Source organism: Acartia tonsa, chromosome 2, assembly GCF_053477335.1.
Source record: "Acartia tonsa isolate MP-2025a chromosome 2, ASM5347733v1, whole genome shotgun sequence".
In the NCBI taxonomy this organism is placed as follows: domain Eukaryota; kingdom Metazoa; phylum Arthropoda; class Copepoda; order Calanoida; family Acartiidae; genus Acartia; species Acartia tonsa.
In genome coordinates, this window is record NC_137261.1 from 8,448,627 (window position 1) to 8,570,522 (window position 121,896).

Sequence of the window (121,896 nt, forward strand, 5' to 3'; positions counted from 1 at the left end):
ACGTATGGACATTCTGGTAATGATTATAGAGTTGCTGCGCTTTCTAAATCGTACCTAACTACTACAGGAATCACCATGCAAAGTTTTAAATCGATAGGACAATTCTAACATGCCTAAAATAACGAAAAAAGCTATCCATTTCAGACATACGAACGGACCGACCCTAATTATTTTAAAAACAAATTAACTTTCTATACTACTGTCGATACTCTGTTGTAAAATATTCTAGATTGAAAAGTTGAAAATTTTGCAAAGATTAACATGGAGTTTTTATCTAAAATGATGTATGCATATGACTTATTGATAAAAATGCTCTTGACTGAAGATGATATATGTATTTTTTCCAAATATTTTCCAATGTATTTTTTTTTGGTTTTGAAGCCATACTGGAAAACTTTTTTGCAAACTATTTTACAGAGGTCTATATTTTAAAAATCAATAATGATTAAATATTAATTGATTTCATAATTTATTATTATGCAACGACATTAATTGTCCTTGTACTAATTAAACATTTTCTCTTGCTGTATAAAGTTCTTTTCTGTAAAATCCAAAATTTTGATAATGAAGAACCCAAAACCATTAACCCACCCCCTTTCAAATTTTGGAAACAAGTTTTACCATAATTAGAGCAGCAACAACCCGGTATCACTAATTTCATAAAGTATAATTGCTGAAAGTATAAAAACTGATTAAATTCTCCTCAAATTTAAAAAATATCTTGTTTAAATTGGAACAAATTTTCCATTAATAGCAGATTATATTGTATTAGCGAATTCGCCCCTAGCCTTACCTAGGGATGGTAATTAGCCACAATGGAATCCTATGCCTAGGTGTCAGATAAGCAAAACTTAATTAACCTAGTAATTTCACAGATCGTTTGCTTCATTATTGATATTTGCCGCAACGGACAAGCAAACAGATCAGCAATTTTTACATAGAAGCACTAAAAAACTATTTATAGTAATGCTAATTCTCATTTCTAGGTTAAGTTAGATTTAGGTGAGTCCCACAAGGTAAGCCCTTAACATTTATGTATAATTTTAATAATACATGGAAGATAAATATTTCTAGTACTAGCTTGTTTTCTTTATTAGTAATTGGCTTTTCTATAGTATAACTTTATTTAAATTCTATCAAATCTTTATGATGAACAAGTTAAAAATAAATATCAACAAAATACTACAAAGGGATGGGGTTATGAGTGATCCAATGATGAATTAAGGTAACCAACCCTGTATTGTAGTGAATGCAACTGCACAAAGGTCTCCTCAGCCATCAAAACTTTGAATAATTACCATATACCCTATAATTAGCCTATAATTAAAACAGTACCAATTACGGGTTCAGTAATAATTATCAAATTGTGCTACTCGATATAAAAGCTGTAATTTTTTTTATTTTTGTTAGTTCTATGAATCCCACCAACTACTATACTGATTGAAGGAAGCTTTATAATGGTTTCAGTCAAGTTTTATATACTTTGGAGGAGGAAAATTCTTTTAATTCTCTAAATACTTTTCCTACCTTTTTTTGAGCAATCCTATTTCTAGATATAAATTTTAAGGATATCTATATAGTAAAAAAAGCTAGGGGCGCCTTCGTTATCATAAATTTGACTATTCAAAGAAAGTTTTCTTTGGGAAAGGGTGTTCTTTTTTCCCTAAGTTTTTTTCTGATTCTCATCTAATTCTTATAAAATAGGTTAATGCTTATGTAAAAATATATTTAAAGGAGAAAAAATTGTAATAGTACTGATAGAAAAGCTGCACTTTTAAGCCCTTCAAAAAGGATAGATAATCTAAATTGTGGTTATTTAATGAAAATTTGTATTCTGTGGTATGGTTTAACAAATCCGCCGGTTAAGTAAGGTTTAAATGCAAAATTTGATATGCATAGCAAACTCACACACACACACACACAAACGCTTACATACACATGCACACACACACACACGCTTACATACACATGCACACACACACCCACATACACTTGCACAGACACACCCACAAACACGCTTACTTAACATCTAAAGGGATAAGACATCGGACGACAATTTGATGTAAACTTCCAATATGAGACACAAAATTTTCCTCCACTGTAGATTGCAATTAGTGGTTGCAACGTTTGGACACTCAACTTAATAAACCAACCAATCAATATTCAGTAGAAGTCCCCAAAGTTGGTAAGCCAATAGATATGAAGACGTTATTATAAAACTTTGGGGACTAAAATATTAACCATCTTAATATCACTTACCTCCCTGCTTACATACACATACAAAGACACACTAACTCTATACATACATCTACATAATTTCACATTTTTACACAGGACATTCTTGTTATAGTATATTCAAAATTTTAAATATTGACCTCATTGTGATGTCATAAGGGCTCGGCAGCCGCGCGTCAGAGCCTTAGCGAAATCGCCATGTTATATCTTTAAAATTCAACTGGATGGCTAAACCAAACAACAATCCATTTTTTTCAATTTTTTTGCACACAATCGGGTTGAGATTTGAGGCATATGCGCGGCTGAGAAACGACTGCCGAGCCCTGGATGTCATTTATAATTTCCTCCATCATGTTCGTTGCTTTAGGCATTATAAGTTAACCCATAGGTTAAGGTTTTCAAACAAATAAAGTGTTCAATAAACTTTCCGTATAAAAAAAATTTACCTTTCTAATAATATTGCGTAATTCTAAAATCTTGAGGAAAGCATCCTATTGGTTCTAGTCAATGTTTTGTTTATTATTGTTTTGTGAAACAAAACGCATAATAAAAAAAATAAAGTTGACAACCATAGTTTAAAATAAGTATAATTGTAGAAATATACATGCATAAAATTACTGATACAACCATGATAAGAAGAAAATAAAGTTGACACCCATGGTTTTAAATAAGTATATTTGCAGAAAGATGCATGCAGATAATTACTTATACATTCATAATAAGAAATTAAAGTTGGCAACCATGGTTTAAAATAAGTATAATTGTAGATATATACATGCATAAAATTACTGATACAACCATGATAAGAAGAAAATAAAGTTGACACCCATGGTTTTAAATAAGTATATTTGCAGAAAGATGCATGCAGATAATTACTTATACATTCATAATAAGAAATTAAAGTTGGCAACCATGGTTTAAAATAAGTATAATTGTAGATATATACATGCATAAAATTACTGATACAACCATGATAAGAAGAAAATAAAGTTGACACCAATGATTTTAAATAAGTATATTTGCAGAATGATTCATGCAGTAATTACTTAAACATCCCTAATTTGAAGAAAAAAAGTTGACACCCATGGTTTTAAATAAGTATATTTGCAAAATGATTCAAACAGTAATTACTTAAACATCCATAATTTGAAGAAAAAAAGTTGACACCCATGGTTTTAAATAAGTATATTTGCAGAATGATTCATGCAGTAATTACTTAAACATCCATAATTTGAAGAAAAAAAGTTGACACCCATGGTTTTAAGTAAGTATATTTGCAGAATGATTCATGCAGTAATTACTTAAACATCCATAATTTGAAGAAAAAAAGTTGACACCCATGGTTTTAGATAAGTATATTTGCAGAAAGATGCATGCAGTAATTACTTAAACATCCATAATTTGAAGAAAAAAAGTTGACACCCATGGTTTTGAATAAGTATATTTGCTGAAAGGAGCATACAGTAATTACTTAAACATCCATAATTTGAAGAAAAAATGTTGACACCCATGGTTTTAAATAAGTATATTTGCTGAAGGGAGCATGCAGTAATTACTTAAACATCCATAATTTAAAGAAAAAATGTTGACACCCATGGTTTTAAATAAGTATATTTGCTGAAGGGAGCATGCAGTAATTACTTAAACATCCATAATTTGAAGAAGAAAAAGTTGACACCCATGGTTTTAAATAAGTATATTTGCTGAAGGGAGCATGCAGTAATTACTTAAACATCCATAATTTAAAGAAAAAATGTTGACACCCCTGGTTTTAAATAAGTATATTTGCAGAAAGATGCATGCAGAAAATTGGACACCACTGTCATTGTTTTTGCACCCACTCAAAATGGTCTCCATCACAAACGATCAAAAAAAAGTGTTCGAAATTTTAACAAAAAAGGCATTTGGTAATTTTCTATTTAATCAACAATTTATTTTTATCTTTTATTAATGGAGGTTTGTGCTTGTTCTTTGTAAATATTAGGGTATTTTCAATTGAAATTAACACATTTTTCATCATACCACTTTCTCCCCAAGGATCATTACAGAAGCTAAAAGTGGAGAGGACATTTTTAAATCATCTTTGCCAATATAGGCCAACACCCTGGAGAGATATGGCCCTGTTAAAAAATAAAAATTGCCTTTCTTTTTTGTTCAAAATTCAAGTATGGGCTGCATCCTCCAACAACCCCCCTCCACCCTTTTATTCATTTGTATTTGTTGTAAAATATTTGTTTGTTACATTGTATGAAGCCTCTAAGTGACAATGGCATCGCAATTACCTGATTTATTTTTCTTTTACTTATTTTTTGCAAACAAAAACTGACACATTTCTTCAACATTTATTTAGAACATGATAATTGCTTTAAGATTAGTTATATAATTATAAATAAAAATAAAAAGACTTTTTAAGGGGACTCTTAAGTTCAGTACAATATAAATATCTTAGTAAGGAAATGCATTTTTTCTCATAAATTTTAAAGTAAGAATAAAAACTTGGTAAAAGAGTTCTTTTTCATGGTAAAGCATTAAATATTTATGTTTTAATCGTATGGATATACTGGCACAATCATACTGTATTTTAAAATGATTACAAAGAATATCATTTCTTTTGACTATTAGTCATAGGCAAAAGATAATTTTAGATTATACAGACAAAATTTAAAACTAGTATCATTTCCCAGTTATGATTTTAATAGTGTACAGTAGTGTACAGAATATAAAGAAGTTTATATGACCAGAATTTTGACCTATCGGAATCCTATTTACATATGTAATATATATAACATGTTCAAATAAACTGTTTTCGATCACTCTATGGTTTATTTTATGTTCCCAAGCCCAACATATTTCAAAGACATTCAATTAAATAAATCTAATGATCAGCCATTTTAGCCACTCAAAATCGATTTTAAACTTTGCATGGTGATTCCTGTAACAGTTAAGTACAAAATAGAAATCACCAGTCAAGTTAGAGCATGCTTATTTTTTTTTATATATGTTGACATAATTTTGTTTGATGTAATTGACCGATTACCAAGAGTCTTAATGGTGATACCTAAGACTATTGGGCACCACGTAGCAGTAAATGTATTATCTACATAACTTAATTTGAAAAAATTAGTACGTTGATTCTAAATATCCCGTACTTAAACTATTTGACGACATATTTGCATAAACCTTTGCTTGGATTTCGAAATAATATTATGTTCTTTTTTATATATAAAGTCCAGTCACTCTAAAGGTTGGTCTGATTTGTTTAGGATGTTATGGAGGTTGTTATCCTTTTTGTGTTATTCTTATTATTTTTATTTCAATCTAAAACTTTTATAGATGTACAGTACACTATTGCTGCTTTAAAATATACAGATACCTCTCTCCCTTTTTTATGACCTTTTCCGTCTGCAAAACACCATTGGTTTATTTGCAATGACCCAATTGAGAGTCGGCACAAGGACACTGTGATGGGGAGATGCAGTTATTTAACCCCTTCCCCCTCTAGTGTTTTACTCTAATGCTTTAACTTTAAACTTTAAAAACTACACATATTTACGATATTTGTTTTGTTTAAACAAATAAAACTAGAAAAAGTCATTGTCATTAAATTCAACTAAAAGGTTCTCTGCCCCTAAAGAAATAAAATTAGACAGATTATTTAAAGATTATCTCAAGTTCTTCAAAACCCAAGTTTTTATTAGTTGGTTGATGGTTTGTTATTCTCTTCTATTATAATGTACCATTTAACATTAAGTAATAGATTCATGTTAATTTCTTTCTTCGGTTTCCCTAAAAATGCTAAGTCGAGCACAGAAACCCCCTTCTGTAGCTTTTCGTGTGTTTTTTTATTCTTAGTCAGTTTAGGTTAGGTTATATTGGGTACTGGTAAGTCCCACAGGGTTCTAGCAGCGTAGGAATAGGCACCACAGGTTTATGGCCCATTGAAGGGATTAGGCATTAATTAATTTAACTTTATTTTCAATTTCTTTCAATCATAAGTAGTAGGAGTTTCTTTTCTCGTTAGTTACTTTGAAGAAAAAATATCATTTTATTTCATATCAGTTGCATTTTGTTCTTACCCATTCTTATTTTTGTAAACCTCAAAAAAAACTCAAAAAATCTTCACTAATCGTTTTCGTTAAAAAGATGAATGATTTGTCAATTTTTAGATAACATTGAAGATCATTTTGATGCTTATTAGCAATTGCTAACTATTTGAATTATCAGAAACTTTGAGTAAAAAAGAAAAGGTCCAATTAGCTTTATAAAGATAAAAAGTTCTTTTCAAGCATAAAACATTTTGTCGGGAGGTCTATTTCTAACTCCGTTGTAAACTAAAGATGCTCATAACTCTTTCTAATACACCAATAAAATCTTTTTTACAAGCAATCTCAATTTTGTTCAACTTTAATCTACAATCTCTCTCTAGAGTGTTGATACAATACAGCCCCAGGATGTCTTATGTCTCTGTGTCAGTCATTACCACTAATTGCTGAACCCATAGGCGTCCAAGGGGGGGGGTAATGGGCCATTTGGCACCCCCAAACGATTTTGGGGGTGCCGTAGGCACCCCCAAAATTTTGTGAACAATACCCCCCCCAAAAAAAAATTACCCCTACCTTGGGGGTGCCGTAGGCACCCCCAACGATTTTGGGGGGGGTATTTACCCCCCCCCAAACCATTTTGGGGGGGTAAATACTCCCCCCAAAATAGAAAATCTCTAACAAAAAAAAATTTTGCGCGCTTCGCGCGCATTTTTAATACTAAATTTTTTATAAAATTTAAATTACCCCCCCCAAAAATTTTACCCCGGGGGTAAATTTTGGGGGGGGTAAACAAATTTTACCCCTGCCAACAGATTTCAGGGGGGGTAATTACCCCCCCCAAGCAAATTTTACCCCCGGGGTAAAAATTTTGGGGGGGGTAAAAAAAATTTGCGGCGCGCTTCGCGCGCCATTTTACCCCCCCCAAAACCAAATTACCCCCCCCTTAAAAAAATTTTACCCCCCCCCAAAATAAAAAGCTTGGACGCCCCTGGCTGAACCTATTTAGTTCTCATCTACATTAAAGCTTTTTATTTGTGTAGTAAATGTTTCTGGTGGAGGGCGACTTCCCGTCCAAATGGCTAATTTTTATCTCCATTTTTCTTCATGAGAATATATTGTCAACAACTTATAATAAACTTAATAATGCTACTTTTTATTGTAGTTTTGTGGAAAATAGAAACTTATGAGTGATGGAGTGATTATAAAAGACTTGAATAAGAAGATTGATTAGCTGTTTTTAGAAAACACTTGTCGACCACTCTTTCTTCTTTTGCAGAAATAAAAATCTAAAATATTTAAATTTACAACTAGGCCTATGAAAAAAACAAATCTAGATTCATTTGAAATTTATTATACCAAAAATAAACATACACATATACACAAATTAACCTGATATAATATAGCTTACTGTTAATTCTAAATTAACTTATTTTTTGCGTTGATTTTTAACAAAAAAAAAGAATTATTTGAATCATGTTTTTCTTGTTTTTAAAGAATGCTCTGCTTTTTTAAAATGTATTTTTTTACTTCTTGGTTTATAGAGCGGAGCTACTGTATAACCTAGATTGAACCAAAAAGTTTGTCCATTTGTCCAACTTTCCCAAAAATATCGTTAAGAATTAATATATTCTCTAGAAAGTTTAGGAACCACAGTCTAAGTTTAGCATCCATTAATTATAATTTACTGTTTTTCTTTCCTAATTATTATCTTATTTATTATTATTGACATAAACATTCTTATAAATATATTAAAACTTGAGTATAATAACATTGACCTTGAGAGGGTAATAAACATTAAAAGAAAGTATATAATGTCACTATTAATTTTATTCTAACATGTTACATTTAATATAAATTGAATAAAGTGTGTACTTATATATTCATACACTTTAGTTTTTACTCTAAAAGGTTTTCTTTACATTATAAGCAAAGCTACTCTGTAATCAATGTCGGGGGGTCAGTCTGTCTTATCAGATATCACAAAAGCAAGATACATAGTCTAATGTTAGTCTTATGTATAATGTATATGTATAACATTTATATTGATTTGCATGACAAGCCTTGGTTCAAAGCATTTTTACCCCCCCCCCCAAAAAAAAAAGGAGGGGAAGCCACTCCCTCAGGTAAACTTTTGCCATTCAGAACCCTTAAAAAGTCTCCTAACCCCCCCCCCCCGCCCCCCCCCCAAATAAAAAAGCTTGGACGCCCCTGGGAATGAATATCTTATCACTTAGATCTTACAACATATTATCATGTACTCTAATAAAGTTAAACATGTAGCTGGCTAAAATAACGCCCCTCCCTCTATGCCCCATATCCTCCCCTTCTACTGGATAAAAGAACTGACTAATTTGTGATGTCCATATTCTGTATTCATTATTATAGGTAATGGAAATGGTTAATGTTATATTGTCCATTGTCATATCATTGTTTCACCAGCTACAACGACAGAATATATATATATTATATATATGCATGTAGAGCTTTTTATAAAATTATATCCATTATAGGTAATGGCAAACATTTCTTATCTCAACACGTTTACATGTACATGTTTTATTTTGCAGTCCTTCAGCCGCGCAAAGCCGCAATCAATAATATACGGCTGCTAGTAACCCCAAAAATAACCAATCTACTATTAGAATTCTGTAATCTGTCATTTATAATAAGGGTTTAATGCTGAAAATTTAACCACAGCCGCAAAGTTAATTTCTTGAGCTGCTAATAATCTGCGGCTATAAAGCTAAGCCGACCATCAAAAATTGCAACTACTAAAATGAGTGGCTGTCAAACCCTTTTTTTAAATCTAAATAAAAATGCTATTTGGTGGTTACTTATGATTATCTATAATACAAAGTAGAACGATGTCTCTCTGTTCTTCTGTCTATCTGTCAGTCTGAAGCTTAAGATCTCGGTAACCGCAGAACCGATTGGGATCTACTCTTTTTTTTCTTTTAGTAATTATATAAGCTGTAAAATATCTACTATTTTGCCGAAAAATATCTATCACTTCTTTGTAAAAAAGGACCCATTGAAAAAAAATTATCTTTAAACATGTAATGTAAATAGTTTATTCTATACTAAGTGTTAAATCTAGTGATTTATATTTCTATAACTCACCTGATGTTTGCATTTTCTCTGCGTTTTTGTGCATGTACTCTGTTAACTTTGATAAGTTATAACATATTGAAGTGATGCCTTAAAGTGTAACTATAAAACATAAACTCTATCAAAGTTAAAAATTTATTCATTTAACTGTACAAAAAGTTCAAGCCAAAAAAAGTCACACACAAAAAATGTTAAATAAGTGCAACTTTTTTGGTGCATGTCCGTCTGTCTAACACATACGATTAGGACGAAACGTAGATTTTCTCGGAAGCTATTAAAGATGCCTTGTATGCATAAGCAAGGATGGAGGGAACATTAGGCTGTTTATTACACTAGTCTCTAAATTTTCATAATAACGTAATCTTATTCGACGGCTTAGCAACTTTTGGGACTTTTATGAAATTTTGATTGGTTAGATTTTTTAAGTTGAGTGTCTAAACTTTTAAACCAATAATTATAATTGTACAGAATGTGTAATATTGCGTATCATCATTCGGGATTTACAATGTACATCAATTTATCAGCCATTTTCTTATCTCTTTAGATCCCTGACAAATAAGCTTCAATTCATACTTCGTTCGCCTGTCTTTCGTTGATGTTCTGACGGACATTAAAAATTGTGTAGGAAAAATTAAAGGCCGATATTAAAGATATATGCCTGAATTTTTTGTGAAGATTTCCCTGACCAATAAACTTTTGCTCTATATCTCACTGTGCACTGCAGTAACTATAAACACTGAAACAGACTATTTTTATGTGGCTAAGATCATGATCAATTTTTGATTGGTTATATGTTATGGACATATGCATAGATGCCTAGGCATAAAGTGAAAGATAGAAAGTGTAACAATACTTACCAGGAGGAGGTATAGACTTTCAGCAATAAAAAAGAAATAAATTTCTGTTATGCCTTCGTTAAACCAAACTCTTCCATTTTAAGTTCTGTGTATATAAACACTAAGATATCGTAAACTTATCGTTCAAAATTTTTTTTAATAAGTAAAGCAACGGCCAAGGTAGGTTCAAGGATATTTCGATAGAGGATATATAATCCCCCCCCCCCCCCACCACCAAAGTGATTTGACTCAAGATTAAAACTATACCTTCAAAAAGAAGCAAGTACTGTATAATTATACTAGCGGCTTTGCCCCTATCCTCTAAAGAAAAGAAAAAAAGAAAAAAAATGGGGGGGGGGGATTTTTTTTGTTTTTGGGGGGGTTGGGGGTGTCCTGGTCCTTTAGAATCTTTACTGTTAATTAAACCAATTAGGTTCAGCGGTTAACAAGATCCTTCGGTACACATAGACATCCTGTTACTTTTACAGGAGGTATATTCTCAACATATCAAGGTACATAGAAAGAGCATAAGTTCATATGCTCAATGTCAAATAAAATTATACAAACATGAATTAAATCACTAAACAACAATCTCCAATCTCTACCACCTACACACTGTATGTAAACTCTGTTAAAATTAAATTTAAACTTTTAACATTTTAAATAAATAAAGTTGAACAAAGTTTTTACTTTGATGAAAAGTATCTGTTTCTCTTTTAAATGACTTTACATTACATTAAACAAGGATAACAATTTGCATTGACAATTCAAACAAAGCTGCTAACATAATAATGATATATGAACCCGCAACTGAAGCTACAGTTACTATATCAGGTGCGTGAAATAATAGTAAAACTAGGTAGAATGCAGGGATCTAAAGGGATACGACAATAGAAGAGTTATTTGTCTACAAATTACCCCTCCAGTAATTGTTGCAATTGTTGGTCGAAAAGTTAGAACATGCATGTTTCAACATTGAATGAAAGTAATAAAAGTTATAAATCCAATGAATGAAAGAACCTAAAAACTTAAAGTACTAGTATAATTTACACTCCAATTCCCCCTCACCCGTCCTGGGGGAATGTCTTATCCAACATAGACGCAACGCATAACCATGTACATGTAGGACTTCTCGACATGTGTCGTGCAATCATAGAGCATTCTTTCAAATGACAAGTATTTGACAATGAATACTGATAATTCGATATAAATCACAAATTTAGGAATCAATAAGTTCATTCTAATATTCTATTATGAATTCTTTTCTCCGTTTTGAACTTTTAAACATAATATGAATGTTATAATTTAAAATAAAAACATTAAACGTAGAATTGTATGTTCATTGCTAGAAATAGAAAACAAGTTCAATTTAAAAATCAATTTTGTAGCTGGAACTGTTTTATAAACTGCCAATTTACCAGTTAATTTAAACTTGAGAATGTGTAAAGTGAACATAAATTTTCCTACTAACAATTTAGGTGTTTTTTAAGTTGATCCAAAATTATTTTCAATTGTTTGATAAGATCTAAAATAAGTTTTAGTGAAATATATAGTAGAGGAGCTATAACCAGCTGCTGGCATGTATTGCTTCACATAATTGTGCTCCTATGTGTTGTATATTAGTGTAACAGTCGGATCTAGTGCAGTTCGCGGTAAAATGATTATCTCCAAAAATCTATGAACTTTAAAGGATTCTAGCTATCAAACAGCTGAACATACATGTAATGCCCGCAAACAGTGTTAAGTGGCATAAGAAGACATATAAAAAATCTGGAATTGCCAAGATCCAATGATACCCAGGAAAACTTCACTGGCTTAGTTTAAGAATGGATAGACATAGTTACAGTGAAGCTGAGCAAGTAAAAATTTTAAGGTTGTAAAATCTTTAACATCAATATATAAACACCATGTTAACACTTTTTTTCTATACAAAGAAAAGAAATAGACAATGGTAAGAACATCAACTTGGCTATAATGGTTTTTTCGGTATGTTCTTTTTTGTATTTTAATTTCATAGAATTTTTAACATAAATGCAATTTTTACAGTTTGATTCCACAGTAATTAAATATATTTGTTTGTTTGATTTTTGAAAAACCCTGGTTAACCAAGATGTCTTGTTTCTTGATATTGAATCTTGCATTAGTTTTTAAAAAGATTTTTATATTTAATTAATCCCCAAGAAAAATAGAAAAATTTTCGAGCAAATGAAATCTAAAAAAATTTTCAAAGTTGATATTTTAATATGTAAAAATTAGCTTAAGCCACACCCTCCCCCCTTCCCTAACCATAATGTGGAAAGGCTAGGGGCGTATTTTTTATGGTAAATATGAAGTCCAGATTGAGATATAAAGGATATTGCAGGTGCAATGCATTGTAAAACCGAGAAGAAGGCATCTTTAACCATAATCACAATTTATGGTCATTTTTATCAACTGATAAATCTGTGCACACACCAACATTTTGGCTCTACCAACTTTATTTGTGAGTCCAGTTGCGAGATTTTATATAAATATGGATACATCATTTAGAAAATCAAAAGGGAGGGATGTCAAGAATTGATGAACCCCAAACTGTCCCACTTTGAGAAAGACGATTCCAGTGACGTCATATACGTTTAGGGAAGGGGGTAAGAAAATATCTTCCCTTTTCTCCCATCTCTTTTGAAGAGATTTTCTTACCCCCTTCCCTTTTTCTTTCCCAAAACGTATATGACGTCACTGGAATCGTCTTTCTCAAAGTGGGACAGTTTGGGGTTCGTCCAAGAATTTTTGTTTGAGTTAAGAAGAAGAATGTGGCTTAAATACTCATAAAACCTCAAGCAGATCAGTACTAAACAAATCTTACTTGAAGCGGCTGATTTTAGTGGTTGGTTGATAAAGGATGCTGTGAGTATTGGTACAAAAAATATGACGTAACAAAAAAAATTAGCCAATGAGAGGCCGTTATTGACCAATGGTAAAATTTGTAGTGGACTCTCAGTGGCTAATTTTTTTTGTTACGTCATATTTTTTGCACCAATACTCATAGCATCTTGATAAAGAAAAGCCTTGAGTGGCTCTTGAAGCAATAAGACCATACATACAGAGAGGGGAAATATAGCCCATCAAAATAAATTTAGCTACAAAACAAATCCTTAAACTAGTGTAGTCCAGCGATCTAAAGGGATGAGACAATTTGGCCAATAAATTGATGTACATCCCAAATGATGATACCCAAAATTACCCCAAAATTAGTGGTTGAAAAGTTTGAACACTCAACTTAATGAAACAACCAATCATAGTTCATTAAAGTCTTTCAAATAAAAAATCTTATTATAAAACTTTGGGGACTATTGTAATTAATAGCCATTTGTCCCCTCTCTGAGTATAGCTTCTCCTCTCCAATAGCCTATTTACTTGTAGCTTTGATTACTTGCTAATGTATGTATTTCAAAATTTTTACTATCGTTAATACAGTTATTATAAAATAATATAAAAATAAGTTACGAAATAGGTTAATGTACAAAGATAGTAGAGATTAGTACACCTCTTTTAGTACAGTCAGTACTGGTAGAGGTTTTACAACTAAACTCAGTTATGATAATAAGTTTAAGGGTGTAGCGAACAAGTGAGCACAGGGGAGCAAGGTGTAGAGCAGGGTAATGGACCAGAGTTGACCGGATTTTTTTATTTTGGTGAGCTTTTGATTGGATATTAGTCAATTTGGATTTAGATAGTGGAGTCTGTATGCATCTTAATTATTTACAGATGTTGCAAGTGTTGAGACTACATATTTCAATATTGGAGTAATTTTGTAGCATATTTTTTTTTATTACTTTTTTGAATTTAGAGATTGATGGAATTTCTTTTATTTCACTGTTGAGATTATTCCAGGACTGGGGAATGATGTATTTGGTTATGGATTTTGTATTTGAGCCATCAATTTTGATGTTGAGTAGGTTTCGTCTTAATCTTTCATGAGGCATTTCCTTTTGGATGTGTTCCTGAAGTGCAGCTGGAGCGTAGTTATGAACAATTGAATGTGCTATAGATAATTTGTTAATTTCAATTATGTCTTTAAATTTGAGTAGATTGTGTTTTTTTAGTAAAGGTTCACTATGTCTCTTAGATGTTGTTCCGTTTATAGATCTGATGGCCTTTTTTTGTAGTTTGCTGATGGTCTCTACAATATCTTTGTTGTTAGCCCAAATAGCGCAACCGTACGTTAACTTGGGAATGAATAAGGCGTTATGTATTAAGATTTTCTGCCTTAAAGGCAATATTCTTTTAAGTTTCCAGAGAATGTGGTTGGCTGAGTTAAGTTTGTTAATTACAGTTTTTGAATGCGATTTGAAGTCTAGCTTTTCATCAATGGTGAAACCGAGGAAGTTAAATGATTTTACCTCATTTGTCGGGTTGTTGCTGTGAACTTTTTTAATGATTATGTTATCTAATCAGCCGCTATAAAATAAAAAAATGCAAATATAGAAAAAGTTTTTTTTTATATGCAACAGTCCAAAATGAAAATAAAATAAATGAAAAATAACTTTGATGTTTTGTCCACATAAGCATAGATCCTTTATGGGTGCAGTGCAATTCTAAAATTTCAAGAAATAAAGATTATATATTAGATAAGTTTGGATTTTTATAAGTTTATAAATATCACTCTAATTTTCAAAATATACATATATTTGTTAAGATTTACAATTTTTGATTTAAAAAAAAATCCTTCATCCATGATAAACCAAACATTCATTGGTCAATGTGTTCTAGTTTTACTTTATTTTCTTTCTCTTTAGAATAACATTGCTAAATATACAACAAAAGATAAAATAAAAACGTTTTGATGGCATACCCTATCTAATTGAAAATTCAAAGTAAATTGTGATACATCCGCTAATTGTTGGTGTAACTTCTTCTGAGCTGGATCTTTAAATAATTTCAATGGTGCGCCAAATCGGGGTGAGCAAACTTTCCACCAATGAGAGCACAGCATTTGCCGCGCTGTAATTGGCTGAAATTCGGCGCACCCCGATTTGGCGCACCATTGAAATGATTTAAAGATCCAGCTCTGCTTTCATATGGAGGTGATGAATTCGCATCTCTGCCTTAACCGCGCCATACCAACTGCTGCTTTGTCAGATGTGCGACATTAATAGTAAGAGTAGGGGAATGTCTTGGCATTAAACAGGCGCAATTTATACCATGCACAATTAGGACATCCAGACAAAGGTCATGTAATCAAAGGGTTAGGCATCTGCAATATTTCGGATGTTATGTTACTGACCCTATGTTGCTATCAACCGTCCAAAGCGTCATTAATCAGAGGTAGATACAATATGGATAATTTTAAAGTGTTTAAAAGACAACAAAAAAACTAGCTTTGTTGTTGGTAATTTAAATAAAAACTAAATAAATAAAAGTAAAAGTGTAAAGTGCATTTAAACTCTATCTAAAAATTTGGAAAATTTCCCAAATTCTTTTTCTTAACTTTTAAGATAAAAAAGTTATATTGTTTTAGCGGCTGCGTGCTTTGCGTCAAGGGACTTTAATTAAGCAATTTAGAATGATGGAAAACTGTGTTTAAATCTTAGATTTTTAGTGATCAAAATGGGGCTTTCTTGCAAAGGAATAGAAATGACTAGACCAAATATAAAGCTTCTGTGAAAAGATTTTTAACCTGTGTATCAAATTTAGATAACTTATTTTAAAAAGTGTGACAAGACCATTATTTATCAATATTATTGAATAGTTTATAAAATTATTTAGTAATTATTAAATATAATGCATATTATTAATGTATAATTGTTTTAACGTATGGTGCAAATAAAGCCAATTAATTAGTGCTTGTTTGACATTAGTAAGGTGGTTGATATATGCATAACCTTAATCAACCATAAATCAAAGTAACATGATGTCTGTCTGCCTTTACCGAAGGATTTCGCTAACTGCGGAACCGATATGGTTCTCCTTGGTACCCTGAATATTTCCTTCCCACCCCCCTTCCACCTAAAGTAACCCTAGAGGCCTGTAAGAGAGTAGCAGCTAATCTCTCTATAAAGTGTAATGTTTATTTGTTTTTTTTTTCTAATTGCTAGACCGGTTGATTTCTACATTTCCGAAAGACTACAATAGTTCCGGGCTGGTTTATTTCTAAATTTAAAGAGATGGTATTAGACTATTTAATGCCAAACTCTCCTTTCCTAGATGCAGCCGCTATATTTATATATTATATCAATTTTAGATACTTCAGTTTGTCTTGCATACATTTGCTTTTTAACTAGCAACAGTAAACTGTAAAGTTTTTTTTCAGAAAAGGATACCTTACAGTTATATAAATGCTTGTGAAAATTTTTATGGAATACTGTTTAAGTAGTTTATATTTTAGTGTAAACTAGCAAGTTTATATAAATTTAAGATTTGTTTGTGCAGTTCAGAAATGTGGACAAATAATTATAATTTCAATTCATGCATCCTTTGTGTAAATTTTTAATTCTTTACCTAATATCCTCACTTTTTAATTGTACTGTTAGTTACTTAAAGGAAGCCTGCATTAAATACACCGCTCTAACTGCTAAAAAAATACTGCCAAGAACTCCATCTATCTAAAATGTCATTTTAAAATGCCTATAACTTTTTGTTATTGAAGCTGAAGGCTTTAAATTTGGGGTAAATTTTGACTACTTGCCTTATTGTAATTTATCTAAACACAATATTATAACCTACAAGCATCACATAATTTAAATTAGTGACGTCCAGGGGGTTTATTTCTTGGGAGGGGAAAAAATGAAGAAAGAAGCCCTACCCAATTTCAATTTAATGGGGTGTTGACCCCCCCCCCCTTCCGCAAGCTTATGAATCAAAATATCTAATGATTGACCCTATCCGTGCTGCAGTTATATAACTTATCTGCAGTGACAATATTTAGTATTTTACCCACTTTTGTTTTTAGTAGCGCGGCTACATTTTAAACAATACGTGAAATGTCTGTTTATCTGTCTCTTAGTTATTTCTGTGTAAAATACTTAAATTTTTTTGTAGGAAAATTTTGGTTTCTAATGTTTTTTTTTATTTTTAATTTTTAGCTAGGTTAAGTCAGGATTAGACGAGTCCCGTAGGGCAATTAACAGTTTTTGGCATAAATAAAATACTGATTATTGTAGGATTATTTCTTATTTGTGAAATGTTTTTTTTTCTACATAGAACCTGCAAAAAATTTGCCCCATTATAGTAAAAGATTGTGAATTTTTGAAAACACAAATCATACAGAAAATATATCTGTGTATTGATACTTCTAAATATACGATGGTCTGGAGAAAAATAAACAACTTTTTTTGAGCGTTGCTTATCTATAATTAGGGTTGTTCCGTCCATAACAGGTAGCTCATATCATTAATTTGAGCATGGAACAATCGATTTTAAACTTAATAGGTCGATTCCTGTAACAGTTTGGTACAATTAAGAAAGCATTAGATCCTATTCACTAAATTTTGGAATATGGATGTATTTCTAAAACCATGGAAGAACAAACTTACCCTATTTTGAGAGTAGCTATGCCATTTTTAGGTTAAAAACGTTAACGTTGTTATTCTTAAAATTATTTAAATCTTCTAAATCCATAATTTCATTTTGCACAATTTCCTACTAAATTGTCCACAGTGCATAATGCAAAAGCTGCATTTGGAAACAGCACATTTAAACATTTTACAAAAATATCTTTGTTTTAACAAAACTGTTGATTACTTTCCTTCCACGCTTATCTAAATTTTTTTAATTCTGAAAAACAATTTAGTAGATTTCAACAAAATATACACCAAAAACTAATAGAGAAATTTTAAGATATTCATTACTAATTTCTGTCAATGTTATGTGGGTTTAAATCAAAAACTTTTGTTCCAAAAAAAATAATAATAGTTATTTCTCGTATCGTATTATAAACGGCTTTCCGCGGATATAGAATGTACAATTACAAGATTAAAACTAGTTTTTTTAGCCCCGTGGTGCCGTGGTGCTGATGGTATTCATGAGAACCGGTTCCTATCCACCGGATTCAAATGAATACGAGAAACTGTATTACGGGCAAGAACTTTATTATAAGCAATAAAATGTTTCTCAGCCTATACGACAAGAACAAAATTTCAAAGTAGTCAATATTTGTAAGGTCTTTTAACATAACAAGAACAGCAAAACAGACATAGCAGGTTACTGTTTCAAACACGCATCTTTTAATTGCAGCCAAAGAAGTCGAATGTTTCCGAGAATAGTTATTTCTCGCATCGTATTATAAACGGCTTTCCGCGGATATGGAATGTACAATTAAAAGATTAAAACTAGTTTTTTTAGCCCCGAAGAAAGCTGGATATAATACGATGCTAGACATAGTTTTTTCGTATGGATGAGAACCGGTTCCTATCCACCGGATTCGAATGAATACGAGAAAAAAGATTAAATCATCACAATATTTATGACGAACAAAATAGGTCATAGAGTAGGCTCGGATTACTAATCAATCATAGAAAACAAAAAAATATAAAAGTAACCGAAATATCTACATTTTGGGAAAACTCTTGTTCATTTTAAAGTTTCAGTTTTGTATAAACTTAAAAAATATGATGTTTTCCTCTTAGAATAGGGAGAAGATACACTTAGCTATATCAAATATTTCACACCATGTTTTCACAGAAAAGAAAAACAGAATTATTGATTAAAAATATGCATTTTACAAGTTTCTGCGTATGATTATGAAAATGAAAAATTTAAGATTAAATCCAGTTTTGCTAATAAAACTGGTATTAATTTTATGATTTTGAATTTCGTAGAAAATTGTCTGTAATACGACGCTTAATAGGATTTTTCAGTATGGCTGAGAACCGGTTCTAATCCAGTGGATATTAATCGGTTTCGAAGCCATACGGAAAAACATTACAATTTGTTTCTCTTATTTTTGTGAATATTCTGTTGTCGAACTGTTCAAATTTCTCAAGGCCTTAAAGCATTCTTGCATGTAAGTCACACTGCGATGGGGAAGATGATTTACTACTTTTTATCGGTTGATACCAAAGCTAGATGGCTGAAGTATTGTGTAATTTTAATGGTTCACACGCCAAACGTAGGAGTGGACAAACGCAGGAGTGGGACAAACACAGGAGTCCCAATTTTTTTTCCATTTTGATTTTTTATACATAACACCACCCCGCCCTCGGTCCCATTTTTCTTAGTTGGATTAGGTTATAGGCCAGGGGCCGAGCGCTGCGGCCATAGTCATTATTTTGTAGACAGGAATATGAACAAATTTCAAAATTGTCATATTATTAAAATAGCGGACACTCCTAGGTTTTACTTAAGCAATGTCCACTCCGACGTTTGGGACTCCTGCGTTTGTCCACTCCGACGTTTGGGGTAGCACCATTTTAATCAATGTATGTTCTAGTCGAAGGATACGGGATTGATTAATGTTAAGAATGGATATAAATACGACAATTTGTATAGAAATATTGTAAGAGGGTATGCCGCTATGCGAGCATCTTCCACAATATCCACGTATTCAATTTACATCGAAGTAAGCCAACTAGATCTGTTACCATTTTGTTATGGAGTTCATATTATTGAATGGCGCATTTGGTTCAGTAACAGGATGTTAAATAAGTTTTGCTCATAAATAAAAAAAATCTGAATTAAAAAGATTTTTATTGATATAAAAAATATAATTTCTTTTACATATACATATTTTGTTACAAAACTATAAGCGTATTGTTAAAGATACTGAATAATTATCTTAAATGCTGAAAATAATCATATTATCACTTTAAAAATATTTTCAATTGGTATCATATTAGATAGAATTGAATTTTTACAAAGTCTAAAATCTTAGTATTTTAAATTAGGATTGGTAATTTTGAGATATAACTCTCTAAAAATAGGTGTTCTCAAATATTGGGAAATATTTATTTTAAGATTTTCGAGAATTTTGAGAAATATGAACACTGAACTTACAACTAAAATACAATTATTGGTTTGATATCTTTTAAATTAAACGTATCTACTTTTGTCTACAGAATCTGGAACTGAGCCACCCATAGATTCAATCTCCTTGATCATAAACCTGAAATAAAAATAGATTCAAATAAATGATGTTGATTAAAAAAACCTACTTGTACCTATTTTCGTCTCAATCAATCTTTAATTTCAATCTTTTGTATTTTAACTTTAATTTCACCAGTCTTTGTACCTATTGTATTGCAAATATAACAGTATTTTTATTTCACTATCCATCAGCCTAACTTTCTTTTTAAATTCCAATCTTGTATCTCGTTTTAATTCAATATCCATCTATCTATATGGTTTTAATCCAATATCTATTTATCTAACTAAATTCGATATCAAGTTATCATGTTTAATTTCGCTATCCAATCCATTTATGTATCGTAATGTAACAGAATTTTTTTGTATGTAACAAACTGTATTGTAAGGGGGGGGGGGTCAATGCAACCATCTCGTAATCAATTTATAAATGGTTATAATATATAAATGGTTATAATGGTATAATTCGAATTTCGATATAAAATTTTGCATGAGTAATCCTTGGTATGTCTATTTTCCCTAATTTTTTTTGTATCATTTCACATGATTTAAAGCAAAAATAGTTCTCATAAGTTGATTCATACGTAATTTAAGACAGATTATCCTTAAAAATAGCCAAAAAACGGCTGAGCCGTTAGCCGTTACTTTTTCAACTTTTTGTTCGATTTAGGGAAAATAAAAATACCAAGGATTACTCATGCAAAATTTCAGATCGATATTCGAATTCTAAGTGCCATTTATACATTGATTACGTGATGGTTGCATTACCCCCCCCCCCCCCCCCCAAGTATCTTTTTATCTTACTTGTTCATAGCGGCATAGTCAACATTTTCCACAGCAACTACAGTGTGCTTAACCCTGGTCTCATCGTTGTATGTATCAGCCTTTGCTCTACACCTACAAAATACATTTAATGTTGAGTTTTTTTTTATGGATGAGGTATAATAAGAGTTAGGTATGGAAGATATAATGAACAAACCAAGAAAAAGTCCCCACGGTTGTTGAGACAAAGAATAAGAAAACGTAATTATAAAACTCTGGGGACTAATGTAATAAGAGACCCATGGCCCCTCCCTCCCTGAGTGCACCTACTTTACTTATTTTACCCAAACATCATAACAACCGTCATAAAAAGCCCTTTAAATACCTAATGTATTTACTGAGGAAAACGCGCGTAAAATATGCCATTTTTGAGCATAATAGCTGTGCTTAAATGAATTTACACTGATGTGCAAACATATTTTAACAACAGGTGTTCGGGCGCTAGCAGCCTTTTAAGTTCTTTGTACGATTAAAGGATAAAATACCTGAAGCTATAGGTCTTGAAGCATGCATCAGTGAAAACTTTGTTATAAGCCTCCTCATCTTGCTCAGACAGGTTTCCAACCTCTTCAGATGACATACCAAGCAGCTTCTCAGCGGTTTCCTAATATTACAAGTTTACTTTATACCTACTACAGGGGTGTATATTCTGCACAAGATTTATTTTTTTTCCCCTGCTACAAAATTTTTTTATTTTTTTCCCCCCTAGTTTTTTCTCACCAAGTAGGGGCGAAAATGGAAAAATATTTAAAGAACTCTATAATTTATTTGTTTTATCCCTCCTACCACACATTTTTTTTAGTTTTTTACCAAGGAGGGGGGGGAAATGGAAAAAATGTTTTCAGTTTTCTTAATTTTTACATTTTTTTTCCTTCCAACCACTTATTTTTTATTTCCCCCCCCCCCCCCTGAGCAGGGGATCCCATGTAGAATATACACCCCTGACCTACTATTGTATCATTGACTGTTGTCCGCGGATAGAAAAAATCTCAAATCTCACTGAATTATCTCCAAATCTTATTTTTTAAATTTCAACTGTTATAAATACAGGAAAAGAAAGGATTGTATATTAGTAAATATAAAGTAAATTGTTTACATTCTGTAATTTCTATATAGGTGGATCTTAGTGAAAGAAATACCTATCATTCATGCTAAATATTCTATTGCCTAGCTTATAAATTTCTTATCAAACATTATTTTTCTCGTCCTGATCAATATTAACTGTAATATCTAAATGTCTATTTGTCAACAATATAATCTTCTGTTTAGCGATAACCAATACCTGGAAGCAAGTAGCCCAGAGTCCGTCTGAGTAATCACCCATGTTCAGGGTCACCATGAGACGCCACTTGAAGTTGTTCAGGTTCAGGGAACACTTTTCGCATCTGAAAGTTTAAATATAAAGTTTGTGCAATCAATCTATCTTTATAGCTGTTGTTATTTTGAGGACTAGTGTTTGCATGTATACTGTATTGTATAGGGATAAGATACAACAATTTGTGTGATAAAATTATTTTGATTTCAGCTACAAATCCTTGTAATATAAAGATGATTAAACTCGTATATCTTATTAGCCCATAATCAGCAACAACTCATTATCTACAAACTCAGGCATAAGAATGGCAACCGTCCTTTTTTTATGGTACTATAGCCACTACACAAAGGACTAAATTAATCTTCCAAAATGTCTACAAACTTTGGAATAGTACCATAATTACTTCAATAAAATTATAAAAGAACATACCTATAAGAACCATCGCCATTGTCTTGGATTTTCTTATTGCAATCTCTACCGTCAACCTACAAAATGTAATTGGGTATGAAATTCATATTTTTAAAAATGTTTTATCTGTTAAATTTTTTTAAAAACTTTAGTTGAAAAAATCAAGGCACAGTTGAGAGACAATCCGACCATATTAGAATGTGGAAAAAAAGAATTTTTTTTTATCCCATCATAACTATTTTTGTCTATATCGAAGGTTCTCGCTAACTGCTAAACCGATATGGTTCTTCTTTACAGTGAAGCTTCTTTTAGGTCCTAAGATGGTTTTAAGCTATTTCATTTTTATGAATAAGTCTTCTTGGTATGGTTTTAGGCTATTTTTCTGCAATTCCACATCCATTAGAAAATAAGAGTCCCTAGATGCTAAGGGCGATCCGCTAGTATTTAATATGTCACCGCCTCCCCCGTCCCCCCCCCCCCAAAAAAAAAGTTCAAACTTTGTTTGTTTGTGTAGCCCGGGCATCTTATCCATTCTATCCATGATCGTCGTGGGGCTCCTGAAGGGGGAGTCCAAGGAATTTAGCAGCATCAGAGGGGGCGTTCCAGAGGGCACGAACATTGAGGGTTGTGGGTTTAGCTTTACATTTGAACAAGTGGGCTGTGGTGTGTAGGCCTATTTTACAGTCCGGACATTTCTTGTTCACTGTTGTGTCGAGTCTAGACTTATATGCATTTAAAAAGATACTGTGGCCAGATCTAAGCTGCGAGAGTGTGGATCTGGTTGTCCTGGGTAGATCTCTTTCATTGTTGTTTATTTGTGGGGCAGGGGCATTCAGCACAGGATTGTTTCCAAGATTTTTGATATTTTCCTGTACTTCTTTGGTATGTATAATTTTGATCTTCTTTTTATAACTTTCTTTGTCAAGATGTTCATTTCTTGGTAACAGTTTTTTAACATACCTTCCGAATTTAGATTTGAGAGTTTGTTTCATGTTTCGTGGCGGGGGTGGGTTGTAGAGTAAGAGATATAAGTTTTCCGGAATTGTAATGTAGGGAGTAGATTTGAAATCTGCATCAAATTTTAAGGATTTTTTATAAAATTCGTTTTTTGTATAATTCTTTATCTAAAAGCGGAAATACAAATTAAGTTAATTAATTTTGGCATCTGTGATTGGTGGATTTAAAAAATCTGCGCTCTGATTGGATGTCGTACATCATTCAACCAATTAGAGCGCAGGTAGTTTAAAATCCACCTATCCTATTGGTCAAAATTAATTAACTTAAAATGTATTTTCGCTTTTAGATAAAGAATTTTACAAAAAAACGAATTTTATAAAAAATCCTTAAAATTTGATGCAGATTTCAAATCTACTCCCTACATTAAAATTCCGGAAAACTTATATCTCTTATTGTAGAGGTCAATTTTAACTGGATGAGAAGTTAATTGAGTTGAAACAAGATATTGCTTTGAAAGCATTTCACAGTGGGCTCGAACAGGCATAATCTTGGCCTCATTGTGAACATGTTCCATACCAGTAATTCTGTGGCAACCAAGTGAAGTTTTTAAGGCTTGGTTTTGGGTGGTTTGAAGTTTATCCCAGGCAGTATTACTTAGAGTTGGGGTCCAAATTGGGCATGCATAATTTATGGTAGACTGGCTAATGGCTTTGTATGTAGATGTTAGTGTTTCTTTATCTTTGCCCCAGGTAGTTCCAGCTAAAGCTTTCAAAACTTTGTTTTTCTTAATGAGTTTAGATCTCATGTCAGTGGCATGTTGGCTAAATGTGAATAGGTTATCATAAACAATGCCAAGGAACTTTGGTTTCTTGACAGTAGGTACAGTTTGGTCTTGAATTTTGATGTTTAGTTCTGTACTAACCTCGTTCGTTGATGTTGTAAACAATGTGGCTGTAGATTTGGCTGGTGAGATAAATAGATTTCTTGAAATGAACCAGTTATCAAGGGTGTTGAGATATGAGTTTAATTCTTCACATAAAGGCTCGAGTTTTGGACCAGAGTTTAGAACATTTGAATCATCAGCATAGGAGACAAGTAAAATTTTGCCTGGTGGTTTTGGCATCTTCGACATGTAAAGGTTGAAAAGGAGAGGGGAAAGCACCCCTCCTTGTGGCACCCCTTGTTTGACCTTTCTGTACTGGGATTTGGCACCTCTGAATTCGACATATGTTTGTCTACCACGGAGGTAAGCACAGATAAATCTCTTGATGTTGTCATTGAGATCTAATTCATTGATGTCTTTGAGGAGAAGGTCATGGTCCACTGTGTCGAATGCTCTGGAAAGGTCGATAGCAACTGAGATGGTTCTGTTGGCTGGTCTTTTGGAGTTCAGGCCATTAGTTATATGCTCGTTGATGGTGTGTAGTGCAGTAGTTGTCGATCTTCCTTTCCTAAATCCGTGTTGATGATCTTCTAGGACAACAGCTTGGCTAATCAGTGGAAGGAGAACTTGAGAAGAAATCACTCCCTCCTAATGATTTCTTATTGTTCCAGGATGGAGAGGTACGAGTTCTGCCTTACCGAGAACCCAAGTTTTATATATTGTAAATATTAATCAGTAATATAAATAACATGTCAGTTTTCCATGTCTATGAAAATATATAACTTAACAATCAATCTTGTTATCATTGCAGATATATATATATGTCATAAAGTAGTTAAGGCTTTGAGTTTGATCTGTACAATCTATTTTCAGTATAGCTATTAAAAATGAGAGTGTACTGCTGCCGTACGTGTGTGTGTAGACCGGCCACGTGTCATAAGGTACTATTACTAAAGTTACCTGTTTTATTGGCCCTGGGCCAATTTTATCAATGCTAGCATGAGCGTAGCTTAATTTTTTTCAAAAAAACAAGAGATCTACGGCCACTGGCGGTCAACACACATAAGTACAAGTTGTACACATCTCAGGACAGCATTTATTATTGCAAATTTAGCCTTCCAAGGCAGTGTAAAGAATCAAAATCCTGCAAGGTGGATTCTATAAAGCTATAGTGTAAGAAAATAGGAAACTAACAACCGCGCAAGGTTGGTTCTATAAAGCTTAGCCTTCATAAATCATACTATTCAAAGTAAAGGATTTTAAAGGAAGGTGGTGTATATTGCTTTAATCAAACTAAGCCTTAACGGTGAGACAAAATGGCACAGGCAACAGAGTTGAAGATAGGTTTGGAGATTCCAAGACTGAATGACTTTGACAGTTATGACGCATACAAAGACGTTGTAGAGCTATGGAAAGTCACTACAGACCATCCAAAGAAAAAGCTCGGTGCATATCTTGTAACAGGGTTGCCAAATAAAAGTAAAACGTTTGGAAATAACATCCAAGAGGGATTATTTGCCAAGCATAGACCCTCAGAACTCGCTAATGACGAGTCGGGGTATGATAAAGTAATAAAATACCTGGATAGTATTTTAAGCAAAACTCCATTATCACAAAGTATTGAGGCCTTTGCAAAGGTACATTTTTTTAGGCGTAAATCTGGTCAAAAGATTGCGGAGTATATAAGGGAGTTTGACATAGCGTGTAATAAATGCAAAAATAAAAATGTAGCCATAGATCAAACACAAAAGACTTTCATCCTGTTGCTCGGTGCATCCCTTGAGAATCATCAGTACGAGATGCTCAAGGGATACATGGACGACTGTGATGAAACTGAGATCTATGAAAAGGTAAAAGAAAGAATGATGTTTGTTCTCACAAATTCATTAGGTGAAGTATGCGGCCAAGGTAAGGTCGAGTCCCAGCCGCTGGACGAAGCTTTTTTCACAGAACATGAAGAAGCTTTTGCTGCTTGGCAAGCAAAGAAAAACCAACACAAAGGTAAGCAAGGACAATCGTATCCAAGTAGCAATAGATATAATAATAATCATTCCAATAGTTCTCAAAACTATAAGGGCAATTCTAGCAATACAAATAGTTCAAAATACAAAAATGATAGTGATCTAAATCCAAAAGATAAAATGGGGAGAGTGTTAAAGTGTAGAGAGTGTGGGTCATACAAACACTTACAAAGACAATGTCCCTATTACAAAAAAAGGAAGGGGGATCAACAAGTACACATGATGCAAGGACCAAGCTCTGACAGGGGCTCAGTAACAGAGGGAGAGAGTGACGAATACGAGGACGCTCAGGACAACGTACAAAAAGTCCTATTTACAAATGATAAAGCAGAATTAAGCAGATTCACCGCAGAATCACTAAATTGCGCCGCGCTTGATACATGCTGTACAAGTTCCGTAAGTGGGGATAAATGGATGCAAATTTATCTCAAGGCTATTCCTAAGCATTTACAAAATAGAATCAAAGGTCCCTTTTCAACTGGCACTGAATTCACATTTGGTAATAGTCAGTCCTTGAAATCAGGGAAAGCTTACAAAATTCCGATAGTAGTTGCGGGTGATATTCATGAAATTACCGTAGATATTATCCCTAGTGATATTCCATTGCTACTCTCCAAGTCTCACATGAAACAGTTAGGTATCGCTCTAGATATGGTTAACGACACTGCCACCGCTAATGGCAAACCTCTCAAGGTTAACACAACATCAGCAGGTCATTTCATTATCAACTTACTAGGTGAAAATGACAATGATGACACAATCTTACTTGCAGAGTGCATGAATATTGACTTGACAGAAGAGACAGCTGAAAGAGTGCACAAACACCTTGACAAGTTGCACAAGCAACTAGGGCACAGACCCCGCAAGGTTTTTATAGACTTTCTGAAGTCTGCAGAGCAATTCAATGACTCTTTCATTCCCATAATAGATAAGATCATAGACGGTTGTGAAGGATGCTTGCTTCGCAAAAGAAGCCCTGATAGACCAGCAGTAGCATTGAATCCTGCTAATGATTTCAATGATATTGTTGCTATGGACTTAAAAATCTTTCAAGGTAAATACATTCTATACATGGTCGATTGCTTTACTAGATACACTCTAGGCACAGTCATTCCCTCCAAGGAGCCACAGGTGGTGATCAAAGCCATTATCAGGCTATGGATCAGAATCTTTGGCAAACCCAAACAATTCTGGTTTGACAATGGTGGTGAATTTAGCAATACCACAATGATGGAAGTGTGTAGCAAGCTTGATATTAAAATACACACTACAGGGAGTTCAAGTCCCTGGCAAAATGGGATGGCTGAGAAACACCATTATGTAGTTGACAATATCCTTGAACAAAATGTTAGGGATTACCCAGAGCTAGATCTAGAAACCAACTTAGCTTGGGCATGTTATGCCAAAAACATTCTGTCAAACATATATGGATTTTCACCATATGAGCTAGTTTTTGGAAGAAAACCTCACATGGTTGATATCTTAGAATCACCTCCCACAGCACAAGAAGTCCGTACACACTGCCAAGTGTTTGAGGACAATATGAAAGCTATGATTGCAGCTAAAGCAGCCTTTATAAAGGCACAGAATTGTGAGAAGCTTAAACTAGCACTCAGATCAAAGATCAGAACTGCTGATCACATTTATCATCCAGGAGATTATGTCTATTATAGACGTGAAAAGGATGACAGATGGCTTGGCCCAGGCAAAGTCATGTGGCAAGATAACAAAGTTATCATGGTCAGGCATGGCGGATACTGCACAAGGGTCAGTGCTAACAGGCTTCTACCTGTCAAGGAAGAATTGAGAAAGAAGATTGATGCTGGAGAAATTGCAGGAGCTGACATTGAAAGGGAAGCACTAAAACCCGTTGATGACAGCAGCAACACAACTGCTGAAGACACCCCGGCTAGAACAACAAGAAGGGGCAACATCATGCAGAACACTGAGATTGTCAATGAGACTCTTGGCAACAATGATGCCTCCGGTGACCAGCAAAACAATGCTGTTAACACTCAAAACATCAACATTGAAAACAATGTTGAAACACAGGATTCCAATCCTGTTGATGACAATGAAATCTTCCATGAAGCTCAGGATGAGCAACAACAAACAGCGCAGAGAAAAGCTGCAGACAAGCAAAGGACTTCCAAAGCCAAGAATCAAGCAAGTACACTAACTTTCAAAGCACATGAAAAAGTGCTATTGAAAATCAATGATAAATGGAAACCAGCACTGATTATGAACAGAGCTGGCAAGGCTACCTGCAAAGCCAGTAACACCTGGTACAATGTTGAACTAGATTCTGGAGAAAAATTCTCAGCTGATATGGCTCAGCAAGAATTTAAAAGAATCAACGAACAGCATCAGATTATGCTTACAGTCAGCCAAGAACTATTAGCTGTCTTAGTCCCACAAGACAGACATCAATCAGAAGAATGCATACAAGCCAAATACAATGAGCTTGAAAAGCTGAAAGAGTTCAACACTTACAAAGTAGTTGAAGATCAAGGCCAGGAAAGAATCACAACAACCTGGGTATTAACTGAAAAAGGCACAGAAACAAGAGTCAGACTGACAGCCAGAGGCTTTCAGGAGACAGAAGATATACCAAAAGATTCACCTACATTACACAAATCATCACTAAGACTTGTGTTAACACTGGCTACAGCTTTAGGCTGGATAATACAGACGACAGACATCAGATCAGCTTTCCTACAAGGTAATGATCTTGATAGGATTGTGTATGTCAAGCCACCAAAAGAAGCAGACATGAAAGGTTTCTTATGGCTACTAAACAAATGCCTATATGGACTGAAAGATGCCAGCAAACAATGGTATGGCAAAGTTGAAAACAGGCTACTAAAACTGGGTTTCAAGAAAGCCAATGATGACTATGGACTTTTCTATCTTGTGAAAGATGGAGTCCTTCAAGGCTTCATAGGGCTACATGTGGATGATTTCATCCATGCGGGCACAGATTTTTTTAACAAAGAAATCATGCCTAAAGTTTTGTCAATTTTCAAGGTTGGCAAATCTGAACAGAACAGTTTCATGTACACTGGTTTTCAGCTGAATCAAGAGAGAAATTCTATTACTCTTGACCAAAAGGCTTATGTTGAAAAAGTCAAAATTCCAGTGATTGAAGCCAAAAGATTGCTAGAGCTTGATAGCGACATGACTGAAGATGAGCTTACAATGCTGAGACAAATGGTTGGCTCTTTGAATTGGACAGTCAGGAGCACAAGACCTGATTTAGCCTTCGAGCTGATAAACCTTTCCACAAAATTTAAAGGTGGAAAAGTTGCCGACCTCAAAGCAGCTAAGAAAACTCTTCTCAAGCTAAAAGATGAAGCTTATGTAAAGCTTCCCAGCATCAAGCTAGAAACAGCTGAAATTTTCTTGTTCACAGATGCTTCACATGGCAATCTGAATGAAGCAAAGGACAGCACAGGTGCCTACATCATTTTTCTAGTAGATCCAGCTACAGGTAAAGCAGCTGCTCTAGATTGGAAATCAAATAAGATCAAAAGAGTTGTAAACTCTACTTTAGGTGCCGAAGCTCTTAGCCTTTACAATGGCCTAGACGCAGCCATTGCTACAAGAAATTTGCTGCAAGACATGACAGCTAACAAATATGAGCTCAAACTAAGAGCTATAATCGACAACAAGGACACTTATGATGCCATTCACTCCAGCACAAATGTAGGAGAAAGACGACTTCGTAGAGAGATTGCAGCCATCCAGCAATGCCTGAAGGATGGAGAAGTCAGCAGCGTCATTTGGGTTAAAGGTGAACATCAATTAAGTGATGTTCTCACCAAGAAAGGAGCTGATGGTAACAAGCTTCTAACTGTTCTACAAACAGGCTTTTTGAGCTCCGAGAGCCTAGACGCCATTAGGCGCAACTACTAAACTTGCTAAAGTTTAGTTACACCAAAAACTTTGTAAATAAAATCTTTTTTATTTGTAAATAATTTTTGTGTAATAAATATGCTATTTTTAATCCAAGTTTTTACAAATCTCATTACAACCAATATACTTATCCCAAAAGTCGTTGTAATCCAAAAGATAAAGTTTTTTTGACGCGGCATTCCCCGGTCTAATGCGCATCACAAGTGCCGCACGTTCAGTTCATTTTAAGATTTTCATTGGTCAGCATCAAAACGAGATAATTTACTTTATACAAAAAATATGTGTTTATCTTCAGTTCGTTTTCGTTCTACCAATCCTACAAAGTGTTGTACAAACAGCTTAAACTTTCCAAAAGTAAGTTATTTTTACAAAATTTATCAAAATATTGTTTTTTTGTCTAATATAAAAGATATAAATGAATTTCAATTCCGCGAAAATGATTTTTATATCCAAACTAATCGTTTCGGCAAATACACACTGTAAAGTCATTAAAAGACTTTTTTTTCTACATAATCAAAAGTTTTTTTTTCAATTGCAAATTTAATTTTCAAGATCTTCTAAAACCAAGTTTAAACATTTCTTACAAGGAATGTTATTTCGCACGTTTATAATGTTGAAAATTGTGATAAATCTACAAATTTTCCTATAAATGTAACCAAGTTATAATGTGAAAAATTTCAAGAATTGTCGCTTTCCACTGCTAAGAAAATTAATTGCTCTTTCTTCGAAAATTAAGACAACCACAAAAAGTTTTTTTTGAATAAGTTAAAAATTATGTTATTTCTCATTTTTTCAAAGTTTTTTTAACCACAACAGTTTCTTTTTCTTTCAAAGTGAAAAATTACTAATATCACAAAGATAGTATTTCCGCTGCTAAGAAAATTCATCGTTTCTACTAAAAAGCCATAGCCCTTAACTCTCTAAAAAAGGAATAATTTTGCAATCATCTAAAACTTACAAATTTTTTAGATGTCTGAAGACAAGACTGCAGCTACAGCCCCAGCGGGAGCCCCGGCCGATATGGAGATGCAGATCGAGCCCTACTTAGCTGAGTTATTTGTGGTTGCGGATTTTCCCCGCCCAGCAGAGAGTGTCTTGGAGGAAAAACACAGCATCACATGGTACAACCTGGCAGGATGTACTTTGGCGGAATTAGAAACCAGAATCAGTCTGATTTTGGAATCCAAGACGCCAGTCCATGTAGTGTCTGTAGCCCATCAGCAACACATCCCCGAGAATCTCCAAGACGACGTGTTCCAGACGGTTGTGAACATGCATGAGAAGGCCCGAAGATCGGGCATGCACAAGTTCACCTGCGGCAGCTGTGTGTTTACGCCGGATTTGTACGCGAGTTGGCAAGACTTTGCTCTTTTCAACAAGCGCCTCCGCCAGTTAGCAATCGAGTCTGGTACCCAGCCCCTGTACTGCCACAAACCGCTGCTTGAACGCCAGAAAAACCAAGGCGTGTTATGCGTAAATCCCACATTATACGTGGAATTCCTAGCAGGATCCAGCATGGGGCTGTGTTTAACGAGGGACGGCATGAAGAAGTTCATCAACCCTATAGTCAAGCACCTGCTCATCGGGATGAGATGCACCAACCCCCTGGTGGCGCGGAATGACCCGTCTTCGCTGACCCCAACCCCCCCCGGGTGCACGGCTAAATTTTTAAAATCGCCGTCGGTTGTTGAATATATGAAAAACTGTGGTTTGTTTGTTGCTTCCAACCAGAAGAAGGGAGCCAGGTCCCTGTCAAGGCCGAGGATGTCCGAGGCGAAGCGGCGGTGCCCCTTCCCTGTGCCTCCAGAGACAGCTGAACCCCGTTCTTCTGCTGCTTTTCCTCCAGGTCGAGGTCACCTCCCTGCGAGAGTTTCACGCGCTTCCAGCAGCAGCAGCGGCGTCTACAGCGACGACCACCGGCCATTCGGCAGTGGTAGAGCCTCAGGTTCCAGTGACGGTCCGCGGCCATCCGGCAGCGGCAGATCCTCCAGAGTCAGCGGCAGCTCCATATCCTCAGCGAGTCTGGTGCCGCGGTTTTAGCCGCGGAGAGAAGGTCAAATGACCTGCTTGATACCGTGTTTTTAAAAGCGGTCAGCGGTCCCGACGAAGTGACCAGCCCGGTGGATTTTAGTGGTGACCAGAGGGAGCGGTTCCATCAAATGTGGAATGCTTATGGCAGGCTGTCCACAGAGAATTTTGAGATGCGTCAAGACATCAAGGATCTCAACCTGCAGCTGATCGACCTCCAGAGGTTCAAATTAAATACTTTGAACAAAAAACCCGCAAATGTAGAGAAGGAATTAGATACCTACAAATACCAGCTGACCCGTTCAGAACATCACATAAGAATGCTCAAAAAACAACTCTCAACCGAGAAGAGCGAATGTGATAGAATAATCCAGGATTTCTACAGGATGCGCCAGGAACGCGACGATGCCCGGAAAGAGCTGGAGGAGCTGAGGGACAGCCGTTCCGAATTAGCAAAACTCTACGACAACCTGCTCGAGGACGTCAACGAGAAGTCCGTTGAAAAGAAGAAAAGGAAGGGCAAGGGAAAGAAACAAGAAAAATAATATTAATGAGAAGAAATCACTCCCTCCTAATGATTTCTTATTGTTCCAGGATGGAGAGGTACGAGTTCTGCCTTACCGAGAACCCAAGTTTTATATATTGTAAATATTAATCAGTAATATAAATAACATGTCAGTTTTCCATGTCTATGAAAATATATAACTTAACAATCAATCTTGTTATCATTGCAGATATATATATATGTCATAAAGTAGTTAAGGCTTTGAGTTTGATCTGTACAATCTATTTTCAGTATAGCTATTAAAAATGAGAGTGTACTGCTGCCGTACGTGTGTGTGTAGACCGGCCACGTGTCATTAGGTACTATTACTAAAGTTACCTGTTTTATTGGCCCTGGGCCAATTTTATCAGAACTGATTCAAGAATCTTGGCTATTGGAGATAGCAGTGAAATAGGTCGGAAACTGGGACCTTTATCTGATGGTTTTCCAGGTTTAATGAGTGGAATAATACGTCCAGTTTTCCAGACTGATGGGATATGAGAGTTGTTGACAGCAAGATTGATGATGTTGGTGAGAACTTTAATCCCATTGGGTCCTATATGTTTGATCATGATTGGAGAAATGCCGTCCGGTCCAAGTGCTTTAGAACTTTTAGACTTTTTGATAGCTTCGGTCACTTGTTGTGTTGATATCTTAACTGGGTTTGATTTGGGTTTTTGTTTAAGTTTTCTTATAGTAGGCCTTGCTTGCTTTTTCGGTTTTGAGGATAAGCCTGGGGTGTATTGTTGGTTGAACTTGTGAGCTATCTTTTTAGGATCATTGTAAATCTTTCCATTAAATTCAATTCCCTGATTTTTAGGTTGTTGGGTGGGATTGTTTAATTTTTTGATGGTATTCCAGAAGTTTTTGGATCCTGATTTACAGTTATCAAGATGTTCTCTCCATTTCTGTCTTTTATGGTCGCTGATCTTTGTGTTTATTTGTTTATTCAGATCTGGAATACTTTGGTCTGATGGATTTTGTGATCTTATGCTGTCTCTTTCTTCAATTAATTTTGCAGCTTCTGTCGGAATATTACTGATGGGATGTAAGATTCTGCCTTTTGGTATAAACTTGTTTGCTGCTTTTAAGATGTTATTTCTGAAGTATTTTTCACTAGCATAGGGTGCATTATTTGCCAAATGTACCACTTTTCTGCACTACCTCTCCGATTTTGTTAAAACTCTATATTTTGGTCCGTTGGGTCATTCAAGGATGCTGGATGGCCAAAAAAAAGTTTCAGAGTCCCTGGATGTCTAGATATCTAGCTATCTATGAAGGTAGGTAATAAAAATGTAAAAAACACCCATTTTTTCAAAATTTTAAAAATTAATTTTTTCATCAATCTTACATCCAATCTATACATTTTATACACCAAAATGATCGTTTATTCATGTAAAAAGCGCACATAATGCTGTTTTGGCCAAAACTCTAATTTTACAGGGTGTCCAACAAAAAGTGTATTTTGGATATCTAGTGTAATACCCAAAATACCTGTCCAAAAAAAATCTTTTTTTTTGGCTTAAATCCTGTGTTTTATCTGTGTGCATATGTGGTATATAAAGGTTTGGACCACCCGTGACTATAAGGTTGTCAAATTTCACTTTGGGACACCCTGTAAATGTGATTTTTGTGTCTGTAGAGCTAAAACTTGGTCCAAATTGGCTATTTTTTTCAAATTACTCTAATATGTGTCTTAGTATGTTTGGCCATAGTGTTTTCTGACCAGATCAATATTTTCATATTTTTTAGACACCCTGTATTTTCAAAAAAAGAGAAAATTTTTTTTTGTTTTTTTTTCAATTTTTTTTCTATTTTTAAGTTACTTAAAACTGTCATATAGATACAGATTTTGACTAATAACAATAATATTTGCCTATTTTACAAATTTTTACACTTTTGGGACACCCTATGCATGTTTTTGAAAAATGATGGTTTTTGCCCATTTTTGGGGGGAAGGAGTCGTTTTAGGGCCATAGACTATTTTTCATTTTTGTAGAACTTTTCAAGACACATCATTTGTTATTTATGCAAAAACCGCAAAAACCGAACCGTTTTGCCGTTATTCACTGCCAAAGGCGGAATTTTTTTACGTTTTTGCCGTTCCGGAGGTTGTAATGGGCATTTGTGGTAAGAAAACGTTGATTTATCAAGATCCCTCTTAAATACTTTTATTTAGGTAATTTAATTTACTAAATTTCATATTAAGTAAAATTTTTTGTGCAGCTAACCGTTTTTCGTCGAGATGGATTTCAATTGTTAAAACAAGAAAATGAAGTGAATATAACATAAATAATTGCTATAACATAAGTGATAAAAGAAACATAAATCATGTGCATTTGAAATTCATTTTGACAAAAACCGGTTGGATATACAAAAAAATTTACTTCACATGAAATTTAGTAAATTAAAATGCCTAAATAAAAGTATTTCACAGTTATCTTGATAAATCAACGTCTTCTTACCTCAAATGCCCATTAGAACCTCAGGAACAGCAAAAAACGTAAAAAATTCTGCCTTTGGCGGTGAATAACCGCAAAACGGTTCGTTTTTTGCGGTTTTTGCATTAATAACAAATGATGTGTCTTGAAAAGTTCTACAAAAATAAAGAAATAAAAAAAATGGCCCTAAAACGACTCCTTCCCCCAAAAAATGGGCAAAAACCATCATTTTTCAAAAACATGCACAGGGTGTCCGAAAAGTGTAAAAATTTGTAAAATAGGCAAATATTATTGTTATTAGTCAAAATCTGTATCTATATGACAGTTTTAAGTAACTTAAAAATAGAAAAAAAAATTTAAAAAAAAACTAAATTTTTTTTCTCTTTTTTTGAAAATACAGGGTGTCCAAAAAATATGAAATTATTGATCTGGTCAGAAAACACTATGGCCAAACATACTAAGACACATATTAGAGTAATTTGAAAAAAATAGCCAATTTGGACCAAGTTTTAGCTCTACAGACGCAAAAATCACATTTACAGGGTGTCCCAATGTGAAATTTGACAACCTTATAGTCCTGGGTGGTCCAAACCGTTATATACCACAGATGCACACAGATGAAACACAGGATTTAAGCCAAAAAAAATGATTTTTTTCGGACAGGTATTTTGGGTATTACACTAGATATCCAAAATACACTTTTTGTTGGACATCCTGTAAAATTAGAGTTTTGGCCAAAATAGCATTATGTGCGCTTTTTACATGAATAAACAATCATTTTGGTGTATAAAATGTATAGATTGGATGTAAGATTGATGAAAAAATTAATTTTTAAAATTGTGAAAAAATGGGTGTTTTTTACATTTTTGTTACCTACCTTCATAGATAGCTAGATATCTAGACATCCAGGGACTCTGAAACTTTTTTTTGGCCATCCAGCATCCTTGAATGACCCAACGGACCAAAATATAGAGTATTAACAAAATTGGAGAGGTAGTGCAGAAAAGTGGTACATTTGGCAAATAATGCACCATAGACATTTGTGACCAGTTTAGCTTTACTAAAGATTTTCTCTGTATATTCTGTAAAGCCTGTCCAATCTGCCTTGGCGAAATTGATGTAAGTTTTGTGCTCTGATTTAAGTTTGGTGATCTCCGCTGTTATAGAGATGGTTATGGGCAGGTGATCAGAACTAGACTTTATTTCAGTTTTCCAATTGGTGACAGGTAGAAGTAAGGATGACACTATAGTGAGGTCTGGAGCAGTACTAGATTGAGCTGTGACTCTTGTAGGTGTATCCTCGTTGAGAATACCAAAGTCTAGAGCATCAATGGCATCTACTATTGCCCTTCCCCTAGCATCATCTTCATCATCTGAATACCAGGAGCTATGGTGAGCATTAACATCACCAACTAATATAGATGTTTCGTTAAGGTCTTCAAATAAAGCTTCTATGTTAGGTTGGTAGGGTGAAGAGCAGCTAGCTGTGGGTGGAATGTATACATTTCTGATCTGAAGGTCAAAGTCTTTTCCAGGGATGGTGATGGTCTGTGTTTCGATATGAGGATCATTGATGAGATTAGCAGGTGTTGAGTTGCTATAGAAGTTGATGTCATCATGAACGAGAAAGGCAAGCCCTCCTCCTTTATCAGTGCCTCTGTCTTGCCTTATAAGGTGTAGTTGTGAGTTGTAAGGGCTTTAGACTTATCACAAAGTTTAGTTTCTTGGATAGCGCCAACTAAGATGTTGTTTTTAGACATGTGTTCAATTAGTTCATCTAATTTATTGCTGATTCCATTGATGTTTTGTTGTAGAATCTGGAACTTGTCTGCTCGCAGGTCAGGGGGTAGAGGGGGAGCGGGAGGGGGTGTGGGTGAGGGAGGGGTAGGGGGTGTTGGGGGTGAAGGTGGGTTTGGGGGGGTAGATGTTGTATGGGTGGGTTGTGGGGGGAGACAGCATGGACCGCGCCAGGTTTTATATTTCAGTCTTTCTTTGGATGTTTTTAGTCCTGAGCATTTTATATGGAGCCAAAGTAAGCATGCTGTGCACTGTACTGCTGTTGATGTTACGTTTTTGGTGCAAATACTGCAGGGCCATGGGTCGGAGGTTGGTCCTGGATAAGTTCAAACTTTTAGGTTAAAGCTTTGTTAAATCGACAAAAAAAACTTTGAATGCTCGATTATTCTTTTTCATTTGGACGGATTATTGTATCTGTTTTACCATCTGGATTAAGAAATCTATTATAATTATAAGGCTTTAGTAAATAGTTGCTATAGATTACCTGGTTGGGGCAAGCCTTGTAGAGAGCCTTGTCCTTCTGGAAGTAGGTGATGTTGGCCATAGTGCTGTAGTAGTCTCCACGGTCTGAAAAGTAGAGTTAACGTTATTAAAATGTTTAACTTTTACTGGAAAGGAAAGTTTTTCCAAACGTTTGATGCATTATAATTTACTGTTCTTGAATGCCTTTAGAATAATGTTCCTTTTATTTCATCGATTATGTTTTTCTATTTAACCAAAAAAAAATCCTACTATTATTCAGTATGAGCATTAATGCTGACACAACATGAAAAAAAAATAACACAAAATCATATCGGAAAATAGAATGGCATTAGAAGCATTAGATTTCAGAAGCAAGGTGTTAACACCCACTTAAAATTGAAATTTTTATGGCCTATCCATATGATTTCGAACCCAACTGGTGAATCGCTTTACGCCAGTTTATTATACTTACACATAAATCTTAAAATCAGGCACAACCATTCCCCCCCCCCCCCCTCCCAAAAAAAAGAACACAACTCCTACCTGAGTTCTGACCAAGACTTTCAGATTTAACCTCTCCAATGGATTTCATGGCGGCATCGCCCATTCCACTGCTTCTCTGACCCTGCAAAATAATCAATATAGATTTAAGTTTTAAACTTTATTTAAACTATTTTTGGTTTCTTTCATTGTAATAGTAATGTAATCTGTAGTTTTAGAAAGCTGTAAAAACTGTTTCTTGTTATAAATATTACTGGGTTAAAATAAAGCTTTTAGTCTACCTTACACAAAAAGTACAAAACTTTGAGACACTTTTAAAAACCAACTGTCATAAATTTTAAGTGGTGTAATCCATTTTTTGGGTGGATTTCCTTTCTGTTTAAGGTTAACTTAAGTATCAAATCCACCTCCCCCTTTTATATCACTAATAAAATGCCACTTACCGCAACACTAAGACTGTTGAACTGTGAGCTTCTGCCCTTGGTGTCCCACCACTGTCTGAGCTTGCTGGTCTGCTCCAGCTCGGGATTAACCATCAGGTCACCACCAGACAAAGTACATCCATTGTAGTCGCCAACACGTGTACCCTAAATATATTTTTGCGTTAATAAAAATTTAGGAAATTAAAAAAAAAATACAAAATCGACAAACCATTAAACATCCTATAAAATTAGTCCAATTAAATACAAAATATAGGCAAGTAGAGTACCTAAATAAATCATAAAGTATGAAATATTCGATGGAAAGTTATTCCAAAAATATGCATTCCATTCTAACACTACTTATTTAAAAGTAACAGGATGTCTTGAGTCAGTATGTGCCTAGGGATCTCACCCACCGCTAACCCAATATCATATGGTTCTGCTTGTGTACAATCACATAAATGATCCCGGGTAGGTTTATAACTATAAGTTCCCCTAGACACATCTAGGGTAGTAGCCAACAGTGTTGAATACAGAAATCTTACCTTTACAGCAACAACAGGGTTGCCATCTCCATTGAAGGTTTCAGCAGTGGCGCCCCACAGGGTTAGGGTGATCTCGGCATTACTCTGGTCACAAACGGTTATCTCTCTCTTCGTCAATTCCTTTCCAGCCCTTAAAAATAAGATTTCTTTGAAATCTTATTCTAATGGTTTACTAAATGGACCACCAACCTTGCAGGAATGAGCTTATCATATAATGGCAAAAACATATCTTAACTAAATATTGAAAGAAGTACATTTAAAAAGGTTGATTGCAAGCATAAGTTACAAAAATACCTAACATATCTAATATCTAACATATTTAATTTTGTATTACATTAGATAGCAATCAATTAGGCTCCACCAAAATAGTCATCATGCTGTTTTTTTTTAAAACAGGACAGCCATATAGGTTGAATATATCAAAAAAATATGATTTTCAAGTTCTGATATTTTTTAAACTACCTGGTAGACAATTAAAATTCTTTCAATTATGTGTCCTATGGATGTAGTTTAAACTTTTGAACAGATAAAAATAAGCAGTTCACTAAATTCAAGTTTAAAAGAACTTCGTGCAACTATCCCTTTGAAGAGATATTTTCATTGGCCAACTTATCTTCCGATTTAAGAGATTTTTGTTACAACTTTTTATGACATAGCTACTTTCGTATGATAGTTTGTAATAAAAGTAGCACTGCTACTCTTTCAACTAAATGACATCCTTTGTCCATACGTCAATCCCAGTTTAGTCACTGAAATATCATTGTTTTCTGTACTCAATAGTGAAGCCACTGTTATATATCTATTGCAATATTTGCCATCTTGTAAGCATTAGAGTGCAATATTTTTTTGTTGTGCTACTTGTGGATAAAATAAAATGTTTCTTTGTTTATTTTAAATTATGAAAAATGTCTATCTACTGTATTACCTAGTTGTGATGTTGATAGGTTCCTGGGCATCTTTACAAATACCAATGATGTCAACATTCGCATCCTTGCCTACACCGCTCAAGTCACTGTAAGAAATTAAAATAAAATTGTTAAACGTAACTTGTTACAACTGTTAAAAACTACACGCAATGCTACTGTGCTCCTATCAAAGTTAAGTGGTGGGCCTTTCCGAATCTGCTTCAAAGTAAAGAAACATATCGGTCGGGAGTGGTTAGCGAGATCTTTCGGCATAGACTGGCATTATCTAGCTAATTTTTTTTAAAGTTACCCATGTTAAAAGGCAGGGGTGTATAATTATATTCTACATGGGATCCCCTGCTCAGGGGGGGGGGGGGGGGGGGGGGGAATAAAAAATAAGTGGTTGGAAGGGAAAAAAATGTAAAAATTAAGAAAACTGAAAACATTTTTTAAATTCCCCCCCCCCCCCCCCCCCTCCTTGGTGAAAAAGACTTTAAAAAGTGTGTGGTAGGAGGGATAAAATAAATAAAATATAGAGTTCTTTAAATATTTTTCCATTTTCCCCCTACTTGGTAAGAAAAAACTAGGAGGGGAAGAAAAATAAAAAATTTTGTAGCAGGAAAAAAAAATAAATCTTGTGCAGAATATACACCCCTGTTAAAAGGCCTCTAGGAACATAAACGCTTGTTATAGAAATACACGTAATTATGATCTACATATATGGAATAGGGTGGGTCGATTTTGGACATTTTTTTCTGAGGCCAAAGCAGGGATCTGCAAATGATTTGTATGAGTATAATACACCTCTGGATGATTTAAAATTTATCCTAAGTCTTAAAACCGCTGACGACCAGACATTCAATTGTATAGCTATTTGTAAATGGGAGTACAAAATTTATTGAATCAGAACTATGGCTTCATGGTGCTCCCAGGAAAGGCATTGAGGAGTAGAATCAGGAACTTTTGACCGTTTCAAAAAATCTCGTTCCTAGCCTGAGAAAATCTAAAAAACCTCTACAAATTGGACAATTCTCAATAAACCTTTTAAAAATGTGGTTTTTTAGTGATTTCTAAGGCTAGGAACGAGATATTTTGAAACGGACAAAAGTTCCTGATTCAGCTCCTCAAGGCCTTTCCGGGGAGCACCATGAAGCCATAGCTCTGATTCAAAAAAAATTTGAATGTCGTCTTTGCATATTAATAAGTAATCAAATATATTTTTTAGTGGTCGCGTTCTAAAACTCAATTTTTTAAAATTCTTTTTCGGTCAGAAATGTTTTAAAGGTTAATTTTATCTATTGCATATCCCCTCTTTGTCTAATTTCGACCCGCCCTAATATGGAACTTTATTTCCCCTTAACAATAATGTAAACATGAATAAATTCAAGGAAGAAAAGTTATACCTGATCTTGGCAAAATCATAACACATTGTAGGGACATCAGAGGTATCCCCATCAACTACGGGCTCAACAAGAACATTATCCTAAAATATTGAGAACATTATCAGACATCCATTTTGTTTTGGCCGTTAAAAATAAATATCTTTAAATTCAGTATCTAATGTAATCATAACACGAATCTCACAAAGAGACTCGAATGTTCAAACCTTTTACTAAGACATCATATTATAAGGAAACATTGCATGAAAATACTAACAATTTTTTAGCGACTTAAAAGGAATAGATGACATGATTTTCTTAATATAACCCGAAAAAGAAACGTCAGAAAGAAGGAACAAGTTCAAATTAACAGCGTTGCTACAAAAAAAACTTAGTACCTTGAATGTGAGTTCATAATCGTTGTTGAGCTTTGAGTATTGTTTATTTGCAGCTTTGACGGTGCACCTGGAGATGTAGAACACTCGTCCAACCTATTCAAAACATATAAATAAAAAATGCTAGGATTGGTTATTCAAGATCTGTCGAAAATACACTATCCGATAATATAAAGTAGTAAAGTTTTTGCGATGGTTTCAGGCTATTTAGTATTTATCTTTCCCCTTTGGCATGTTATAAGACAAAGCATATTAAAAACAAGGAAATGGTGAGGACCCCCTCCTGTGAAAAAAACAGATATTCAGATCCATAACATCTTACTTAGATGTTACGAATCTGAAGATCTTAACTATTTCCTGCAACCTGTCCGTATTGTTTTAAAAAAGCATATTCTTTAATATAAGTTTTAATTTTAGTCTTTTTTAGTCTGAAAGTAAAATTATTTATTCCCTGTCCAATGTCCATGGCTAAGAAAGTAACAAACCTGGATCATATCATAATACTGATCACACTGCTCTTTGAATGCAGTGGCCCTGATTTCACCAGACTCGTCCATGAGGTCCATGCTGAAGAGCTTGCCAGATCCGCTGGCCTTGTTCCAGGTACGGATGTCAGACTTGGAAGTAACACGGGCCTGGGAAGAACAAATTTTAAAGATTAAAATAGATTTCGTAATCGAAGTATTGACTATATATACCTACAAACATTGCATCTTTAAAGCAGATATAAAATTAGGTTTTTTTCCCCCTATCACCAGCATAAATAAGAAGCCCAAAGATAACTTCGTAACTCACAGAAGTAACAGTATGTATTAAGACCGTTAAAATTTCGCAAACGGCTGGAACAATCACTTTACACTTTCAGGTAAGTTATACATTTGTCCAAGATAGGTTATAAACAATTGAATGAGACTTTCGAAACCCTAAACCCTTAAAAAATCTTTTTACACACAAAAAATGTGAGGAGTCATCCATACCAGGGTGGGGAAAAACCCAGGGTTTTTTCAAAAAGCCCAACCCAACCCAAAAACCCTTAAAAACTCAACCCAAAAACCCTTAAAAACCCAGGGTTTTAAGGGTTTTTATGGGGGTTTTATTGAAAAACCCTGGGTGGGTTTTTTGTATGCCCACCCTGATCCATACCACCTGCAGGGCCAAACTTCAAGAGACTACGGACGCATCCGTTAGTAAAATAAATAACAGTAAACTAAAATGGTGAATTATAAAAAGACCTTAATAGTCCACTTATTCTGATATGGAGTAATGGCAGCAATGGGGGTGATGATGTGACTAGAGGAACCACTGTCAACTGTGGGCTTAGAGGTCAACACACTCCTACAATAAAAAAAAATCAATGAAATTAAAGAAAACAAGGATGACGATTGACGATATTCAAAAAAGCAAAGCTCTGAGATCAAACGGTAGAACAAACGAACACGAACACTTGTAGAATGTCAAAACTTAGTATGCAGAATATTGATTTAAAAGTATAAACTAAATTTATATAAACTTGTTGCAAAATACATTAATACAAAATTCTGTTTATGGACACTTAAGTTTGGTACTTGATTATAGAGATGCTTCGCTTATAGTATTGTAATTTGATGTCCTCGGAATCATTATTTCAAAAATCAGATACATAGAAAATTGTTGTAAAAAAGGTAAAACTCGAGTTATTATATCTTGTTGTCCTAGGAATCTATGTTCCTAAAACCAGATAAATACACATAATCATGTTGTCAAATAAAGTTTTATGTTATTATATTTTAAATGGACGTACAGAAACATCATCCAAAGTTAGAAATGGATAGGATAGTTCTAACATGCCTAAATCGATAAGAGCTAACTGTGACGTTCGGACACATATTATAGAAAAGCTTCGCTTTTAAAAATCTCATCTTTATTCCACATCAAAATAAGTTAGTAACCTGTTTGTTGCTGGAATTTTTGCTGCTGGTCCACCAAATTCATGGTTCGGTCTTTTCTGGGCACCAGCGTTAGGGTCTAGATTTTGGTTGCCTGACACAGTAGGAGGTAATTAAGTCAAACATAATAAAAAGACTACCTAATAGAGATTTTCCTAATCAGGGCTAAATTAATCCTTTTCTTTAATATTTATAAAAATTTGTATTCTTTTCGTGTTTTTAATTGATTTTAAGCATAAATCGCAAAGTAACATAAAAATAAGACAAAATCACGAGTTGACACTACAAAAGCTATCAACATGATTTTAGTATTTATGAATAAAAATCATTAATTGTTTGTGTTATTTTTCTGTTAATATATTTTGAAATCACCCGGCACCTTAAAAATTGCACCTATGCAGAATAAAAATTAAGATTTTCTTTCATTTACCTGTCCTTGGAGGTGGAGCAGATCCGTCACTTGGAAGATTTTCGGGGTTGCCGATTTTAGCACCAACATCTGAACCTATGAAATGTTTTTTTTTCACCAATAAATCCTTATAACTGAAATGATTGTATAATGACAGCGGGTATTGCTTAAAACTAACATTATTAGAGTAGTATTATAATAGGGAACCCATTAAATGTGGAGATCTATCAAACAAAGATCCAGTAAAATACATCAAAGTTGTTTAGAAACAGGTTTTAAGAAGCTAAGATGAAATAAGTAACCATTGTTCAACATCAAACATCAAAAGATTTTAAAATTTACACTTAGTTTGCTATGCGTCAAAAAGATCCGACTTTATTCAAATTTCAGACAACCGCAATTTACCTGCTTTCAAAACTTCTAGGTCCATGAGAATCAAAACCTTTTTACCGGATCCAGCTTTGTTGTACATATGCTTCTTGATCTAGATTAATGGTTCGTTATTTTATTTAAATTATTCACTAAATCATTTAGATTTAGTAAAAGAGTAGAACAAAAATAACTTGTAGTTATTAATATGATTTAAGTTTCACATGGACAAGATAATACTTCGAGAATGGAAAGATTTGTTATAATAGAGCACAGAAAAAAATATTCTCAATAGCATCAAGAACAGCAACATGCAGACAGACCGATAACGTGAGTAACTGTTCATTGGCAAGGGGATTTCTGAGGCCTGTCCTAATAAAGTAGCCGCGGAGAGGGTCATATTATTTCCAAAAAAAAAATTTAAACAGCCAAAAAAGAGAAATGAACATGAGCCAAATTAAAGTAAAGTAAAAAAATGCTTAAAACAAACCTTCACAATAGTGTAGTTTTCCAATTTCTTTTCGTGGATAAGATGATTAAGTTGAGAGGCCAGCATGCTAAAACTGTTTTGATACACTCCATCAGAGATCAGCAATCTGAACCTCTCCTGTCCAGTTCCCACAGGCTTAGTAGCCAAAACCTGAATATTATAAAATATATTAATTTAAGTGTAACTAAATTTTAAAAATGTTTCAAGAAAGGGTATCATTTATGTTTAGGCCCTGCTTAGATAAGTTGTTTGTTTACTATTGATAAAAAAGAAAAATATAAGAAACAGTATGAGACACAAAAAAACAAATTATTGATAATTTATATTAGATACAAGTATAACTAAATGAAGGTTTTACAAAAAGTAAAAACATTGTCATTGTTGATTTAATAAATAAAACTTCATAAAACACATTCACTTTGATTTATCACAAGAAAAATGTACCTAAGCATTTTCCCTATCAGCGAAAGCGAAAGTAACAGCACGATAAAACAGGTAGAATTAAATTAATCCCGTAAAACGAGCTTGCTATCACCTGGACAATAAAATCACTGGCCTCCTGACCTCTGGCCAAATCTCCGAGAACACCTTCTGTCAAACTCATTCTGAACGGTTTGAATTTAAATCTGAAAATCACAGCAATATAACTTGGTTTCACAATTAAATTTTCATTAAACAGATATCACAAAGCAAAAAAAAATATTTTTTGGCAAGTAATTTGTACCTACTTAAAATTAACACAACAAACTACCTATACGGTCAAATAAATGTGAATGTCGTCCAAACAGTAAAAACTATTGTTTTCTTTTATTTCCCGAGGGTCCCAATTTCATATTTTTGTTGATATTTAAAATCTAAGTACAGATCGATCAAGTAACAAATTGGAAAATCAAGGGGGGGGGGAAAGTTCTGACACATTTGCGTAAACCTGGTGTATAGGCTTCATCTTTAGACTGAGAAGATAGGTTATTAGGGATAAAATCATTCTTATATGATGAATTTCCCCCAGATTTAAGATTTTTTGGATAGGCCTCCAGGTGGTCTCTCTACAGGTAAAAATGAAAAAAAAAATTTTTTTTAAGAGTTAGATGTCAGTTTATGAGACAAAATATGTATGTTTTTTCTTCAAATATGTGAATAACAAAGATAAAGCCTATACACCAGGTTTACGCAAATGTGTCAGAACTCCCCCCCCCCCCCCCCTTATTAACTTTGTTCCTAAGACTATAGTTACATGAAATACTTAGAAAAAACAAAACAAACTGTATTATATATTTTTTTTTAAAACTAATAATGGTGGAAGGGATTCAATAATTTTAATATTTTGACAAGCGTTTTGATCTACTTTTAATCATCACAGAAATGAGATTTGGTTTAGTCTTAAAATGAAATACAATCATTTGGCAAAGATAATGTCGCACGGAGGTTAAAAACAATACTAAAGTATATCGATCACCAATCAGTTCTTGGATTTAAAGTATAAAATTTTACTGATGAATTTGTTTTGCTTTATAAGCTTTCATTTTTAGATCATATTCCTTCGACTCCTTCTTAGCTTGATCTTCAAAAGGTCTTTTTTCCTCGGGAGTAGCTCTGCTCCATAATTGTCCAATTTCTTTAAACAATTCAACACTTGTAAAGTCAGGGTTTGCTTCGGCAAGCATCTGACGTTTTGCCTTCGTAAAAAGCATATAAGCCGTCAACTTCTTAGGTTTATTTGGATCAGGTTTCTTCTTTGGTGCCAGTTGTTGTTTGGGGTTCTTTTGTTGCTGTTCTGTTTCGATATCGTGTTGATTATCTGCTTTTTTGGCAGCTTCTACTGATCTACTTTGAATACGATCGATTTCAGCGTATCTATTAAACCTTTCTTTCTGGTTATTTGTCATAACTTCCCACGCCTCTTCGCACTTTATTCTGCTACCAGTAAAAAGATAATCCTTGTCGGCATTTGGCCAGTCAATCAAAGCCTCGCGGTACAGAGTCTCTATGAACCACCGTTTTCCAGACCACGGACGTGGCTCGTTAATATCGTGAGAGGCCATTTTAACAGCTTAAATCAATTACGTAAACGAATCTAGCAAATATATTAGTGGTATTTTCGATCTTAACCTCTCAGTAAGAATAGAAGGTTATTTTAATATTAATTTCAATATTTTAACGATTTTTGATTATGAATATAGAAGACAAAAAACAACAATTCACATTTAACAGAATAACATCATAATAATTGCCTAATGCTACAAAAATACTTGTCAACAACATTCCATTTGGAAAATAGAAAAATATTGAGCCATTGTTTTTTTCTTGTGGAAATTGGCGGTATTTATCATAAATATGCGCGGCAAATGCGCTTATTCTTGATTTAAATGTCGTCTTTTTAATTTTATGGGCGTTAAGCTGCTTTACAACTAACTTTGACTTGTCTGTCCCTTGGGGAAATGTAAATTATCCTCACCTTTTATTCAAAGGCAGTCAGCTATGCACTATGGCCACATTTTAAGAGAAAAAAATTTACAGAGAGCAAGGAAATCTAATTTTTTTCTGTTTTCTTTCTGTGTCTTAGAAAATTGGAAAACGCAGTTTTATTTGAATCACTCTGTATATATAAGCAAAGAACTTTAAAATTTCTCGAGGATTTTAAAAGAATGCTTGAATTTGCATTGAATAATTTTTATTTTACATGACGAATGCAAAGATTAAATTATATAAAAAAAAAAGGAAATTTGCCTTCATACGTATATTTTCGTAACCTGTTTGAAATACATTGAAATTAATCATTCATTTGCAGACAATATATCTTTTTATATTAGTAAATCATGAATTAAAAAAATTACATGATAAACTTTCTATATTGATTATTCTATGTGAGATAAGGAATGCCGCGTATGTTTATGTGAAGCTTTCGAAAAACAGCGTTGCCACATTAAAGTTTTTCTTTATAATTACAGTTTTAATTTTTATTCCTTTAGGTTTTTTAAACTTAAATATTATCACCGTTGAACCGATAACTCAAAATAAATTATTTGTGGTTTATGAAATAATCAATCACATATTCAGAAATTTAATTTAATGGCAACCTTGATTATATGCTTATTATCTTCCATTCATGTCGGCTTCGTATCAAGCCATTAAATTAAAATTAGCTCGATTTCTTGAAGAATTTGATTTTCCCTATGACAGCTTTCACTGAGTGAACTCATAGAAAAAGTGTATCATGAACAATCCCGATGTAAAACCGAAGTGAATTCCCGAAGTAAATTCCCTGAGTGGACGTCATTTACATATGTGAAATCAATCCTTATGTTACATGGGGAACAGGCTATTCCTTATGTGAATACGCTGTTTTACCTAAGCTTAGCTGTCAAATACATGAGTAAATAATCGATTTTTACGGGGCATTTGTGCATAATAACAATAATTTCGGGAGGGTAGAATTAAGCCCAGCTAACATTTTCATTGAAATTCATTTAAAATTCATCTTTTTCGCTTACATCTATTCATTTAAAATCATCATGCCAGAAAAATGAAAATCAGGGATATATCAGAATCAACTCCCTTCTAAAATGGCACCGATTTTGATGATTATAGAAATGAATTTTAAATGAAAATCATTTTTGTGAAGACCTGACTTTTAAATGAAAATCATTTTTGTGAAGACCTGACTTTTAAATGAAAATCATTTTTGTGAAGACCTGACTTTTAAATGAAAATCATTTTTGTGGAGACCTGACTTTTAAATGAAAGTCATTTTTGTGGAGACCTGACTTTTGAATGACGCGGCATTAAAAATTCATTTAAAAATAATAAAACAAACGAAAATCTATAAAAAATATATATTTGATAATTATATTTCAATTGATCAGACATTTTAACAGCACCACAAAAATAGATATTATAGGTATTATAGACAGTTTTTCGCGAACATTAAAATGATAAAGCTAAGATACGGCCCTTCAAGGCTAACAAAACTAGTATATATGTCATTATTTTTATTTTGTGGAAATTGTCTATAATAAGACGCTATACATGATTTTCCAGTATGACTAAGAACCGGTTCAATTCCTGCAGAAATTAATCGGTTGCAAAGCCATACTGAAGACTAAATTACCTACTTAATTAGTCAATAAGTTACAATTTTAGGTATTATCCTCTTAGAAATTTTTTTTTCAATATTGAAAATTTGAGTACCCCCCCCCCCCCCCCCCCCCCCAACGAACTATGAACCGTGGCCGCAGCGCTCGGCTCCCTAGCCTGCCTAGCCGCAGCGCTCGGCCCCCTTGCCTGCCTAGCCGCAGCGCTCGGCTCCCTAGCCTAAAACCTAACCTAACCTAAAATAGTTGTTCGTCGGTAGTCGGGGGGGGGGGGGGGGGGGGGGGGTACAAAATTGAAAAAAATTGAAAAAAATTGAAAAAAAAATTTCTAAGAGGATAACGCCCAATTTTATTACAGAATATGTGTCAACATGAAGGATAGAAGGCGTTGGTGGTGAAGAGGGAATCATCCCTTCCCCCCACCTTCCCCGTGTTCCAACATAAAACAAAGATAATAATATCCATAAAAGTGAAGTAACAATTATTCTGGTGTCAGAATAAGCAGAACATTTGTAAGTAAATAAAATTGTATAAGTTGTTTTTAAAAATTACTACCTACTGAAACAAACCTTTAAAGGGCTTAAAAATGACTTGTAAGATACTAGCGGCTACGCAAGAAGACTCTAGAGGCACTTAAAGTTGGGGGGGGGGGGGGGGGGAATAACAATTTTGGGGGAGGGTACAACCACCCTCCAAAGAGAAATCGCCCCTAAAAACGTATTCCCACCCCCCCCCCCCCCCGATAATAATTATTATTTTTAAAACTAAAATTTTAATTTAAAAAAATAGGTTTTGGGATTCACCCTCCGCAAGTGACCCTAAAGTCCTCTAGGGGCTAAGCCGCTAGTAATTTATATATTACTAGGGCTCTACTTTCAAAAGAATATGGAGGGGCAGAAAAATAGCCTAAAATATACCTACACAGACGTTTAAAAAAAACATAACCATCCTAAGACCTATATGTATCAGATAGTGAGATCCTTTGCTACGGTACAGACAAAAAAAAGCTTACTACTTTATATATTAGGATGATTGTATATTGTAGGTACATAAGAAATACATTATTAGACAATATAATAAAACCCATATTCAGCACATAAGCAAAAAAATATGATAAATTAGGCTTATAATAATTAAAACATAAAATTACTGAAGTTTTTTAATTTAAGAGCTGTAGTTTTAAACTTATTGATATTTAATGACATTATTGTTGTTACACAGAATAATATCATTAAAATATCAATCAGGCAATCAGGTTTTTGACTAGAAATAAAAAGTAGGTTTATTTGAACAGTACTGGCTAAGAAAGATTGATAAATTATTAAATTATTGTTCTTCTCGACATTGATCTTCTTCAACTCTGCGCCCAGGACTATTGCGGATATGTTGCACACAGATTTTGGTATCTGAAATATTAAATTTTTTTTATTTATTCTGTAAATTGTCTTATTTTACTTTCCCTTTTACAATGATTTACAAAATAAGAAAAAAACAAAGCTATTATTGTGATGTGTATGGTTGTCTCAAGTCCTTGTAAGAAAAATTACAAAGAAAACTTTATTCCTTAAGTTTCTTCTTTGAAAGTTTTACTATCTATTATCTTAACTAATTTAAAGAGGTAGTTGCACGAAATGCATTTAATCTTGAATTTAGTGAACTGCATATCTTTTTCTGTTCAATAGTTTAAATTACATCTAAAGGACATATATTTGAAAGAATTTTAATTTTCTACCAGGTAGTTTTAAATATCAAGATTTGAAAATCATATTTTATTTATATTTGCAACATAAATGGAAGTATGAAATAAAACATAGAATAAATAAGTCCCTCACACAAAGTGCCTACAGAGCTTGGAATCACCCCCCTTATTTTTAAAAAAAAATGGTGTTGTTAGTTTTTTTTATAAACTAACCCTTTAAGGCCCTAACCCTGTGGGGCTACCCAATACAACACAACATAAACTTACCTATCCTATAGTGACAAAAAAAATATTTTCAATTTAATTAAAATAAAGAGTTTTTTTGGTATACCAAAAAAATAAAAAGTCTAAATTTTAAAAAATGTTAAATTTTTAGCTTTTAGTTTCGACAATGTACATATACTAGACAGACAGGCAAAATCCACTTGCAAATTATTGGCACAAATCTAAAATCTAAAAATACGATTGCTCAATTTCTTCTAATTGTAAAAACATACGGACGGACGGATCAGTGAAAGGACCTCTATTTATAAAAAGCTTAGTTTAATCTTTCATCTATTTTCTCAGGTCATTAGGCATACTGGAACTTTAATAAAAAGACTTTTTTTGTGAATCTTACCCTTAAGTTCAGACGGACTGGCGGGGCAGTGGTGAACTAAACAGAAGCACCAATTCTGCTCAACTACAATCAACACAGAAATAAGCTTTACATAATATCTAGCATCTTAAGGGATAAGTCTAAAAACAATAAATTTATAAACATTTGGACACAACTAGCTAGGACAAAAGTATATAATATTTTTAAACCAACGAATATAAGAAAGTGTTTATATAACTTTGGGAGTGTATTGTATAGTCAATTGTCCCCTCCCTCCCTGATTACCACAATTTTCAGGAAACTATAACGTGATTTTAAAAGTTTCTAGAATGCTTTATCAAAATTAATTTTACAAAAACTTCTATTACAGATAGGTACATTTATCAGATGTAATATCTAGTTTTTAAAAAAGATGCCAAATCCCTTATGCAGAGTCTTATTTCATTCCTTGAAGTTGAGTCCCAACTATAGAATTCACAATCACATCCACCCTTGCTCTCATTATTCACCTTAAAACAAAACAAGGATGACAACATTCATAAGTTTCTTTCAAAGCACAAAAAATCATGGAGGGACAAATGGATAAATTGATTAATAGAGCAGATATACAGCTGTCATAAAAAAGCAAATCATGAATATTACAAAGATATGTTAACCTTGCTACTGAAATCGTTCAAAGGATATACCAAAAAAAATATGCTTCTTTAAAAAAGATAAGTTACCTACTTTGTATGAAAGGACACTCAAGTTCAACTCAACTAACCAATAAAAAAAAGGGGGGGGGGGGCGAATGTGCCACTTTTTGAACCCAAAAGTAAAACACGCATGATCTTAGCCCATAAAAGAGTTAAAGCTCTAAAATTCGGTAAAGCAGTTGCTTACGTGGAGAACAATATGGAACTGTAAAGAAACGGCGGCGTTCACAAAAAGTGGCACATCCCCCCCCCCCCCCCCTTTTTAAAACCCTTAAGTTGTTAAGCCAACTAATAAGAAAATGTTATAATAAACCTTAGGGGACCAGTGTAATGAACAGCCCATTGTCCCCTCCCTCCCTGACTAAAAATACTGACAAACCTGAACTCAAAGAAGGCAGAAATAATGTTCTTGCATGTCATCTTTATCCCCTCTGCCTGGTTACATATCCGACAAACAATAATCTAAACATTATTTTCTTTTTACATACCTATCTTAATTATGATTAATATAGTTTTTTTCAGTCCCACTTTGAAACCGATTAATATCTGCTGGATTAGAATCGGTTATCAGCCATACCAAAAAATCACGTAGAGCATCGTATTAGAGACAATTTTTGACAATCATAAAATTAATATCAGTTTTGTCGGCCTTTGCCTTTGGCCCCTAGGGGTAAAACAATGGGTTTAATCTAACATTTTTTTATTTTACTATCCGCGGAAAGCTGTCTATAATACGATGCGACTAATAACACACCTCTTCAATAAACGTATCTGATAAACAATATCTTGGTTTGATTAAGCTATTGAATTTAGTAAAACATTTGGATAAATATATTTAGTTTTCTACTGCATGTACAATTCCAAGGCTTAAATAACCATGCATATGTCAGTAACCACTGAATCGATTGAGTTAGTAATATATTTTTTATAATCTTTATTGAACTTTAGATAATAATTTCTGCAACAAGGCTATATGTCAATTTTGATCATGTTTAATTATTGGAACTTTAAAAAGCATTTTCTTTAGGTACTTGGTTTTTAAAACTTTCCGACCATTGTTTTCTCCCTTTAATAAGAAATTCTAAGTAAGTGTCTCTGAGCTTCTATGTTAAAAAATTAAATAGTCCACACCTGTACGTCCAAAACTTCTTAGCTGGAAGAATAAGGTTACATTTGATGGACATTTGGTAGCTCTAGCTCCATCTTTAAACAGTCAACGAAATATTTAACAAAAACAGGCCATCTAAAGTTAAATAAATAATTCGAAACATCTGAAAATATAGAAGATTAGTGAAAAGTATGATAATATTATGAATGAGTCGCATACAGTAAATTTTAGTCGAAAATGGGTTTATTTCTTAACTTCTAGAAATAGTACGCTTATGCAATGATTATCATAAATATTAACTAAAGTTTTTACATCTAATTATATCATATAATAAATAAAATAGAACAGAGATAACAATTTGAAGTCTATAAAACGCGAACATACAAGCTTCGCTTAGTAATAATAACCGTTGTATTATTTTTAATTTCAAACTGTCTGCTGTTATAATATGTACAGAAAATTCTCACCTGTAAAAATTCCTCTCATATAAGAGATTAAAATCGTCCATAAGCAAAACTTTTTTGAAATACTTTTATTTTATATGATTTAAACTGTTTATTTCATACAATTTTTTAAGTTTCAAGAGAGCATAATCGTTTAATTATTACAATTTTCTAGATGATTTGATTTTAGGAGTAAAATTGTTATGCAGAAAATGTCCAGTGAATGCCGCGTTTAATTTTTAAATAAATAAATGAAATGTCGTATTACGGTATTTTTAAAAATTCTCATTTTAATAACGGACTAAATGAATTTTGGATGAAATTCATTAAATTTTTTTAAAAACATAAAATTGAAAAATGCATGCTACATCATCTTTTTTTCACCACTAGACTTAAAAAAAGATTTCTTTAAAAATTAGGAAAAATTACAAAAATGAAAAATAAATGCTGGTCATTCACTTTTCATTTTCAATGAAAAAAACATTCTTTTCATCTTTCAGGCATTTGGGGGAAAATTACAAAAATGAAAAAAAAATGCTGGTCATTTATTTTTCATTTTCAATGAAAAAAAGATTCCTATCATTGCTATGAATTTGAATTTGTCATTTAATTTTTTTGGAGAGATGACGCATGTTTGACTGGGAGTAGATATGTTTTTCAAGGTACTTTTGTAGATTAGAATTTAAACACAAATAAAAAAGCTCCAGAAAACTAAAATAAACAATGATAAAAATTGTTCTATATGGAAGAAAATATAGAAAATAAAACTCTTTAAGGGGGGGGGAAGTTTGTACACTTATAGGAAATGAAATTCAGTATCAAATTTTGGGAGGGACTTGTGGGCTTGTGTTTATAGTTATCGACCTAATTCTTTTTGTAAAAGCTCTTATATGACTGGATGTACACGGAAAACTTTTAAAAATGAATTTCGGGACTTTCCTTCTAGGGGCTAGTGGAGCAAAAGACCCCCCAAAACACTAAAAATATGAGTTCTGAGCTTATTTTTAGAGATATCAACCTGATTTTTTTAATGAAAACTTTTTAAAAATAACTGAACTTAGTAACCATTACACATTTCATTTTGGGACTTTCCTTCTATGGGCTTGTGGAGCAAGAGACCCCCCAAAACTAAGAATAGGAGTTCTCAGCTTATTTTTGAAGATATCAACCTGATTTTTTAAAAAGAAAACTTTATTAAAATAACTGAACTAAGTAACCATTACACATTTCATTTTGGGACTTTCCTTCTAGGGGCTTCTGGAGCAAGAGACCCCCCAAAACTAAGAATAGGAGTTCTGAGCTTATTTTTGAAGATATCAACCTGATTTTTTAAAAGTAAACTTTATTGAAATAACTGAACTAAGTAACCATTACACATTTCATTTTGGGACTTTCCTTCTACGGTCTTGTGGAGCAAGAGACCCCCCAAAACTAAGAACAGGAATTCTGAGCTTATTTTTGAAGATATCAACCTGATTTTTTTTTAAAGAAATCTTTTTTAAAACAACTGAACTAAGTAACCATTACACATTTCATTTTGGGACTTTCCTTCTAGGGGCTTGTGGAGCAAGAGACCCCTCAAAACTAAAAATACGAGTTCTGAGCTTGTTTTTTAAGATATCAACCTGATTTTTTTAATGTAAACTTTTTAAAAAAAAACTGAACTAAGTAATCATTACACATTTCATTTTGGGACTTTCCTTCTATGGGCTTGTGGAGCAAGAGACCCCTCAAAACTAAAAATACGAGTTCTGAGCTTGTTTTTTAAGATATCAACCTGATTTTTTTAATGTAAACTTTTTTAAAAAAACTGAACTAAGTAATCATTACACATTTCATTTTGGGACTTTCCTTCTAGGGGCTTGTGGAGCAAAAGACCCCCCAAAACTAAAGATATAATTTCTGAGCTTATTTTTGAAGACATCAACCTGAATTTTAAAGAAATCTTTTTAAAAATAACTGAACTAAGTAACCATTACACATTTCATTTTGTAACTTGCCTTCTAGGGGCTTGTGGAGTAAAAGACCCCACAAAACTATAAAAAGGAGTTTTGAGATTATTTTGAAAGATATCAACCTGATTTTTTCAAAGAACTTTTTAAAAATAAACGAATTAAGTAACCTTTACAGATTTATTTTTAGTGTTTAGGGAGGTCTTTTGCTCCACAAGCCGCTAGAAGGAAAGTCCCAAAATGAAATGTGTAATGGTTACTTAGTACAGTTATGTTAAAAAAGTTTTCTTTAAAAAAAATCAGGTTTCATTTTGGGTCTTTCCTTCTGGGGGCTGGTTGGGCAAAAGACCTCCAAAACGCTGAAAATATGAGTTCTGAGCTTATTTTTAAAGATATCAATAATGTGTAATGGTTACTTAGTTCAGTTATTTTAAAAAGTTTTTTTTTTAAATCAGGTTGATATCTTTAAAAATAAGCTCAGAAATAATATTTTTAGTTTTGGGGTTTATTTACTCCACAAGCCCCTAGAAGGAAAGTTACAAAATGAAATGTGTAATGGTTACTTAGTTCGGTTATGTCAAAAAAGTTTTCTTAAAAAAATCAGGCTGATATTTTAAAAATAAGCTCATAACTTCTTTTTTTAGTTTTTGGGGGTCTTTTGCTCCACAAGCCGCTAGAAGAAAAGTCCCAAAATTAAATATGTAATGGTTACTTATATCAGTTATTTTAATAACGTTTTCTTTAAAGAATCTAGTTGATATCTTAATAAATAAGCTCAGAACTAATATTTTTAGTTTTGGGGGTCTTTTGCTCCACAAGCCCCTAAAAGTAAAGCCCAAAAATAAAATGTGTAATGGTTACTAAGTTCAATTATGTTGAAAAAGTTTTCTTTGAAAAAAATCAGGTTAATATCTTTAAAAATAAGCTCAGAACTCATATCTTTAGTGTTTTGGGGGGTCTTTTGCTCCACAAGCCCCCAAAAGGTAAGTTCCAAAATGAAATGTGTTATGGTCACTTAGATCAGTTATTTTAATAAAGTTTTCTATAAAAAATTAGGTTGATATCTTTAAAAATAAGCTCAGAACTCCTATTCTTAGTTTTGAGGGTCTTTTGCTCCACAAGCCCATAGAAGGAAAGTCCCAAAATGAAATGTGTAATGATTACTTAGTTCAGTTATTTTTAAAAAGTTTTCTTTAAAAAAAAATCAGGTTGATATCTTAAAAAACAAGCTCAGAACTCGTATTTTTAGTTTTGAGGGGTCTCTTGCTCCACAAGCCCGTAGAAGGAAAGTCCCAAAATGAAATGTGTAATGGTTACTTAGTTCAGTTGTTTTAAAAAAGATTTCTTTAAAAAAAATCAGGTTGTTATCTTCAAATAAGCTCAGAATTCCTGTTCTTAGTTTTTGGGGGTCTCTTGCTCCACAAGACCGTAGAAGGAAAGTCCCAAAATGAAATGTGTAATAGTTACTTAGTTCAGTTATTTTAATAAAGTTTTCTTTAAAAAAATCAGGTTAATATCTTCAAAAATAAGCTCAGAACTCCTATTCTTAGTTTTGGGGGGTCTCTTGCTCCACAAGCCCCTAGAAGGAAAGTCCCAAAATGAAATGTGTAATGGTTACTAAGTTCAGTTATTTTTAAAAAGTTTTCATTCAAAAAATCAGGTTGATAACTCTAAAAATAAGCTCAGAACTCATATTTTTAGTGTTTTGGGGGGTCTTTTGCTCCACTATCCCCTAGAAGGAAAGTCCCGAAATTCAATTTTAAAAGTTTTCCGTGTACATCCAGTCATATAAGAGCTTTTACAAAAAGAATTAGGTCGATAACTATAAACACAAGCCTACACGTCCCTCCCAAAATTTGATACTGAATTTCATTTCCTATAAGTGTACAAACTTCCCCCCCCCTTAATTCTAATCCCACCACGGATTTAATTAATTTCTTCAAGGGGGATGTAACTGCTTTTTTTTTATGTAGACCATTAACAAACTATAAAAATAAAAGCCTAACATTAGAATTTATTATTAAAAATTCTACAAAAAATTACTAAGTGCTCTTGCAGTGTAAAATTTTCGGAAAAAAATAACATGGTCTTAAATGATACAATATTGTCTGATATGGCAAGAAATAGTGAAAAAAATTTTTTTGCCAGTGGCAGCGATTTCAGCAGCTGCAGTTTCTCTAAAAGATAAATATTACAGAGACAAACACTGTCCCTGCAAAAAAGATTTTGTTCAATTATCCTTTGGTACAGACGAACATACAGATAAACATCCTGTTACTTTTGTATAAAGATTTACTCTTTGTATTTTTCTTAATTTATCTACACTCTTTGTAAACTTAATTTGTTAATAAGAGAAAAAAATTTAAGGACATATTTGTATTACCAAAATAATTAAGAAAAGTTATTATATTGATTAAATTATTGTTTCTATAAAATTATATTAATACTTAAAAATAATAGTTATGTTTACTATTATCATTTTATGATTCTATTTCCGGAATTTAGAGAAGAAGACATTTAATAAGATCTTCAAAATGGGCTTTGTGTAAATCAAACTGTTAAAAAAATTGGACAACATAATAATTAAAAATGTGGCAACATTGCTTTTAAATACTTATGACAGCTTACTTCCCTCAGCTAATTACATATGTGAAAAATACGCACAGCTAACATAAGTATTATTCATGAGACACTTTCTGTGAGTGAGTCATAGGGAATCACTTTCCCTAAGTCCACATAGGTAACACATAAGGAATTTCCCCCTAGTAAACCCTATGTACCAAGCTGTTTGTTCAAGAAATAAATTATAAATATGAAAACAATTTTTAGGTTTGAATGTTGATATATGATAAAAATTAGATCAAAATATGCTTTCAGTAATAAACTTAAAAATAGAATGTAGTTAAAATAACGATGAACGCAACTAGATAAATTATATTTATATATAATCGATAATTTAGCTCTAAATATTTGACCTACTATTCGTATTTTTCATAGAACTAATGCTCTTTTTATCATCTTAGTGAGATGAATCCTTTGTTATGATAATTTGACAATTCATATGTTTTAGATTGTTAATATGCAAGTTTTTATTTATATATGTATAATTATAAGTACGTATTCATGTACTACGTATAGGAACTATTCAGGGCTCTTGAAATATATATTTTCAACTAGCTTATGTTATACAATTCCCATTGCAGCGTTGTTATGTATAATAACTCACCTGTTTGAAAAAAGTAAAATATAAATAATAATAGGATCGGAGTAGTTCTTAAGATCTTCCTATCCTTGTAGGGCTTATACTCGGATGCGATGCCCTTGCCCTGTGGGGCTACCTTGTACCCAGAATAACCTAATCTAGGTTGAGGTAAAACGATAACATTAGAAAAGTATACCTACCCTGGGTTATCAATTTATTTCTTATATTTTCGTCTTAGTAAGTGAGAGAATTCATTAACTAGCTTGCCAGTTCCATTTATTTTATCCTAAATCTTATTTCAGAATCACAAGCAACATCTTGCAACAAAATGTCAGGGTTTGGTAACAAAGCCTGGGACAGTGGACGCATGGGGGGCATGAACAACTCCGGAGGTGGCATGTTTGGTAACAACATGAACCAGCAGCCCAGCATGGGGGGAATGATGAACAATCAGTCCAATATGGGAAACATGGGGGGTATGATGAATATGGGTTCTGGAGGTATTACATATCCCTTAAGGTAATAAATGTTTCAGAATGTATAAAATTATAAATACAACAAATAAAATTGTATTAATTTCGTCCATTAGGCTAAAAGTTAAGGCAATACAGCTTTTCATTTGTTGATGCATATATCTGTAGCAGAGAAATTGCTTATGGGGAAAAAATAAGCTATTTGCCTTGTAATATTTGATTATAATTAAATGTATAGAAATATTAGAACTGAAATCTATCATTAACTCAATTCTGGTTATTGTTGTTCATGTTAACGTATTATTGTAGGACTCAACAGCAAGGATTTGGTCAACAACAGCAACCACAGATGCAAGCTAACAATGCTGGCAATCAACAGGTCTATATCTTTATCTTTTTAAACAGCATTACTGAAGAGGACATTTAGATGTAGGTGCTTTTAGTAGTTATACTCAACTATTTCCATCATGTATTTTTTTGCATGTTAAGTGTTTTTAAAACACAGGAACAGTTTTAACTGAGTTAAGGCTAAGTACGTGATCGGACATGGACTAAATGGCTTTCGTTTTTAAATCAAGCATATATTTAAAGATATTTGTATAAAACTTTTTAGTGATACCTAATATTGTTATTTTTTATTCTGAATATAAGGGGGGGTTTTTTAATGCAACCATCTCGTAATCAGTGATTAAATGGCACTTAGAATTCGAATTTCGATCTGGAATTTTGCATGAATAATCCTTGGTAGGTCTATTTTCCCTAAATGGAACCAAAAGTTGGAAAAGTAACGGTTAACGGCTGGCGGCTCAGCCGTTTTGCCAATTTTTGCCAATCTTAAGAGCATATTAGTCACGAAACCTATCTTCACATAATACTTTCTCTCACTCAAAAACCTTATCAAACGGTTCTAGCCGGTAGCTGTTGGTACTAGAAATTTAAAATATGGTTATTGCTATCATTTAACATGAATTAAACCAAAAATATGTTTTAAAAAGTTGATTCCTACGTAATTAGTGATGAATTTGCCCTGAAAATAGGCAAAAAACGGCTAAACGGCTGAGCCGCCAGCCGTTACTTTTCCCTTTTTTTGTTCGATTTAGGGAAAATAGACCTACCAAGGATTACTCATAAAAAAATTCAGAGTGAAATTCGAATTCTAAGTGCCATTTAATCATTGATTACGAGATGGTTGCATTAAAAAACCCCCCCTTAATAGGTATTCTTTTTTATATAAGAGCCGTGTGTTTACTGGAACTGTGACTAAATTGCATGAAAATTTTGGATTCATTGATGATGACGTTTTCTTTTCAACAAATGTTGTCAAGGGAAAGCCTCCAAAGGTCGGCGACAGGTAATGCTACATTTTTAAAATACTTTTGTTTATTTAGACATGACTTCTTTTAGAAGGTTCCTCTGTTCTTCTATCTGAAGTATTATGTATCTGGTATGGAATTTATTTGAGAGTTTTGCTTCAAGTGTTTAAATGTATGTGTATATGACAGTAATGATGTTTCTAAGGCAGATTTAATGGAGATATGGTAAAGGAGTGGGGGATACCTCACAATTGATAAAACTTATTTTACAGTTCATTCAAATATCTATTATTGTTTAAATAGGCAATTATTTCTTTTTTAGGGTATTGGCTGAATCTGTGTATAATCCAAGCATGCCGTTTAAATGGAATGCTACCCGTGTCACACCAATCCCGACTCCAGGAGCAATGTCAAACCTGAACAACCCGCCTCAGCGCAACAACATGGGGAATGGAATGGGCGGCGGGCAGCGCGGATTTGGCCCTGGTGCCGACCAAAGAAGATCTCAAGATTTTGGAAGAGACAACAATCGGTCTGCCTCACGCGGTTTTGGTGGTGGTAGCGTCAGCGGTGGTAATGATAGAAGGAATGATAGACGCGAGGAGAAGAGAGATAATAGATCATACGATCGTGGTCAATCGCGTGAGCGCTCAACCCGCAAACGCTCTCGCTCCCGCTCTAAGACAAGATCTCCTCCCAGGCGCCGTGCCCGTCATGCGCCTAGGTACAACGTCTCCGTTCCCAAGGTTAGCTTAAGGTTTAACGGGTGCAACGTCATGGATCTGAAGAAGCGTTACAACAACCTCTATATTCCCTCAGATTTCTTCAATGCGGATAATGTTTGGAACGAGGCATTCCCCCTGGAGGCTCCGTTTAAGATTACAATGCCATCTACGTATTGTGTGATGAACAAGGAACATGTTGTGCCGGTGACTGCAAACAAGTTTAAGTTTGATCCGGACGATGCGGATTACTCATACGTGGCTAAGGTAAACAATATTTTAAACATGATTAGATATTTGAAGTTTTACAATAACGCGACACATAAAACCCTTGACTACAAGATATTAAATCAGTTTCCCTGTGTGCAGTGCACTCTACACTATTCAGTGTTTCTAATGCACAGAAATCAACAAATTTGGTCACCACAGATTTTAAATTGTGCTTTTATAACATCATTTTTTTAGGTAATGTTGATTGCATCACCTGGCCTCCAGGAACTGTATGAAAAGACCTGCTATTTTGTTGAGAAGGATTCGGATGATGTCGATGGACGTGATGGTCTTATCCATCCCTCCAGAGCACTCAAGTTTCTAGTTGGGCTCAAGGGCAAGTCCGAGACCATGGCTATTGGTGGTCCCTGGTCTCCTTCTCTGGACGGAAAGGATCCTGTGAATGACCCGTCTGTCCTTATCAAAACGGCGATCAGGACCTGTGGTGCTATGACTGGCATTGATTTGTCTGGATGCACTCAGTGGACTAAGTTTATTGAGTTCCACTACAGAAGACAGCCTACTGCTTCTAAGCCAGCTAGGTAAAACAAAAACATAATGTCTTAGGAAAACTTTCATATATCTTTGGTGAAGACAATTTCAAGTCCTTCGATAGGAAGGACTCACTATCTATATAATAATTCTGTCCTAAATATATGAGTATGTCTTTGAAAAATATCCTATTTTTCCCCATTGTCTATTCCTTACTTATGAATTGATATTCTTCTATTAAGTCCTGACACTATAAGTGTTAATATTTTTTTTCTATCGTCTCATTTAAAAGCTTCGCTTTTATGTATATTGTTAACCTTGTTATGATTAAGAACTGAAGTGGTTGTGCTGTACCTGCCTGACGTATGGAGTGCTATGCCGAACAAGGCGGAATATGATGAGGCTTGCGCTAAATATGCTGCCAATCTTGCTCTTAGGTTAGTTTTACATATATTAACGCAGCTACTTTATAGCTTGGGTAGGTCTGTATTTCTAGCAAAGCAGATTAAGATATTAGATAAGAATTCGCTTGCTCTAAATACGCAGTCAATGTATTTTCACCTCAAATAACCCCAAACAAACACCTTATGTAACTTTCATATACTTATTAAAATAATAGTTAGCTGAGATTTTAATTATGGGTGCCAACTTCAATTTTGACCATTTGTGTTTGTGTAGGTTGGAGGGTAAAACTGTGGTGGCACCTGAGGCTCCAGAAGACGAAGCAATGGAGGAAGAGGAAGATGGTAAAGATTATTAACTTGTATTGGGGGAAGAAAGTGTTTCTATTCATTTTTGGTCATCACCACATTCTCTGTTTCCCCTTTCATATAAGGAGTATGAGTCACAAATCTTTTCCCCAATTCGTGTATTTGTAATTTGCATAGGTATTTGACTTGTTTGTCAGAATGTTTAGGAATTTTTATAATAATCTATCATTGGACTATGATTTGCATTATAATATATTATTAAAAGAAATCGTGAGTACTTTAAAAATTTGAAATTTGTAGGTGATGGTGAGGTTCTGCCCAAGGGAGACCCAACCCACTGGAAGGAGCTTGATCCTAAGACTATGAAGGTTTGTTTCAAATTCTTTAGATCACATCTGGTTTTTTCATTGTATTGATTTTTATGGGCGTCCAGTGGTGTATATTCTGCACAGGATTAATTTTTTCCCCCTGCTGCATTTTTTTATTTTTTTTTCCCTCCTGTTTTTTTCAAGCAAGGAAGTGGAAAAAATAGAAAAAATGCAGAACTCTTTGAGTCTTTATTCTATCTATATTATCCCCCCTTCCACACATTATTTTTTTTTCACCAAAGGAGGGGAGAAAATGGAAAAAAATGTTTTCATTTCTCTTAATTTTTTATTTTTTCCCCCCAACAACATTTTTTTATTTTTTTTTTACCCGGCCCCCCCCCCCCCCTTTAGCAGGGTTAATTTTGCAGAATAAACACTTCTGTAAAAATCACAGAAAAGTCATAAAAGATTTTTTTGGTTCGAATTTCTTTTTATGATAGATTGGATACCTGTATAAAGAGTTCAGATATGTTTATATTCTTTTTTTCTCTTTCTTAGAAGTTAACATCAGATGGGGACATAAATCCGTAATTTTTAAATTATTACAGCTGGAATTTATTGTTTAGGTTAATGAGTTGAAGATGGAGTTAGAAGCTAGAGGCCAGACAAGCAAGGGACTAAAATCTCAGCTACAGGCTAGGCTGCAGAAGGCTATCCAGGTAAAAACTATTTAGGCTTTAAATTAATAAGGCAAGGCTACTGAAGGCTACCTAGGTATTCAGTTATTCAGTCAGACAAGTAAGGGGGGGGGGAAGTTTTGACACATTTGCGTAAACAGTGAGTATAGGCTTTATCTTTGGACTGAGAGGATAGGTTATTAGAGATAAAATCATTCTTATATGATGAATTTTCCCAAGTTTTAAGATTTTTTGGATAGGCCTCCAGGTTCCGGAGCTCCAGGTCCTCTCTGTACAGGTAAAAATTAAAAAAATAATTTTTTTTTTGAAGAGTTAGAAGTCAACCTATGAAACAAAATATGCATATTTTTGAATGTTATTCACATATTTGAAGAAAAAAACGCATATTTTGTTTCATAAGTTGACTTCTAACTCTTCAAAAAAAAAAAAATTTTTTTCATTTTTACCTGTACAGAGAGGACCTGGAGGCCTGGAGCTCCGGAACCTGGAGGCCTATCCAAAAAATCTTAAAACTTGGGAAAATTCATCATATAAGAATGATTTTATCCCTAATAACCTATACTCTCAGTCCAAAGATAAAGCCTATACTCCCTGTTTACGCAAATGTGTCAAAACTTCCCCCCCCCCCTTGCTTCAATCGCAGCTACAAAAGATTATCTAGGGGAAAAAATCAACTAGGTACTTCGTTAACATAAAAACATTTTTTTTAGCATGAGGAAGAAGAAGAGAAAAAGAAAAAAGAGGAAGAGGAAAATGGAGAATCTGCCAAGAGCGAGGTAACTTTATTAAAAAATTTAACAAGAGTGGGGGGGGGGGTTAGAATAAAATATTTTTGCAGCAGGACGAAAAAATTATGAATCTTGTGTATGTTAAACACCAAGGCAAAAAATACTAAATGATTTCCTGTCATACTATAGTAACCAGGAACACTTAAGACAGTGAGTCTTACACTTTTATGTAATAAAACTAGTAGATATATCCTAGCTGATTTTCAAAGGTTTTGATGAAAACTAATATCTTTTTTCTACTTGTTTTTATGTATTCATTGCTAGTATTTATCATTTAGAGTGAAGCTAAGGAAGAAGAGAAGGGAGAAGTTGAACTGGATGAAAAGACAAAAGATAAATTAAAGTCAGCTCACAAAACACCCTCCAATCCCTGTATATTTGTACACCCCAATCCAAAGGTGAGTATTAATTTAGAAAATAAGAGTTTACCCTGTGGCTAATAGAAGATTTTTCATTGCAGCTTTTTTTTCGTCAGCACTAAAGGGGGTCTATCCACGAACGAGAGCAAGTGATTCTAAGCACCTTCCTACTAAATGCTAAATAGTTTTTGTGAATTTACTAGGGTTTTGTTTAATATAGTTAAATTAACTAGAAAAATTAAGTTTCACCATGGCTTGAAATGTTAAGCATTTTTTTTTTAAATATCATCAAATGTTCTGTTGAGTTCAATTGTTCAAATAAAATAAAAATGCTGTAAATTAGGAAAGTACACTAATGACATTGTTGACAGTATTACAAGTTACCGTCCCTTTTCCTAAATTAACATTTTTCATTGATAAAGTTTACTTTTGTGTCACAGCAGTTTAAACTCAACAAAACATTTGATGAAATATATCCAGAAGCCAGCTTTAATGATTATGTTTTTGTTTTAGATCAAGAGTGGCAAGTTTGACTGCAGAGTTGAAAGCCTTTCTGTTCTCCTGGACTACAGGCATGTTTCATCATTTCATGTTAACTTATATCTACAAAAAAAAATATGATATTAACAAATATTAATTTAATAACAAAAGATCTATTGACTTTGCTTTTAATTGATATGTTCATCCTTGTATATTCTTATTCATTTATTTAGGTCTGACGATAATAAGGAAGGAACATTTGAGGTTTCCTTATTCGCAGAGCTGTTCAATGAAATGTTAATGAGGGACCATGCATTTAATATTTATAAGGTAATTTTGACTTCATTTTTAAAAGGGGGTTGGAAGAATGTGGTAACCTTTAACAGAACATACCTGCAATTTTTTTGGGGTGATAATTCCTTAGTTTTAGAGATAATTGTCTTATTCCTTTATGGATGAGTCAATAAAGGTATCTTCATAATAAAAGTTAGTTTGTCAAGTACTTGGTAGCTCTGCAGATTTTGGGCACAACAGTTATAGGCCCCACATTTACACAAGGTTATGACTCCTTATGGCACAAGAACTCTGATAGGAAATTGACAACTTATTCATACGTACTGTACTAAATCAATCATTACTTGGACTAATTTAACCAAATTAGTTTTTTTTTAGGTTTTTGATAATTCATACAACCCCCTTAAGTAATTCATTACAATAGAATACAATTTTAAAATTTATTTACTGTGTAAATATGCATACATATGACGTTTTTACTGACAATTATGTTGATTTTTACTCAAAGCATATTTCTTGTAGACAATAAAATGATTATAACTTTCATTCTATTTAAGATAAATTGATGAAATAAAAAGTACATTCAATTTTATTAAGCTGAAAAGTCACTTATTGATTTTAAGAAATAATATACCCCTTTGAGTGGGGGAGGGGGGGGGGGCATTGAGTATCATAATAAGAAACTAATGTAAATTTCTTTTCTACGGTGGGTTTTAATGATTCATATAGCAGCCAAACTGTTTTAGGCAATACCCATTTGTCTGTCTGTCCCTCTGTCTGTCTGTCCTTTTGTCTGTCTGTCCCACCACTTGTCTGTCTATCTGTCTAACTGCCTCTCTTTTGGATTTCAATGAATCATCTAGCATAGCCTAATTGTAATTTGTTAATGCCTCAAAGACTGTCTGTTACTATTTACCTGTCCCTCTGTCTGTCTGTCTGTCCGTCTGTCTGTCTGTCCCTCTGTCTGTCTGATCATTCACAGGTTCTCCATTGGATTTTATCTAATTAATTGTCTATTTTAGTAAAACTTTGATAATTCTTCTTGCCCGTCTGTCTGTCTATCTGCTGAGTTTCTACCCTCCTTGGTCTAACAGACTTATTCACTTAATTTATAAAAAAAATAGATTTAACTAATAATAATATGGTGGTATCTTGTACCAAGAGATACACAAATAACCTTGTGTTGAAAAAAAACAAATAAAAAATGATTCAATTTCTTCTATGAAGAAAAGTGTAATACATGTTCCTTTAATCTCTTTGTACATCAAAAATATTTTTCAAATTTATAATATCAGGTTATATTCCATTAATTTATTAACAACTAAATTTTTTGACACCCCACTTATGACTTTTAACAGCCCCCTTTAAGGGCGATTTTATTAAGATTTTACCAAAACTACTTTACATAAGAAATTTATTACATTTTAAAATTTTTTTTATAAAAAGAGGATTGGGATATATCTCCCTCCCAACATTAACTTTAAAAACTATTGTAAAATATATTAAAAGTTATAAACATATATCTATCAAGATCATTAAAGGAATTAACTCAAGTTTAAGGGGGAGGGGGGGGGGGGGGTAATGTAACCATCTTGTAATCAATGCACAAATTGCACTTAGAATTCGAATTTCGTTACAAAACTTGGCATGAGTAATCCTTGGTACATCTATTTTCCCAAAATGGAACAAAAAGTTGGAAAAGTGAAGGCTGGTGGCTCAGTCATTTAGCCGTTTTTGGGCTATATTCAGGGCAAAACTATCATTAATTGCATAGGAATAAACTTTTTGAAACATATTTTTGCTTTAAATATCCATTTTTAAAATTTCTTGTACCAGCTGCTAGAACTGGCTGAAAATGGCTGGGAGCGGCTAAGAGTATGAAGAGTATATAGGGCTTGTGACATGTCTAGGGGTAAGTTTTTATTGGTACTGAGCTCAAAAATACTACTATAAATAGTGGGGGTCAATCCATTTGGCAGCTGGGGCTGTTACACAGACTGTTAAAAACCTACCTAGAGACATGTCACAAGCCCTATCTACTCATTCTACTCTTGGCCGCTCCCAGCTGAGCTGCGGCCATTAGCAAGCTGCCAAATGAATTTTTTTGTGGTATTTTTGAGCTCAGCACCCATAAATACCTACCCTTAGATACATCAAAAGCCCTATCTACTTATCATACTATTGGCCACTCCCAGCTGTTTTCAGCCAGTTCTAGCTGGGAAGTTGGTGGTACTGAAAATTAAAATATGGTTATTGGTATAATTTAACATACATTAAAGAAAAAGTATGTTTTTGTAAAACCTACCCTAGACATGTCACATCTTCCAAATTTAAAATTGCATACATAAATAATACAATATTTGAGGCCATAATTTACTATAAATACTAACACTATCTGTGTAAAAACTTTGAGGGAAACCCCAAATAAAATTAATGGTCTTCTTATCAATAAAGTGGGGTTTGGTGCTGGAAGGTGAGCAAAATTGATAAATATTGAGCTAAAATTTTGTAACTGCCTGGTCCAGTAGTTACTACATCTAAAAGAAAAACAAAATTAAAACTTTTTTTAAGTTAGGTAAGAAAAACTGCAAAAATGGAATTTGACTTTGCAGATTTCTTGCTACACCTTCATATGTTATAATTGAGACTGTTCCATTTTTTTGGTAAATTTCAGGTTTATATTTACATACTAGAATTGAAATTTTGTAAAAATCTTTAAAATTGAGATCACACAAAAGAACTAAAAAAACATTCTTTTTGCAGATTTCAAAAACTTTGAAGTGCTTGTGAGGTCACAATTATTGCATCACAGAAAAAAATATTTAGCATGGGTCATTTTTTTGCTTAAATCAACCACATTTTTACTGGGGGCAAAAATTTTTTCAAAATTTTTCCATGGCGGGATGATTTAATCTACAATATATACTTTTGGCTGTTGACAGCTGTTCTCAGCCATTTTTGGCAGTTTTCAGCTGTTATGACAGCGAAATCTAGAAATTAAAAAAGTGTTTTTAGTAATATGTCCATGACATAAAGTTATAATGTTAATTAAGAAAAGTTTAATTCCATGGAAATGTTCAATTTTTTATATCCTTATAAGCCATTACCCAGCTGCCACTATTTTTGGTAGTATTTTTCAGCTCAACACCCATTAAAACCTATCCCTAATGGATGATTCCTACGTAATTATTGCTGGATTTGCCCTGAAAAGAGCCCAAAAATGGCTAAACAGCCATTAGCTATTACTTTTCTAACTTTTGTTCCATTTTGGGAAAAAAGATCTACCAAGGATTACTCCTGCCAAGTTTTGTAATGAAACTCGAAATCTAGGTGCCATTTGTGCATTGATTACGTGATGGTTGCCTTAACCCCCCCCCCCCTAAGCTTAACTTTTTGTTAAATTTTGAAAAACAGACCTACTAAGGATTACACATGCCAATTTTCATAACAAAATTTGGATTAATTGATTATGGGATGGTTGCATTAACTCCCCCCCCCCCCTACATATGTATGAGAGTTTCCTCATGTCTCAATTTACTAATTAAAAGTTGTACAGTACAGTTGTACAGAATATTGCAAGATTTTTTTAGTAAAGTCTGGTAATTAATTTACCTAAAAATAGATAGCATAGAATTATCTGAATCAGTGACTTGCTTAAATACACCCTACTTAAACACCCCCATCCCCACTTTATTTTAAGGGGTGTAAATTTATTTCCTTTACACCCCCTTGGAATTTATAGAGGGGTGTATCTGAGGGTGTAGGCTCTTGTCAAGAGGGTGGACATGGGTGGACACCTAGGGAGGTGTATCCATCCCCCTTAATTTTACAAGGGTGGTGTAAACAACCCCTACACCAACCTTTTGCACGCCTTTGATCTTAACTATAAGTACATAAAGTTGTAAATTCAGTAACTATTCTACAAAAATTATCTTCCAAAATTGATATATGATTTTCAGGGTAATCTCCGGTGGACTAAAAATTAAAATTTTATGGAAAAAAAGATATCTTTAGAACATGCATGTCTTGAAATTATCCCCCCTTTGTACTCAATACGCATTTTTAATTCTAAGTGCGTCAATTTTGCGTTTAAAGATACCCTTAGTTTAAGCATTAATTTCTCCAAAAAATGATGAAAAAAGATAAAAAATTTTTTGATAAAATGATAAAAGTATGTGTAAAATGAAATAACCAGCAAAAAAAATTACAAAATTACGTTAAATAGAACGAAAATTAGAGCGTTTTGTATGTCTTATAAAATGCGTATTTCTCATGAAAATTGTAATGATTTAGTGTGTTGAGTAAAATATTTACAAACTTCCCGCTTTTATAAGTAGCTAGAGTCTTTGTGATGGGGGTTAGGCATTAAAAAAACTATTAAAATTGGGGAAGAAGCCTTTAATGGCGTAGCCCCTAGTTAATCAAAATTTCACATACCTATGGAATCAACGGCCTTACATCTCATTTTATTTTGATTATTTAATTTTCAGGAAATTGTGAAAGCTCCTACCCCAATAAAGAAAGAAAAAGAAAAGGAAAAAGACAAGAAAGACAAAGATGATGAAAAAGATAAGGATGGGGAGGACAAGGAGAAAGAGAAAGAGAAAGAGAAAGAAAGCGAGGAGAAGGAAAAAGAAAAGAAGATGGTGACAAATGATAAGAAATTGTTATTGTCATGCTCTTATTTTGATTTGAGCCACTGTGGATACTTTGAAGCTAAGGTTAGTTGTTCATTCAAATATTGATAAGCCAGACTAAAATTTACTCGTTGTGATGACAATATTGTTTTCCAGTATGGCTTCGAAACCGATTAATATTTGCTGGATTTTAACCGGTTCTCAGCCATGCTGAAAAATCATGTACCGTAGCCTATTATATCCAGTTTTCTTCGAATATAAAAATGTACAATGTATAAAATCATAATATTAAAACCAGAGGTGGGTTCTTAAAAAACCTTACCCCACTGAACTTTGGAACACTCGTTTGGAACACTCAATTTCTCCCTTGTTTTCCCATTTTTTTGGAACATCTAATGGGGAAAATGCAAATGTCATTCTTAAAAAAAAATTTAATTGAAAAAAATAGTGTACCAAAATAATGTTCCAAAAGACCGAGTGGGGTAGTCACAATTGAATTTAAAATATTTTTTTTTTTTTAATTCAGAGATTTTTCAAATTTTCAAATATTTAAATTAAGCATAAAAAACATTTCAAAAAAAATCAACAAAGACAAAAACCTAAAAAATCTTCCAAATTTCAAAATAATGTTCCAATAAGGATATTTTATCCCCACTCAAAAAATCATTTTGGAACATTATAATAAGTGGGGTAAAAGTTTTTTAAGAATCAATATTACCAAATTTTGTATTTTCCCCACTGGTTATAATGTTCCAAACTGATTTTAGTGGGGTAAAAGTTTTTTAAGAACCCACCTCAGTATTGTTAGCCCGTACAGTCGGCATCTCGGGGATAACAAAACTGGTTTTATTCTTATAATTATACTTTTTTATATCCGCGGAAAAATGCGATGAATATCTATTCATGTATAAGGATGAGTTTCAATCATACAAATGTTTTCATCTGATAGATAAATAAATAACATATGTGCGTTTCTAAGCAGGTATTAATCTATGTATCTCAATGATTTTAGCCAAAAAGTATGGCATAGAATAATGATTATAATCAGATTATATCAGGGGTGAAAATATTTCCTTTTATTTAATATATTCCCCTGAAAAATATACATCCTTGCATTATAGTTAGGTATACAAATTGTGAAAAAGCATTATGGTTCAAAAAACATTAGACACCAAAAAAGGGTTCCTCAATAATATTTTTGAAAGTTTATATTGGTTACTGGCGCGTCCCTTTTGTCATAGCTATAAAACTTCGTTGTATAATAAATAAAGCCCTATTCAAATTTTGATGCGTCGTTGGTATAATATCAAAAGATTTTTTTTAAAGCAATAGTTTAAAAGAAGGTACATTGTCTATTGTTTTTTTCAACAATTGTTTTTTTTTTTAAATAAAAATTGTTACAAAATTTCTTTTGTAACTAGTATTGCGTAATTTCTAGAATTAATACTTGTTAGATTTTTTCCTCTCCTTATGAAACTTAAAAGTAACGTAGAATACTGAGATAGTTAACAAGGGATCAAAGATTAATATTTAAGATGGATAATTGACAAAAATCATCTTATATCTGAAATAATATTACACATTAAAAAATTTATGTGCGTAGATAAAGTCTTAGACTAAAATCACAAAACCTCATTTATGATGTATTTAAAAATGAATGCTTGTAAAAACGTTAAGAACTCAGGTTTGGCATAAAATAAACCCGAGATTTCTCTTAGGGGGGTGGTGGTACCCTCCCCCAAAATTGGTGTAAACCTTCCCTGGACCTATGAAAAGCTACCCTGTAAAGGAGAGAGAATCATACCAATTCAGCGGTTAGCGAGATCCTATGATACATACAAACATCTTGTTACTTTAGGAATTGACCTTATATTTAAAAATCCCTAGGTAATCTATAATACAAAGTAGCTTGATGTCTGTCCGTCTGACCGTCTGTCTGTCTGTCCCTTAAGATCTCGGTAACCACTGAACCGATCGGATTCTACTCTTCAGGGAATATACCTACTGGTCCTGTGGTGGTTTTAGGCTATTTTCTTTTGGGGTGGGACACCCCCAACCCCCCCAAAAATAAAAAAATCCAACCCCCAAAATTTTTTTTTTACATTTTTTGTAAAATCTCAGTAACTGCTTATCAAATTGGGCTCTACCCTTCTAGGAATATACCTACTGGTCCTCTGGTGGTTTTAAGCTATTTTCTTGGGGGGTGGGACACCTAAACCCCCCCAAAAATAAAAAAATCGCTACTTCCAAAATTTTTTTTTTTTATTTTTTTAAAACAAAAAACAGTAATTGGGTTGGGGGAACCCCACTGCAACATGGGTCGAAGCCCCCATGAATCCCCCCCCCCCCCCAAAAAAAAATCAAAATATTTTTTTTTTAATTTTAATTTTTGTGTATGCGAACAACCTAGGTCTAATTTTTACGAATTGAAATTTTTGTGTATACGGCAAACAACCTGGGTTTAATTTGTACAAATTAAAATTTTTGTGCATAAAGCGCACAACCTGGGTTTAATTTTACCACAGAGTAATTAAACAAAGAATAATTTTTTAATATTTCTATTAAGGAGGGTTGACTTCCCAAAACTATATAGGGCGAAGCCCCTAGAGGCTAGGGGCGAAGCCGCTAATAATCTTTAGAAAACAATAAAACCCCAAAAAAAACGGTTTTTATTAATAAAACCCACTGGGTTGGGTTAGGTAAAAAAAAACCGGGTTTTTACCAACCCTGCAAGAACTCCATGATTAACATACCGCTGTCGTACCACGATTATTGAAATAATCCGCAGATGCATATGCTTTACTCTACACATAAACTCTTAATTTATTTTTGTTTTTCAAGGATTTGGAAGACATATTCCTGGCACTTGAGCTGGCCCTGTCCCGTGCTGAAGTGAAGAAAATCTCTCTGAAGCTCGCCTCTGGTCACAGGGACCATATCAACTATAGGTCCCTGGTTGACATAGAGGAGGGCACACAGCCCCAGGATAAGGTAATTTGCTTACATTATCGTCAGGGCTTCAATTTGAACTCAAAACTCTCACATGGAAATTGACAAAAAAAGTTTTTGATTCCTAATGGCTTTATTCCGAAAAACCTAGATAATTAAAAATCAGATTTATATTCCTTCAATTAGGAAGATTAATTGAAATCAACTTTTAATTGCTTTTTATTTCCACCTGTATACAATCTTTTAAAAAAAAGGGGGGGGGGGTAATGCAACCATCTCGTAATCAATGTTTAAATGGCAATTAGAATTCGAATTTCGATCTGAAATTTTGCATGAGTAATCCTTGGTAGGTCTATTTTCCCTAAATCGAACAAAAAGTTGGAAAAGTAACGGCTAACGGCTGGCGGCTCAGCTGTTTAGCCATTTTTTGGCTATTTTCAAGGCAAATCATCACGAAACCTATCTCCACATAATACTCTTTGATGCCCTAAAACATTTTCAAACGGTTATAGCCGGTAGTTGCTGGTACTAGAAATCTAAAAACGTTGTATCATTTCACATGATTTAAAGCTAAAATATGTTTCAAAAAATTTAAATTAAGTTCAAATGCATTTCGTGAAACTACCCCTTTCAGATCGAAATTCGAATTCTAAATGCCATTTATACATTGATTACGAGATGGTTGCATTAACCCCCCCCCCCCCCACCCACTCTTATATAAGTGGGTATTTTAAAATTGAACAGTGTTGTAACAAGCGAATAAATTAGAGGCAAAATAGATATTCTATATTCTATTCTAAGTTTTTACACAAATTTTTTTCTATTTCTAATAGTTTTATATTGATTAGTTTACGTAACAGGATGTATTCCTTATTAATTTTTAAAGAGGTCCTCATTGTAACTTTAGTCTTAATATCAAATATATATTACTAAGAATCAAATTATTATTATAAGTAGGTATGATTAATAAGATTCTAGGTATTGAAAACTTATTATATCGAAACTAACGTATATAAGTTAATTATCAGTTTTAAGACTGAGATACAACAAATAGTCCTTTAAAAAAATGGGTGCATTTTAGAAATTTGAGAGGGGGGGGGGGGTGGCGTTGAGGTCGCGTTGGTGTCTAATTTAATTGATTGTATGATATTAATTTTGATATAATACTTATTTCTTATAAGATAACCGTTCTGGAATTTAAAATCAACGAAAATAAATTGTGCAGGTATTTTGTATTCACACTCTCTCTGTGTTAGGACCAGTCTGGCGCTGATACGGATAAAGAATTGACAGCCGGCTTCAGAAAGTTTCTTCCTGCCAGCCAGGCGGCGGGTGGCGACGGACAGACTGCCAGCGGTGATGCTCAGCAGACGCCGCAAACTAATAAACTGGTCAAATTCAGAGGAACTGTCCTTGATCTGGAACAACTGATGGATAAGTTGGACAAGTAATTCTCACTATCTATCTATATCTCTATCTCTCTGCTATCTATCTATCTTATCATATCTCTTATTATTAGAACATGGAGCTTTTTTTATTATGTTTTAGTGGTTTTAGATTGATGATAGTGGATTCCATAGCAATTTAGGGCTGAGTAAATAAATCTAACATTACTAAAACCAGAGTGGGAGACTCGAGTTAGCACTGACAAAAAAAGAAAAATTCCCGCGTAAATTGCAATCCTCAGATGAGTTAGGGATATTAAGACTTTGCGTGCATCAGTAAAACCTCAACAAGTAAATCTGTGTCATCTCCCTCTTAAATATTCTCATACAATGTCGATGTCTAGGGCAGCCATGTTGAGGAACGCCACAGACAACCAGCTGGTCAAGGTGCAGAAAGAGTTGGAGGAGGTTAAGAGTTTGAAGAAAAAGCTGACCGACCAGAAAGCTAAATTGTCAAAAGAACTTGAGGATTCACAGAAAAGGGTAAGGAGGCATTTAGGTTAGCGAGATCCTTTGGTACAGACAAACATCCTGTTACTGTATTACTAGGATTTATCAAAATAAGGTTTTTTCGGTTTAAATTTTGTGCAAACTTAATATATACATTCAGCCGTAAGTCCGCACAGCCTTTAAAGTTCATAGATTTTTAGAGATAAACGATCATAGGAACATTTTACCGTGAACTGCACTAAAGCCTTATACCTCTCTTATTTACATTATATCTTCATCTTTTTTGACATTCTTATATTAACTTGAAGCTTGATAAATTTTATCACAAGTTTCCTAGCGAAAATATTTATCCTATTGATAATTTTGCATTAATTTTTAGGTGATTGACCAAGAGTTGGAGCTGATGACCTCTCGCGGGGAGATCAAAAAGAATTTGGCCGCCATGAAGGACGTCTATCTCAGGATCAAACCATTCGTGGAACCAAAGGTTGAACAAAAAGAGATGGCAAGTCAGGTACGAGAATGCTTGTAGGAATATACGTGGATATTATGACAAGGGAAAAATTCAAGTGTCGTCAATTTAGGTTGTTATTTCCCTTTTGTTAATTGGTCAGTTCGTTCATACAGTAGGAAGGGGGAAATCGTTATTTTAGCCTGCTGCAAGTTTCACATTATTAAAGAACATGCAAATCTGGTGTCAGATCCAAGAAAAAATATAGGTATTCATTATTAAGATAAAATATAGTGGAGAATTTGACAAAGAAGGTTTTCAATATTCATTAGTAGCTAAGCACAAAAATGAACAAAATGAGTTATTGTGCAGATAGATAATCGGTTGTCATTAAAAAGAAAGAGAGAATATATCGCATATTCTCTCTTTCTTTTTACTTAAAGTAAATCATGAAGTCTTTCTAAAAATAAATTTTTATATCATTTGAAGCTTGACCGCCGGACCAAGTAAATTATATACTTGATGCTCTTTCGTACAGGGAATCTAAAAAGTATGTACATTTTAAGGTGGATAATTTGCTGCAATTTTGCCAATAACTTTACATTTTTTAAAATTTGCTATATGTATGCAAATAAAAATAATATTGAAACAATGGACTTAGTATATACATGGATATATTGACGGGGGAAAATTTGTCTTTAATTTAACTTGCTAATATTGACCTCATATATTGCTCAGTTCGTTCATCCAGAAGGAGGGGATGGGGTAAATTTGGTTTGAGGTATCGTTAATTTAGCTAGCTGCGAACATTACTATTAAAGTTTTTGAAAAACTGGTGCAACATCCATGTAATGAAATATATCAATTATTGAAACTTTGAAATACATATATAATATTCATGAAGAAATTACCCGTTTACCTGTTTTAAAATTTACAAAGGCTAAGTTATTTATTGAATAATTGAGTAGTTGAACGTAGAAAAAAAGAACATTTTTACGTGGGCGATAATTTTAGCAACTTTTAAAGTATATTTTTTAAATTTTTCTAATTTAAATTTAGGTACTCTTTTTCATTTTAATAAATTATTCCAATAACGTAAGCTTTTAAAATAATCTATTTATTAGGAAAGCTTTGTACAAATACTAAACGGTCCGTTCAAAGTTGTTCTAAGCAATAAATTTTCTAAAATGAAACAGATATGTTAAGAAGGATAGAGAAAAACACTTTCCGCTTCTATAGAGTTATTATTTTAATAGGACCGAGTTATTTTACCTCATTGTTACTTGAATCACCCTTCATAAAATAACGGAAAATATAACGTACTAAAAGTATCTTTAATTAATAAAGAATAATATTTCAGTTAACGTAAGTAGTAATGTGATATAGGTATTACTTGCATACAGTTTTAAGTGTAATTAAAAACTTTCAACAATGTAGATTTGTGTACAGTTAATATGTATATATGTGACTTTTCTAACATTAATGTATTCATTAAAAAATATGTTTTAAAAAATAGATGTTTTAAGTATGTATTTATGTGTAATACAGATTTAATATTCCCCAAGTGGTGAAGACCCTCTTCATCTACTAGTAAATTGTTTTCTGTTCTTTTGAAGTGCTTGGCTGTGTTCATATTTCCGACACTATAAGTTAATTTTAAAGACCCAAAACAAAATTGGGAAAGGGTACTTACTATGTTAGCAGAGTTACATCTAGCTCATGACCGCTCTATTCTTTTACTTTATTTGACAAATATACATAATTTTTTATGCCCCTCAAACAAATCTAGATTCTGTGTGTGGATATGTATTTAAATGGTTTTTAAAATTACTAAACCATTAGTAGCATATAATTATACTAAAAAGTTTTCTATCAGTGGAAAACAGAGGGTAGGAGCTACTCCGTGTTATAGAGTAGCTGTGCTCCCAGATATTTTGATACATTTTTATTACAGATGGATCCACCTAAGGAGGAGGAGAAAAAGGTTGAAAAAGAAGCAAGTAAAGATAAACCTGCTGAACAAAATGACAAGCAAGAATCTATGGAAACAGCTGAAACTGCAGCGGCTGACGAAAAAGCTGAATAAACAAATTTTGATTGATTAAAAACAGGAATGGCAATAGAAATTATTTTTGCAAATATTCTAATTTGGATTTTAAAATGCGCTAAATAGAAGTTTGGAAGGAGTTTATTAAATCGAATTGCCATTCTTGTAATTTTTGTTTTGCTTGAACATCTAATAAGCTGAATTTTAATATTTAAATCAACAAATTAAAAAGATTGTTATTTTGCTGCTTGTTTAAATTTCTAAATATGCTTTCTTTTTTTGTTTACTTCTAATACTAATTTAAGTCAATATTAAACATTATTTTTGTATGTATGTCTATTGTCTACGAGTGTTTTTTTTTTATAAAATAAATGTATTTAATTTATAAATACTTAAAACTTAATTAAAATTGGTACATATTTTTTTGTTTTGTTTATCAACGTATTTTATTTTTAACTTATGTATTTTTTATAACAGGTAATGTTAAAAATAAAATTCTTACGAAAAAAATAAACCCACATATTGAATTTTAAATGCATATAGCACTTCAATTTTTAAAATTAAATGTACTTTTCTTTCAAAGAAAACATTTCCACCTAATATATATTTGAATGAATATTTGTTTTACATGTTGTACCACATTTTTTTGTCATAAATTGATCCCTAGCATTTCACAAGAAATACACGTTATTGAAAAAGCTTATCTAGTGTTAATATTACTTATTATTTTTATTTATGATATACATTTTTTCAGACACTTATAATGTCGAAGTGTAATTAAGAAAAATAAACTAAAATAAGGTAGGAAAATTTTGGCGAAAAAAACATATCACTTTTTATACCAACAAGTAGCAACAACCCTAGAGGCCTCGAGTCAATTTACCAATTAAGGGACACTTTCTTTACTTTTAAGTGATTGGGTTGCAAACCAATGGGACTGTATCCAGTGAATCACCCATTAATACACCACTGTTGTTGTCTGTAATACACCCCCCTTAATTTGGGAAAAACAGGGGGGTGTCCTATATCGAAAGGTTGGGGTTTTCAAAATTTTCGGGGTGAGCGAACCCCCTTGCAAAACATGGCACTACAGATTATTATTCTAACTTCTTTATTTTGAACAACGTAGCTATAAATAAATATTTAAATTGATAAATTACTAGCAGACAGACTTGTGGTGTGGTGTGGTGTGGTACCCAGCCATACAGGGATAGTATAAGAGAAAGAAAATAAAATAATCTAACCATAAACTCATACTTCAATATTGGCTGTGTGACAAATATTGAGAAGAATTAATTTATGGTCCATTGTCCTTACTCTCTCTAAAGGACGCCCTACTGTTTTTGGTTATCAAAAATAGAAAGAAAGAAAACAAGGACAATTAGCACAACATTTAAACCCAAGAACTTCTGAGCTGGATCTTTAAATCATTTCAATGGTGCGCTAAATCACCCCGCGCATAATTTCAGCCAATCAAAGCGTCCCATTTCGTAAAATGCGCCGCTGTGATTGGCTGAAATTCTGAGCGGGGTGATTTAGCCCACCATTGAAATGATTTAAAGATCCAGCTCTGGTAACGATTTTAGATATGCCACGCTTCCTAAATCGTAGATTCTGTGTGTTACAGGAATCTTTATGCCATGTTTGAAAGCGATGGGACAATTCAAACATATTTCTATCCGTTACGGACTTTACTTCTAGAAAGCTTCGCTTTTAACGATGACAATCAGTCCAGCAATCATAATAATGCATATATATCAGGATATAACATTTCAATTTTAAACTTAAAGACAAAAAATATAAATAGATGGGCGATATTGCTAATTTATTAAAGCGGCTCTTGGGATGGTCTTAAATCTTAACATGTAAGAATTGGTTACATAAGTTGTTTGTATGACAAATAAATAACAGAGCAACTCACATGGGTTACATGTTTACTAGCTTCGCCAATAAAATTTTTTTTTTATATTTTAATAAATAAGAAAATTAAATCAATCTTTGGATTTAAAGGAATATTACGTTAATGTCTTTAATTACATTAGTATTGAAAAATACTATATATTGTACAACTATCGGCTGCGCCGCTAGCATCTTGGAGCTCTATATTCAAGGTAATAGGGAGAGCAGATAAAGTAGCCTAAAGCCACCCCAAGACTTATCTAAACAAGGATGACAACATCCATAAAAGCGAAGCACTGAAACGGTAGGACAAACGGACATTAACACTTGTATAGTGTCAGAAATGAAATCAGAATATAAATGTATAAGAGTCAAAGCAAAATTGTAAGTAAATTTTTTGAAAAACTGCTTATTACAGGATAATGTTTATGGACATACTTACATTTTTAGGAATTGATTTTAGAGTTGCTTTGCTTATACTATTGTTCTTTGTTGTTCCAGGAATCAATATACCAAAAATCAGATCAATCGGATTATTAGATCACATAAAAATTTGTTGTTAAAAAAGTAAAAAAATCAACATGTTTAAAATGGACGTACGGACATTCTGGTAATGATTATAGAGTTGCTACGCTTTTTAAATCATACCTAACTACTACAGGAATCACCATGCAAAGTTTGAAATCAATAGGACAATTCTAACTTGCCTAAAATAGCGAAAAAAAGCTATCCGTTACGGACGGACCGACCCTAATTATAGAAAAGCTTCGCTTTTAAAAATAAATATAAGGATGTGCAAATTAAACAAGATTTTTTTATCTTCTTAACTTATGTACGGACTAAAACGCGGAAGTATTAGAGAAGCGACGCCACAGATAAAAGAAAAATTGCTTTCTCTCTGCCAAAACAAGGAGTGGAGTTGACAGGGAGGGAGGGGATAATGGACTGTTTATTACACTAGTCCCCAAAGTTTTATGTTAATGTTGTCTTTTCAACTTTGGGGACTTTAATTGAATTTTGACTTGTTGGTTCATTAAGTTGACTGTCCAAATGTTTCAACCACTTATTGTAATCTACAGAAGTAGTATTTTTTGTGTATCTATATTGGGGATGTTCATCAATTTGTCTACCATTGTCTTATCACTTTAGTTCCCTGGAGTTGATGAGCTTTTAAAGGGGGCTGCAAGGAGAAAGGACTGGGAAATTTGAAAATAGTTTTACCATTTCAGCTAAAACTAAATTGAATTAAAAAATAGCGTTGTAAGAAGGTTAGAGAAAAGCAGGACTTTAAAATGATTTATTTCAGTAATAATATAATTTAACTCTGTAATTTACAAATTGTAGATTTAAAATTAAATACTAGGGTTGGCAATCCGGATCCAGAATCCGCCCAATTTTTAGGCCAATTTTGGAATCCGAATCTGGAATCCGTTTTTTAATAGCGGATTCCTGATTCTTAATTGGTAGGATAAAATTAGCGTCTTGAGTTTTTTCTTTCAACTCCCTCTATTTGAAGGCAAAGATCACCCCCCCCCCCCCCCCCTCTTTCTACATAAACCACGAAGTTGTGAGATCTGCTGGTAACGCAGAGCTCTCATTGTCCTGCCAACGATCACGTAATGAGCTGTTGAATCCAAGAGCTCAGATTGGACAGCCAACGATCACATGATGAGCTTGTAATCCATTCACCGTCAACTAAGACCCTCTAATTGGCTCTACAGTGGTCACATAACATCAAAATATATTTATTTTCCTTTCACAGCTTTTTATGCTTCATTTATTTTTTTTAAAAGCCTTTTAAAATACTGCTAGAATCTGGAATCCGCCAAAAAAAAAATCCGGAATCCGCAAGGAATCCGCCACTTTTTTTGACGGAAACCGGAATCCGAATCCGGCCTAAAAATTCGACGGATTGCCATCAGTATTAAATACGGATGAAAAAAATTCCCATTTTAATATTTTTAATAACAGATTTAATTGTTTTAATTCACTGATTGCTATCTTTATGTTTATAGCCGTTTTGTGTGACTACTCGTAAGGCACAACACGTAGGCAACTTTAGAACCATAAGTAATAAGTATACTACATACATATAGTGAAAGCGTAGCAACTTTAGGAGTAAGTGTGGTGTGTGGTGAAAGCGCCACATCACTAGAACACACACACATACACATTACACACACACAACCAACACAGACCATTTTATATTCATGATATTCTACGCATCCCTAATAAGCTTGTAAATTCATTAAAATAAACTATGAAACATTCAATTGATCTTATTTGAATTTAAAGAAAAAATCATTGACAACACTGTCCTAGTACAATACAAAATAGACATACAAACACATAAACATATTATTTTAATCGTTAATATTTAAACATTTTAGAGTAATTTCTTAACCATACCTCTGAAAAAAGAATAAAAGCAGTTTTTGTTACGGCAACCGTTATAAAAAAAGTGTGTGTACCACTCGACTGTAGAGAAATAAAACTTGACTATCCTAAACTAACACCCAGTAGTAGCATAGCACTCAGTTTCTCCTAAACTTTAGGCCAATCAACACATCATACCTCGGATAGCCAGCCAGTGTGGGGGCAGTGATTCTATAAAAAAACTATGACGGGACCAAACGAAGCAGCTAATATGGGAAGCAGCACAGCCTGGCCCCAGGATGTTGGCATCCTTGCCATGGATATATACTTCCCTGCACAATATGTGGATCAGGTGAGAGTGTTTTTATTATATTTTTTGACGTGGAATATTGATAGATTTTCATACATATGTATTTGTGTCAGTGTTAGATCTGTTATGTTGTTATGATTTATAAATATTCCTGGTGGCTTCGCTCCTATCCTCTTAGGGCTTCCTATTCGTAAAATAAAATAGTCTAAAACCACGATTAAAACCAATATCTTATTTTAATAAGAACTGCTGTAAGGTTTATAAATACGGTTGCATGAATTATGCGTGAAAACGCATAAAAGCGTACTTTTTGGACTACTTTTCTATTTTACATATGTCCTGCGTTTTGTGTTCGTTCACCCTCTGATACTGATATGGTTTTGTTGGTTTAGTTTTAAAAACTTAAAATAATAAATAACTACTTAGCGAGTGCTCCCCTTGACCCTAGAGGTTTTGTCTACAGAGGAATAGGGAAGAGCAGAAAATGGATTAAAACCATTTTTAAGTATTAGGATGCAATATAAATTCATAATAAGTTTTTTTGTCTGAAGCTGCTGGTTTAAATTGGTTGTAACTTTTAAAGGGGCTTTTATAATGTCTTCGGGTGAATTCCATTTATTTTGATCAAGACTCCCGTCCTCCCCTAGAGGCTAGTGGTGAAGCAACTAGTTACATTGTAAGGCATTTTTAATAGCGTATCTACTGTTCACTAGAGTTTTCAGTCTTTTACTGCAGCTTTTCATTAATTATTTGAAATTTTTTATATGAATTGCCGCGAGTAAAACAAGTCCTTCATGTAAATTACAAAATTACAACAATTCAAAAACCTAAAAATACTTTGATTTTTGCAAATTTTTTTTATTTTAATTATTTCGTGTGTTAGCTTGCTATTGCTGTGCTACTTAAAGACTTACTTATCCAATCCATGTTAAATTAATATTTTATATAGACGTAAATCATATTATTTTACGCAAAGCACTTGAAGTACATTTGAAACAAATTCATCATTTTATCTAAAAATAAAATAAAGATAGAGAAGATACGATCATTTTTACTTAAAACTAAATTTTTATTTGAAATTTTATATTTTAATTTGCCTTTTTAACACTTATATAATTGTATTTTGTTACGTTTTATCTAGAGGTAAAGAATTATTTTTAAAAAGATTACTTAAATACAGGATAAAGTTTAAGGATATACTTACATTTTTAGGGCTTGATTATAGAGATGCTAAGCTTATCATATTGTTTGTCTAGAGATCAATATTCCAAAAATCAGATGAATAGGATAATTATAACATACAAAAAAAAAGTTAGAAATCGGCGTGTTTTAAATTACAGTACTTACATTCTGGTAACGATTATAGAGTTGCTACATTTTCTAAATCATACCTAACTGATACAGGAATCATCATACAAATTTTGAAGTCGATAGGAAATTCTAAAATGTTTAGATTAACGATAAGAGCTAACTGTTACTACCGACGGATGAACGGACTGACCCTAATTATAGAAAAGCTTCGCTTTAAAAAAAAGAGAAAATAGGCAGGTAAAACGTATCCGTCAATATTTTACGATACGCAATTACCAGTGATGTAAGGATATGACAATAGGAAAAAAATTCTACACTCCAACAAATTATAAAGTATAAACGTTTTGTACTTCAAGCAGTAAAAAATAATGAATATTGGATGTTAATATTCTTATATTCTATTTACATATCCCAGTGTTCGTGTAGGTTATCATATATGTATGGTAGACCTAAATTCTATAGAGATACTACGCATTTGTCTATATAGAATTGCCTCAGGGCAATTAGCTTACATATAGTTCTTAAATTTTTTCATGTATTATATTTTTTAAGTGTATGTAAAATTGAAATAAAAGAATTTTTTATGTTAATTTTCAAAAATAACTGTTATAGGCTATTCTACAAGAATTTTTTCTAGAAAAATATTAATACTTTTATTAGTACTTAAAACCATCCTAAAGTACCTTCAAAATTGTCCTCTTATTGGTTATTATAAATTTTAAAATTACAATCTAAAGAGAAAAAATAATAATAGTTACTTCTCGCATCGTATTATAAGCAGCTTTCCGCGGATATAGAATGTACAATTATAAGATTAAAACCAGTTTTTTTTAGCTCCGATGTGCCGAAGGCACGATCTAATAAAACTGGTTTTAATCTTATGATTGTAATTTTTTATATTCGTAGAAAGCTAGATATAATACGATGCTAGACATAGTTTTTTCGTATGGATGAGAACATGTTCCTATCCACCGGATTCTAATGAATACGAGAAAACAAAATATAACATTTTATCTTTTTTTTAGAGGAAAAATTGCTCAAACGTCGAGGGAGGGAGGAGACATTGGGCTGTTTATTACACTGGTCCCCAAAGTTTTAGGATAATGTTGTCTTATTCGTTGGCTTGAGAGCTTTCGGGTCTTTAATTGAATTTTGATTTGTTAGTCCATTAAGTTGAGTGTCTAAACGTTTCAAGCACAAATTGTAATCTACAGAAAGGGTTATTTTGTGGGTCATCATTGGGAATTTACATCAATTTCTCGGTCATTCTTCCATCCCCTTAGATCCCTGGAAACAGCTATAATTGAAATTAAAAGCACACAGAAAATATATAAGTTATGAATTAGTATTGTTATATTTAAGTTTATATTTAGACATTTTTTGTGTTCATTTTTGGTTTGGTCAGGTTTATAAATAGTTCGTACTCTTTTGTCTGATTTAAATATGCAAAAATGTTTATTTTGTAGCGTAACTATTTTACAATTGTGTTTTGTTTGTTAGTTAGTTAGTTATGTCACGGGGGTTTTGTTTGTATTCTATCCTCTATTTCACCTTTACGGTACCCTTTGCCCTTATCATCAAAAGGTCAGGAAAATATCCTAAAACCTTTCCGGGATCTACGCAGAGCTTCCCTACAATGGAGAACTCTATCGGTTTAATAGTTATCTTTTTAAAGTCAAAAAACCATTACTACTTTACAAACTAAAATTAAATGCTAATTGAATTTTTGACCTTGTTTTTGTGAACACATTTTTAGCAACAAAATAAGGCTAAGAGTCAATTACTTCTAAAATTAAAATCAAAGTAGTGGCGTGCCTAGGTATTTGCCAATTAATGAAAGATGTACACCCCACTTTAACCAAAATTGTAATCAACCATATGTGGGTGTTTAAACTTTATGATGTTATTATAAAAATGTTAATAAAATGTTAAATTATACCGTGAAAGTGGGTTAAGTCACAAACAAAATTTGGTTGTTTGATGGGTGTTGTATATTATATTGATATGATTGGTACTAAACTCTTATAGCCACAATTATGGATATATTATTGCTTGGATGTTACACTAAATATTATGTTCTCTAATATAGTGAAACTTCCTTTGCTATATCCCCCTGTCCTCCTACTGGATGAACGAACTGACCCATAAATGAATTCACTGTCGCAGGAAACTAAATTGACGAAATTTTTTTCCCTGTCATAATATCTACTAGAATGGGGCCAAGAATCTATCCTTACATAAAAGTAACAGACTAAGATGTCTGTGGCTTTAGATATATTGATAACCACTGGACCAATATGGTTCTCCTTTGCAGTAGAGATTCTCATAGGTCCATGGAAGGTTTATAATTATTTATGAGGGAGAGTATCTACACCTTAACCAGGAGAAATCAACCCTGGAAATGGAGTGAGTGCCACCTCCAGTGCATCTAGAGCCCTCTAGGGATGTAGCTACTATCAGTCTCATAATGAACTTTTCAACTTAGTATATTATTCATGCAGATTAAACACTAAGTTTTTTTATAATATAACATTAAAGCAAAGATAAATTATAATAAGCACCAAAATCCACAAAATTTACCAAATTCTCATTAAGAAATAATGAAATAAAACTTTTTGACAATAAAATTGAATTATAGAAGTGCACTTTAAAAGTTGGAAACAATAATTTTTTTGGTTGTCTGATATATTCTTTCTTTTTAACATAAATAAATAATTTTTCATCCTTTATACATTTCTAAGATCCTATTTTAAACAAGGACAATGGATATAGAATATACGTGGATATTATGACAGGGGAAAAATTGTCAACAAGTTATGTTGCTAACATGGCACTCATGTATTGGTCAGATCTTTCATCCAATTGGAGCGAAGGTGCTAAAGGGATTGGATATGATGGGAGGTATCGTTATTTTACCCCGCTGCGAATTTCACCTAATTAGAGAACATGAAAATCTGGTGTAAGATCCATGTATTAATATATCCATTACAAGGACGGGTTCTGGTAAACATATATACGAAGATTTGTGTCACTTTAACCTGTTATTTAATAACTTCTTACCTTTTAATTATCTTAATCACATGACAAATAGAGAGACGAGCTAGCTTTGTTACTTTGATACCTAAACTTAAGAGAGACATAATATTTCTAGTAAAACTTTAGAAATTACAAAATTATCCTGTTTGTTGTACACAATGTTAACCAATGACAAGTCTGTAGTGTACCTCCACTGTTCTCCTATTGGCTGATTTAGATATAGTGTGCTGTTCTCCTATTGGCTGATTTAGATATAGTGTGCTGTTCTCCTATTGGCTGATTTAGACAGTGTGTCTCTAGATTATCCCTATTCTATGTTTATTTATTAGTTTTAAGATGGGTGATAAAAAGACACATTCAATTTATATAAGAACGTTGGTAGTTTGGCTAACGGCAAAATAAAAAGATTTTTTACACCCATCCACCTCCTAAACATGCAAATAATAACGAAACAGTTTTTTTGTATTACGACGTAAAAAAGAATTCGTTATAAAAGATTTTTTTATCCGATCATTTTTTGTGATTTATACCTATTAAGTTATAAATCCTAATAATTGACATAAAGTAGAAATATACCAAGAACATAAACTTTTGTTTTTATTATATCTTTTGATAAAGGGAAACTACTTTTGGTTTATTAATTTTCTATAGGTTTGCATTGCCTTCATAATGGGATAGCACCTCTAGAAACACTTTTTGTATCCAAATTAGATATTATTTTATTTGGTAACATCAAAGTAATTGACTGAATGAAGGAAAAAAATATATATTCTGCCAAGTATTTCTTTGTTTTCTATTACAATCAAGGATTATTCATTTAGCAACTCAAAATAGAACTATTAGGGATAAAATCATTCTTAAATGATGATTTCCCCCAGATTTAAGATTTTTTGGATAGGCCTCCAGGTTCCGGAGCTCCAGGCCTCCAGGTTGTCTCTATACAGGTAAAAATAAAAAATAAAATTTTTTTAAAGAGTTAGATGTCAGCTTATGAGACAAAATATGTATGTTTTTTCTTCAAATATGTGAATAACAATCAAAAAGAAGTATATTTTGTTTTATAAGTTAACTTCTAACTCTTCAAAAAAAATCTTATTTTTAATTTTTACCTGTACAGATAGGACCTGGAGGCCTATCCAAAAAATCTTAAATCTGGGGGAAATTCATCATATAATAATGATTTTATCCCTAACAACCTATCCTCTCAGTCCAAAGACAAAGCCTATAATCACTGTTTACGCAAAAGTGTCAGAACTTCCCCCCTCCCCCTTAATATCCGAAGGCACAGGTAAAAAATCTAGTTTTAATTTTATAATTAATCATTTTCATATCCGTGGAAAGCTGTTTATAATAAGATGCTATAAATAACTTTTCTATGCTTATGACTTATTAAACATTCTATTTTTTATCAATATTATATGATATCTTGTATTTGAAGAGCCAAAAATAGCACAAATAAACGATAGATTTTTACTTGGATGTTCCACCAGATGTTGATGTACTCTGATAAAGTGATGCTCGCAGCTGGCTAAAATTACGACATCATCCATATCCTCCCCACCTACTGCATGAACGAACCTGCTAATAAATTGGGTCCATATTAGCAAGCTAAATATACGACAAGTTTTCCGCCTGTCAATATATCCTCGTATATCCTATATCCATTGGTACAAAATATATTTTATTTCAGTACATTATTCATCGTTTTTATTTGTTTTAAGATTATATTTTAATAATTATGAGTTAACCTTTAAAGATGAGTGTTTTTTTTTATAAAAAAAAACCAATAATCTTGGATTATACTTTTCTCACATAAAGGATAATTTTGAAATATTCATTTCTGTTGTTTTATTTTAAATAATGATTTAAGAAATAAAATACTAGATAATCTTTACATACTTATTTTGCATATCAAACTATTTTTAAAACTCAATCAAGACGCCGAACTTTAAGAAAGCCGTTTCCATTTTTTCTAATGTGGCTCCGAAGCCGATTAATATCCGCTGAGAACCGGTTTTAACAAAACTGGTTTTAATCATATATTTTAATATCCGCGGGAAATGTCTGTAATACGTTGTGATATTTTTTTATATCTATCTATTATATTCTCTTCCACAGTGGCGTGCGAAGCACTTTGTCTAGGGGGGGGGCATTTTGAAGATTTTGTAAAATTTTGCCCCCCCCCCCCTAAATCAAAGTGCCCCGGGGGGGCACTTTGCTTTAGGGGGGGGCATTTTGATTATATATACTAATTTTTAAATAAGGGCGTTTTAAGGGGTGGGATTATTTGATTATGGGCCTTCTAGTCCTTATCCCTTCTTCCCCATCCCTATTTCCCATTTATATCCCCCATCTCTCCCCCCCATCTCTTCTCCCCCATCCCTTCTCCCCACCATGCAATGACCGAAGGGAAGGGAGCTAGAAAGCATCTTCGAAAAAAAAATACAGAAGATAATTTAACCTTCCCCCCCCCCCCCCCCCACCACAAAACATTTTTTATGGGTGGAAGGGGATGTTATAAAATCTCAGCATGAAGGATGAATAATCCCATTAAAAAAATTTTTGGGGTGGGAGATAAAAAAACTCATTTTGGAAATTATTTACCAAAAATTAACCTAATATGTAAAACTGATTTTAAATTTTTCTTTATTGTATGACAACAAGGATGACAACATCTTTAAGTAGCAAAGCACAAAAAATCATTAATAAGAATACAGACAAGTAGATTTAAAGAGCATCTGTTGAAATAGATATATATTTTAGGTAGAAAAAGTTACAAATCCTTTTTCCTGTATGTTGTGTGATGACAGTCAAAGTAAATTACATACTGGATGCTAGAAACAGCGAAAATTTTTTTTTTTTTTTTAATAATTTTATTTTCCACAAAAAAAATTTATCGATGTAAAAAATAAAAAAAATTACTTGTCCTTTCATCTACAGATATAAAAATCTCTTAGAAATATGGAAAACTTTGGGGTATAGTCTCTTTTGTGGCAACGCCTCTTAAGGGGCATTTCGTCGTATTTTCATATTAGCTTTTGATAGGTTATTCTAGGTTAAGTTAGGTCATGTGATTTCCCCGCAGGGTTAGGCAATTGGCCCCGCAGAAGCTATAAATAGGTGAAAAGCTACTGTGAAAATACGACGAAATGCACCTTAAAAGGCAATGTCACAAAAGGGACTATACCCGAAATTTAAAAGATACAAAAATAGCCAAAAACGTCCTGAAAAGCAGTCCAACCTTCATGAATTTTTAATAGTTAATTATACTCCATAATGATGGGAATGTTAACATTAAGTTTTAGCCTTCTATTTTTAATTGTAGTTGAAAAAATCACATTTCCCCCTTAGATTTACGTACTGACAGCCATAGTGAATTATAGAGAAGCTAAAAAGTTATATCAACATAATTGTTTTTAATGAAAATTGCCATAAAAAACGTGTCTTTTTGTAAGGGTATGTAGTATGTACACAAAAAAATGATAAACTTATCCTGAAAATAATATGACATCATATATAGTTATTCATTTAGACAGACATACAGTGTTAAGAAAAAGGCTTAGATAAATATCAATGCTGTTTCTTTTTTATATAAAATAACTTTTTGATTGAATATTTGTTGTTTATACAATGTGATAAAAAGCAGAAACCATTTGGAAGGGCGCGAAGCGCAAATTTTTTTCTTCAAATATGCAGGGAGGGAGGGGTTTTTGGGCTTTTTGTTACACTAGTCCCCAATATTTCATATAAAATTTTCTTATTCGTTGGCTCAACAACTTTGGGGACTTTAATGGAATTTTGATTGGTTGGTTAATCAAGTCGCGTTTCCATACATTTCATCCACTAATTGTAATCTATATAAGGGGTAATTTTGTTTATCATCATTGGGGATGTACAAAATTTCTTTGGTAAAAAGTTTATATTATACAAAATAAAATACTTCCAATTACCTGGTTTGTTATGTTCAGTGAAAAAAGATTATAACCTAAGAAAACAGTAAAAGTGTCTAACTATGACGTCAGAAAAAATTAACAATTAACCAATGAGAAGCCAGTATTCACAATGGTAAAATATATAGCGGCCTCTCATTGGTTAAATGTTAATTTTTCTGACGTCATAGTTAGGCACTTTTACTGTTTTCATAACCTAATTTCTACACTAATTAAAAAATTTGGTAAGGTTAAATAAATAGTAACTGTCTGTATGGCGCGAAGCGCCAAAAATTTTTTTTTTGAGCATTTCTTGATCTTTTTTTTTGGAAACTGGGATAGTTTTGCTTTTTGTAGGGTAGGGGGCAAAAAGGGGCATTTTTGTTGACCAGGGGGGGGGCAAAATGGGGCATTTTTCAACATTTAGGGGGGGGCGTTTTGGTCGCTAGGGGGGGGGGCGATTGCCCCAAATGCCTCCTTCGGTTCGCACGCCACTGCTCTTCCAAGCTCATATTTATATTTATGGATTAAAATAAAATTTGAGAAAAAATACTTTCTAAACTTGATGAATGAATACTATAGAATTGTTTATTCTAGATTTAAAAATAATTTAATGAGTAAGCTTTGAAATTAATGAGTTATTACAAAGTGCATACTTTAGTTTTTTGCTAATAAGTTTTAATGAATTTGTATCATCAGCAACATGCATAGCTTCATCTACAAATGAATCAACAATAATAAATAGGTTTTCATTTATACATTTTTAGGGAGGGTTGGAACTTCCCTAAACATGGTTTTAAATAGATGGTATACATTTTTTTCTTTTGACTACATTATTTCATTGGGTTGTCTACTGTATAAAAACCTGGAGGCTAAGATAAAAAAAAAATTGCAATGTCAATTTGAAAAGTGCACTATATGGATAATTGAATATTACTGCGTTAAATTATAATATTTGATTTTTGAAAAAATATATTATGTTAACAAAAACCATAAGAGTTTTTTTGCTCGTTATTTATAGTTAATGCTTCGTTCAAAAGTAAGGTTAAAATTTGTCAGGTGATAATTCCATAAAATTATAACTTATTAGTATATTGGACATGATGGCTAAGCTATCTTACATTGAGTAAAGAGCATATGGCCCAAACACAGCCAAATTACTATGAACCCAGTTACTAACCATTTTTTGTAGGCTGAACTCGAGAGCCACGATGGCGTGTCAAGCGGGAAGTATACTATTGGTCTGGGCCAAACAAGAATGGGATTTTGCACAGACAGGGAAGATATCAACTCATTGTGCCTTACAGTTGTTAACAGGTTAGTTTCAAGCAGGGGTTGTCATTCAGCCAATTAATTCTATTTGAAATTGTCGAAACTTAAATATATTTGTTTTAAGCCAGTTGGCGTAAAACTTGTTTTTTGATTTATTTAAAGGGAATTGAAATGGGTAAAAAGAGGTGAAAGAAGTAAAGAGGATTGTGGGAAAATTTTAATCAGAATTGTTTGTCAGAATCCTAGTCTCTTATCTCTGGTTTTTTTTCTATTTGGTGATTAAATAAGTAACTCTTTATAGTTAAAATAATTCCTTTACTGTAATTAAAAATTTTTGTTTTGTCATGGAAAAATATATTTTTTTTCGCCAGAGATTATGTCTTGAATGAATCAACATTTTATATTTCAATTTAGATAATTCAAATCATTAATAAATAAGAATTACAACAAGTATACCTACCTAAATCTTAGATAATCTTTTAAATATCTTTTTTATAGAGAACTTGAGGTAAACTTAAATTTGGCACTTTTATTAATTCGTCGAAAATTTTAAATTAAAGAAATAATATGCTTATTCCTTCGTTTTGTAAATATGTAAATTATAGTTAGGTTAAAGTTTTATAACCACGTTATCTTATTCGTAGGCTCAAAAACTTTGGGTACTTTGTTGAATTTGGATTAGTTGGTTCCAAACTTGTTAACCAATATTTCTAATTTACTCAAGATAAGGGTTAATTTTGTTTATCATTTATTGGGATGTCCATGGTCTTATCTTAAGATTCTTGGTCTGGACGAATTTTGATTGGGCTTATCTAAATTTTAAGATATTAAATAATATTAAACATTATTATTTTAGGTTGTTAGAAAAAACCGGAACTGACTACAGTAGAATAGGACGCCTGGAGGTTGGAACTGAAACTCTGGTCGATAAAAGCAAATCTGTCAAGTCTGTACTCATGAAGGTAAGTCTTTATTACTGACAGTACTGACCAATAAATGATGACTAAAGTAGCAACCTAAATTGACAAGACAATTTCTCCTGTCATAATATCCACGTATATTTTATGTGTTACTAGCGGCTTCGCCCCTAGCCTCTAGGGGCTTTGCCCCAAGATATGGTAAAAAAAAGTGTAAGGTGAAATTTGTAAAAAAAAATATTCCACAAAGGACCAAGGATATTTCTTACAAAAAAAAATGGGGGGGATTTTTTTGTTTTTGGGGGGGTTGGGGGTGTCCCACCCCCCAAGAAAATAGCTTAAAACCACCACAGGACCAATAGGTATATACCCTGAAGAGTAGAATCCAATCGGTTCAGTGGTTACCGAGATCTTAAGGGACAGACGGACAGACATCAAGCTACTTTGTATTATAGATATATATGTAATGTATATTTTATTTATTTATAATCATCTTCGTTCATTTATAGTTGTTCACTGATAGTGGAAACACAGATTTGGAGGGAGTGGATTCTACAAATGCTTGTTATGGTGGCACAGCCGCTCTGTTCAACTCTGTTAACTGGGTAGAATCCTCAGCTTGGGATGGCAGGTAACAATTCGGGGATATTTTGAAACCAAATATAAAAGTCAAAGGAACTCAACTTAAAAAGAAAAGAGTTACAGCACTGAAATTTAGCATGCCAGTCGTTTTAATGAGGTACAATGTGGAATTGTGAACTGTTTCCTTATAAGTTTTCACTGGACTATGGTAATATTTCAAAGATGTCATAAAATAATGAGTGTCGAGTATTGTAAAAATATTAAGGATATTTTTATGAAAGAAAAAATAAGTTTATCTCAGATTATTCAAAATTATCTAATTTGGCAAGAAAAGACAAAAAAAAAAATTTGGCGGGAAAATTTCTATAAGGATTCTTAACCTCAACATTTGCAGTCAGACTACTGCATCTCGAATGTTAATTAGCTTCATATATTTTGTCATATTTCTACAATTTCACTGCTTTAAATAAGGAATTTAGATCTACTCAGATATCATGAATTAAAGTAGAGACAACCCAAAAATATAAAAATTCATATACAGCTTCCTATAAAAAGACTTGGTTGTTAGAAAGATGATCTCAAATTAAATTATAAAAACTTATGTGTCAATAAATGATCAAAAAGTAAAAAACTAAAAATTGCTAGGTACATTTAAATGGTCAAAAATAAGATTTTTATTTTTATCCCAATTGAGCTTCAAAATACCACTTTGTCCGTTTTTTATTGAGCTCCGTTTTATCCTACTAATAACTTTCAACCTTCAAAAATCTTAAAATTTACCTAATGATTATCAAAATTTAAAATTATCTTACACAATTTAATGGAATCTGTCAGTTGTAATCTTTTAATGTATTTAAGTGAAATTTACTTCATTGGTTCATATATTTGTACACTTACAGATAGCCCCACAGGGGTTAGGCATGAAGAAAAAATAACTTTAACCCCTTCCGCCTTATTTTTATTTCATTATTTCAGACATGCTTAAAGTTAAAAAATTAAATACTAATTTAAGTATGGGGTATAGTCTCTTTCGTATTTTCACAGTAACTTTTCTCCTATTTCTAGCCCCTGGCAATTACTTAATCCAATATAACCTGACACAAAATAACCTATCATGAGCCATTTTCAAAATACAACGGATCGCCTCTTAAGGGGCGTTGCCACGAAAGGGACTATACCCTAAATATGAAGTATAGCAATGTAATTTATGCAGAATTTAATTAAATTTGCAAATTTGAACTTAAAAATTTTTAAATGCAACCTTTCTTAGAAATAAATCTTAAAACTTATAATTTATATTTCAAATCTATTTTTTTTAGATTTTTATTTAATGATTAATAAACATGATTTTTCCCATAAGAAAGTTATTTTACATTGTATTTTATTTTGTAGATTGGCCTTAGCTGTGTGTGGAGATATCGCTGTTTACGCAGCTGGAGCCGCTAGACCTAGTGGTGGGGCCGGAGCTGTCGCAATGCTCATTGGTCCAAATGCCCCTCTAGTTCTTGAAAGAGGTAATACCTAGTTATTTATCCCATCGTATTATAGACAGCTTTCCGCGGATATTCAAATGAAAAATCATGAGATTGAAACAAAACTGGTATTAATATTATGATTTTTATTTTAGTATTCGTGGAAAATTATTTGTAATGCGATACTATGCCTGATTTTTCAGTATGGCTGAGAATCGGTTCTAATCCTGAGTGTAATAATCGTTTCTTATATTTTAACTAAAATACCTCACTAAATTAGATTAAAATAACATAGAGTGATCAACACAGTTTAATTAAACATGTTATTTTTATTTGATAAGTCCAATACACACTGACACAGTGTTTCATGTTAAATACAATCTTCAGTTGGTTATAAATAAAAAGACATGATGCTTTTAAGTGAAAATGTAATATGTATGTATAAGAAAAAACATTATTTTAATAACTGTAAGGTCTAATTTTCTATTTTTTATTAGTCATGAATTTAAACATTTGTTTGTAATTCACAATTAAAAGAAAAATTAAGGTGTGCCATAAAAGAAAACATCCATTTAATATAAAAATGTTTTAGGTCTAAGATCTAGTCACATGACTCATGTGTATGATTTCTACAAACCTGACATGTCCAGCGAATACCCAGCGGTCGATGCACCCCTCTCCATCCAGTGCTACCTATCTTCTCTAGATACCTGTTATACTAGGTACCATAGGATAGATAGATAGATACCCAGAGGTAGATGCACCCCTCTCCATCCAGTGCTACCTGCTCTCTAGATACCTGTTATACTAGGTACCATAGGATAGATAGATACCCAGAGGTAGATGCACCCCTCTCCATCCAGTGCTACCTATCTTCTCTAGATACCTGTTATACTAGGTACCATAGGATAGATAGATAGATACCCAGAGGTAGATGCACCCCTCTCCATCCAGTGCTACCTGCTCTCTAGATACCTGTTATACTAGGTACCATAGGATAGATAGATACCCAGAGGTAGATGCACCCCTCTCCATCCAGTGCTACCTATCTTCTCTAGATACCTGTTATACTAGGTACCATAGATAGATAGATAGATAGACAATTTTTCAAACACCACACAGAAACTTATAAATGTTATTGGCCTGTAACAAGACAAAAAACGCGGCATTAGCGTAATTGTTAACGTATTGGCTTGCTGTCGGAGAGGCAAGGAGTTGCAGTGTTTTCGAATCTGCGTCATACTAGAGACATTTAAAATGGTACCTACTGCTACTATGTCGGGCGCTTGGCATTTGGTATTTTGGCGTATTTCATTAACTGCACAGTTAGGACTTCCAGACATAGGCCTTGCAAATGCAATCAAAAGTTTAGTTGTATGTTTGGTGTTACTTTACCTAATACCCCAAGTGTTTTAACAAAAAAGAAACATTGTTGATCTTAGTAATCCATGGTTGCTGGACTTAACGTGACTCTGTCATGGACAGCAGCTTCGCCAATACGAGGTTATTGACAAGGTAACTGACAGACATGGACAGAGTTACGGATGTACAGGAAGATAAATAACAGACATATAGGCTCCTGAATGCATTTAAATATTTAACAAATATTCCAGGTATAGATCCAAAGCTGCCTCAAAAGGAGATGCAAAACCAGTGAACCTGGATTCTTTCAACGCCGTCCTGTTCCACACCCCATACTGCAAGCTGGTCCAGAAGTCCCTGGCCCGCCTGGCACTCAACGACTTTGTCAGCCTGGAGAAGGAGACCAGGCAGGGTATCGAACACTTGAAACAGTTTGTTGATGTTGAACTGGAAAAGTCCTATTTTGATCGTGATGTAGAAAAGGTAAATTGTTTATGCCTTTTACGTTATGTTTGTATATTGTAAACAATTTGGAAACCTATTCCCCTACGTGCAATGAAAATACTGAATAATTTTGTCGTTTTTTAAGCGAAAATGTACAGTGAAACAGCTTTCCGCGGATATAAAATGTACAATTATAAGATTAAAACTAGTTTTTTTAGTCCCGAGATGCCCAGGGCACGGGTTAAAAAATGTTTTTAATCTTATGATTGTAGGAACATTTTTGTATTCGTAGAAAACTGGATATAATACGATGCTAGACATATTTTTTCGTATAGATGAGAACCGGTTCTAATCCACTGGATATTAAACGGTTTGGAATGAATAATAGAAAGCTGTATAACAGACTTATTACTAGTTATAGAGAAGCTATACTAGTAGCAAGATAGTTATAAAATTGTTTACCATTACAAACATTCTTGAATATTTTATAGTTGTTTTACGTACACAGTCCTTTGTTTATATAAAATTCATAAAGAAAAATGGATAATAAAAATACGTTAATGGAAAGAAAAGACAAGTTTTTTACAAGAAACTAGAATAACAATGACGTTAGATTAACTTTTAACACTATTTCTTTTGTAAAGAATTCGAAAGCATTTTTTTTTATTTGCTTAAGTAATCGGAATATTGGTACTGCGTGACAATTTTTTTGAGCATCATAAAATTATTTTTCTTCTGTTATAAAATCACCTTCAACTAATCCTTTTAGTTTGAAATTCCAATAAATGACTTTAAAAAAAGTAATACTTTATATTTATACTAGCGGTTACGCCCCTAGAGGTCTCTGAAAAATTGTTTCTTTTCAATCTATTTTAAAATCAGCTATTTACCAAAAATATTTTTTTCGTCGATGGATGGTGTTAGTTTTGTTTTTATTTAATTGCAAAAATGTCTGCAGGGCGGCGTTTTTTTTATTTTTTTTATTTTTGTCGATTTCTCTTGGGAGGGGGGTGGTACCCTCCCCCAAAATAGCTATAAACCTTCCCGGGACCTTGAGAAGCTACCCTGTTAAGGAGAACCCGATCGATTCAGCGGTTAGCAAGATCCTTCGGTACAGACAAACAAACAAACATACTTTTCTTTATTATAATGATAGTCTTAAAACTTGTTTTAATTTTCATTATAATTTAGTTTTAATCATTTACAGGCTTTCATGACCCACTCCATGAAGCAGTTCGAGACTAAGACTAAGCCCAGCCTGCACTGTGCCACCAACATCGGAAACATGTACACTCCCTCCCTTTACGGAGGCCTCATCAGCCACCTGGTCGTCAACTCTGCCTCTGTGCTGGCTGGTCAGCGTGTAGCTCTCTTCTCCTATGGGTCTGGTCTTGCCAGCACTTTCTTCTCAATTAGGTAATTTAGATTAGACAAAGTCAAAGTTTGTCTGTAAAGATTGTCCTGCAGTAGAAGGAAAAAAGAACCTAAAATATTACTCTCTATAAAATTTAACCATAAAAATAACATACCAAAGGGGTAATTGTGGTTGTCGTAATAGATGAAGGGGAATTTCGTCCTTCATTATATCTATTTTTTTTAAGGCATTACTTTTAACAAATTCCAAAAAATAGTGCTTACTTGTCATTTGTATGTCCTTTGGGACATCTAAAACGATGGACTAAAAAAAGTTTGTCTGTTCGAGTGTCCCACTTTTTGCTCTTGCTGTCCCACTTTGTTACATGTAACATTTTTGCACACTACCTAACTTTGGCTATAGTTTTGTTAGCAGAATGGCTTTTACACAGTTTTAAAATCGTCTTGTTTCCGTGCGTCTATCCGTCCGTCTAAGTGAGGGTGATGCAGGTGCTACACATTGTTATTAAACTTGCTTAGTCTGTAATTTTCTAATTATAATTTCTTTATGGTTAAGGTTTGTGTGTCTTTTCACGAAATGACAGTAATCTTTATAATTACAAAAAAGTTTTCACAAAAACTAGTCTTGATTCAATCTTGTTTATGTACCTATACATTATCTTCTGTATTACTTATGTAAAATAAAAAGAACTGAAGAAAGTTAGGATCAAAGTTAATGTTGATGAATAAATTCAAACCTTAACCCAGACCAATTCAAAATATTTGCCTAGCTTTGTTCTATTCAAATCTGTAGGGATTTTGGGAAAACCATGAATGGTTTAATGTTTAAAATAATGCAGATCACGTGATATAATATCAAGGATAATGATACCCATTGCAAGGTAAAAACGGACATTGACAATTAGAGTGGCCTATTGAATGAACACAACATTTTTTGCTATTAATTATATGAAATTCCATATGTGAAAGAGGCTTAATAGGAAGTCCTTTTTTCCTTTGAAACGTATTTATATTTATGCAACGCATATTGTATTGTGTTTGATCCTCCTAAGAATAAAGTCTAAAAACTAGAATTTGACATGTATAATATATTTTGATAATGATATATTTGCGTTCCTTCTGAGACTATATCTAATTGTTACAGAAATCTTTAAACATGGTCTTAAATGATATGATGATTTTAACATTTTTAATTTACTATTTGAATCCTTAGTTTATTCCATTGGATTATTATTGCTTGGATCTTACACCAGATTATGTAATAAAGTGAAACTCGACCTGGCTAAAATAACGATCCACCCCTTTACCCCATCCCCTCCACTTCTTTATGAACGAACTGGCCAACAAGTCATGTCTATGTTAAAACCTAATTGACGACAACTTTTCCCTGTTATGATATCCACATATATTCTACCTATATCCTTTTTTATTGCAATTAAATGAGATACCTAGTAATGTAAAAATAATGAAATAAAATGATGAACGTGATTTGCGGTAGTTTTAAAAGATTAATTTTCAATAATTCTAGATTTTGATATTTCATTGAAAAATTGGAATTTGGTTTACACGAATCTTCATTTATTTTGTTATGAAATTAAAAGTCATTACGCATTTTGTCCGTGCTCGAGCGCTACTGAAATTTGTTGTGACGCAATTATTATTTGCCTTATTATTGTCTTAATTGTAGAAAAGATTCGGTTTTACTTTTTACTAATGCATTTAATGTCCAGGATATTTGCTTTAGTAGACAAATTACCTAGGCAATACCCCTTCAACTCTAATTGGACCACTCATTCCCAGGGAACTAAAGGGATAAGACGATGGCCGATAAATATATGTACATCCCCAATGATGCAATGATGATACATAAAATTATCCCTTCTGTAGATACAATTAATGGTTGGACACTCAACTTAATGATCCAATTAATCAAAATTTAATAAAAAGTCCCCAAAATTGTTAAGCAAACGAATAAGAAAACGCTATTATAAAACTTTGGGAACTAGTATAATAAACAGCCCATTGTCTCCTCTTTATCTGACTCATTTCCGTAATTTTCAACTATTTGACAAAAAAGCACTGATATTCTATTAGGTTATGTACGGGTTAGAAGGTGTCCCACAAGGCCATAGTGCAAAAGTGGCTATAAATATGTTTTTAAAGTTCAAAATAAAGGGGGGTAGTGGTTTACAAAGATTTATAGGATTTTATACTTCAAATTCTTATTAAAAACAAGTTTTACATGAATGAATATATTTTCATTTCTTGAATATTCATTAAAACTATTTATTTCAAAGCACTTGTATTAGCACAGCTTCTCTTATATAAGAATCTATAAATGGGATTTGCTCGGCTGCAATTTAAGATAGATTACTTAGATTTATTTAATTTTGTATTTATTAATTTAAATCTTCTTTTTAAGGATAAGCGAAGATGAAAGCAAGTTATCCAGCCTATTGTCCGTCGTTTCCGACGTACAGACCCGCCTTGAGTCCAGAGCCAAGCTGGCACCTGCCGACTTTGTCTCCACCCTGGAGGTCAGGGAGAAGGCGGTGCACGCCAGCCCGTACAGCCCAGTGGGGCCGGTGGACACCATGTTTGCCGGTACCTGGTACCTGGAGAATATTGACGACAAGCATCGTCGCCAGTACAGCAGGGTCCCTGTGCCAGCGGTTAATGGCCACTGATAGTTTTTTTTCTACTTTTGCAGGGACCAGGGAGGTGAAACCTAATATTTTTATATTTTAATAATTGTTAAAGCATTTCAATAATTAGGTCAATTTTAATAACCTCAAATACGTGTTAGACAATGGTTTTTGCTTGGTTTCAAATCCTTTTTTCTTTGGCCTTAGATTGTACTTGTTAATCGACATGTTATTAAGGTTTTGTATAGGGTTGGGCCGGATACCGGATATCCGGCTGATTCCTAATGCCGGATATTTGGTTCCGGCCGGATATCTGGCCAACGTTCGATATCCGGCAAATTACCGGATATCCGGCCAGATAACCGGATATCCGGTGTCAAAAATCTGCCGGATATCATGTAACCGGATAGTTTTAATATCAGGTATCCGGCCGGATAACCGGCCATACCGGATATCCGGCCCAACCCTAGCTTTGTACATTAAAAACTTAGATAAAAGTGGATAACTTTATTTTATCATAAAAATACCAATGGCAATGGATAATGTAGTGGTTTTGGTAGGTTGATGCATAAATATAAATGAATTTTACATTGAAGAACTTTAACTTTGTATAATATTTTTCTTGATAACCTTTACCTCTCTTATGATCAAGTATGTGAACGAGGGAAGCTTTGATTTTAATTTAACTCGTAAAGCTTTATAGCTGGCACGCACAGACTATAGTTAAAACCGGCTTTAGAGAAATGTGATTTTTCGCCAGTTTTCTTTTACCGAACGTTCTTAAAACTTTGTAAAAATATGTTCCTTCGTTTTCAACTTGATACCTCTTATTGACTTATAAAAGACAAGAACTTGGTATTGAAAAAAGATTATTAACAATCCAAATAAAATTTAATTATTAATATTGCCAGTAAAATAAATTGTTATAAAATGAAATGTATGGTTGCTAGACTTTATTTAGTAAAGAGTAATCTTATGTATGTATTTAAGTTACTTTTTCCAACTAAAGAATTTGTTAATACATATAAATAGAATTTATGGAAATATATAGAAATAGATATTGATAATAATCAGGGCTCGGCAGCTGTACCGCTACCTGTAGTTTGGCTTTCCCAAGTTGTTTGTTTTTTAAATGGAACATCAAATTACATGACCTAATTTCAAGTCCTTGCTGGTACTTTTTTAAAAATTGACCAGCTTGACTCTCGACTATGGCTGCACAGAGCCCTATAAATAATTCTTGCCCTAAATTTTAAAGAATTTTTTTGTTTTCTTATTGTTATTGTTATGAAATAGTTCTATTTTTATATAGTTTTTAGTTAAATTGTCTACTCAGCACATTTTAGTTATTTATATTTGTTATTATGTTTTTAATTAGTTTTTTTCATGACAATGTCATGTTAGGTTAAATATATTCATTGTAAAAATAGAGACAAAAATTAATTTTTAATATGTTGAAAGTCATCTTTCAAATATCTTTATTTTCAATCTTTATATTTAAATACCCACTCAAAGTTATAAAAAGAAATATTAATTTATATTATTTTAATTATGTAAAATATGGACAGAGACAGTAAATCTTTGGATAAAAGCTAATTTGACCTTTTAGACGAATACCAGAATTGTTATATTCTTTTGGTGTTAAATGATTAAAATTCAATAGAAATTTTTAAAGATAAGAATTGCAGTTTTTGTCCAAGTTTAATATGCCAGTATCATCTTGTAGTCTTCCAATATTATTATGGTAAATACAAATCAAATATCAATAAAATTTAGACAGAAAACTTTGTTTTTAGTCATGTTTTCAGTGGCGAATAAGTGTATAAGCTAACATGCAGTACTTTTCAGTTCCGCTTCTCTTCTTATTGGTCATATATTCTCTTTTCTGCATTTAAGTGTTGCAAAAAAATTTGGGTGGCCCCTCCTTATAAGGTGTCCCTAAAAGATGGGTTTTAAAAACCCAACTAATGCATTCATGTATATAAGTATGACCAAGATAACTACCTGGTCCAATTGGTAGAGATTCTTTTCGTCTGATAGCAAATTGTTTTCTGTTCTTTTGTAGGGACTCGGCTTTGTTTATATTCCGAACCCTATTAGAGGATTTTAATGACCCAATACAAAATCGGGACAGGGTCCCCGCCAAGGGGGGGGGGAGTTTCATACAGCTCTATTTTTCTACTTTAATCCGTGGCCAGGGAAAAGGGAATGTGATTCTGACAAACAATTCCAAAGGAAAATTTCCCCACAACCCGCCTTTCCTCCCCCCCCCTTCTTACCCACCCCTCTTCAGTTACATCAAAATACAAGATATACCCCCACCATACTTCCAAAGGTTTCGTGATTTTTTTGTAGAATTGATTGTTAGAATAGCTAAACCTGTCCGTGGCGAATGGTATGAGTGTGTCTACTTTCTTAAAAATTGAAAATAGGAAGGCCTGCCTCTTTTCACACCATTGCACCCCGGTGAATCAATGAGCATACCATTTCTTTAGTATAGGGTGTTATTACTATAATCCAGGGATAAGACAATGGCCGATAAATTTATGTAAATTCACTATGATAATAATCCACAAAAAATAAATTCTGTAGATTGCAAATAGTGGTTGATAAGTTAGGACACTCAACTGAACAAACAAAGTTCAATAAAAGTCCCCAAAGTTGTTAAATCAACGAATAAGAAAACATTATCATAAAACTTTGGAGACTATTGTAATAAAAAGCCCAATATCCCCTCCCACCCTGGCTAGTTTTTTTTGTTTAAAATTGTATTAAAAGGATCCTTTATGGTAATGATATTAAAGGTAAAAAGAGATCATTTTTAGAAAATATTTATTTTTATACAAATCTTTTAAGCATAAAAAACATGTTTTTTATTCGCAGGTAATTTAGTAATTTTATGGTTAAATTTAACTTCTTTTGTGGAAATCAGCAATATTCTTGTTAACCTAAAAATAATTTTTTTTTATTTAATCCATCATTTTTACAGAGAAGCTTTTATATTAAGCATGAGATATTCTAATATTTAAATATGACATACTTATTAAAACAAGGATGACAACATACATTAAAGCTAAGCACTGAAACGGTAGGACAAACGGACAATAACACTTACATAGTGTCAGAACTGAATAATCAGCATAAAAATAATAAAGAGTCGAAGCAAAATTGTAAGTAAATTTGTTGAAATACTGCTTAATACAGGATAATGTTTATAGACAAACTTACATTTTTAGGACTTGATTATAGAGTTGCTTCGCTTATAACATCATACTTTGTTGTCCCAGGAATCAACATATATAAAACATATATTCAGCGGTACACCCAGATCCTGATGTAAAACTTTTGTTTAATAATACCTCGACCATACATTCTTGATGGAATTTTTTCTTGTAACCAAAGAAGAAGAGAATTTCTAGCAGTACAAACAGTGGAGCAGTTATAAAGGCCTAAAATAGTGGTTGAAGAATATACGTGGATATTATGGTCAACTTAGGTTGCTAACATGGACATAATTTTTTAGTCGTTATCCAGAGGGATGGGAGGATCATTATTTTAGCCAGTTACAAGTTTCACTTTATTACATGATTATCTGGTGTAAGATCCTGGTAATACTAAATCTAATCCTTATTCTAGTTGTAACTTTTAATAAATCTTATAATCCAAAACCATTTAATCTATTCAGGAATATATTTACAAAATCTAGATACATTTTCTCTAAATTAGTCAATATGAAATCAGTTGAGGATCAATCTTGCCATAATAATGGTACAAAATGTACAGATTTGGGTACGAAAGGGTATTTTCTATTTAATTCGCAGAATGAGCCAGCTATTCATAGATGCATTTCAAACTTTGTATTATATAGGAAGCGTAGCAACTCTACAATCGTTACTAGAAAGTCCGTACATCCAACATGTTTATTTTTAACTTTTTTGACAACAACTTTTAATATGACAAAATTATTCTAATCATCAGATTTTTTAATAAGGTCCTAAGACAACAAGTAACAAAATTAAAAGCGAGGCATTTCTATTATCAAATCTTAGAAATGAAAGTATGTCCTTAATACTGTATTTATGCAATTTTGGAACAAATTTATGTAGAATTTTGTTTAGACTTACAAATTAATATTGTTTTTATTATAATCTGCCACTAGTCATTTTAGAGCTTTACTTTTATGGATGTTATCATCCTTGTTTTCATAAAAGTGAAGAAATGTTTCTTTTTCGTTATTTGTTATTGTTTCATTTGCTGCAAAGTCCTCTTAAAAATGAGGAAAACTCTTTTGGCATATTACATCATAATATAATTTAGTCTTTTTTTTAACTAACAAAATTTGCCTAAATATGAACATTAACAGACATAATCCGAGAAAAATTAATCCTAGTCTGAAGTGTGTACTTAAATTTATTTTAGCAATTCCCTTAATTGAATTTTAAATTTTGTACTTTTCGTAAAGATTGACTTGGATAGGCATCTTTTTATTTAGGGTTCCCCGTAGTGGGATTGTATTATACACTAGCGGCTACGGCTCTAGAGGTTTTAGGGGCACTTGAGGAGGAGAGAGTCGAATTTAATAACCCAATTTCTTATTTTAGATTTTAAAAGAAAAAGATTTTTTTGAGGGGGGGGGGGATTTTTCATCTTTTGGGGGGTTTTGGGGTGTCCCATCCCCCAAGAAAATAGTTATAAACCTTCCCGGGACCTATGAGAAGCTACCCTGTAAAGGAGAACCCGATCGGTTCAGCGGTTAGCGAGATCCTTCGGTACAGACAGACACACATACAAACATCCTGTTACTTTAGTATAAGGATTGAAATTGAAAATAATTCACAGATTCCTAGGTTTTTTCGGCTCAAGGGGGAGGGGTCAGTGCTCTATAGACACTTTGAGGGATAGCGCAGATCTTTTAGAAACAATTTTATATTATTTATTTTCAGTAAGAATTTCTATAGTACAAAGTAGAACGATGTCTGTCTGTCCGTCTGAAGCTTAAGATCTCAGTAACCGCTGAACCAATTGGGCTCTACTTTTCAGGGATTATACCTACTGGACCTGTGATGGTTTTAAGCTATTTTCTTGAGGGGTGGGACACCCCCAACCCCCCCAAAAATGAAATCACCCCCCCCCCCCCAAAAAAAAAAAGGGCGAAGCCGCTAATCTTTTATAAAGGAAGAATCATATCACTAACATTGACTCTATGCAAAGTATGTAAAAATTTTAGAGACGCTTTGCATCATATTTTTTATGAATCTTGAGTGCCTAATTAATTATTATGTATGTATTTCTGACGTAATAGAAAATAATGCATAATTAATAAAAAAAATGACTTATTTATTTGCGTACAATATAATTATTATGTACAGTAATTCCCCTCTAACTGCATTCTTTTTATTATTTTTCTTTAAAAATCCAAACAAGGATTCGCTTTCTAAGTTGTACCTAACTGTAACAGGAATCATCGATGAAAGTTTGAAATCGATAGCGCAGTTCTAACATTCCAAAATTGATTTCCTAATTACCTGATCCCAAGAGTCCAGCAGGGCAGGAGCACGTTTCTCAAAAACTCCATGGCCAACAAATTGAGCAATCCACATGATCACATGATAGCCAAGAATAGCCTAAACAAAATCCAAATGATCACATGATAGCCAAGAAAAGCCTAATCAAAATCCACATGATCACATGATAGCCAAGAATAGCCTAAATAAAATTCACATGATCACATGATATCCAAGAATAGACTAAACAAAATCCACATGATCACATGATAGCCAAGAATAGCCTAAACAAAATCCACATGATCACATGATAGCCAAGAATAGCCTAAACAAAATCCACATGATCACATGATAGCCAAGAATAGCCTAAACAAAATCCAACCAATTGATCACATAATAGCCAAGAATAGCCAATGTAAATGATACATTAGGTACAGTGGCTTGCGAACCAAAAGGGGCAATTGAGCCCCCCAGAATCCCATAAGTCGCCCTCTAAAACGCCCCTATTTAAAAATCTGTAAAGATAATCAAAACGGAAGGCCCCCATCACTGAAAGGTACAGCCAATAAAGATTACCATGGAAAAATGGATATACCTATTTGAGATATAAGTAAAAAGTAATAAAAAGATGCAAGAAAAATCTGCTAATATTTTATAATCTGAAGATTTAATTTTCATATTTCAAATTAATAAAATAAAATTTTTAAATATCTCCTTAATATTTAGGTATTTATAAAGTTTAAATGGATTTAAAGTATTAAATGGGAGAGGCAGATAAGCCACTTTTTTAATCCAAATCGAAAACTCAAAGGAACTCGATCAAAAAAATAGTTACAGCACTGAAATTTGGTATGGCAGTTGCAGTCCAGCCACCGTTTCTTTACAGTTCCACATTGTACCTCATTAAAGCAACTGCCATGCAAAATTAAACTCTTTTTTTTAGTTTTAGGTTTGGTTTCAAAAAGTGTCTTCCGTCACCCCCCTTTTTTCATTTCTCTTGATACTCTTGAAGATTTTGATAGGCATAGAGAAAAAAATAAAAGAGAGGAATCGAAGCAACTAGAAGACGAAAATAGGCAGTGGGCCTAGAGGCCTACTCAGCGCTGTTGCCGCGCTAAAATTTATTGCTATTCCACTACTTTTCAAATGGGAGGATTAAAAATTATTAAAAAAAAATATTTTTTTACTTTTTACTATTTCCATATTTAGGGCAAGAATATTAGATTAGATATTTTCGTTTTCATGTTTTAATTAAAAATTACATAGAATTTTATTTTTATCTAAAAAAAATTGTTCATGAAAGATGAATCCTTCTATTTCTAAAAACGGGAAAATTTTTTTTCATAATGAACATTCAGCTGATTCTGACCGCCCACGGCTGTTTGCTAAGTATCGCTTTTCTTTTTATTCACATTATTATTTATGATTGACTTACAAAAAGATCTGGGCGGCTTTTGATTTTCGTCTGCTTCTAAATTCAGGGATGGGGAAGTAGTATTTTACCATGAAAAAGGGGTGAGTATTCATCCTCTTATCCTTTTTCCTTATGTTGATAGGTTAAAATAAATAAAATTTAATTGCAACTTTTTATATGTAATATGTAATTCTTATTTTCAATAATAAAAAATGATAATATCATAAAACCCTGACTCCAATTTACGGATATAAATCTCTTTGTCCTAGCACCCAAAAATTTGGTTATTTTAAGTGCTTTGTTGAAGTATAAAAATAGTTTCACTCGTTCTACCTGAATGACCTTGCCAGGTTTGCTGGTATCCGTGAGACCCCTGGATGACGACTTTAAAAAATTAAAATTCTCTGTTGCATATTACTACTAGACTTCTTTCTATCTCCTCTAAATAAGAAAACCGAAGAGGGAAGGTAGATTACTCTTTAAAACAAAACGGTTTGAAATTCTGCTGTTTCTTTAGATAAGGACAATCAATTAATAGATTGATAAAAGGACTAATCCTTCACCTGAAAAGTTGGATATCCAGAGATGTTATCTACAGTATTGACTAATTGTCCAGTAGCCAGATACAGACCAATCATCAATACAGCTCCAACTCCTTGCAAAAATATATTTGTCAATTAATGATGGTGGCTACCCTGCCAAACTTAAATATTTTGTGCTGACATACAATTACAATGCTTTATTTTTTGACTGTTTTGAATCTAAATAAATTAATCTCAACTTAAATTATAGCCAAGGTAGACGGAATAATGTGGATATCCCGCAAAACCAAGTATATAGATATTAAAAAAAATATAATACACAGTCAAGAATCCTTATATAAAAGTAACAGGTCCTTTTTTTGTATTTCTGTGTGTCTGTCTGTCTATACCGGATCTTTCTTACTGCTGAACCCATATGGTTCTCCTTTACAATATAGCTTCAAATATGTCCTGGGGAAGGTTTATTTCTCACAGGCAACAAGCAAATATAAAGGATAAAAATCCTGTTGTAAATATACTAACCTCCTGCAATGGGATCCATTAGAAGGTATGTCACCACATAGATTAGAGTAATCAACAGGGCTAAGTTCACCTAGATATTATGTTCAATAGAGATACAAATTACATAGATAGATATTTAAACAATAGAGCTATATCATAATCAATAGAGCTACATTCATATGATAGTGAGATATTGTCAGCAATAGAGCTACATTCACATAGATAGTGAGATATTGTCACAAATAGAGCTACATTCACAAAAATAGTTAAATAATGTAATCAATAGAGATACAAATTGAATAGATAGATATTAAAAACAATAGAGCTACATTCACATAGATAGATAGATATTGTAAACAATAGAGCTACATTCACATAAATAGTTAAATAATGTAATCAATAGAGAAACAAATTGAATAGATAGATATTGTAAACAATAGAGCTACATTCGCATAGATATATAGATATTGTAAACAATAGAGCTACATTCACATAAATAGTTAAATAATGTAATCAATAGAGTTACATATTGAATAGATAGATATTGTAAACAATAGAGCTATATTCACATAGATAGATAGATATTGTAAACAATAGAGCTACATTCACATAAATAGTTAAATAATGTAATCAATAGAGATACAAATTGAATAGATAGATATTGTAAACAATAGAGCTACATTCGCATAGATAGATAGATATTGTAAACAATAGAGCTACATTAACATAGATAGATAGATATTGTAAATAATAGAGCTACATTCACATTAGACTATAAAAGTTTTAAAGATTTTTAATCAATATAACAGATTTGAAATCTGCATAAAATTTTAAGGATTTTTTATAAAATTCGTTTTTTATATAATTCTTTATTTAAAGGCGCAAATACGATTTATGTTAATAAATTTTGACCAATAGGATAGCTGGATTGGAAACTACCTACGCTCTAATTGGTTGAATGATGTACGTCACTTAAGCTTCTCCAATCAGAGCGCAGATAGTTTTCAATCCACCAATCACAGATCTCAAAATTATTTAACTTAATTTTTATTTGCGCCTTTAAATAAAGAATCATATAAAAAACTAATTTCATAAAAAAATCCTTAAAATTTTATGCAGATTTCAAATCTATTATATTGATTAAAAATCTTTAAAACTTTTATAGTCTAATTCACATACTTTGTTAGATATTGTAAATAATAAAGCTACATTCACATAGATGGTTAAATATTGTAATTAATAGAGCTACATTCACTTAAAGGAACCATGCAAAAATACACCGCTTTAACTGCTGAAAGCCTGCTACGAGTAGACCCAATACCCAAAATTTGAAGCCTCCAGCTTCAATAACAAAAAAGTTACAGACATTTCAAAATGATTATTTTAGTACAATGAAAATTTGAAAGATTTATTTTCATTGCTTATGATGGAAATTTCAATATTAAATTATGTCGTCTGGAAGCAAAATTAAAAGCTTATTTTTGTCAGAAACTTATCTGTATTACTTAGACGTAAGTAATACAGATACTCAGCTGTGATTGTTTGTTCAGCGGACTTAGCTCGAACGCTCTGATTGGCTGGAAATCCTAAAGGCTGGCATTCTCACGCTACAGTACTCTCAGTACAATGCAAATTAAACCTAATTTTTTTTCAATGATTTTGACTATAAAGATTCAAAGAAGGGTGTTTTTATTGTATAAAATGTTATCAGTTACTGGCATCTTATGTTTCTGCCAAAAATAAGCTTACAATTTTCTTTCTAGACGACGTATTTTAATAATGAAAATTCTATCATTAGCAATGAAAAAACTTTCCAAATTTTCATTGTACTAAAAATATCATTTTGAAATGTTTATAACTTTTTTGTTATTGAAGCTGGAGGCTTCTAATTTTGGGTATTGGGTCTACTCGTGGCAGTCTTTCATCAGTTAAAGCAGTATATTTCTTGCAGGGTTCCTTTAAATAGTTAGATATTGTAAACAATAAAGCTATAAATAAATAGATAGTTAAATATTTTCACCAAAAGAGCTACATTCACATAGACATTCTAGTCAAAAGAGCTACATTTATATAAATATTTTGATATTTAATCAAAAGGGATACATTACAAAGTTAGATAATGTAATCAAGAGAGCTCTATTGTAATTAATACAGCTATTTTCACATAAATAAATAGATAATGTAACCAATATATAGATTGTAGATGGATAGTTTAGCCGATTTCAATCAAAGTAAATACTGAATTAAATATTTTTTCTATTAGATTCAATCTTAATTATCTGTCTGTCAAAGATTAAACTTTGTGACAAAATTGTACTTTTTAATTCATTAAAATCTTTATAAGGTATTTTCTAACATTTTATATTATTTTAGCCTATAATATTTATAAAATGAAGGCAAATAATTTTAAAACTATGATTAATCTTAAAAGTAATTGTAAAGAATAATTAATTTAGAATATTTTCATTATCTAAAAGCTAACATTTAGAAAATTATTTTCTAACTTTTACTTTTGATCTTTGGTTTTCCTAGAAAATTTCAAAACTTTACTAATTAATAAAGTTATTGCTTTGAAAGACCTATTTTTATATATCTTGCTATTTAAATATCTTCAGTTACAACCAAAAAAAATATATCTCAATGAAACTTTTGAGAAAAAAAAATTTGATATTCAAATCTCTTCTTTACAATAAACTCATGGTTAAGGTATGGCCATGAACTTCAAAATCTAAGCTGAAGATATTTTATCCCTAAAATTTGCAATGTTTTAAGTTGTAATGAAATGTGCAGGAAATCTCTGTGTTATATAACCCAGGGAGTAAGGGAGGGGACAATGGATCAAATATTCAATTTTTAGGAGTCTCAGACTTTGGGTATTGGCTTAAAGGGAATGTGCAAGAATTTAGCAGGTTCTGACTGACTTTGGGTACTAGCGCATCAATAACATCATTGCTGCTAACTCGCTGAGCTAGTTTTGAATATAGCAGACAAGTATCAATAAACTTAATTTCTAGCAGACTGCAGGTTTTAACAATTTTTTTCTCCAAAAATTATCATTTCATAGATGTGATATTTGTGTAATAAACAATCTAAGAACCTTTAAATTCAATTCTTTTATATAGTCAGGGACAAAGGAATGATATTTTGACAAACAACTCAAAATGAAAATTTCCCCACAACACCCCTCCCCTTTTCCTCCCCTTCTTTCCCACCCCTCTTCAGTTTCATGACAAAGACAAAATATACCACCAGATACTTAATAAAGGTTTCAATTTTTGTAGAATTGATGGTTAGAATAGCTACCCCTGGCATATAGTGGTATTTTAAAATTTAGGGATATGGAGTGAACAAGTTCCATGTAGATTTTTCTAGTAATTAATTACAGAATGGTTTTGTCAGTCTGATGTACTGGTAATCTAATTTTCAAATGAATGCTTTTTTTCAAAGAACTTTTTTCTTATTTTATAGTTTTTCTAGATTTGATCAACAACAATAGGTTGTCAATATCAGATTAGTTGAAACAGAAATCTATTCATCCCACATGACTAATCCTTGTGCTTATGAACCTTAACAGGTCATGAAAATTTATGTTATACACATTGAAATCAGTGAATTAACATCTGATGCTAACAAACTGTACATTCTAACACATCAACTTCCAGCTGGAACCACTTTTAAAGATGAAGATGTCTATATCCAATAAATAAAGAGAACATTAAACTAGATGGACACCTACAGACAAGTAGCAAGATTCCCAATCAATTTATTCAAACGACCAACTCAAATTCAAATGGAACAGTTCAATATCATATAAGTTAGTGTTCTATATAATGAAGAAACACAATTTTAAGACTAATTAAAGAACTGTTTTGTGGACCATTTATGGTCAAAACAGCTAGAAGCGTTATCGCACAAATAAGACTAAAAGAATTTTAAGCAAAAGAATATGAAAACCTTGATAATTTTGATAATGTAAAATCCATGTTTATAATACGATGGGCGCATAGTGAAAATGTAATCAAAATTATTATTTAAATTTAAAAGCACAAAATTTACCCATCCATTTATTCCTGAGAAGAATCTGACAGGAAAAACCTAAAACCAGTTGGCGTACAAAAATATTCCTGCCAACTTTAGACGCTTATATAAAGGGCTGTTAGATACACAATATCTATCTGTTTTAAATTTATTGCATTACAAGAAGGTGCTATTATTTGTGTGTTCCTGGCTGTGCTCCAAAAGGGAGTTTAAGTGAAAAATAGTTGTCGTTTTATTATTGTCAAGAATTTCTTTTTGTTTAATTGATTGGTTGGTAAAAATTTCAAGACCATGGGTGAAAATATTTCAGGAAGCCTGTTGATCTCATAAACTCTGCCAGCTTTCCACCTGCCTATTACCTGCAGGATGTGATGCCTTAGATTATGACCACCAGCAAAATTTAGCAAAGTATTTGAAAATCTTGGGTTAGAAACTCCCCCCTTGCCGCTGAAAACTGTTGGCAGGGGTAAATTTGGTTTACCCCCCCCCTCAAATTTACCCCTGGGGTAACATTTTTCGGGGGGGTAATTTAAATTTTATTAAATATTTAGTGTTAAAAATGCGCGCGAAGCGTGCAAAAAATCTTTTTGTTACGAGATTTTTTATTTTGGGGGGGAGGGTAATCCCCCTCCTAAATAGTTGGGGTTGCCTACGGCACCCCCTTGTAGGGGTGAATTTTAAATGGGGGGGGGGGGGGGTAAAATGAGAAAAATTTTGGGGGTAATCGCCACTTTACCCCCCCCCCCCTTGGCCGTCTATGGTAAAACTGTACTATAATACTAACAATAAATATAATATGTTTAATAAAATGATATAATGTACTCTAAGTTGTTGTATCTCTACAAGTATATATCCCTCCTTTCAAACAATAATGAATCCAAATAATATGTGTATAAAATGTTGAATAAAAAATGAACCAGAATGGATAAACAATAAACATAAAACAAATTCTAATACAGACAGAAAATCATTGGGCATTAATAAGATACATGATTGGATTGGTATCCAGAATAAAAAAAGAGATCTCATGGTTGGCAAATTCCTCAAACATTTCCATTTGAATGCTATGATGATGTAGATAAATGTATGTACTAAGATAACTGTAATTGATATGTCAAACATATAAATGAATCATTTCAGAGAACAAAATGTGTCAAATTGGTATAACTATAGATATTGAAGAATTGTATCACTGGATTGGAACTTTAAACATTGTACTTAACAATGTCTGCCTGTTATCAAAATGCCACACAAGATACAATATCCCAATGTTGTATTAACTCAAACAATCTGTTGGTTAATTTCACAATTAAAAGGTTATCTACAAACATGAGGGTCAATGCCAATCAGAATCCTGACCTTCATGCATTTGATAGATGGATATTAGACATAGGAAATGGTATACAATTTCAAGTAAAAATACCTGAAAGTATGATTGCCATCAAAATAACCTATGAAACTGTTGCTATGCATAGGTTAATAGACATAGTATTTCCAAATATCAATGCTAATATATCGAATCCTGAATGGTTAAAAGGAAGGGCTGTATTAGCAGTAACTAATTGTCAAGTTAATGCTCTAAATACAATTGCTATGCAGAAACTAAATAGCTCAGCTGTAAAACTTGAGAGCACAGATAAATGTACAGATCCTAGACATGAACTAAGGTTTAATCCAGAATACCTCCATACACTTACCCCTGATGGATTTCCTCCTCACACTCTCCTGCTAAAGCAAGGTGTCCCATTGATACTACTAAGAAATTTGAATCCTAAACAAGGATTGTGTAATGGAACAAAATTGATATTCAATGGCTTAATTTTAAACAGAGTACTAGAGTGTCCTGTTGTTGAAACTCGAGAAAAAGTGTTAATTCCAAGAATCACATTTGTTCCCTTACCTGAAGCCTGGCTTGAAGACTGGCAAAGAATTCAATTTCCCGTAAAGATCACATTTGCATTCACCATCAATAAATCTCAAGGTCAAACTATGCAAACTGTAGGATTGTTCCTTAGACCAGAGGTATTCACACATGGTCAATTGTACGTTGCTATATCAAGAGTAAGATCAACAGAACATTTGAAAATTGCATTAATTGATGATTATGTATGTAAATAACATTGTATTCAAAGATGTATTAATTTGAATTAATAATTGTAATATATAATAATTTAAATACAAAATAATCCTACAAATAAAATATCAGAAGAGAGAAACACAATTTTAAGAATTATTGCCAGAACTAATTAAAGAACTGTTTTGTGGACCATTTATGGTCAAAACAGCTAGAAGCGTTATCGCACAAATAAGACTAAAAGAATTTTAAGCAAAAGAATATGAAAACCTTGATAATTTTGATAATGTAAAATCCATGTTTATAATACGATGGGCGCATAGTGAAAATGTAATCAAAATTATTATTTAAATTTAAAAGCACAAAATTTACCCATCCATTTATTCCTGAGAAGAATCTGACAGGAAAAACCTAAAACCAGTTGGCGTACAAAAATATTCCTGCCAACTTTAGACGCTTATATAAAGGGCTGTTAGATACACAATATCTATCTGTTTTAAATTTATTGCATTACAAGAAGGTGCTATTATTTGTGTGTTCCTGGCTGTGCTCCAAAAGGGAGTTTAAGTGAAAAATAGTTGTCGTTTTATTATTGTCAAGAATTTCTTTTTGTTTAATTGATTGGTTGGTAAAAGTTTCAAGACCATGGGTGAAAATATTTCAGGAAGCCTGTTGATCTCATAAACTCTGCCAGCTTTCCACCTGCCTATTACCTGCAGGATGTGATGCCTTAGATTATGACCACCAGCAAAATTTAGCAAAGTATTTGAAAATCTTGGGTTAGAAACTCCCCCCTTGCCGCTGAAAACTGTTGGCAGGGGTAAATTTGGTTTACCCCCCCCCCCAAATTTACCCCCGGGGTAACATTTTTGGGGGGGGTAATTTAAATTTTATTAAATATTTAGTGTTAAAAATGCGCGCGAAGCGTGCAAAAAATCTTTTTGTTACGAGATTTTTTATTTTGGGGGGGAGGGTAATCCCCCTCCTAAATAGTTGGGGTTGCCTACGGCACCCCCTTGTAGGGGTGAATTTTAAATGGGGGGGGGGGGTAAAATGAGAAAAATTTTGGGGGTAATCGCCACTTTACCCCCCCCCCCCCCCTTGGCCGTCTATGGTAAAACTGTACTATAATACTAACAATAAATATAATATGTTTAATAAAATGATATAATGTACTCTAAGTTGTTGTATCTCTACAAGTATATATCCCTCCTTTCAAACAATAATGAATCCAAATAATATGTGTATAAAATGTTGAATAAAAAATGAACCAGAATGGATAAACAATAAACATAAAACAAATTCTAATACAGACAGAAAATCATTGGGCATTAATAAGATACATGATTGGATTGGTATCCAGAATAAAAAAAGAGATCTCATGGTTGGCAAATTCCTCAAACATTTCCATTTGAATGCTATGATGATGTAGATAAATGTATGTACTAAGATAACTGTAATTGATATGTCAAACATATAAATGAATCATTTCAGAGAACAAAATGTGTCAAATTGGTATAACTATAGATATTGAAGAATTGTATCACTGGATTGGAACTTTAAACATTGTACTTAACAATGTCTGCCTGTTATCAAAATGCCACACAAGATACAATATCCCAATGTTGTATTAACTCAAACAATCTGTTGGTTAATTTCACAATTAAAAGGTTATCTACAAACATGAGGGTCAATGCCAATCAGAATCCTGACCTTCATGCATTTGATAGATGGATATTAGACATAGGAAATGGTATACAATTTCAAGTAAAAATACCTGAAAGTATGATTGCCATCAAAATAACCTATGAAACTGTTGCTATGCATAGGTTAATAGACATAGTATTTCCAAATATCAATGCTAATATATCGAATCCTGAATGGTTAAAAGGAAGGGCTGTATTAGCAGTAACTAATCGTCAAGTTAATGCTCTAAATACAATTGCTATGCAGAAACTAAATAGCTCAGCTGTAAAACTTGAGAGCACAGATAAATGTACAGATCCTAGACATGAACTAAGGTTTAATCCAGAATACCTCCATACACTTACCCCTGATGGATTTCCTCCTCACACTCTCATGCTAAAGCAAGGTGTCCCATTGATACTACTAAGAAATTTGAATCCTAAACAAGGATTGTGTAATGGAACAAAATTGATATTCAATGGCTTAATTTTAAACAGAGTACTAGAGTGTCCTGTTGTTGAAACTCGAGAAAAAGTGTTAATTCCAAGAATCACATTTGTTCCCTTACCTGAAGCCTGGCTTGAAGACTGGCAAAGAATTCAATTTCCCGTAAAGATCACATTTGCATTCACCATCAATAAATCTCAAGGTCAAACTATGCAAACTGTAGGATTGTTCCTTAGACCAGAGGTATTCACACATGGTCAATTGTACCTTGCTATATCAAGAGTAAGATCAACAGAACATTTGAAAATTGCATTAATTGATGATTATGTATGTAAATAACATTGTATTCAAAGATGTATTAATTTGAATTAATAATTGTAATATATAATAATTTAAATACAAAATAATCCTACAAATAAAATATCAGAAGAGAGTAAAAGCATGCGCAGCCAATAGCGTGCTCATAGCGCGCTTTTGGCTAGTTTGTAATATGATTAACTTATTAACCTGTTTCTGTATATGTTATTTTTTATCATTTATTCAGTAACTGATTAGACCCATTTTGCAAAATTTAAACTTTAATAAAAAGAAGAAAAAAACTTTAATTGTATTAATTCAAGATATGTTTGCAGACCAAACGAATACATGATAATAGTTGTGTTGTGTTATCAGGTTAAATACACATTAGACTGGCCCAAAAAAACATGAATTATTAAATAAATAAATTAATAAATTTTTATACTTTCTTTCTTCATATGTTTATTCCTGGTAATTTTAATATTTTATTTCAATGTTTGTAAACAAACAGACAGAAAATTTGATGTATTGCTTTATATCTGGTGTAAGGCTTTCTTTATTTGGGGAAGAAAAGGTGAAAATAAATATGCATTTAACAAAATAGCGATAGATTTTTTCTTAAAATCAATTATAGGGCTAAAATCTACAAACAATACATAACCTATTTTTACATTCCGCACATTGAAAAGCGATTTAGACCTTCATTTGGGCCACACTAATACACATTTCTGCACAAGAAAAAGAGAAGCTGTGAAAAAGAAGGGTTAAATATAGCCTAAATATAGTTCATTCAAAGTCCTAACTTTGACATCAATACATGGTTACTGATTTTACGTTCTTAAATTTACCAAAAGTACAAATAACTGATGAATAGACTTCAAAGGAAACCAAAAAGAAGGATGATATTAAACTTTACAAAAGTAAATTGTCAATAGGACACAACAGCCGCCATTTGAAAAAAGAAAAGAAAGCCAGCTGATGCGAAATTTTGTAGGAAAAAGGGTCATTTGTATCAATAACAGCTTTATCCCTATCAAATCGCGGCTGAAGTAAAATTTTTGCCATTTAGTTTTGCTTGTGGTAAGAATTAAAGCTCTGCAGCCGCACCGAAGCTTTAAATTCAAACCCATTTGGACGCCTCGAAAATTTTTAAAAATTTGTTGCCATATTTCGGTCAGGTTTAGACTTCTAATTTTTTCTAAGTTGTAAAATGTTGATTTCCCTGAGGCTTACACGCAGCTGACGTGCGGCTGCCGAGCCCTGGTAAGAATTAGAGGTTTGGAAAGTTGTGTTTCCAGATTGTAAACAACTAGGGTCGTAGACTATTGTCCGCTGCGGCTGCCAAGCACTGATTGAAAATGATCATAGAGATTGCACTGCACATTAACTTTTCAAATCATAAACATCTTTTCATCTTCTCATCACTACAAAAACTTTTTGGAGTTCAGATTCCAATAAATAATCAACATTACGGTTTACTCAGTAAAAGGGAATGATATTAAGAAATGTGAATCATGTAATGTTTAATGAATAGATTTGTTACCCTAGATGGGCCTAGAAAGACAATATAATCCATCCAATTTATAAGGATTTTTCTGTTTGTATTCAATCTTTTTTTGATTTCAGAAATAGCCGGCCATGAGTTACCAACTCTCCAGTTATATAAAGGGATGAGACAATGGTTAATAAATTGATGTATATCCCCAACGATAGTATACAAAATTGCTCTCTCTGTAGATTAAATTTAGTGGTTCAAATGTTTGGGCACTTAATGTAATGAACCAACCAAACAAAATTCAATAATATCATAAAGTTGTTGCTAAGTAAACGATGAATGTGAATTATAAATCTTTGTGCAATTAACAGCCACCCCCATCCTTCCCTACCATCTCCCTCACTGACACAATAACTCAGAAACTTTTAAATGAATTCAAATTTGTCCAAGGACATGCAAAAGTGATGTTGAAAATGGTAATTAAAAATCCCATCTAATTTTCAAAGCTTTATGAATAATGTTCCCTAACCCTAGCTACACTACGCTTAAAATTTTTTCCAAAAGTTTAAAAATTTGTTAAAAAAATTTGTTAATATAACTTTTCTGTTTGAAGAAAGTAATATTAAAGCATGGAGGTAAAAAATGATAATATCACCCAAAAATTTTCTTTTTTTAAAATTTCCCCTTAGAGTTAAGAGAGATCTTACGGTACAAGCAAATAAGACAGAAAAACATCCTGCAACTTTTGTACGAGGATTGTCTCCTATTACTTTTATTTTTATCCAAAGTTCTTTCAAAAAGCTTTGCTAATACTGAATTTTATCATTCTTACACTAAACTGAATCTAATTAAAAGCTTTGATCAGGTCAGATAAATGAAGATATTTGAAATTTTATTAGTAATTTTGAAAGCTATGTTCGACCAGACGGCTGGCAGTAAAGCCTATCATCAAACATTTTTAAAACTAAAACATCAAGAACTAAAAAAAATCTGTTTTAAAATAAGACGCTGTAACAATGGCTTTATTATTACTTTGATCTTACACCAGATTATCATGTACTCTAATAAAATGAACCTTGTAGCGGGATGACCCCCCCCCTCCTACTAGAAAATAGAATTGACCAATAAATGATAGGGGAAATAGCAACCTAAATTGACGACAATTTTTTTCCTGTCATAATATCCACGTATATTCTGGATCAATTTCTATAACACCTTTCTTCATATATGTATATACGACTAAATCTAAAGTTTTATTTACCTGAGCATACTGTAAAAGTGGATGGCTGGTGCTGAGTAATTCTGCAACACTTTTCAAGGCAGGTGTGTACTGAAAATAAGTTAACTTTAGACATTTCAAACAAATGTGAAAAATTGTTACATAAAACAGATGATTCTTATAAAAGTTGCAATAGATCAAACTCTTACAGTTCTTAAGGGACAAGGCAATGTACGGTTTTTATGCACCAAATGATGATAGACAAAATTAGCCCTTCTATAGATAAAAATTAATTGTTGAAAGGTTTGGACACTTCTTGCAGAGAACCAATAAATCAGGAGTACCCAAAATTTTAGAGCCAACGAATAAGATAATGTGGTTTTATTTCTAGTATAACCAACAAGTGAAATAAATCTTAAATAATATTTAGGGGGCAAATGGAGAGGTGGTCAATTTTACTATATGTTGCCCCCCAACGACAGCTGAAAACCACATATAGGTTTAGTGATTTTTTTCGATTTAATTTCGTTATTGTTTTAAGCTGATACTAATCTGAGAAACTAACTAAGAAATACCTGCATGAGAGCCAAGCCACTCCAGACTAGCTGCCAGATGCAGAAAAGATGGATGAGAACATTGACAGGTTGGTTGTGGTAGCTAGCGTAGAATATAAACTGACTTTTCAAATCAAAGAACCCGCGCTTTTCTCCCATTTTTTTTATCTGAAATTAAATTTAATTTAAGAGGGATTTGGGGCAAATTTTTCACTTCTTGAAAGGAAAAACTAAACACAAAAAAACTTTACTAAAAATGAGTTACAGAACTGAAATTTGTTGTGAAGTTTGTTTAAATTTATGACTTTTGAGGGATTGGGTGGACAGTAAGGAGGTGTATCCACCCCTTAACAAAAAAAATATACACCTAGTGGTGTCTGCATTATATCTACCTAAAACCTTCTTGATTTCATTTCATTAAAGCAGTCAAAAGTCCTATGATGGCTGTCAAATTTTTGGGTGCGCTTTGCCAATGCACACTCCCCTAACAAATATCTCTGTACGCCACTGGTTAAAAACATACTTTATAATATCGATATAATCCATTTATATAATTTTAATTAATATTCATATGCTGTGTAATGTTACTGATATATTAGAGTAACATTAAAATGTTCTTTATTCTACAATATCTAATGCTACAAATATTCATTTTACTTAAAAATAATCAAAACTGCTTAAGGCCGAGATACATTTCATTTTTAAAAACACACTGACGGAACTGAAGTACTTTTAGATAACACTTTTAATATTTGTTTTTCTTTCTTAAACATTTATAAGTTTAGGGTAGTAACAAGACAAATAAAAAATGTGTAAAACTAGTTACTAGTACTATCTCAACTTAAACTATCACCAAAACAAATTTTAAAATACATATGTATATACGGTGTGTTTATGAATTCCTAGCAGACAAGTTAAGAGAAAGCAGGACTACAAAAAAAATCACCAGGGAGATAGGAATAGGTTACGTAACTGAAAGAAACAAAAATGTTATTTTTTAAAATCACTTTGAACTGTTTGAAAAGGAAACTTTACTGTAAAAAAACAAATTACGATAAAATCCAACTAATTTACCCACCTCTGACATATAAGAAGAAAAGTTCAATATAAATGTTTTCTTTAAAACAAGTTTTTCTTGTCCTATTTTTAGTGCCTAAAATTTTCTTTTTTTTCTTAGGATTGTGCTAAGGACTATTTATCAATCTTCATCACTTCTCTACAAAAATCTGCCTTTGTTAGTTTAGAAAGGAATTTTATTCATTTGGACTAAACAATATATTATATGATTTTAGTGGCATCTCCGCTAGC

The 121,896-nt window shown here is 32.8% G+C and overlaps 5 protein-coding genes and 1 long non-coding RNA gene across 16 annotated transcripts; 2 read left to right on the forward strand and 4 right to left on the reverse strand.

Moving 5' to 3' along the window:
• Window positions 1–19,871: 19,871 nt before the first annotated feature.
• Window positions 19,872–45,879, reverse strand: RPA1 (replication protein A 70). Its single transcript, XM_080145373.1, has 19 exons — window positions 45,750–45,879; window positions 45,215–45,364; window positions 44,761–44,839; window positions 44,377–44,451; window positions 43,950–44,040; window positions 43,254–43,356; window positions 42,507–42,656; window positions 42,025–42,117; window positions 41,651–41,730; window positions 40,268–40,354; window positions 39,343–39,472; window positions 38,819–38,962; window positions 38,418–38,499; window positions 37,897–37,979; window positions 22,848–22,903; window positions 22,386–22,488; window positions 21,589–21,707; window positions 21,086–21,178; window positions 19,872–20,303 (listed from the first exon to the last, which is right to left on the reverse strand). Exons 1-19 carry the CDS (start codon window positions 45,816–45,818, stop codon window positions 20,231–20,233), a joined length of 1,860 nt encoding a protein of 619 aa, XP_080001499.1. The 5' UTR covers window positions 45,819–45,879; the 3' UTR covers window positions 19,872–20,230.
• Window positions 45,880–46,291: 412 nt separating this feature from the next.
• On the reverse strand, window positions 46,292–47,557 carry LOC145303772 (high mobility group protein B3-like). The gene has a single exon (XM_080145383.1). The coding sequence runs from the start codon at window positions 47,254–47,256 to the stop codon at window positions 46,702–46,704; it is 555 nt and encodes a 184-aa protein (XP_080001509.1). The 5' UTR covers window positions 47,257–47,557; the 3' UTR covers window positions 46,292–46,701.
• Window positions 47,558–49,033: 1,476 nt separating this feature from the next.
• On the reverse strand, window positions 49,034–53,548 carry LOC145303781 (uncharacterized). Of its 9 annotated transcripts, none has more exons than XR_013873830.1 (6): window positions 53,429–53,548; window positions 52,677–52,759; window positions 52,050–52,111; window positions 51,624–51,686; window positions 50,366–50,711; window positions 49,034–49,874 (listed from the first exon to the last, which is right to left on the reverse strand). It is a non-coding gene; the product is annotated as an uncharacterized LOC145303781 (long non-coding RNA). The 9 variants fall into 9 exon arrangements; XR_013873825.1 differs by having other exon boundaries at window positions 49,034–49,884; XR_013873822.1 differs by having other exon boundaries at window positions 49,034–49,913.
• A 5,726-nt stretch (window positions 53,549–59,274) lies between these two features.
• On the forward strand, window positions 59,275–78,643 carry LOC145303820 (cell division cycle and apoptosis regulator protein 1-like). Its single transcript, XM_080145462.1, has 19 exons — window positions 59,275–59,521; window positions 59,785–59,854; window positions 60,711–60,826; window positions 61,111–61,777; window positions 61,976–62,322; window positions 62,605–62,709; window positions 62,951–63,018; window positions 63,283–63,350; window positions 63,917–64,009; window positions 64,699–64,764; window positions 65,055–65,174; window positions 65,649–65,707; window positions 65,849–65,945; window positions 70,400–70,630; window positions 73,388–73,537; window positions 74,752–74,942; window positions 75,285–75,423; window positions 75,770–75,904; window positions 77,796–78,643. Exons 1-19 carry the CDS (start codon window positions 59,331–59,333, stop codon window positions 77,925–77,927), a joined length of 3,045 nt encoding a protein of 1,014 aa, XP_080001588.1. The 5' UTR covers window positions 59,275–59,330; the 3' UTR covers window positions 77,928–78,643.
• On the forward strand, window positions 78,640–101,080 carry Hmgs (hydroxymethylglutaryl-CoA synthase). 3 transcript variants are annotated; one of them, XM_080145451.1, is made up of 11 exons: window positions 78,640–78,689; window positions 82,343–82,515; window positions 91,942–92,066; window positions 92,878–92,983; window positions 93,448–93,569; window positions 94,913–95,034; window positions 95,585–95,655; window positions 95,832–95,890; window positions 96,606–96,837; window positions 98,006–98,214; window positions 100,595–101,080. In XM_080145451.1, the coding sequence occupies exons 2-11, from the start codon at window positions 82,408–82,410 to the stop codon at window positions 100,857–100,859; spliced, it is 1,419 nt and encodes a 472-aa protein (XP_080001577.1). In that variant the 5' UTR covers window positions 78,640–78,689; window positions 82,343–82,407; the 3' UTR covers window positions 100,860–101,080. The 3 variants fall into 3 exon arrangements, with proteins under 3 accessions (XP_080001577.1, XP_080001568.1, XP_080001558.1); XM_080145442.1 differs by lacking the exon at window positions 95,832–95,890 and adding an exon at window positions 96,008–96,066 and having other exon boundaries at window positions 100,595–101,079; XM_080145432.1 differs by lacking the exon at window positions 95,832–95,890 and having other exon boundaries at window positions 95,585–95,714; window positions 100,595–101,079.
• A 2,552-nt stretch (window positions 101,081–103,632) lies between these two features.
• Window positions 103,633–120,767, reverse strand: LOC145303838 (uncharacterized). Its single transcript, XM_080145479.1, has 7 exons — window positions 120,610–120,767; window positions 120,077–120,145; window positions 108,800–108,869; window positions 108,299–108,390; window positions 106,343–106,441; window positions 104,177–104,266; window positions 103,633–103,765 (listed from the first exon to the last, which is right to left on the reverse strand). Exons 1-7 carry the CDS (start codon window positions 120,745–120,747, stop codon window positions 103,727–103,729), a joined length of 597 nt encoding a protein of 198 aa, XP_080001605.1. The 5' UTR covers window positions 120,748–120,767; the 3' UTR covers window positions 103,633–103,726.
• Between the last annotated feature and the right edge of the window lie 1,129 nt (window positions 120,768–121,896).

Coding starts and splice junctions, on each gene's coding strand:
- LOC145303820 (XM_080145462.1), top strand. CDS start 59,331: ATGTCAGGGTTTGGTAACAAAGCCTGGGACAGTGGACGCATGGGGGGC. Junction 60,827..61,110: donor CCTCCAAAGGTCGGCGACAG/GTAATGCTACAT, acceptor TTTCTTTTTTAG/GGTATTGGCTGAATCTGTGT. Junction 65,708..65,848: donor TCTGTTCTCCTGGACTACAG/GCATGTTTCATC, acceptor TCATTTATTTAG/GTCTGACGATAATAAGGAAG.
- Hmgs (XM_080145451.1), top strand. CDS start 82,408: ATGACGGGACCAAACGAAGCAGCTAATATGGGAAGCAGCACAGCCTGG. Junction 92,067..92,877: donor TGCCTTACAGTTGTTAACAG/GTTAGTTTCAAG, acceptor TTATTATTTTAG/GTTGTTAGAAAAAACCGGAA. Junction 96,838..98,005: donor TTGATCGTGATGTAGAAAAG/GTAAATTGTTTA, acceptor AATCATTTACAG/GCTTTCATGACCCACTCCAT.
- RPA1 (XM_080145373.1), bottom strand. CDS start 45,818: ATGAGTTTGACAGAAGGTGTTCTCGGAGATTTGGCCAGAGGTCAGGAG. Junction 42,657..43,253: donor AGAATAAGTGGACTATTAAG/GTCTTTTTATAA, acceptor TGTTCTTCCCAG/GCCCGTGTTACTTCCAAGTC. Junction 21,708..22,385: donor TCTGGGCTACTTGCTTCCAG/GTATTGGTTATC, acceptor TTGTAATATTAG/GAAACCGCTGAGAAGCTGCT.
- LOC145303772 (XM_080145383.1), bottom strand. CDS start 47,256: ATGGCCTCTCACGATATTAACGAGCCACGTCCGTGGTCTGGAAAACGG.
- LOC145303838 (XM_080145479.1), bottom strand. CDS start 120,747: ATGGGAGAAAAGCGCGGGTTCTTTGATTTGAAAAGTCAGTTTATATTC. Junction 108,870..120,076: donor CACTTTTACAGTATGCTCAG/GTAAATAAAACT, acceptor CATAATATCTAG/GTGAACTTAGCCCTGTTGAT. Junction 103,766..104,176: donor ATCAAGAATGTATGGTCGAG/GTATTATTAAAC, acceptor AATTATTTTTAG/GTTAACAAGAATATTGCTGA.